The sequence below is a fragment of the Mesocricetus auratus genome, unplaced genomic scaffold, assembly GCF_017639785.1.
Source record: "Mesocricetus auratus isolate SY011 unplaced genomic scaffold, BCM_Maur_2.0 Super-Scaffold_100676, whole genome shotgun sequence".
Classification (NCBI taxonomy): domain Eukaryota; kingdom Metazoa; phylum Chordata; class Mammalia; order Rodentia; family Cricetidae; genus Mesocricetus; species Mesocricetus auratus.
The window spans coordinates 55,288,520-55,428,875 of NW_024429266.1; the positions used below are offsets into that span (position 1 = coordinate 55,288,520).

General features: G+C 49.8%; 4 protein-coding genes, 1 long non-coding RNA gene and 1 pseudogene across 22 annotated transcripts; 2 read left to right on the forward strand and 4 right to left on the reverse strand.

Moving 5' to 3' along the window:
* The first annotated feature begins 801 nt into the window (after positions 1-801).
* Positions 802-39,164, forward strand: Adora1 (adenosine A1 receptor). Of its 9 annotated transcripts, none has more exons than XM_013115893.3 (3): positions 802-1,027; positions 1,777-2,234; positions 34,876-39,164. In XM_013115893.3, the coding sequence occupies exons 2-3, from the start codon at positions 1,894-1,896 to the stop codon at positions 35,513-35,515; spliced, it is 981 nt and encodes a 326-aa protein (XP_012971347.1). In that variant the 5' UTR covers positions 802-1,027; positions 1,777-1,893; the 3' UTR covers positions 35,516-39,164. The 9 variants fall into 9 exon arrangements, with proteins under 9 accessions (XP_012971347.1, XP_012971351.1, XP_012971353.1 ...); XM_013115897.3 differs by having other exon boundaries at positions 1,837-2,234; XM_040737275.1 differs by lacking the exon at positions 802-1,027 and adding an exon at positions 1,161-1,288.
* Mybph (myosin binding protein H) lies at positions 36,080-44,742 on the reverse strand. 8 transcript variants are annotated; one of them, XM_021229137.2, is made up of 11 exons: positions 44,428-44,742; positions 44,210-44,344; positions 43,393-43,560; positions 41,110-41,198; positions 40,651-40,846; positions 40,340-40,479; positions 39,713-39,872; positions 38,527-38,663; positions 38,224-38,410; positions 37,881-37,933; positions 36,080-36,777 (listed from the first exon to the last, which is right to left on the reverse strand). In XM_021229137.2, exons 1-10 carry the CDS (start codon positions 44,654-44,656, stop codon positions 37,917-37,919), a joined length of 1,458 nt encoding a protein of 485 aa, XP_021084796.1. In that variant the 5' UTR covers positions 44,657-44,742; the 3' UTR covers positions 36,080-36,777; positions 37,881-37,916. The 8 variants fall into 8 exon arrangements, 6 of the variants coding, with proteins under 6 accessions (XP_021084796.1, XP_021084795.1, XP_040593207.1 ...); XM_021229136.2 differs by lacking the exon at positions 36,080-36,777 and adding an exon at positions 37,096-37,346; XM_040737273.1 differs by lacking the exon at positions 36,080-36,777 and adding an exon at positions 37,096-37,557.
* A 3,382-nt stretch (positions 44,743-48,124) lies between these two features.
* On the reverse strand, positions 48,125-65,026 carry Chi3l1 (chitinase 3 like 1). Of its 2 annotated transcripts, XM_013115833.3 has the most exons (12): positions 65,022-65,026; positions 58,483-58,485; positions 55,409-55,483; positions 55,146-55,175; positions 54,247-54,448; positions 53,746-53,802; positions 52,623-52,773; positions 51,421-51,542; positions 50,231-50,354; positions 49,566-49,748; positions 48,927-49,043; positions 48,125-48,702 (listed from the first exon to the last, which is right to left on the reverse strand). In XM_013115833.3, the coding sequence occupies exons 3-12, from the start codon at positions 55,455-55,457 to the stop codon at positions 48,562-48,564; spliced, it is 1,176 nt and encodes a 391-aa protein (XP_012971287.1). In that variant the 5' UTR covers positions 55,458-55,483; positions 58,483-58,485; positions 65,022-65,026; the 3' UTR covers positions 48,125-48,561. The 2 variants fall into 2 exon arrangements, with proteins under 2 accessions (XP_012971287.1, XP_012971289.1); XM_013115835.3 differs by lacking the exons at positions 55,409-55,483; positions 58,483-58,485; positions 65,022-65,026 and adding an exon at positions 55,682-55,802.
* Positions 65,027-84,838: 19,812 nt separating this feature from the next.
* Positions 84,839-97,407, reverse strand: Chit1 (chitinase 1). 2 transcript variants are annotated; one of them, XM_021229132.2, is made up of 11 exons: positions 97,269-97,407; positions 96,062-96,091; positions 93,349-93,550; positions 92,638-92,694; positions 91,367-91,532; positions 91,046-91,170; positions 89,840-89,963; positions 87,982-88,167; positions 87,089-87,196; positions 86,183-86,188; positions 84,839-85,161 (listed from the first exon to the last, which is right to left on the reverse strand). In XM_021229132.2, exons 1-11 carry the CDS (start codon positions 97,321-97,323, stop codon positions 84,949-84,951), a joined length of 1,272 nt encoding a protein of 423 aa, XP_021084791.1. In that variant the 5' UTR covers positions 97,324-97,407; the 3' UTR covers positions 84,839-84,948. The 2 variants fall into 2 exon arrangements, with proteins under 2 accessions (XP_021084791.1, XP_005073428.2); XM_005073371.4 differs by lacking the exon at positions 86,183-86,188 and adding an exon at positions 85,803-85,929 and having other exon boundaries at positions 84,839-85,275; positions 97,269-97,405.
* A 21,299-nt stretch (positions 97,408-118,706) lies between these two features.
* Positions 118,707-132,499, forward strand: LOC121137090. The gene is made up of 2 exons (XR_005874312.1): positions 118,707-118,840; positions 131,630-132,499. It is a non-coding gene; the product is annotated as an uncharacterized LOC121137090 (long non-coding RNA).
* Positions 119,559-119,634, reverse strand: LOC121137395 (annotated as a pseudogene).
* Positions 132,500-140,356: the final 7,857 nt, after the last annotated feature.

Sequence of the window (140,356 nt, forward strand, 5' to 3'; positions counted from 1 at the left end):
TTGGGGCTGGGAATGAGCCAGTGCCTACTGACTGGAAGCAAGAGATGAGGTGAGGGCTAGGGGCACTGTGGAGAGGGCACTGTGCAAGCAGCTTGGTCTTCTGAGGAGTCAATGCTGTAGTTTTCGGCAAATTCCTTTCATTTCCCAGCCTGCTTCCTCCTCAGGAACACAAGGGCCAGGACTAGATACTGTAGGTCTTAGCTGCTGGGGTAAGAGGGAGGAGGAGGAAGAGGAAAAAAAGGAGCACCGCCTTGTGATATGGACAGTGGTGATATTGAGAACCCGGTCACTCCTGTGAGCCTCAGGGTCCTCATCTGCAAAATGGGAATTGCCAAGAGCCTGAGAAGCGGTCTGAAAGAAAGACGAGAAAGAGATGTAACGACTCAGGGTACCGCCTGCAAAGTAACGTGTGTGCTGGAAGCCTGTGCCTTCCTGACGGTGCTGGACCGGTTTCCTGAAGAGAGTAGGTTTGGGGATTAGGGGAGGGGCCAAGCTGCCAACTGTTGGTGGTTGTGGGAGATCAGAGAGGGGCCTTCTGGAGTCCCGCAGGTGACCAGGACTCGTTGTCACCCACAGCGCTGCCGCATAGAGAAGGGAGGGAGAGAACACGAGAGGCCGCACCTCTGTACTGTCCCGAGGCTGAATTCATACATCACACCATTAGAGAAGCTCACGTTTTCTCAGCTTTTCTCACACAGAATCACTTCCTTTGTTTAGAGGAGGGGGTGGGGGAGGAGACGGAGGGCGACGAGGGAGGGGCCCGCTGCGGGTGCCGCCGCCGCCCCGGCCCCCTCCCCCTCCCGGTGTGCGGAGCCCGATTGTCACTCAGCTCCCGCTCCGGGGGCGACAAAGTCGCTGGCGCCAGAGTGGAGTCTAGGTTGGCTACCATCCCCCTGGACTTGACAGGCTAGCCTGGGTTCTCTTGGCATCTTCTGAAGGAGCAACTGCCCAAGGCGTTGAGATTTGGAGACACTTGGCTAGACAGTTCAGGTGGCCAGGAGCTCTGACAGCTTTGGTGTGACCTTGGGTAAGTCTGTGTTTCAATTCGTGCACCATGAATGTGCGAGAGCCGGGTGGATGAAATGACTGGAATGCCCCCCTTGGGGCAGTCGATGGGCAAGGATTCTGAGCTGGAGCGGGACCGGGCTACTGTTAAGAGTCGGGCACCAGTGGCGCCCCAGGTGGGTGGGCACAGGGCAGGCATGCGCGCACGCGGGGAATAGGAGCCTGTGGACCAGCCAGGTTCTGGGCTTAGTCCCTCAGATTCACGCCTGCCATCCAGTCCCAGGTACGAAACAAGGGCACTACCTCTTTAAAAGCGTCCGGGGCCGAGCCTCTGCCGCACCATGTGATTGCTTGAAAGGCCGGGCTGGGAGCGCAGCGGCGGGAGCCTGGAGAACGATGAGCCGGTGCGCGCACGGAGCCCAGAGCCCAGCCCTGCCCGGCGCGGCTCCGGAAAGCCGCCCCGGGAACTTAGGGCAACGCCTTTGAGACCCCCTACTGATTGACAGGCAGGATGGTGAGCTCCCGGCCTCCGGGTCCCTGGACACCTGTGGGCATTGTGGATGCATAGGGGATCATTGTGGAGTGAGTGTACTGGGAGCCACCTCACACCTGATACAAAAGCCAGTGGTGGAGTGAGTGTAGCTATTTTAAGTTGCTGAATGGAACCTCTGAGGACAAGGGGAGGGGACAGAGGTTAAGCAGATAGTGAGGCTGAGTGCCTGGCCAGCCTGAGCAGGCGCTGCATCTGCTAACTGGGGCACATCTTCGCAGGGCTGCCTATGTCCCCTCCTTCCCAGGCTGGCATCCCCACCGCAGGCTTCCTGACCACAGGTGCTGGCCTCGTGCCCCAGGGCGCTTGTCTGCTGATGTGCCCAGCTCCTGCCCACCATGTCGCCCTACATCTCGGCCTTCCAGGCTGCCTACATTGGCATCGAGGTGCTCATTGCCTTGGTCTCTGTGCCTGGAAACGTGCTGGTGATTTGGGCTGTGAAGGTAAACCAGGCACTTCGCGATGCCACCTTCTATTTCATCGTATCCCTGGCGGTAGCTGATGTGGCTGTTGGCGCCCTGGTCATCCCACTGGCCATCCTTATCAACATTGGGCCACAGACCTACTTCCACACCTGCCTCATGGTGGCCTGCCCTGTCCTCATCCTCACCCAGAGCTCCATCCTGGCTCTGCTGGCTATCGCTGTGGATCGTTACCTCCGAGTCAAGATCCCTCTCCGGTGAGTTCATAGCAGCCTAAGGTACCCTGTGAAACCCTATGTTGGGTGGCCTGGGGATGAGCTGGAGAAGATAAAAGTGTGCAAGCCCCGCAGTCAGCCAGGTATTTATTCTCTGGCTGTTGGATCCCAGCCCACACTTTGCCTTCCTGGGCTCTGTGTAGGGATGCTGTTCTGAGCTGCAGTTAGAGAAGCAGGAGGGGGCTGGGTGGCCAGAGAATTGCCATCCTGACAGTACCCATGACCTCAGTGCTGTAGCCTCTGCAGTCAGGGAGCCTGAGGCAGCAGGTGGGGCCTGGAATAGGGTTAGAGCATTTGGAGGGGTCTTTAATAGAGGGGACAGTCAGAGCCGGGAATGATCTGGATTCCGTAAGTCCTGGGGAGGAGGAGAGCAGAGCTCCAGGGGAAGGTTGAGGACATGCTAAGGGTGCCACACCAGGGCCAACAGTGCTGCTGCGGCTTGGATCAGAGCAGGCCGGCTTCCGGAAGACACTCTTTAGCTCACTTGTTCTGCAACTGTCTCTGTACCAGCCAGCCCCACCCTCCAGGCTGCCCTGCTAGTTGCCTCTGGCCAGCTCCGGGCATCTCTTTTGCAGGCAGGGAGAATGCCCAGTGGCTTCCTTTCCTGTTCTGGTTGTTGCCTGCAGGCCACACCAGAGGTGATTTTTCTAGGCAGCTCAGGGCAGGAGGCTTAATGGTGGCAGTCTTCGTCATGAGGGTGGGGTGGGGGCGGAGGTGGTGTCCATCTACCTTGAGGCTCTCTGCCCAGGCCTACCAGGCCATAATCTTGGCACCAGGCAGTGCCTGGGTCACCAAGTGCCAGCAAGTACCTGGGCACACCGCCAGCAACTGGCTGTGCTGGGACACTCTTCTGAGTGTGCTTCCCCCTCTTTGAATTCTTGTCACCAGTCTGTTCTCTAATGGTGAACCTTAGCCATCTCCAGCACCTGCCGTCCTGTGCAGCTTCCTAGATCCCATATCTGGGGCATGGGGCCTCTGGTCTCACTTGGCAGTTCGCCCGAGCCGGCCTAGGTACCCAGAGTTCTCGTCTTTGGTCACATTCATGCACGTTTAACTTTTCCCAGCCTCTTTTCACATCACATGTGTCCAGTGAGGGAGGTGGAGCCGGAACTGGAAGAGGGGAAGCGGGCTCAGAGGATCTCCCCAGCCAGGTGTGGAGAGCTCCATCCAACCACGTCCCCCTTCCGATTCCTGCGCTTAGAGCCTTGTTGTCAGCCTCTCACCCCCACCTCCAACCTCCCTCCCTCACAGCCAGGGAAGTTTCCCAGGGAAGGTGGGGTGCAGGCTGCTGCTTCTCAGGGAAGAAGGAAACAGTCCAGAAGCCACATAGGCTCAGCTTCCGAGGGCCTTTCACGCTGCTTTTAAACCCGGGTTGTTGCTGGCCTGCACCAGTCAAGCTAGTCTCAGTGCATTAGATGGGCTGGGCATCAGAGCCCTGCCATTACAACAGCGTGGCCACATTAGGAATGCACAGAGAGGGCCAGACAGAGAGAGGCTGCTCTAGAAAGTGGGCCTGCTGAGTGGGTGCCGATGCCTTGGTCCTGTCCTCATGCCACAAAGGTCATGGGCTTCAGAATGTGTCCTCCTTACCCTGTGGGCCTGGGGGATAGAAGTGGCCATGCTGGTAGGACTTGCAATTCCCCCAAGAGGCAGCTGCTGTTGCTTTGAAGATGGGGTGGTGGGAGAACAGTCCTCTGAGAGCTGAGAGTGGGCATGAGTGGAATGTAATACAGTCCTGGGCTTGGATGCCTTTACAAATGCCTAGCTGTGCCACCTTGGGAGAGCCACCTATTTAACCTCTTGAAACTTTAATTTCTTCATCTATAAAGGGGGACAGAAATAATAGTGTGGCTGCCTGGGGTTCCTGGAAGAATATATAGCAATTAGCATTATGCCTGACGTATTGTATGCAGGCTGTAAGTGAGAAGTTTAGCTTCATTATTAATATATGGCTTGAACTGGGGCTGGACAGGCAAGCTCTGTTTCCCCAACTCAAATATGTGTGCTCTGAAATGGACACATGCACAAAACCTTCCAAGAAGGTGTCAGAGAACTGTTAAGTTATATATACATGTTTTCCCTGCCCAGTGGACTGCCAGTGCCTCAAAGGCAATAGCCTGGGCAGGGATCACATCCTGTCTGTTTCTGTGATTGCCTAGAATGTCTAGCGACAATGTGTAGTCCTTGGCACTCTGTAAATGGTGATTAAAATGGCTGGATTTCCAGATCACCTGGGTGAGTCTCAAGCAGGCTTTTTAGGAGCCTAGCCTCTGTCTTTCTTGATGTGGCTACTGTCCCCCATTCTGCTTCAGGGCTCTGCCCACAGCTGTCCCCACTTGCTCAGCATCGTTCCTGGGAGTGCTCTGCCCTGCGAAGAGGAACCTTCTCTTAAGTTAAGGGCTAGCTTCTAAACAAAGCTCCTGGCCAAGATGTTGATTCCTCTGGGTCCAGGCCTGTCATTGCCCAGGTACCCTGCAGGAGGTACCGATGCTCTGACTCCTTCTGGGCAGCTGGAGTCAGTGGAATGCCAGGCTTTTGAACCCACAGGCACCTGGCTCCCTGTCCTGATATGCTAGACAAAGGTTGATGTGGCCCGGGGCCCCGAGAATGATGTCACTAAGTGTTGTGAAGGTGTGTCTAGATATCTGAATATAGGAGTCAGTCATAGAGCAAGGATTTGGTTGGTCAGTAAACCACGGGTTTTATTTCTTCCCACATAGCAGAAAGTTGAGAGAGAAAAGAGATTTATCTCATATAATGTGACCCATTTATGTTTTTTTTGAAGTTGAAATAAGTTGATTGTCAATAATTAGTTGTCTTTTACATGCCACATGCCATCCACCCATGATTCTGATTGAGAAGCTAGTCCCCTTACTCCTAGTTCCTGGGACTCTTTAATATTCATCCTCCCACCTCCTCACCCAGGGCTGTCTTGGTATGCTGTAATAAATTGGTCTGCTCTAGGGTCCTCCCTGTGAGAAGAGAAGATTGTCCTCAGCTAGATGGGTTGCAGTGAAGTGGACAGTGGCAGGGGCTTGGGCGTTAGACCCGAGTTGGAGCCTTGCTGTGTTACCAGATAACTGTGCAGCCTTGGGAGCCATTCAATCCTTCCAAACTTTTCTCTCTGCCATAAACACGGCTGGATCCAAGGTCACTGAGGTTCCCTTTGGCTCTAACTCCGTGGCTCTTCCTCCTCCTGGTTCCTGCCAATGCTGTCTTGGGATCCTGGGCAGGTTTTGTGTTGGGTTTTTCCACTCCTAGTGATTGATCATGTGGTAGCTACATTTTGCTTTGTGTGTATTTTGTCTCACTGACCGTGTGCAGCCTCTCAGCAGTGGAGGTTACTGCCAGCTCCATACTATAGTTCTTCAGATAAACTTGGGTCAGACGCTTGACAGGTTCAATAATTCTCCAAGCCGCTCACTGGTCAGGAGCAGAACCAGACACTTTTAACCTGTAAGCATGAACCCAAGGGCCGGTCTTGTAGGACACAGCCCCGGTTTCCCCAAGGCTGTTACCAGGTCCTTTTTACCCTCTTACTTTTGCCAGTGTTTGTAAACTCTGCTTGGCTCCCACTCGGCATCTCTCCTTCATGATAGTGGGCAGTTGAGTCCCTTGGAAGCCCTACTGCTGTCCGTGCTGGAGGTTTGCCTGGGAGGCTAGGAATGTTGGGTTGAGCTTGGGGAGGAAGAGAAATCTGCTGGATTAAGATGTGTTTGCTTTTGACCACTGACTCGGCAGCCCCTGATCTGCTCAGGGCTTTGTTCATGTATTTATTTGACAACTAAGATGTCTCATGCACTACCAACACCCCAGCAGCCATCTGTGACCTCTGCATCCTGGAACAGTTGCTTTGGGTCTCCATCTGTTTCCAGAAGAAGCAGGGTGTCTCCAGATGTGCCGTCTAAGGCATTAGTCATAGGCTAGAGGGCATCAGGCAAAAAAGCATCCAGAGGAAGCCGGGGAGAGGAAACCAAGGGCCAGGGAAGTGGGCTTGTTCTTGGTCACTGGTCTGGGAACTCCGTGCTCTTCCCGAATCAGACTCTTCTCAGTCTGGAAAAGAAAGTGCTGCTTCAGGAGTGGGTCAGAGGATGAGTGGTAGGCCACGGGGTGTGACGGAGACGGCTTTGTGCTTGAGTCTGGCAGCCTGCAGGGGCTCATGCTAGATGTGGCTGAACCGAGACGCATGGCTTTCCTTGAAGAGGTGTTAGGGTGTCTTTCAGGGGTAAAAGTGCCTCTTCTCCCACATTAGGATGGTGTGTGTGTGTGTGTGTGTGTGTGTGTGTGTGTGTGTGTGAACTTGTTCAGGTGTTGGCTTCCAGGAAGCAGGGGATGACTAAGGTGGCTTGTAGAGAAGCCCATCCACCCCGGGGCCCTGAGTGGAGCCTCAGGGACTGCGAGGAATGTAGAGAAGAACAAATTCACCAATACTTCTCCCACCTACGGAGGACGACTGTTAACATTTGGTGTTCCAGAAAATTTCTCCACACACATGCATATATATTTAGCTACATTATTTTTGCATATGGCAAGTATCTATCTATATATGGTTTTAAATCCTATTTTCTCACTTAACATTTCATTACAAACATTTCCACATGTCAACTGAAATTATTTTGTGAGGGCTTTTATGACAGCATAAGGTTGTATTATTATTCATCTTTTAGGTTTCAGCTAAAACAGCCTAAGCTCAGGGAATCCACCTCCCGCTCCTGCCATCCATGTTCACTTTGTCTGTTAGGTTCTCGGCCTGGATGTGTGCCTCGATCCATATTACTTCAGGCTCAGGGAGTCTTCTGTTTAAACTTCTCTCTGGGGTCTGGGTAAGCCCCGGAGCTCCCCCACACTCTGTTTACATACTAGGGATCTTCCGTGTCTGGCACAGAGTAGGTATGCTGTAACTTCTTTGGGATAAATTAACATTTGGGTAGCACATTTTATTTATCTGTTTTTAAGTAGGTGGTTACTTAGAGTACTACTTTATTATTATAATTATTTTTTAAAAACCGCTTCAAGGGCTGGGGAGATGATTCAGCTGGTAAGGGTCTTTGCTGCCGAGCCTGGTGACCTCAATTCAACCCCCGACCCCTCCCAAGTGTACATAGTTCAAGGAAAGAATGAACTCCTGAAAGTTGGTTTGTATTCTGACCTCCACACAGGTACCTTGAGTACCCCAGCACACACACACACACACACACACACACACACACACACACACACACACACACACACAAACACGCACGCACGCGCACACACACAAGCGCGGTGGGGGATATAATGAATGAATAATAAATATAAATAAATGAAAATACCAGAGAAGCACAAGTCAAAACACTTTACTGATCCACATTGTTTCAAGGGTCAGAGCCAAGGCCTAGGACCCTGAATCGAACCTCTTGTGCTAGCTTGCTTCTGTCTAGAAGTATTTTCATATGGGACTAAATATCTCCCAACTCCTCTCATCCTTCCTCCTCCACCCTTTCCTGTTTCACCCACACTGCCATTTTGCAGGAGGCGTCTGGTGTTCCTCATCCCATGCATTCTTCTGGGCTAGTGGTGCAGGACTGTGCAGACCCAGGAGCTATCCTTAGCATTCATTCTCTATTTCCCGATTTGCTTCTTTGCCTTTTACTGAGGAGAGTAGTCTCCAGAATGAAGGGCTTGGTGTGTGGTGTTTCTTGGTTGACCCTGTTGGGCAGGAGGGCGTAGACACAAGGGACAGAGCTGAGAGGAAGGAGACAGAGACACATACAGCTCCTTGGGCTGGGGATCACACCTTTAACTTGGGCCTCTTTACTACAGTCCAGAAAAGGTTACCGGCTGTTACAGAGCAGCGGCAGTGGGAATGGGAGAGGATGAGGTGGCAGGGATATGGGCCTTGTCATCCATCTCACCTTGCAAACACACAAGGAGTCGGGACAGCTAGAGAAGAATGCCCTTGTCCCCAGAGAATAAGACTGTGGTGACTTCTCTTGCCTGGCAGTGTTTACTGACAAGGTCAGAGACATGTAGGTTGGGGGCAGTGCTGGGCACTGGGTTGTGCTGCAGGGACTGAGATGTGCAGCTTGATCCCACTTTGCCTGGGGACTCTCAGCCACCATTGCAATTATAGCTTTCTATAGCCCAAGCTTGCCATGGAGAAACTCCTGACCTCCTCTGTTGGGAGCCCGGATGGCAGGTGACTGATGCCCAACAAGTCACAACTTGAGCTGACAGCCAGTCCCCATTCCGTAGTCATTTCTTCAGCCCAAGTCATGTGGAAAGTTACCCTTTGGGACTTCTTCCTGTCACTTGCCCTCAGAACTTGTCTGACATTTGAGAATCAAGGGACTGGTCATTCTCACTTGTCCTCATCCGGGACCCTAATATAGATAGATCTAGTCCAGTCATTCTCAACCTAATGCTGGGACCTTTAATACAGTTCCTCACGTTGTCGTGACCCCCAACCATAAGATTACTTTTGTTGCTAGTTTGTAGCTGTAATTTTGCTACTGTTATGAATCATAATGTAAATACATCTGTGCTTTCTGAGGGTCTTAGGTGATCCCTGTGAAAGGGTCATTCCACCCCCACTGATCTAGTGACTCATTCATCCATGTTCAACAAATGCTCATTCAACAAACGCTCATTGAGTGCTACATGTGTACCAGGTGATGCTACAGATACTTGGGTCCTTGCAGAGCTTGCTTACTTATGGACTGGAGGACAGAGGTCAAATCACAAACAGAAGGCTTAAATTATGTAGAGTGTTAAAAGGTAAAATGTGCTGTAGAAACAAGCCGGAACGAGTGAGATAGTGCAGGGTAGACCTAATGACTTCCTCTAGAAGATATCTTTGAGCCAAGGTCTGGCGGGGGGCACGTGCCACACAGACATCCGGAAGACACATAATGCAAGGGAAACAACCAGAACAAAGGCCCTGGGGTAGGAATGTACTTGAATGCATGTAGGCCTGTGTACTGAGGTGTGGTGATAATGGGGAGAGAGGAAAAGATAAGGAGCTGATCCTTGGCTTGCACACCTCTGGGAGACTTTTATTCTGAAGGCGATTGGAGCCATTTGGTGACTCTGAGCAGAGACAGGACATCATCTGGTTCCCAAGGCTCTCCCTCATGCTGAAAACGTGCTCTAGGACCAGGGGTGCAAACTGGAGACTGATCAGGGCCTGGCATGTTGGCTCAGGTGTGAATGAGGAGGCTCATTTCTGAACAGTAGCAGAGGGAGTGATGGCAAATGGCTGATTCTGAATGTGTGTTCTTAGATCTGTTGAAGTAGGAACTTTGTACAGTAAGTACACGTTGCAAGGATGCAGCTCAGTTAAGCTTTGTTACCTGTATTTTCTTAAATAGTCACCACTCAGATCAAAATTTAGAATATTCTCAGCACCGTAGAGGGTCCCTGTGCCTCTCCCAATCAGTACCCTCCCCAAAATAACCACCCTTCTGACTTTTTCCCCTTAGACTTTTTTGTTTGTTTGTCGTTGTTTTCTCTGTATTGTTTTGGAGGCTGTCCTGGAACTTGCTCTGTAGACCAGCCTGGCCTCGAACTCACAGACATCCCCCTGCCTCTGCCTCCTGAGTGCTGGGATTAAAGGCGTGTGCCACCAATGCCCTTAGACTTGTTTTGCTTGTTCTTGAACTTCTATAAACAGAAGCAAGCAGTACATACCCTTTTGTGCCTGGCTTCTGGAACCCAGAATGGTGACTGGGCTTCCGTTTGTTTCTGGGTGAACTTGTAGGTTCCCCTCCCCGCTTGCTCCTGATAGAACTCCACTTTATCAACATACTGTTATCTGCTGAGTTTCTGCGTAGGGTAAGAAAGAGCCAGTGGGTTTGCATATGGATTTGATAACTCCTTATCTCCCCCTTTCCCTTTATCACCACATCTCAATACACAGGCTTCCCTGTGGTGTCTAAATTCTTCAAGTACATTCCTACATCAGGGCCTTTGTTCTAGCTGTTTTCCTCGACTGCTGTGTCTTCCTGACGTCTGTGTGGTGTGTCTGCTCACCTCTGGAGCTTTGCTCAAAGATATCTTCTCAAGGAAGCCGTCTCGTCTACCTTGTAACCCTTCTCCCAGCCTCAGCCTAGCCACTTCACTGGTCCTGGCTGGTTTCTACAGCACATTTTACCTCTAACACTCTACATAAGCCTCCTGGTTGTGAATCTAGTTATAGAGTTAACGTGAGGAGGAATCAAAACAACACTTTTCATCCTAAGCCACTGGGAGGATGGAGTTGGTATCCTTCAGGGTGGACAAAGCTTCAAATGAGTCAGGTTTTAGAGGCAACAGGAGTTCACTCTTAAGCATGCCTGATGTGGCATGTCTGGACACCGAGAAGTTGGGAGGCAGAGGACACATCATAAGGAGACCAAAGAAGAGCCTAAAGGGAAGGAGAAAACAGAACCCCAAGTGAGGGTCCTGGAAGCCAGGTGTAGAGAGTATATCAAAGAGAGACGATTCGCTCTTCCGAATGCTGCTGAATGGTGTGCGAGGAGGCCCGAGCATCACCACTGGATATGGCTGGTTCAGCATGGGTGACCGGGACAAGAGCCATGCCAGTGGAGGGGGCAGATAGAGGGTCTGACTGCAGAAGGCCCCACAGAGAAGGCAGTGGAGTTGAAGGCTGCTGCTGGTACAGATTGCCGTCTGAGGGATTTGTTGCAAAGAAGGCAGAGTCATGGGGGCAGCAACAGTTAGAAGTGGGAACAGGGTATTTGCTTTGTCATTTCTGGAGACGGGGAGGTCAGTACGTCTGTGGCTGGTTAATGGTCCAGTGTTGAGTGATCTGCTGAGGGTGGAGCCATGTCTTTGGGAAGCAAGAAGGCTGGAGCTAGGGCAGAGTGAAGCTGGGGCGAGCTACTGTAACCCCCAGGGGCTCCTGCAGCCCAGGAACAGATGTTGGCAACCGACTTCTGTCCTTTTCTCAGGAAGTGGGAAGCAGGGAAATCAGCCAGGAGTGGGATGCAGGGGAGGTGTTAGAGCATGCAGCAAATGTGAAACAATTCTCTAGGAAATGGGGGATGCCTAGAATCCAGAAGTCTAGTCTCTGGGGGCGGCGTGAAGGACGGCCTGAAGCTCATGGTGATGAGTTTGAAGGTCCTCCAGTTTGGGCTATGAGTGTCACACACACAGGCACAGGCAAGAAGGAGGCAGAAAGTCCATCCTTCAGTGGCTCAGAAGTACCAGATTCATGATAAGTTGGGGATCTTATCATGGTCAGAGGTTGGTTCATGGTCAAGAGCTTGGGTTTTATTCTAAGTGCTTTATGAAACCTCTGAGTGATTTAAGCAGGGAATGGCATAATTCAAATTACATTTTTAAAGGGCAAGAAGTTCTTAACAGAATATTAGCAAATCCAATCTAGTGATAAGAGTCATATATCATCAGTGAATTTATTTTTTTATGTATTCAGAGAGTTGAGCATGTGAAAACCTCCACCAGGGTCATTATGCATTCACATAAGGTCAGTCTGCCTGGGGCATGTGGAGGACGGAGCAGGTTGGTGACTGGGAACTGGGAGACTGATTAAGACAGGGCTCGGGTAGAGGAGAGGAGGCCGTGAAGCAGGACAGAACCGGAAGGCTGCAGGCATGGAAGGGTTAACATCATTGGGACCACATTTAAAGGGATCAAGGCTACCTTTTGGCTTGTGCCTAGTGATATCAAGCTCTTGAGTGGGGCAGGGCTGTTGCTAGGGAGGAAGAGGAAGTTGGGGGGGGGTTCTTGTTTGTTCTTCCCATTTGTTCCCCCTCTTGTCTTAGGGATAGGGTCCTTCCACCCCAGTTAGCTTCCTGGGCCCCTCCAGCTGCTTCATCTGCCCTATTCCCACCTCATTTCTCAGGGGCCATTGCTTCCTCAGGCTGAGACCGGAGGAAGAGCAATAAAGACACATGGCTTGGCCTTCCCAAAGTCTCCAGATGCTCTCAGAGTAGGGGAGTTCTGCCCTTTGACAGGCTCCACTCAGAATGGGCATAGTGACTTCTGGGTATTAATTACTTCCTGCTCCAAATGTGTCCCCATTCTGAGGATACTGTCTTGGACAGTGTATCTCCAGAGATTTATTTCTTGCCTATGTTGCTGGGCATACACTGTGTTTAGGGTTGTGTTAACCATCGCTCAATGGTTGTCCCCTACCAGCCACAATCCTCTCACAGCTGCTAATGCAGCAGAAGATGGCCAGGTAGTAAGCAGAAAGCCCTTTGCTGGTGACAGAGAAGGCAGCATGCTGGAGTCCCGGGACTGGCATAGGGGCCCACTGTGTCCCAGCCCCCGGGGCCTGGGTAGCAGCCTTGCCACACAGAAACAATCTCTTTTGCCTCTTGGGTTTTGCAGAGTGGCCGGCAGGATTGGTGTGGGTACTGTCTGCTCCCAAAGACAGCTGGTTTCCCACACTCAGCTTTCCGCCCTGGGGGAGCAGGGCAGGGACTACAGCAGGGTGAGAACTGCTCAGCCCCTATCTATCCTCATGGAACCAAGGGCTCTGATGCAACCCCCTTCCTAGTCAGGCAGGGGCCATGGATCACCAGTCATTCTCCTGGGACCCTGGTACAGGAGAAGGAAAGTCCAAGGCAGTTCTCTCTTCCTCCTCCACCCCTCCCCCACACACCCCACCCTACCACACACACACACCACACACACCACACACATACCCCACTACACACACACACCACACCACACACACACCACACGCACCACACACATACCCCACCACCACACACACATACACAGACACACACACACACCCCACACACCACACACATACCCCACTACACACACACACCACACACACACACATACCCCACCACACACACACCACACACACACATACCCCACTACACACACACACCACTACACACACACACCACACCACACACACACACCACACACATACCCCCCCACACACACAGACACACACACACCCCACCCTACCACACACACAGACACACACACAGACACACACACCCCACCCTACCACACACACACACACCACACCACACACACACACACCCCACCACACACACACACCACACACACCCCACCACACAGACACACACACACACCACACACACACACACACCACACACACACACACCCCACTACACACACACACACCACACACACATACACTACACAGACACACACCCCACCACACAGACACACACACACCACACACCACCACACACACACATACACACCACACCACACACACACATCACACATCATACACAGACACCCCACCACACACACACCACATACACACACACAACACACACACCACAACACACACACACAACACATACACACACACCACACCACACCCCACCACACACACACAACACACCCCACCACACACACCCCCCACACACCACACACACACACCACACACCACACACACACACGCACCACATACACACACACACCACATACACACACATCACACCACACACACACCACACACACACCACACCACACACATACACACACCACACCACACCACACACACACACCACACATCATACACACACACCCTACCACACAGACACACACACCACAGACACACACACACAACACACACACCACACACACACACCACACACACACCACACCACACATACACACCACATACACACACACCACACCACACCACACCACACCACACACATACACCCCCTCACACACACACCACATACACACGCACACACACACACACACACAGACACACACACCACACCACATACGCACACACAGACACACACACCACACACACCACACACACCACACCACACACACACACATACACACACCACACACACACACCACATCACACACACACCACACCACACCCCACCACACACACACACCACACACACCACACACACACACACACACACACACACACACCACACACACACCACACACACCACACACATACCCCACTACACACACACACCACACCACACCACACACACACACCACACCACACCCCACCACACACACACACCACACACACCACACACACACACACCACACACACCACCACAACACCACACACACACACCACACACACACCACATCACACACACACACCACACCACACACACACACACACACACACACACACACACACACACACACACACACACCCCACACCTGTTTTCAGAGTCTGGGTCTCATGTGTCTCAGGCTGATCTGAAACTCACTGTGTAACTGAGAACGGCCTTGAAGGCCTCACCCTCCCGGCTTCACTTCCCGACAGTTGCGATTGCAGGCGTGTTCTCAATGACATCTTCCTCCCCTGCTTTACAGAGCTGCAGTAGTGTCACGAGGGGTCAAGAGGGGCAGTCTCTGTGGGCAGATAGGCCTGTGTGAGAAGCCAGCTTCAGACACTCAAGGATGTTTAGGGTGGTTAACGTTTCTGCCTTGTACAACAACAGGCTCGCCATGCTTCCTGTGAGGTGTAGGGATGACGCTCATACATAGTAGGGGCTCATACATAGTAGGGGCTCATACATAGTAGGGGCTCATACATAGTAGGGGCTCATACATAGTAGGGGCTCATACATAGTAGGGGCTCATACATAGTAGGGGCTCATACATAGTAGGCACCTGCAATGTGCATAGTAACCATTCTGCGATGTGAGTAGTAGGCACTCTACAATGGGGACTGTTACTCTTGTCAATATTCCAGAATTTATTTTTCTTGCTTCTTTCCTTCCCCCTTTTTTCTTCAATATTTTGAGACAGGGTCTCATATAACTCAATCCTCCTGCCTCAGCCTCCCATGTGCTGGGACTCTATATGCATGGCACCAAGCAGGCTAGAGTTACTTTTCTTTTCTTTTCTTTTTTTTTTTCTTTTTTTTGGTTTTTACGAGACAGGGTTTCTCTGTATTGTTTTGGAGGCTGTCGGTCCAGGCTGGCCTCGAACTCACAGAGATCCGCCTGCCTCTGCCTCCCGACTGCTGGGATTAAAGGCGTGCGCCACCATCGCCCGGCTAGAGTTACTTTTCATTGAACACTTGATGTTACCGCTGTGACACTCTGGGTTCAGGTAATGTCAGGGCTGCCTGTACTAGAAGGCAGGGTGTGGGTCATCCTACTGTCTTCCTCACAATGGCCAGCACCTGGAACACACCTGGCTGATGCTTAGTAGGTGATTTAATTCTTGTCTATAGTGTGTGGGAGTGAGAGAAGGCTCATTGGCAGGAGACCAGGAAGGAAAGTTTATTGGGGAGTGAGCAGCCAAGGCAGGAGACAGACAGACAGGCAGACAGACAGACAGACACACACACACACACACACACACACACACACACACACACACACACAGACCGTGCTCGCCTGCACAGGACAGAAGTTGCCTAAGGAAAATGCTCCTAAGAGAACAGAGTCAGGGTGCAGAGCAGTAGGTAGGCCCCCAGGCTTCCCTGCAAACGGCAGGATGAGAACCCTGGTCCCCGGGCTCTCAGCTCATCCCCACCTGTGTATGAAGCCAAGTGTGGTGACGTCTTCCACTTCTAGAATGTGAACAGTCCTTCCTGCACCATCCTCTCCAGGGCTTTGTCCTCCCGTGGGGAGCCAGCCTCTCGGGGAGCTGAAGCAAGGGTTCCCCTGGGAGCTGGCAGCTCTGCGAATTGTGTCTGGGCCAGAAACCATTCACTGTGTTTGGGGACTCACCATGTTCAGGAGACACCTGCCAGCATGGCTCTGTCCTCAGAGGACACACAAACAGCCACCCCCACATGATGGGCCGTGATAGAGAGCTCCCCGGTGACATCATGCTGATGGCTTACAGAGCAGCTGTGTGGGCCACAGGGACTGGTGACTGTCCAGGATTGAGGGGTGTGAAGGCATGAACCCTCCATTACCTCCACCAGCTTGCAGGTCAGAGAATGATGCTCTCAGCATCCAGACGGTTTGCTTTAAGTCCACTAGCTCACTTCTGGACCCACTCCGCACCTCAGTTCCTTATTCTCCAGGGTCCAGCCAGAGTCCAACCGAGGTATCCCATTCAAGCCTTCCCATTCTAGATGCTTCTCCTTTCTGTGGGGAGATCATTTACTTATCAAGTCATCAAGTGTTTTCTGATATCATTAGTCTTCAAGGGCACAGACCAGTAGTCTAGTGAGGATACTGGCAAGTGCCAGCTGGCACACCGCCAGGAGGCCTGAGTAACCTGGACCCCATCAACACGGGCCAGGCCACTCCCAGGCTGTCTTACCTGTGCCCTGGCTGACTGTCCTTGTCCCTCAGCCAGCCATTTTTAAGTTTTACTTGTAAAGATTTGTTTTATTTTTATTATATATATATGCATACACACACATACACACATATATATGTTTGCTGCATATATGTACGTGTACCATGTGTGTGCTGGTGCCCACTGAGGCCAGAAGGGGCATTGGATCCCCTGGATCTAGACTTACGGAAGGCTATGAGCTACCATGTGGATGCTAAGACGGAACGGGGTCCTCTGCAAGAGGACCTTAGGTGCCGAACCCTCTCTCCATCCCCACATTTTGTGCTGTTTACTATTCTTACATTGATATAACTGAGTTGTATAAGGCCATTTCCATGCAAGTGTGTAAGACACTTTGAGCATCTTCCTCCATTCCCCACTCCTGCCCCGTCCCTTTCTCCCCTTCCCCCCTCATTCGATCCCCTTGTTCTCCTATATGTGTTGTTGCTATTTTCATGTCATCTGTACATATATGATTATGTCTATAAAAATTTAAGAACCACTAATGAGAGAAAACATGTGGTTTGTTTTTCTGAGACTGACCTAATTCACATAATGTGATTATTTCCATTTGTCCCCATTTTCCTGAGAATGGTGTAACTTCATTTTTCTTTATTACTGAAAAAAAATTCACGTGTGTCACGTGTGTTAACTCCTGCATTGGTTCCAGGACTTAGAATTGTGAACAGTAGGAAAGTGTTGAAAATTACCGGCCATCAAAGAAATGCACATTGGAACTACATTAAGAGCCCATCACCTCTCAGTCTGCATGATACTGATCAGAAGGAAACAAATGACAACAAGCAGGAACCCTTCTACTCTGTTCCTGGGAATGTAAACTGGTCCGGCCACTATGGAAATCAGTATGGAGGTTCTTTTAAAAACTAAAAATAGAACTACAATACAACCCAGATATACCACTCCTGTGTCATTTACCCAAAAGATGCGGGTCAAGTGTCACAGAGATGTTTGCATATCCATGTTTATTGCAGAGCAACCCACAACAGCCAATCACTTCTTATCCACACTGAGGAGCCCATGGACTAAAGGAAGGGGTTTGGCCTCAAGATCACCTACAACTTATGAATATGCATGCTTGAACTTCCCACACCTACCCCATTTGTTTCAGTTTTGGGGGGTGAGGTGGATTGTGCCACGGCATGCCTGTGGAGGCCAGAGGAGAATTTGTGGAATTTTTTTTTCATTTTTTGGGGGGGTGTTTTTTCGAGACAGGGTTTCTCTGTGTAGTCCTGGCTGTCCTGGAACTCACTCTGTAGACCAGGCTGGCCTCGAACTCACAGAGATCCGCCTGCCTCTGCCTCCTGGGTGCTGGGATTAAAGGCGTGCACCACCAACGCCCATGGAGTTTGTGCGATTTTGTTCTCTCCTTCCACTATTTTGGTTCTAGGACTGAACTCAGGTCATCAGGCTTGGTGGCCAGTATCTATATCCACTCCGTTCTCTCTCTGGTTCCTTCCTACCCATTCTCGCACTCTGGGCATTGCTCTGACAGCAACAGCACCTCTCCATGAAGCTCCCTTTCTTCTGTGTTCCCAAGCTCCCCGTGCTCCCCCTTCACACAGCCCCTCTGAGATGCACTGGCCTGAGAGCCATTGGTGGTGTGTGAGGGGGTAGCAAGCCCATTCATCTATATGCACAGCACACGGCTTGGTGCCTGGCCTTTTTTTTTTTAATTTAGTGACTCACTGAATGCATGGTACCAGACCTAGGATTGCCAGGTCTTGTGTCAAACACCTTACATGACTGTCTTGTTTAAGAGCTTGTGTAGAGAGTATTATCCAGATAGTATTACATATCCCCATTTTCCCACATGGAAGCTGAGGCTTCTCAGTTCGACAAAGCTAAGGTCCACAGCTGCTACTGGATGAATGACAAATGAAAAGCCTTGAACTGAGCCTTGACTTGAACACTTACCCGTGGGTGATCTTAGGTAAATCACCCCTTCTTTGGGAGTCAGCGCCCACGTTTACAGAATGGACATCCTCCCCACCCCTATGGCAAAGAGCCTGGGAACTGGAAGGAAGAATGGCTTTACTGTTCAGTGGTGAGCTGGCTCTGGTGTGGAGGGGGTGGTGTTTCGATTCCCCTGGCTCATCTCTGGCTGATTCCTCGCCTGCAGGGCTTGATGGTCTGGTAGTGAGGGGCTAGATGAAGCAGATGCCTGGCTGGGGACATGAGAATGGAGCAGAGGACCTGCGAGACCTGCGAGACAGAAGAAGCTGGACTTGAGGGGAGGGGTGGTCGGAAGTGCTTGGTAGACAGCAGCTGCCGGGAGCACTTCCCTCTGGGGTGTTGTGTCCTGTCGTCGCTACCTGTTGGAGCTGTGGACAGCCCCAGACTCTGGCTCTATCTCAGCCAGCAGGCAGGCTGGGCACTCCCACTAAGTCCACTGACTAAGACCAAACTTAAGGAGATAGAGGCTCACTTGGGCGGAGGCCCCACCGAGGTTGCATGAGCAAGCTGGCACTGACTCTTGACCCCTGAGGACCTCACAGTTCTAGGCCTCTGTACGGGGTGCGTACAGCAGACTCTGTTACAGTGTGACTGGGGTCTGGCCCCAATCCACTGTCATGATTTGAATAAAAGCATGTTCAAGGGAAATACCAGTGACAATTAAAAACAGGGATCCCCCTGTTAGCTGGGGAGTTGGTTTCCCCAATATGCCCATCGTAGTGGGAGCTGCAGGTCTGAATGCCAGGAGGCATGGACTCTGGGTCTAGGCTGCCATCTGCCCACATGGACCTCACTCCTTTGGACCTACATCCTTTGCAGCAAATAGGACTAACTGAGCCTGCATCCAGTCTGACTCTTCAGGGCTTCTGCTGCAAGGACCAGTGCCTGAGGGTGCAGGGTCTGACAGAGGGAGTAATCTGTTACAGTACAGGCTTTGGACAAGCTGGTCTCCTGAGTACAGGCTTTGGACCAGCTGGTCTCCTGGCTGCCACTATTTGACCACTTCTCACGGCCTCCGTTTCCATAACTAGCAACTGGAAATTATATATACGTTATGGAACTGTGAGGAGGAACAGACATGAAGACAACTGTGTGATCCGATACCATCCTATGTCCTGTTGTTTGGTAGCAGAGAGGAGGCTGGGTGGATGGTGTGCGCGCATGTGCGCGCGCGCGTGCATGTCTTGTGGTTAGAGTGGACAGTGTGGCTGGAGGAGTCCCTTCACAAGCTCGCCAACACCTCAAATTGACAAGCTGGTCTTGGGGAAGTGGCTGTGGCAGGGCCGGGAGGTACAGCAAACCCTGTGCACAGATGAGGATGTGTTCTGCCACTGTTCTCAGAGCAGCACCAGGGGCACTTGCCCCAGAAACTTCAGCAGTCACCTACCTCCCTTAGCAGTGTTTCGAGTCACTGAGAAGCCCAGGTCTGGCACAGGAAGGAAGGCTTGGAGTCTAAGGAGAGGGACATCTCTATGATTTGTTTGCTATCATGCTTGATTCCACTCAGTCCTTCAAAGCCAATATTGTCATTCCTTTTCAAAGAGAGCAGTGAAGAACCAGGGATATAAGACAATTAGAAATTTGTTGCCTATCTTGCAAGTAGCAAAACTGGGACTTGGTCATATTTGTGATAGGTCCCTATCCTCAGGGGTTTGCAGGCTCTGGGGAACCATAGTCCCATCTTTGAGGGCTTTCAGGTTGAGAAAGGCGAGAGAGAACACAGGATTTGGCGGATAGCAAGAGAAATCAGCCTTGCTGGAAGGGCTAAAGTTTCTGAGACGGAGGCTGCCGATAGGCACGGGTGTGCATGGGAATGGCTTGCCCAGCTACCTGGTTTCTTTTAGGCCAGCAGATTTCAACCTGTGGGTCATGACCCCTTTGAGGCCGAACAACCCTTTCTCAGGGATCACTTAGGACCATCCGAAAACACAGATGATTACATTATAATTTATAACAGTAGCAAAATTAGCTATGAAGTGTCGACGAGAGTAATTTTATGGTTGGGGGGTCACCACATAATGAGGAACTGTATTAAAGGGTCGCAGCATGAGGAAGGTTGAGAACCACTGCTTTAGACTCTGGGTGCTTTCTCTGGAGCCCCAGAGCCTGAATGGACTGACTCATTTGCATGACTCCTTTAGTCACAAGTGCAGGGATGCTAAATTAGGAGGTGTTGCTAGCACCGTGCAGCGGAAGCGATCCCATGCGGTCCCTGGGGGTGGAGAAGGGCCAGAGTGAGCTGGAGATCAAATGGGTCCTGGGCCTGGATGCCGTGAGAGCCCAGGAGCACCTCTTTCCATCCGTCCCTGGGGCACAATCTCAGCTCAGGTAAGAAGCAGCTAAGTCCTAGACTTGGGCCATTCACATCTTCTTGAGCCTCAGTTATCCTACCTATAAGATGGGAACACTCCAGTAACTCTAGATGCTTAGGAGGCGGAGGCAGACTGACTGTAAACTCAAAGCCTGCCTGGGCTATACAGTTAAGTTTAAGGCTAGTTTGGGCAATTTAGAGAGATTCTGCACCCTGCCCCCCAAATGTTGAGTGTTTGTTTCAGTGATAGGGTTCTTGACTATCATGTAAAGCCCCAAATTTAGTCACTAGTGAAAAAAAAAAGGCGGTACCAGAACTGTTCTTCCTGTCTTGCGAGTTGACCTGGGCATCCATGTTCTGTGGTTCTGAGGCAGCTCGTGCCTCCTCTCTTCTGCTGCCCTGTCCTTTCTTCCTTGGGTTCAGCCATGCTTTTCCACTGAGAGAAACAGTCCCCACAGGGCTGGCCTCAAACATGTTGTGTAGCAGAGGGTGACTTTGAACTCCTCCTGGTCCTTCCCAATGCTGGGGTGTAGGTGTGCACTAAGCGTGGCTCGCCGCATCCTGCAGGGCTCTGCTAGGTACCTGATTCCTGCATGATCCAAAAGAGCACCTTTCTTTTCCTGAGCTTCCTTCATCACCTCCTGTCCTGACCAGGGTGGGGAGAGCGACTTCTGCGTCAGATATTGGGCCGAGTGCCATTGGGCCTTGCTAAGCCAAGTCAGGTCAGGGACCAGCAGTCTTGGCATTTCCTGGGAGCTTGTTGGAAATGCAGGACCCAGCCGCACCCCAGGCTTGCTGACTCATAATCTCATCTAAAAGGGCCCCAGGTGATTCATATCCACCCTCCAGCTTGGAGAGCTCAGACGATTTGGACACTGGGGAATGCGAGAGTGTAGTCCTGCCTTCCTAGTCCTCACAGCCTCTTGGGAATGTCAGCATGTGGATCAGGAATGGGCAATTTTGAAAGCAGGGATTTGCTCACTACAGAAGGAGTTCCTATACTGAAGCACTACTGTATACCCCCTAAACATACACATTTATTATTTGTGATAAAGACAAATGAAATTTAGAATCATCCTGAAACAAAGTTAACAAATCAAAAACAGCAGCAACAACAAAAACCCTATTTAGGCTTCAGAGGTGCCTGACTCGAGCTGCAGTTCCAGTTCCAGCCAGTAGGCACGTGACCTTGGGCAGGGATGGGTCCCTGCCTCCTGGTGCAGCTTGGGAAAGAACAGAGAGGCTGTTGTATATTGCAGCGCCAATGGCCACTGCAGCCACTGGGAGGCAGGGGAGGCAGGGGACTAAGGTTCTAAGAAGTGATGTCATCCACTGAGATGCTGACATAGCAAGTGCGACTGCGTCCCAGGACCTCTGTCCCTGTCAAAGGCCCATGGCAGAGTTCTGTTGCCTTGACTTGTTAGAGACAATGAGTACCAGCTACAGATGTCTGGCAAGTGAGGCTGGGAGAGGTCGCCAGTCTTCTGTGGGACTTGGGAGCTGGGGGCTTTTGAATGGGCTCTGGCTGGGAAAGGGAGCCCCCCACATGTGCCTGCTGGCACTGCCTTAATACCACCCAGTCTGTTTGTCCAGAGGCTGGAGTGCTGTCCTGCCAGACTCTTGCCTGGTGAGTTCCCCAAGGCCTCTTACTGCTGGCTCCCAGCATTTTCTTTTTCCAGCTCTGAGCAAGGCACTTCGAAATTTTCATGAATGGTGGGTGGAAAAAGACAGGCTTTGATCTAATAAGCCCCTCCCCCCACACCTCATACCCAAGATTCCCTCACCCGGGGTCATGCAGACTCCTGTGATTCATGAGGCTGCGCAGAAGTGGAAGAAACAACTGAAAGTGGATTTATTGATCAACCCCCAGAGAAGCTGCCTGGCCAGGCTCTTGCTCTGGTTCCCTGCCAGCAGCTACATGCAGCTCCAGCCCCGGGATGCAGATAATAGGGCACCCCGGAGGGCGGGCCAGAGGGCTACTCAGGCCTGGCAGCGAAGAGAGGGTCTGGTCTTGCAGAAGTGATTAGACTCTTGTGGAACCAGCTGACTTAGTGGAGTGAGTGAGGCAGACCCTTAATCTAAAGAGGGACCCTCTGTATGGGAGCTCGTGTGCAGGGCTCCTCTGCCTGCCAAGAAGGAAGTTGATCTTGAGAAAGGGGAAGTCTCAGGCTGGCTTCTTACTGCCCCCTCCACTTTAGTCACATGTAAAGTGATTATTGATTTTGATGGCTTAATAGATGCCCCATTTGTAGCTGTTTTTGAAGTCGTTGTTTATGTCTCCTTTTCTCCCCTTTACTTCCTGTTTTTAAGCACGCCTTCAATTTTACACACGGATAAAACGTGTCTTGATCATATCCACCCCGATTTTCCCTTCCTATTCCCCCTGCACACGTTTCAGCACATGCCCAACATGCCCCCTCTCGCCTTCATGTCCTCTCCTGCTTTTGACTCTGTAACCCACTGAGTCCGGTTGGTGCTGCCCGCCGGGATGCTGGCGGCCTGGCTGGCTTGACCTGGTGCGGGCAGCCACAGCTGCCGTGGCTGCATGAGTGCAGCAGCCGTGTCATGCCGGAAGACGGCACTGCGCAGCACCCCTCTTCAGCTCCGCAGTGTTTCCTGCGCCTCGGGGCTTTCCATGTCCCATTGAGTACTAAGCATTCAATACTAGACGCTCACTCTCAGCACTTCAACCAGTTATGAGTCTGCTTTAATTGCTGCTGGTTGACAGTTACACTAACCTAGGGATGTAGATACAGGTATTTAGAAGGTAGTTTGGCAACACATCCACTCACAAAACAGCAATAGTAGGGGCCTCCTGAGCCATGGACCTCCTGAGCCATGGACTTTTACCACGCTGGCAGTATCACTTCTTTTGTTTTAATTGAGCATTTTAAAAACCATTTCCTTTTCTGGGTATTACTGGGTGCCTACTGTGTGCAGGTTCCGTGGTCTAGGGAGTGGGCACTAAACTGGCCTTGTCTTTGCCATTGAGCACTTGGTATTTCTGATTGTCCCATGGGGAGGAGTAGGGAGTCAGCTTCTACTAGACCCAAGGGTCTGTTTGGCCACTCACTTCTGTGTGCTGCTCAGGAAGGAGGCCTTTGCCTGGATGTCTCCACCTTCTATGGGGCCTGTGTGCTTGGATCTCCCTCACCTGGAGCACAGGCAGGGAGCAGAGCTCAGGGCAGCAGATCTTGCTGATGGCTACTGGCAGGAAAGGCTGGTTTCTGAAAGTCTGGCCAACAGGGCAGTGTGCCTGCAAAGAAAGCATTGGGGAAACATGTAGAGACAGTGGGGAACGTCTGGGTGTTGGGGTTCCGACTGCTGGCCTTCTGAGCTCTAACTTGTAGAGTAGGGTACAGAGTAGGGAAAATCCAGAAGCTGGACGATATCATGTCTCTTCTTCCAATCTCCACGAGCCTCGACTTCTGTTGCAGCAGGAGGGACCGAGTTTAACTCTGGAGATCTGAGAGTGCATGCGTGTTCTTTCTTTGGGAGGTTTTCCAAGGTGGAGAGATTGCCCTGTCCCACTCCCACAGCCTTCCATATGTCATATCTTTTCTAGAACACAGAGCTAGATTCTGGGAGCTTTGGGGGGTAGCTGCCCCCCTCAGAGCAGAGTGTCCCTAACTCCCTGGCTGTGGAAGGTCTGTGAGAACCTCAACTCGAGTGATTCTAGGCTCATTGGTGTTGCCTCCCTGGTCTTAACCTTGACCTTTGGGATGGTCTAGAGTCTTCAGGGTTATCTCCAGCAGGGCAAGTTACGGTCCTATGGTGGAAACAGGCGGTGGTTGTAGGCAGGCCAAACGTCCCACTGATGGGAGTTGGGAAACGAGGCTTGGCTCCCCTACATTGGCCTCCTCACCTTCAGCCTGCACACTGGGTGTTGCCTAAGAACCTTCCAGGGGGCACAGCTCCAGGACCGTGGGGTGGTAGTGGGGTGTCGGATGCTTGGCTAAGCAAGCTCCCAAGCCCCTCCCACTCTCGGTGCTCCTTAGACAGAGCAGGAACACTGACCCCCCAACACCGGGAGAATGGCTGAGAGAACTGGCTGCGAAACGGAGACGGAAGCCCCGTGCTCGTCCTTCCAAAGCCAGACGGTGTCTCTTTGTTCATCTGTGTCCCTGCGCCCGGTTTTGCTTCTCTGAAGAAGCTGACTGTGTTTCCCACAGATTCAGGGGGAGCCTCTTTAACATGCCAGGCCTGATAACACAGTCAGTCAGAGCTGCTGCCTGATAAACTCAACAGGCCCCACAGCCTCACCCTCTGAAGTCTAGAGAAGTGTTTCTTCTCAAGGCCACACGCTGCCAAGGGGGAGAAGCCGCAGCTTGGGCTTGGGTAAAGCTGCGGCTTGGGTTTCATGCATTCTCCCCCAGCAGACATCCATTCTCTCTCCTTTCCATGTTGTCCTCCGTCTGTGGGACAGCTTGAAGCCAGGAAATCCTCCGGGGAGCAATCCGAAGCTGCAGTCTGGGAGAAAGTGTCTCAGAGTGCCTTGACCCTTCTGCTAGTGTTTGCTTGGTTCTCCTGGTGGAGAGGCTGACACATTCATGATCAGGGAACCATGGCCGACCAGAACCTTTAGCACACCTCATCCATTCCTTGTGCCCCAGATGAGTACACAGGTGCCTCAGATGGAAGATATCACCCAAACTCCACCTACTCATGGCAGAGGCCGGACCACCGCTGGGGTCTCGGGTCCTTGCTACAGTTAGCTACTCCAGGGAGGACAGCCTGCCTTTGGGGTCCCTCACATTAGCAGCGTGTGCGTCTCTACTTTCCTAGTCTGAGAAACCAGCATCCTGCTGGCTCCACCTGGTCTCACCCGTCTTGTGCACCAACCGGGTTGGAGAGCCCCTGCTGCCCTTCTAAGTGACCAGTCTGCAGAGCTGGAGAGACCTGTGTGAAGCTGAAATACCCCAGCCCCCTCAAAAAAAACTTGACTACAGAACTCTCCATAGTGTTGGAAAGGGAATTGTGCCTCTCTTACGGGTCAGTCCTGTCAGCAAGGGCAGCCCTACCCAGGAGCTGCACACAGACCCTTGCATCTGTGCTCATCCCACCAGATGAGTCAGTCACCTACTGCAGTTGAAGCCATTGTCCTTGGTCTTGTTTTCAGCCTGGCTTTACCTGAGGGCTGAAGAGACCGACCTGGGAGCAGCACTGGCTGGCATACTAAGCCTTGCATCCAATTCCCTGAGTGTACCCCCTCTTCAAGGAACGCCTTGTACTGGGGTGTTGGCACTGGATCGCCTTCAGAGAGAGTTGACTGACCGTGTTTCATGGCCACCAGGCAGTTTTAAGTACCATTAGTTGAGCCTCCTATTTTCAAGGAAACAGGCCACTACACTTGGACCAGAGAGAAAGGAGAGGGTACCATAGGCAGCTGTACTTTGCAATTCTATCTTTCCCAATTCTGAGACCCACCTTCCACACCTCATTCCTGCATCCTCCTGTGGATCAGAGCCATTGGGCACACCCGAGCTCCTTGGTAGGGATGACAGAACACGCCCAGGGAGATGCTCACTTTTTCTCAGAGGGTATGGGTCAGTGGCAGGCAGGGAAGGCAGGCAGGCATCTGTGTGGCCCAGGAACTGGGGAATCCACCACACAGGGTCTTCTCTCTTGAGCGTTGCAGCATGCACAGCTCTTCTCTGACAGCTTCGGACTGGGCCTCCCTCATCAGACCCAGAGTTCCTTTTGCACCTTCATCCTCAGCACCCAGAGAGGGGGGCTCTGAATCTGAAGGAGGAAAAGGACAGTAGCTCAGAATAGAGGCTGAACCACACATGGGGACTTAATTGTCTTCCCCACCAGGCTGCGGAGTTGTTTGTCCTCAGCAAGTGACCAGGAGTAATTTGCAAGGTCCATTACACTAATGACCTAATCAGTTTATCCAGCTTGTTTCTTTCAGGAAGTTTAGAGACCCCCCTGCCTCTGAGCTGCCCTGAGACTGGCCCTGAGGTTCTGTCACCTCTCTTTTGGGGGTCAGTTGATACTGATGTTTGGCTGGTGGGTGATGTCACAGGGGTCAAGAAAGCAGGATTCTTAAGCCCCCAACCTCTGGCCCTCTTCCTGGGCCCCTGAGCCAGACTCCTCTGGGAAATGTTACTATTAAATATTTGGCCCCCGAGTGTGCCGCGTGCCTTTGATTGTATCTGGTTTCCTGTTCTCCTTTGGGAGGAAGAAATTCTCTGCAGGAAGTAGTTTAATATGTCTGAAAGCCTTACTTCCCTGGTCTTGAAATCCAAGTTTCCAGTTACAAGTGGCTGAGACTGTCCTTAAGAAGGGAGGCAGGAAGGAGGGGACCAGAGCTGTGAAAAAACGGTTCCATCTCCGCCAAGGCTATGGAAGGAAAGATGGAGGATGCCCCGTGGATAGCATCCCTGATGGTGGGGTCTGCATGAATACAGAAAGGACACCCGACCCTCCTTTCCCTATTCCAGTGCCCAGGGCTGCCTGGCTGAAGAGCAGGAGACCAGAAATAGGCGTCCAGGCCCGAGGACACTGCCTGGCTCTCAACAGCTGACGGGCGCTCTACCAAACTACGCTCCACCTTTTCCACCCCACCATGCAGTTAGCTTTCCCTCTCTTCCGAGAGTCAAGCCAGCTCACTCACAGCCAGTGCCTACCTCTTGCAGCCATTCTTTGAGCTAGTCCTTCCTGCTACAACTCCCCTCCTAAGCTCCTGGGGTCGAGCCAGACATCTTTGCAGGCGTTCCCAGCACCAGGGATTGCTTGTAAGGTAATGCAGAAGCCAAGACACCAAACCAGATGGTGCAGTAACCCAGGGATGACAACAACAGGAAGAGACCCCTAGGCTGCAGGCTAAAGGGAAGCTGGGCTGTGCTGGGCCTGTTTGGGGGTGCAGGGAGGTAGAGACAGGGATAAAACCATAGCCTGATGTCTACCGTTGGGATGAATGAAGAGCCTGCCTCCCTGCTCCCTCCTGGGCTCTCTAGGATGTCAGTGTTTCTGAGATGCAGCTTGTCCAGGACCAGGGGTTAGCCACTCTGTACTATAGAGCAGGGCAAAGCCAGGAGGGAAAGTCCAGGATAACTTAAGGACAGTCTGCAGTGACAGCAAGGTTCCCCTCGCCGCCTGCCTGGCCGTTCTCAGTCATTCAAAGAGAATTCTTTACTGCCCTGGGCTCTCTCCTTTCCCCACTGCCTTTCCCTTCTCTCTGTCACCATCTTTGCCTGCCTGGGTCTCATGCTGGGTTCTTCATCTGATGGCATTGTGAGCTTTTCTTGTCCAGAGTACACTTATTGTTCATGTTCTCAGAGTCAGCCTAAAATGTATTCCGAAAGGCGTCCAGACAGAACCGTCTGATGCTGTGGCTGGGAGAGGCCACCTGCTGCTCAGACAGCCTCCAAGGGGAAGTGACCTCATCCATGAAAGAACACTCATGAGGCAAAGGGCCCATGAGGAGCTGGCCACTGTGGGACCCCTGCTGGGTCTTCGCAGGCCACAGCTGCCCTGGACCACAGACCAGAGCACCCAGGATCTTGCTCTTCTGGTGTCAGTGTGCAGGGATAGTGCTGGACTCCAAGCTGTATGGATGTGTTGGTGACTGACTGGTAGCACTTGCTTATCCCTCTTCCCAGAAGCCCTGGTAACTATAACCTGTGTCCCTGGACCCATGTAGGAGGTCAGTGGTTGTCTGGTTGGGCCCCAGACCCCTGGGTTTTCGGTGCAGCAGGGAGCACATCAGGGCATGTTGCTCCATGGACCTGCTCTGGCCTGGCCTTTACAGTTGACTTTATTACTTTTCATTTATTTGTTTGTTTGTTTCTAGAAAGGGCCTCACCATGTGTCTCTGGCTATTCTGGAACTTGCTGTGTAGACCAGGCTGGCCTCTGCCTCCTGAGTTCTGGGATTAAAGGTGTGTGCTGTACACCTGGCTTCCCATTGATTTTCTAGCCAAGCACCTGACATTGCGTCCTCATTTCTGGCTCCCGAGGATGTGTCACATGGTGGCTTCTTGGTCAGTCATCCTAGATTAAATGATGCATGGGTTCACTAATCCATTTTCCCATGTACTTATTTGTTCATTCAGCGCATGGTTACTGAGTGCTGTTCTAGGTGCTGGGGTGCAGTGTGAGCATGCTGGTGGAGGCTCTATCCTGGAGGACCTTTTGCGTTACTAGAGAGAAACACACACACTGCCAATGCCAAGATAGATCAAAAAGTGATGTCTCTATCCAGAAAATTAGGTATGGCAAGAGCCTCCAGGGTGATGGGGACTACTCCTCTTTTCAGGATGAGTCTGGAATAGTATCTGGGGAGGTGGCATCTGAACTGAGATCTAAATGGGGAGGGGAGAGAACCTCCCATTCCTCCCAGATGAGCAGGGAGTACAAAGGCCCTGAAGAGATAGGTACTCCAGATACGCAAAAATGGTGGTTCCCTGTGGTGGGGCTCAGTTCTCAGGTGAGCAGTGTGAGGTTCAGTACAAGGTAAGGGGGTCGGGAATGCTGCGCATTTTGGTCAGGATAAAGTTCAGAGTCATCTGGATTCTTTTCTCCACCCAGACTTTTACACTTGGCAGGCAGTCTTGTTTGCCCTGTTCCTAAGTCCTACCCTTTTGCCTCAGTTTCACCGTGCCTACAGAGACATCCATACTGTCTGTCTGTCTGTCTGTCTGTGTGGCTCAGCTAACAGTGTCAGTTTTCTTGCTTTTCCTTGGTTCCTGCCACTACATACTTGCACTTAGCACTTCTCTTAAACCTGGAAGTGGATCATGTCATTCCCTTGCCTCCCTGCACTTAGAATAAACCTTAGAACCTTTTCTATGGCCTTAGGTGACAGTCACTGGTCAGATCTCTGCTCATCTAGCCAGCTCCTGCTCCCCGTGGTTCATCTGTGCAGCGCTCTCTCTGTTCCTCAGGTTGGCCTGGCCTCCATGCTCACAGTGCCAGCCCAGATCTTTGCCTGGCTAACTTGCTGGTGGTCAGTTAGCTTTCAGTTCAGGTCTCAGTCAGGGGCTCTGCCTGCCAAGCCCTGGCTCTCAGGGCTCCTTTCTGGGCTCCTGGGCTCCACGCTACAAACTCATTCAGCCTCTGTCTCCCAGAGTGGCCCAGTTGATGTAGCACAGGCTTTAGACGTAGACCCACCCATCTCAGACTTAGAAATTCTGTCTCTGCTTCTCCCAGGCTGAGAGGTCTTGGACTTGTGTCCTGGTCCGGTTGAGTCTCCGTGATAAGAATCATCAAATGGGGGTAACAATAGGACTTAGGGTCCAGCAGAGAGTGGTGGAATCCTGCCAGCAAAGCTGATGTCCAGCACTTAAATGACAGCAATGAATGGCAGCTCTCAGCAGCAACGGAACTGTTATTATCCACCGGCTACCTGTTATTTCTGGGTACCCTCGCTTAGCTTCCTCTCATGTGGCAGCCCTGGTGAATGTTCAGGGGAGGAGTATGGCTTCCTCTGCCCTCTCTGCCTCACACTGAGGAGGCCAACAACAACCTTCGGCTTCTTCCTGAGTCCTTCCTCTCCATCTCCTGTTATTGCCATTGACAAGGAGGTGTCCACTAACACATGCGATGGTGTTAGTAATGTCTTGGTTTTTAAAGATACTGTGCTGAGTACCCGTAGGATGGCTTGGAGAGTAAAAATGGCTTTTGCTGCCAAGCCCAATGATCTGAGTCCGATTCCCAGAACCCACAAAGTAGAAGAGAACAATTGCATACATGTGCCCTGTACACACACACACACACACACACACACACACACACACACACACACACACACACACACGTAGAGACAAAATACTAGAGGAACTGTTCAAGGATAATGGGAATCTGCCCAGTGAGGGAGACACTCGAGGTGGTAGGTTTACCCTTGTTTCTCTGGTTTCTTGAGTTACATTTGGGGGTGGTGATGAAGCAGGATCTCACCCCATAGCCCAGGCTGGCCATGAACTCACGATCCTTTGCCTCTACTTCCAAGGGTCGGATGTGCAGGTGTGAGTTACCATGCCCGGCTCAAAGTCCTCTGTTACATTTTTTTGAGACAGGGTGTCATGTAGCCCAGGCTTGCTCATGCTTACTATGTAGCTAAGAGTGACCTTGACTTTCTGATCTTTCTGCTTCTGCTTCTCTTCCCAAGTGTTGGGATCATAGGCAAGTGCTGCCATGTCTGTCTCCTCCGTTAAATCACCAAGGAGCTGTCGCCATGCTGTTTTCACATTCTGTCTGAGGCTGAGTACTCCCCAACACGGCCCCTGGGGTGGTGAGGACTTAGGTCTGGACTTAAAAGAGACATTTTCCATGGCCCCACCCAGGCATCAGCTTCCCATTCCCAGGCATAAGGAGATGAGTGTCTCCCCGGGCCCCAGAGAGCCTGCCCCACCTCAGCCAAGGTCCTGGGTCTCGTTTTTCCCACCAAGGAGAAAATAGCAAGAAAAACAGATGAGAGCTGATACCCCGTACTGCAGGGCCAGCTGGGACCTGGTGCTGGAGGAGCCCCAGGAAGGCTTTAACCCCCCCCCCCCGTCCTTGGGCAGTCAGGAAGGGTAAAGGGGAGGGGTGCCCCTCTCTTCCATCTGGGACAGTGTTTATCCCCCCTGTCATCGGTGTCCATGTGTGGGTCTTGGGATAGACCCACTTCTCAGCACTTGGGGTCACCTGGCTCACCCTCCATCTCTGGGTGGTCCCCTTATTGAACAGGTCCATGCTAAAGCATAAGATATTTGGAACCTGCCACCATCTGCACCTAAACAACCCAGTTAGCCTGCCTGGGTCCTGAAGGAGGTTTGGGCTTGGAAGTAGGAGATCTGGGAAAGTAGACATTAGAATCCATATTGCTGCAATTGTTACGTGCTGCACGCCCACACAGTGTAGTTATGAAGTTCCCCAGAGACCTGGCTGTGAATGGCTTTACAGACTATAAAACAGATATAAAGGAAAGATCTGATACACAGCGATACAGAGCCGCACCCTTGACCCCACCCTGCCTGCACCCCCACTGGTCTGGAGAAGGCTCACCTTCGTCTAACCACCTCCCATCAGATGAAGGTCAAGTTAGTACCCCATGAGGAGATCTGCCTTTCTGTGTTTTTATCCTATAAATTCTTTCCAGAACTTGCTTCCCAGTGTCTGGAAGGCCATGATGGATAGGCTTGGAGATCCCCATGAGCCAGACCTGGGTAAGCTGTTTGAATAGCACTTGGGCTGTGTTTGCTGAGCTACTGAAGGCACTGGGATGTTGCAGGTGTGTTTGTCTGGGAGCTTGGTGGGGTAAGAGCTCAGGCTACAGAGTATTAAGAGGGCATTTGCAGAGTATTTGAACATATATTATCTCACTCTTATATCATCCTTACCCTCTGAGGCAGGAAGGAGGAATTGAGTTAGCAAGCTGCAGACTCGGTGCCCACATTCAGGTCTTCCGACTACAAAGGATGCTGCAGCCTGGCTGCTCTGCTGCAGAAATAAGGGAGGAGAATGGTTTCCACTGCAGTGGCAGAGTGAGGCATCAGGGAAGGAGCCAGCATTGCACCTTCTTGATAGTTTGGGAACACAAGCATCCTGCTATCACAGAGTGGGGGGCAGTCGGGGCTTTAGAGGCACTAGAGTTGGCTGGGGTCCTCACGGTTGTGAATAAAGGGATTAGATATGAGGTTCCAAAGCCCCCCTAGTGCTGGCCTTTCAGAGGGACATCTGCTTTCTCCCAGTTGTCTCCTCATCGCCATAGCCTGCAGTAGCAGGCAGGTGTCAGTGGATCCTTATGGGTCCAGAAGAACTATGTGTAAGAAAGAGAAAGCCGAGGACCCTTCCAGCACAGGACAGAAGCAAGCAATTGGAGCCCTTCCTGCACAGCCCAGTGCTCAGGAGGCCACCCCAGCCCTCTCAGGAACGGCATCGGAAAATAACAATTGGGCAAGCTGCAGCCACTCTGCCAGCTCCTTGGCACAGAGCTGGGCAGGCCCCAGCCTTCAGCACTCTCTTCAATGGTAGAGTGCAGGCAGAGGACACTATGGCTGGCTTCTGGATAGTGTGGGTTTAAGGGGAGTGGGAAGCCCCCAGGGATAGTACTAAAACCTTCAACCCTCAGTGCCAAGAGAGGCTGTCAGCTCTGTGTGTCTTCTGTGTCTGCAGACCTGGAAAAGGTTGAAAGCTCTACTGCTTGGCATCTCTTTGCTTTGAAGAGCAGATCATGGTGTAGTGTACTTATTTCCTTGCGTTGTCCTATCGTCACTTGATCCAAAATATGAGCTACACAGGGCCAGTGAGACGGCTCAGTGGGTAATGCTTGACAATGATTCCCAAGACCCACACAGTGGAAGGAGAGAACTGGTTCCCCCAAGTTGTTCTCCACAGGAACATTGTGGTACACACACACACACACACACACACACACACACACACACACACACGCTCGCACACACACGCACGCACGCACACATGCACGTGCATGCACACATATACACACGCACAATAAATGTAATTTACAAAATTAAAAATCTATGAGCAGGGGCTAGAGAGATGGACCAGGTGAAAAGAGCCCTGGTTTTTCTTGCAGAGGATCTACACCTACATTTTAGCTCACAACCGTCTGTAACTCTCCTTCCAGGGGTTCAGATACTCTCTTCTCACCCCCTTGGTTACTATATACGTACACACAGTGCACATTACATGCAGACAAAACATTCAAACATATAAAACAAAATAGATGCATCTTTAAAAATAAAAAAAAACAATAAACAGGTTCTGTAGAGATGGCTCAGCAGTTAAGAGCACTGGCTGCTTTTCCAGAGGACCGGGGTTCAATTCCCAGTAACCAAATGGCAGCTCACAACTGTCTGTAACTCTTGCTCAAGGAGATCCAATACCCTTACACAGATAAACATGCAGGCAAAACACTAATGTACATACAAATAAGAATAAATAATGTTTTTTAAAAGGATAAGCAGTGTGCGCTACATAGAGGCAGAGACTTTTATCTTGTTCCTGGCACAGAGAACAGCCCCAAGCAGAAAGCCTCTGATCAATGCCTGTGGAGAGCTGCATCCGTGCAAATGTGTCAGTGAGTGAACGAGAGGAAGTGTGAAGGGGTAGCAGATGCTCAGCAAACACCCGCTTTCTTCCCTGAGAATCAGGCCCAATTAGTTGAGCATTGCTGAGCTTGTCCTTGAGACTGACCTGTGAAAGAGGAACGGGAAGCCAAGGAGGCAGGAGGTGCTTGCAGCTGAACAGAACAGAACCAGAAGATTTGGGCCGGTGCGGAAAGAATTCTCGGGACCCTCCTGGTTTGTTCATCACCTGGCTCCTTGAGGGAGTGGAGATGTGTTAGGAAGCACAGGACAGTGCTGTGGGCTCCTGTGTGGCTTTGGGAACCATTTTCTGCCTCAGTCTAGTGGGCTGTCCTTACACTGCCACCCTTAGACCCTTAGGGCTGTTAGAATCCAGCAGTGAGAAACCAGTAGGGTCAAGGTGGGCACAAGTGAGGTGTACTTAGGTCATTTGCTTGAAACTCTTAAAAGAGGCCCTTTGTTATTTTCTTCTTCTTCCTTCCTTCCTCCCTTCCTCCTTCCTTCCTTCCTTCCTTCCTTCCTTCTTCTTTCCTTTTCTTTTTTCTTTTTCGAGACAGGGCTTCCCTGTTTAGCCCTGGCTGTCCTGGAACTCACTCTGTAGACAATGCTGGCCTCAAACTCAGACAGAGATCTGCCTGCCTCTGCTTCCTGAGTGCTGGAATTAAAGATTTGCACAGACCCCACCTGGCTTCTGTTATTATTTTTTTAATCACTTCTCAGAATTTCCTCCCTCTTCTGGAGGAGAAATGAGGCTAGAGTTTACAAACTCTGGGCTAAATTTAGATCCTAAATATTAAGCCCCTGAACTAAACACTAAACTCTCAATCTCTCTCTCTCTCTCTCTCTCTCTCTCTCTCTCTCTCTCTCTCTCTCTCTCTCTCATATGTGTGTGTACACACACATGCACACACACTCTCTTTGTGATATGTGCACACACATGCACACAACCTAGGGTGTGGACAAGCCTCCTCTTAGTGCCCCTAGGGGCAGGTGAGCCTCAAGGGAGGGGTCCACATATAGCCAGGAGCCACCTCTCACACCCTGTCCTTCTTTTCCTCCAGGTACAAGACAGTGGTGACTCAGCGGCGGGCAGCGGTGGCCATAGCTGGCTGCTGGATTCTCTCCCTTGTTGTGGGCCTGACACCCATGTTCGGCTGGAACAACCTGAGTCAGGTGCAGCAAGCCTGGGAACTTAATGGTAGCGTGGGGGAGCCCGTGATCAAGTGTGAGTTCGAGAAGGTTATCAGCATGGAGTACATGGTCTACTTCAACTTCTTCGTCTGGGTGCTGCCGCCGCTGCTCCTCATGGTCCTCATCTACCTGGAGGTCTTCTATCTGATCCGTAAGCAGCTCAACAAGAAGGTGTCGGCCTCCTCGGGTGACCCACAGAAGTACTACGGGAAGGAGCTGAAGATCGCCAAGTCGTTGGCTCTCATCCTCTTCCTCTTCGCCCTCAGCTGGCTGCCACTGCACATCCTGAACTGTATCACCCTCTTCTGCCCCGCCTGCCGGAAGCCCAGCATCCTCATCTACATCGCCATCTTCCTCACTCACGGCAACTCAGCCATGAACCCCATTGTCTACGCCTTCCGCATCCACAAGTTTCGGGTCACCTTCCTGAAGATTTGGAATGACCACTTCCGATGCCAGCCCAAGCCGCCGATGGACGACGACCTCCCGGAGGAAAAAGCTGACGACTAGACTCTGCTCTGCTCCCTCCAGCCCGCATCCAGTGGCTCTCTGTCGGCCTCACATCCCAGCTGCCCCACTGCTCCTGCTCAGCTCTCCCAGCTGGGCTGTGGGCTGTGGGTACCAGGGAGGCTCTGGAGAGATGCCACAGAGTAGGGCCCCTTTTTACAAGGAGCCGATTGCCCTGTATCTTGGGGAGCTGGAGGAGGCTTGAGGGTGGGTCAGGCTATGACAGGGAACAACTGGGTGCCCTGAGGTAAGAGAAATGTCTCGAGTGCAGCTCAGAGATCCAGGGCTAGAATATTCTGGTTCCTACAGTCAAACAGGGGAGCCTGCTGTTAGGTGTTGGTGGCCCAAGGGACCAGCTTCAAGGAGAGGATAAGACCCCCTCAGAGGACGGATGGAGAAGTTTGCTTTCTCTCCTGTACTGGAGGAAAAGACCGCAAAGCGCAGGGAAAGAGACCCCTCAAGGATTTTGTGTTCCTGGCCATACAGGTACTTTGATGCTTGCAAATCCATACCCCAACCAGCCAGGGGCTATGCTTGGAAGAGGCAGAAAGAATGGGACTAGGGATCTTCTCTCACATTTTCTTTATTCACAGCCCTGGACTTCCACTGGGCCTTTAAGCACTGGGGAGTTAAGCATGGTCCAGAAGGTGCTGGCCTCAAATCGCCAGCAGGGGGCAGTACTGAGCCCTTTTGCCCTGAACTTCCTGGAGTCCCCAATGTAACTTGCTGTCTTCTGGGTCACCAACCCTCAGAGACAGGTCTGGATTCTGCTGTCTTAGGTCTGGACTCTCCTGGATGACACCATCTCTGCTTCTGGTGGAAAGGACAGTTTTGGGGAGCATTTGGCCTGAGTGGGGAGGGTGATGATGAATGCATCCAACGGGAACCCTTTCCACATGGGCCCTCTTGGTGTGGAGCACGGCAGGCCAGACCAGACCAGAGGAGACAACTCTCTCCAGAGTGGAGGATGGCCTTGATGGCATTTAAATATCCAAAATGCTCCTGGGGAGCGGGGGACTAAGCTCAGTTTTTAGGGAGATCAAAAGCTGTGTTACAAATAGAGTATGGACCATTGTGGGTCTCAGTTAGGACCAATCCGTACCCTGCTGAACCTGGATCTCTTCCTTGTGTGGACAGCAGCAGGCAGGGGAGGGTGACGGGTTCGGGTGATGGGTTCGGGTGACAGTATTGACTCCGAGTCTTGATTCCAGGCTCTTCCCTCAGTTGGAGGTAAGGCGTCCCTGGCTCTCAGGAGGTCCCTACATCTAATAAAAGATTGGGAACCCTTGTGGAGAGTGCGATGCTGGCACTACCCCAGCACTGTCAGAAGACCATCTCAGAAGAGAAGATGTAATGGCGGGGTAGGAGGAAAGCTGGGAGAGGGGCGTGGAAGCAGATGGAACAAGGAAGGCTCCAGAGATGGTGTATCTGTTGCTATAGTGACACATTTAGGGTAGTATGTCTGAAAAATGTCCCGAGCTACCGTGAGACCCGTCCTGCTGGCACTCTGCTCGTGGTGATAGTGTCTCCCCCCGCACAGCAGCATAGCATACCCACTCGCCGCGACACACACCGCCACAGTGTGCTATGACACCACACACATTTATTTGACTACTTCTCGCCAGTGTACAGCTCTGCAGGGGGTGCCAGTCTTTGCTCCTTTGGGGCACTCTTGTAACCCAGGAGGCCTGACCCCAGGCCTAACAAACCCAGTTCTTGGTCTGGACTCCAGCCTCTCATGGAGAGAGGTCTGCAGGTATCAGAGGCCCATGATCTTGGGTATCCATGGAGAGACATGTTGGGCCTGGGGGCCTGATCCTCAGGCCTGCAGAACCTGGCAGAGAATGCCCTTCTGAGCCCTGGTATGTGGACGGGTTGCCAGAGAGATGTTGGGGAGCCAGATGGAGAACCACCTCCACCCTTCTCTGTCCTTCCTCAGCCTCAGTTCTCAATGCTGACCTCTCCCTAGTGTAGCTCTAGAGACGTCATAGTTCTTCAAAGCCCCAGAGCCACCAAATGCAGAAGTCAGGGCAAGGGCTGGGTCCCTACTACGAGAAAGGTGCAAAGAGAATACCTATGTTTACAATCACTCAGAGCCGAGGCTAGACCCTGTCCTGTGACCACCCACTTCCCTTCCCTTGCGGACCTCACCAGCACTGCCCAGCCCTACACTGACGTTTCCAAACTGAACATGAATGCTAGTTGTCTTTGGCTGCAAAATTGTACCCAGATGTGTCTACTGCCTTCCATCCCTACCCAGCCCCTCTCCAGTGACATTTTGTGCCTGGGAAGTAGATTTTCCTTCCCAGTCTCCTCTTTGACCATGCTGTCACTGGAGGTAGCCAAAGGAATGGGTCCCTCCACTCACCTGTCTCCTTGTCCCAGTCTCTGCCCATAGTGCTTCTCAGTGTGTGGCGGAGGCTGAAAGAGATCCTACAGGTTAGACCCTGAGAGGCTTGAGGTCAATGATTCCCAGTGCTCCAGTCCCCAACTAGAGAGAGTGTCTTCCCACCTGGAAGTCACACAAACTCTCCTTGACCCCTCCCTACTCTTTGTCTCCAGTTACCACTCTAAGCTGTGTCTAGTCCAGCTCCAAAGATGGGCTCTATCTGTCCCCAGTGACAAAGATGGGCTCTATCTGTCCCCAGTGACAAAGATGGGCTCTATCTGTCCCCAGTGACTGGGAACTAAGGAAATCTTCAGACTCCCACCTTTGACTTCCAACCGACAATCCACAGAGGCCTCCCCTAGCACGTTGATGGCCTTGCAAGTGTAGACTCCAGAATCAAAGGGGCTGGGCTTCCGGATCTCCAGGGTGCAGACCCCTTGTTCAGAAACTGCGCGATACTTGGGGTCACCCTGGATGTCCATCTTGTTTTTCATCCAGATGATCTTGGGCTGGAGGCAAGGACGGATGAAGGATAACAATGTGGCAACATAGTTGGAACCAGCTCTCAAGAGATAGTCTCAACCCCACTGCCCTTGACGCCCCCTCCGCACCCAAGGCCCCTCACCTTAGGTGATGCTCGAACGCTGCAGAATAGCTGTGTGCTATAGCCAGGAGTGGAGGTGTGGTCAGCCAGGGGCTGGGTGAACGACGGGGCTTCTGAGAAGTCTCGCTCAATAAACCCCTTAGGTTTGGCAGTAATGTCTGGGTTCAGGGGAGAATTTGAGGTTATAGGAGTGGAGGGGACTTCAGAACACTGGCCTCAACCCCCAAACTTTGGGAAGCTCAGCCTGGTCAACATGTGGAAACTGTCAGATACTAGAGAAAGCCTAGCTGAGCAGAGTTGAGGCAGGTCAGGAAGCGAACAGAGAGGAGTGGGCGGGCTGGAAAACCAGAGCCGCAGGGGAGTGCGCAGAAACCGAACATCATTCCATTTCTGTCTGTCTTTGAGACCTGAGTAACTTTCCTCCATTTTAAACACAAAACTCTTATGGCTGTGCTGCTCCGACTGATGTTCAAAAGCGTGGCTTCCAGGGTGAGTGGGATGACTCAGTGGATACGGGCGCTTGCCACCAAGCTCGACACTCTGAGTTCAATCCCTGGGACCCAGAAGGTAGAAGAGAACTGACAAGTTGTCCTTAGAGTCCACATGCGTGCATGCATGTGAACACACACTCACACGCAAATAAATGTAATTAAAGTTAACAACGAGAGTGTGGCTTCCAGGATCACTGTATGCACGTTGTGGGGAGGATCTGGGACAGGCCCGGGTCAGGGTGGAGTGCTGGAGTTTGGCCCCACTGATCAGATGCCTGATGGAGACAGTAAATACCACAGTCAGTTTTTAGGTGGGTCTGTCTTTACAGGTTGCCAGGCTGCCTATTGTGTACACGCTACCCTTCAGAGCGTATGCCTGGAGACACTGCAGGAGACCCGGTGACTTCTGGGATGATAGAAGCCACAGTCATCTTTAGAATAAGCACAGAGCCTCCCGAGGGGACACTGCTCATTTGCATGGCTTTGCTCTGGTGTTTGCTGAAATCTGTGGGTCACGCCATGTCAGTGTGTGCATGCGTTTGCACATACGCTCGTGCAGAGCTGTGGAGTGTGAGCGGGGTGGGGGTGGGGCAAACGTTCCAGGGAGCAGTGACTGAGGAGAGGCCTAGAGGGATGTGGGGACACGGAAGAAGTGGTGGCAGACGTTGGTGTACCCGTCCTGATTTGGTCTCCTGCCCAGGCTCAAGCCCACTTACCTGCCTTCTGGATGTGAGCCAGCTCCTTGGTGGTGGTGGCGAGATCACTGAGGCCACACAGGTTTTCTGAGAAGACCCGAAAGGAGTACGAGTTGCCAATGATGAGGTCTGAGACGGTGCAGGTGGTGGGATGGTAACGTTCCAACACTGTGAACCATTGCTACAGGGACCACGGCTGGGTTATCCCTCAGCCCCTACCCAGTTCTTGTCTTTCCCGCTTACCCTAATCCCCCTCAGAGGGGCTCATTCCATGTTCCAGATTTGGGATGCTGAGCCACCCAACACTGGGCCTGGGGGACTTGGAAGTAGGGGAGGGACTCCCTGGGCCACTCAGGAGCTCAAGAGCCTCACTACTCAAAGTGTGGCTGGCAGACATGCAGCCTCATTACCTGGGCACCAGCCCCAACCGCCTGCCTCAGAGTCTACATCTAGCAGCTCATGATCAGATAGCTCCATTGCAGCCCGGTGCGGTGCACCCGGAAGACTGAAGTATGGAGAGGGCACAGGCTCGCCCAGGACCACACAAGGAGCCAGTCAGCAGCAGCAGCTGGTCTAGTCTTAGTGGCGTGGACCTTTTTGTCCTGGACCCGTTCTTTCCCATCCCTGTTACGCCCCAGCCAGCCTCACCCCTGTCTTTTTGTCTGCCTTCTGCACAGTGTAGCCCAGGAGCTCTGTATTGCCTGTGTCCTGGGGTGGAGCCCACTCGAGGGCAGCGTTGCAGCCCCAGACGTCCAGTAGCCTGATGCTGCTCGGGGGCCCGGGCTTCTCTGCAGAACCAGATGATGAAGGGAAGTGAGGAGGAGCAGGCCTGCTACAAAGTCCCCACACTTAATTGGCGCTTGCCATGACACCCTAGCCTTCCCTCAACCACCAGCAGGTCTGGGATGGGAGGCGGGAGGCAAGGGTTTTGAGATAGCCCCTTCCCCCTGCCCTTGTACCAATCACTAGGATGTCAATGTTGGCCTTGGCTTCCAAGCCTTCCAGATGCACAGTGAGCTCATAGCGGCCCGAGTCTGAGCGCTGAGCAGAGCGTATAAACAGGATGGAGTCCTGGTCCCCGCTACGCACATTTACCCTCTGGCTGTCCAGGGCACGGCCATTGTGGGTCCAAGAGGCCTGTGGCTTGGGCTTCCCCTGACAAAGAGGGGGTAAATGCAGGTTGGTATAAGCACCCCACTGCCCCCCTCTAGTGCCTGAGAAACCTGTCCCACTGATTCCACAGTTGCTGGCCAGAACCATGTCTTCCAGTGTGTGGCCTGCCCTGGCGGCTGCCAATCTGTCCACTCACAACTGAATTATATGCAAAACTGGGAAGGCAGCCATCCCATGGGTCCCAGGCAGACTCCAGTGAGAATCCTGACATTCCCAGGTCTCTCCTGACACACAGGCATGCTTACCTGGAAGGGGATTTGCAGGTTGACAGATTCTCCCACCTGCCGGATGTAGGTCTGCCGAAGGTGTCGGGGAACACGGATCTTGGGCGCTTCTGCATGAAAGGAAGTGTCCGGGCTTAGCCCAGTTGAATGGGGGCTTCTGGGGCAGGAGAAGAGGAAAGCAAGTGTGGGTTCCTGGATAGACAGGACAGCTCCTACTTAGTATGTTCCCACGAGTTTGGGCTGCCTCTTCGCTGGGTGGACAAAGCCTTCAACGCTCAGACTGAGGGACCCAAATCCCTTAAGGCCCCGAGAGACTCCAGAGAGGTCAGGGACTCTACAGTGTGAACTGGTTGGTATCTCTGGCATTCTCTTGGCGCCTCAACCTTGCCAGGCTGGGATTTACCCTGAGGCCCGGTCATTCTCAAGCTCCAGATGGATCTGGATGGCTCTCTGTCTCCCCCTGGAGGAAGGCAGGTTCTGCACCTGCCGATCATATGCCTGGAGAAGGAATGAGTGTGCTAGCTTCCCGCTGATTCCGCACATACACCGCCAGGGACCCAGGACTGTTCTGAGACTGTGGAACCTATTGCTCAGGTTTCTGCTTCCAGGCCTGCTGGCAGACTCAGGCTCTCTGTATAGAAGCTAAGGCCGTTACCCTGCTGGCCCTCTCAGTCTCCCATTGACACGGTGGTCCTTCCTGAAGTCTGTGGTCAGCCTCCTACTCTGGTAGGAACCACTTTCCTGACTATGGCCTAGTCAGGTGCCACTGGGCACTCCAAGGGAAACTGCAGCAGCTGCCAATCCTGTCCCTGGGGGGTAGTGTGGGGACCGAGCCTGAGCCTCCTGAGCAGTAAACAGGTGGCAGCAGTTGGTCAGCGGCATGTAGGAGGACATAGTAAGAAGGAACACTGTGTCTCCAAGGATAAGCTGAGCAGGCACTTGGCTGGGGAGCATCATGGTCTGGAATGCTCCAGGGACCTCTCCAGGAGGTCAGGCATGCCTGGCAGCTCCAGGTGGCCAAGAGGGGGGACAGCTGAGCAGCTGAGGATCCCGAACAAGGCTCCCACCCTGCCCGGCCCAGCCCATGAGAGGTCCGGCTGTTCCCTGCTTGTTCGTAGCCTCCTCTCCAGGAAATCCCCTTCTCTGCTGCCAGAGGAATTTTAATGGAGAGGTGGGTACTGAGTCTGGCTTGCTCCTTCAACAGAGTCTGAATTTCTTGGGGCCCTGGGGAAAGGTCTGGGACTCTGCCAACCAGAAGGACTTCCTAGCACCTCCAGGCTGGAGTCAGCACAGGCATCCTGCTGTTCACGTGGCTGGGGGGAGGTGTATCTCACCCAGATAATGTCCTGGCCTTTGAAAACCACCAGAGCAGATGTTGAGCAGCTTGGTGGCTGTGAACAGTCCTGTGTGGGTGTCAGAAACTGAGACTACTGGAGGATTGGTTTCTCCGTGAAGGTCTCTGGGCCCTTTGGGATCTGCCTGGTTTGAATCAACTATGAGGACCTGGGTTCTGGTCTTCCGAGGTGACAGACCTTAAAACAGTGTTTTCCCTTGAATTCAAATTTGAGCCCTCGTATGGCTGAACTGCCTCTCTTCCCAGATGCCTGGTCTGGAAATGGAGGCTCTATCTCCAGCCTCCGTCCATCCCTCAAGGAACAAGAAGGAAGATGGAGAAGGTCTCAGACCACCTGCTTGCCCATGTCTCTCTTCACCCTGGGGCCCTGCACTGTCCCCAGAGACCTGAGATCAGACCAAATGACTCACTGTCATTAACAGTCTGAAACTTGAGCAGCTTTGGGAGGGGAGTAGGGGGACTAAGGCTAACGCACCCTGCAAATAGAAATATTAGCAACAGGGACAGCAGCTGGCCTCTAGGTCCTCCCAGAAGCAATGCCCTTTGGGGATGAAAGAGCCTTCACAACCTCCTTTTCTCTATGGGGTCAGGGTACAGCAGGGGATATGGGGGGCTTCCCTGTGTTCCAGAGACTCTGGGGAGCCTGGAGCCCAGGTTTGAGGAAATAGAAAGGCAACTTCATGGCTTCAGGGATTAAGATTAGACTGGGAGCCTGAGCTTCATCTCTGGGCAGCAAGGAGCTGCTCCCTGATGGCGGTGGTGGTGGAGGGGGGCTCCTTGGACCTCCTCTTGCTGCTGAAGAACCTGAATCTTTCACAAGGCAAGACACGTTAGCATGTGGCTTGTGCATGTGAGTGTGAGATGGGGGAAATGGCTGCCCGGCTCCCATTGACCATGGCCTCAGTTTCCCCATTACATCCAGTCTGTGAACAAGAGGCAAGGGGCTTTACCAACGATCTCTTGGATGTGGACAGGATGGTCCAGCACCGCTGCGGGGCCTGCCCCTGCGGAGCTTACTGCAGTCACACGCAGGAAGAACTTGTCTCCCAGGGCCAGGTTTCGAATCGTCTGCTGGGTCACCATCACAGGTCGGGGATTCACAGGCACCCATTCTGAGGCTGAGGGCAGTGGAGAATGTCTGGGTCTTAGTGATGCGGCAGGGACCTCCTTCCTTCTCAAGGGTGATGGACAGAGGTTGACCTCGCTCTTGGGCCATAGTCTCTCTTGCCCCCTTCCCTGATTTTGTAGCATCAAGTAACATCAAAGATAGCTGGTGTTAGAGCTCTGGGATGGTGGCCACAGAAGCTTGGGCACGTTCACCAAGTCGCACAGGGCAAGGCAGGGGCAGAGACAGAAGCCAGGCTGAGTGTGGCTGTCAGGGGCTACTTTCCCTAACTCTCTTCACTACCTCTCATTTTACTGTCCCCTCCTCGGTCTCCTGCTCCCTTCTGTCTCCTGGGTTGACTCCCCTGAGAAAGGTCTTTTGAGATTTAGTACCTCCTTTCCTTCTTGTCATATCAGTGTCTCCCACCCCTCTATTACTCAGAGGTTCCCTGGAGCTGGAGGATGGGAGGTCTCCTGAGGTCACTGAACCTCTTTTCCTGCAGAGGTCCCTACAGAGCAGGGGTGTAGCCAGGCAGTAAAGACCACTGCTTACACCTTCTCCCTTTATATTCCCTTGGACTGACCCATTGTGGGGACTGGGCTTATCCCTGCTGTCCTGGCCCACCTCAGCTGAATGGAAGCGGTAGTAAGTCTGGTACTCACCTCCCTCTCGACAGAGCTCCAATACATAGCCTTGAAGCCCCAGCTTCCCCAGCTTCTCGGGGGGCTCCCAGCTCACCGTCAAGGAGCTATGGCTCACGTCCTCCAAGGTGAGCTGCAACGGGGCACTGGGGACATCTGGGAGTGGGGAAACGGGGTAGGTGAGGAGCCCCTCCCTGGACACCTGCCTCCCTTCTCCACCTGCCCCCGCCTCTAGTCACCTTCGCTTGGAGGTTCAGGCTTAGTGGTTGCAGGTGTGGCAGAAGCTTCAGGGGCTGCAGGGTCCAGCGCCTGAGATCCAAGCTTCTGTGGCTCTGGTGCCTGCCCTTGCCCCGTGGAGTCTGATGCTGCCTCCTCTCCAGAAGACTCTGTGGTGGGTACCTTGGCAGGCTCAGGCTCTGTCTCCGCTGGACTAGAGACAGAAGCCTCAGAGGTGGTTTTTCCTGTCATTTCTGAGCTGGTTGGGGGGTGGGGGTCAAGCTGGAGTGTTTAAAGGTTAGCAGTTAGTCTGGGCCTCCAGGGTGCCTGAGAGACCCGGGTCCAGGCTTAAATAGGCAGGGGCTGCCCCACCCCCCAGCAAACCATTCCCAGCTGTGGGGTCAGGTCAGGCAGGGGGATGGGGGCAGGGAGCACCCAGGCCAGGAATAGCTCTGGGGGAGGAACTGCAAGGGCCCCTTAAGGAGCATACTACCTCGCCATCACCCCAGCTAGACCTCACAGCCAGGGTGCCAGTGCCCAGATCTACGAGGGCAAAGATAGGTGAACGGGGACATCGCTGGGCTTGGGAAATGAGACTGGCCATCTGGAAAAGGAGACCAAGTCAGTTCCATGAGTCTGGTTTCCTCAGGGCCCCCTTGGGCCTGAGCATCCATGTAGTGGAGCCTGGAGTTAAGAATGCTTGACCTAGGCTTGCTACCTTGGTCCCCAGTCTCTGGGAAACTCTCACTTGTGCCTGTGTAAAGCTAAGGCCCCCATAGAGACGAGAATTGAGATGCCCCAGGTGAGGCTGGCCAGAGCTAAGTGCTCTAGTGCGAATCCTGGGAAAGGGGACTGACTATTAGTTTTCAGCTGCTGTAATGTCCCACCATAGGCCCTGTGCATTATGAACAATAGAGGGTGACTTTTCTCATGGCTCTAGAAGTTGAGGAGTCTAAGACCATGCCCCCTGTGTCCAGTAAAGAGCTTTGTGCTGAGCCAGAATACAGAGATTGGGCAAGCCAGGCAGAGGAAAGTGAACTCCTCGTGGTTTTTATCAAGTTCCCACTCTGGAGGTAACTAACCCACTCCTTAATAATGACTAACTAACTCACGAGGAAGTGTCCCAGGGCCTAATCACTTCTTTAAAGGCCCACACCTTAATGCTGTTAGTGACAATTAAAGGAGTTTTAGAGGGAGCATTCAAACCGTAGCAAGGACCAAGTAAGCCTGTTCCTGTTTCTGTGGTAAGGCTGAGAAGCCCCTGATTTTACTAATCCCCAAGCCTACTGAGAACCCCCACCCTAGAGGATAAAACAAGCAGACTTGCCTCTTCAAAGAGGGACATAGGCACAGACCTTCCCAGTGAGGAAAATGGAGCCACTAGAGCCAAATTCGTAGCCACTGAATCATTTATTCAAGATGTTAATATTGCTAATAATTTGGAATCCAGAAAATACCATGTGTTGGGAAGAAGGAGGAGCAGTCAAGATCTTCACTGTGGGTGGGAGTGTAGATCAGAGCAATGAATGAAAAAAGGAGGCAGGGGATTGGTGGCCATAACAATGCACCTAGCTGGTGGCTCTAGGCATCCACCTCTGGACTCCCAGGAGACAGGGGTGAGACTGTCTGTGGAGGTATCACTTGTAACAGTGCAAGTCTCAGGGGAATGGCTGTCTTTGAACATGGGGTGGATAAACAGCTGGAGCAGTTACGTAGTCCTAAAGCAGAAGCCAGATGATGATGAGACACCCTAGCTGATCTCACAGACCAAAGGATGGATCACAGACATACGATGATCATTTTGTCCTTGAAATCCAAACCCAGAGCCACAGGAAGCTCGGTCTTCAAAGAGCATCCATAGGTGGTAGCCAAATAAAAAGGAAGGCTAGGCTAAGGTTAGCCTCCAGTGACAGCCTCTGGGTGAGGGGACAAGGACACACGTGACGTCACTGAGGTCTGCTTCCCCTTCAATACACAGAAGCTCTTTGAATTAGATGACTATCTTTCACACACTCATAAGTAGGCATGTTGCATCCCACAATTTAGGAATAAATGGACCTGTAATTTATTTAGGGCTGTCAACAGCATTGTGTCTCTCCCTCTTCTTGAGGACAGTGGCACAGCAGTGTGGCTGCCTCTCAGCCCCAACTGTCCTCCTATGGAGTGTCAGCGGAGGGCTTGATGCCTCTCTGGGTTCAACTCTGCCTGGGTGTCCATGTCCTCTGAGAGGTGACTCAGTGTTGTGCTGGGAAGAGAGAGCCGATCTTCACCCTGGCTTCTGACTCTGCAGCTATAAGTGAATGTGACTAACCCGGCAGGACCCTGAGTCAGCCCTGAGAACCTGTCCCAAACTGGGAGAAGGGGGGCCTCAGGGGACAGGGAGCTTCCCAGGGGAGTCCTGAGGTTTCAAAGACCTTGTGTGGTAACATGGGCAGTGGGCAGGAGTTAGGGACCGCTTGGTCCACTAGCCAGCATGAGATGCCAGGCATCCTCTACCCCTAAGACCCTGGCCAAGCACCTTGCCTTTCACAGAGTGGTAACCTTGGAAACGGCTGCATGTGCCCGGCTCCAACTGGTTCAGATTTCAGGGCAACAGATTGGTATTGGCTTCCTTATGCCTCAATGTAGAGTCACCAACATCAAGCCATCTAATGATTATCCCAAGTCAGATAACCCAAACATCAAAGAACCCACAGATAGAATCCCAGTCGGTTTAGAATACATCCCACCCAGGCTCCCTGAATAAAGTCATGTCTGCTCTGGAAGTCCCCAAGACCCTGTTGAGAGTGTCCCCTCCTCCCAAAGGCTGGAAAACTGGCTTGTCTTCCCAGCCCACACTGATGCCTCTTCCTCGACTGCTGTCTCGGGCCAGCTGGGGCAAGGAAGCTTTGCTCTTCATGAGCTGAGGGAACAGCGTGAAGGGGGCAGTACGAGGACCAGCTGGGGACAAGGACAGCACCGAACAGTTGACAGTTTTCAGTCCAGCTGCTGGGCAGACTGTCTTTAAGATAATGAACCTTGGGACACTTAGGAGTATGAGGCTAGAAGGCCAACTCTCAGGGGTCCAGAGAGACCCCCAGCAGGAAGGGGACATGAAAGCACTGCCTTCCTTTCTGGCCTTAATGTTCCAGGTTCCTGAACTTTCTAACTATGTCCTGTGACTGTCTCTCTCCACCTTTAGAGAATCAGGAGAAATGAGCTAGGTTAAAGAGCCTCTTTCCAAGGCCCTGCCACAGTCTCCTTCCATGGGGAACTTAATTGGAAGTCTGCAGGATGATGGCTTTAGTATCTAGGTTGCTATTGGTCATGCTTATGTAAAGACTGAGTTCCCACCCAGTCTGAGGATATCACCTCCCATTGAGGCTCCTTAGGGCCCAGCACAGGGCATCAAGACATCACTTTTGGGGGCTGGAGAGATGGCTCTGAGGTTAAGAGCACTGACTATTCTTCCAGAGGTCCTGAGTTCAATTCCTGGTAACCTCATGGTGGCTCACAACCATCTATAATGGGATCTGATGCCCTCTTTTGGCAGGCATACATGCAGATAAAGCACTCATATGCATAAAATAAATAATTAAATCTTAAAAAAAAAAAAACGACCTCACTTCTGTCAGCTCTGATTCCCAAGTATCAGAGAGAGGAATCCAGAAAAGATAGGGGAGGTGAGTGCCATGGTCCCATGTACCCATAGAGACGACTAAAGCAAGAAAGACACACTGCTAAGCTCTTGCGCTTTATTGAACAGCTGGGGAATTAGGAAAGGGAAGTGGGATGGCGATACGATTATGTTCCCAAGTGAAGGTTTCAAGTTGGGCTTTGCAGAGGGTATAATTAGTATGGCCATTGCATCTTGTAAGATGTTTGCCTAGTTGGTGGTATAACCTGCCAAAATGGTGTCCTTTGGTCCGGAGAGCCGAAGGAATGAGGGGTTGGGCTTAGAGCCTGGGAATTTCCCTTCCTCAGCAGAGATGCACTGAACCTCATCTCACACTGTGACTCTCATGACCTACCCTACTTCTCTGTTCCCCAGGGCTGAGCCCAAACCTCAATGCTGTGGCCCCTACGAGATAGGGAGCCTGAGGCCCAGCTGGGGGACTTAGCAGTGCAAGTGGCCAGACTCCTAGCCAGAGGATGTGAGGTACCATGTAGGAAAGGAGCTAAGCCATAGCAAGAGCCTCCTTAATGGCTCTGGTGAGTGGGAAGCGTAGCTTCTGCTCGCAGAAGGAGCCCCGGAAGTCATCCAAATCCAGCGCCCACACCATGGCTCCTGCCAGCCGCTTGCTCTTCAGGTACTGCACCTGGCGGAGGAGGTCGGGAGCAGGCAGGGTTGGTGAGCAGGCAGGGTTGGTTGTCTGGGTGAGGTGCTCTGGGGCCCTTCCCCAAAGGACCCCCCCCCCAACACACACACACACACACACGCCTACACCCAGGCTCAACCCTAGCCCAGGAGAGCAAATCTAGCTACTTGGAACGTGGCCTATTCACCTTCTTTGTTCTGGGGTGTGGCTTCCGGGACACCTACCTTGTTTTTGACACTCTCCTGGTCGTCGTACCCCACCCACTGGTTGCCCTTGGTAGCATAGGGAACCTGCTGACCAGGGATTCTATGCACCTGGGCTCCTTTGAGGAAATCACAGATCTGAGAAGAGAACGGGTGGGGTGAAGGGGGGAGGCTTGTCAGGTCACTAGCAGTCATCCCTCAGTCCTGTAGCCTCCCTCTCCTGAGGCTACAGGCTGCAGGCTTCATGCAAATTTATGAAAAACAGATGCAAATGTCCCAGAGTTCAACTGCTGTTGCCTGCATGCTTTGGAGATATGATTGCCTCCTCCATCTTTAACGGGGATGTGAGGAATGTGAGCTGATACCCAGGGCTGGCCCCAGACCACTTGGAGCATCAGAGACCTGCACCCACAGAGACTCTGACCATTGCTTTTCCTGGACTGGAGTGAAGACCCTGGGTCTGAGGCCAGGGGAATATTCTAGGAGCTTGGTGCCTGCTGGAGGCTTTCAGGGATAAGAGGTTTAAGCTTCCCTTTCGTCTTCCTAGGGAATGCTAGGGCAAACAAGCATGTTTTTACTCCCAAAGGAGAAAGTGTGTGTGGTTAGGGAGGCGAGGCCCCTCTTCCCTGGGGCAGCCTGTGAAGCAGCGTCATTACCTACCTCGTAGTAGGCGAGGGTTCCTTCCTCCTTGGTGAACCGGCCTGGTAATCCTGGCCCCGAGATTGGAGCTCCCACCCCGGTCTCAGAAGATGCCAGAGTGAAGCTCTTCCCAAAAGTGGGGATTCCCATCACTAGCTTGCTAGCCGGGGCTCCCAGCCTCAGCATGTACCCCACAGCATAGTCCTGGGGTAAGACAGAGATGGCAGAAACAGTTAGCTGGGCTGGGTGGTGTGCAGATATGGCTGTACAATTAATACTGCTACCTTGACAGGTGCGGTGACAGTTATAAGGTGCAACTGGGAATCCCTGTCCCTCTGGGAACCGATAATGCCAGTTAAAAGAATGAGTTCTAAAGGTTGTTCTTGAAAAGCTCCTTGTAGGCATAAGAAAGGATTATTAATGTGTGACAGACACAGAAATTGGCTGGCTGGCTCAGGCTGCACAGTGAGATTCCAACCTGCAAGTCTCCAACCTCTCTTCATTCGGCCCCTCCTGCTTTCCCTCAGTCTACCCAGAAAGACTTTCCTCGGTTTCCTGATCTGTGAAATGGCTTTCATAACCTATCTGATAAGCAATGGACCGGGGAAGAGAGGAGGGTGGCTGTCTGTGCACTGGCAGGCGGCAGGGCTTTGTGTCTCCTTCCCATCATCCTTCCAGGAACCTACCACGTTGCTGAATCTGTCAGAGCTAGCGTCCTTTAGGCCTCGGAAGAGGGGGCTGTGATGTCCTGTGGTTTGGCGCCAGGCTCCGTGGAAATCGTAGGTCATGAGACTAATAAAATCCAGGTGTCTGAGAAAAAGGAGTTGGAGGTAAGGTGGGAAATTAGAAATGTTCTTGACTTCACAGCCAAGTTCCAGCAGGATATGGGACGTAGGCATCTGAGGAACAGGACGTTGACCCAAAGCCAGTAGCTTCAGAGACTGCCATTCTGACTACTAGCCCACTTTTCCAGAGCCACTCCCAAGTGTGGGCTCTGGGTCCTGGTGGTGCTCTGAGGGTGAGAATGGGCTGATCTGTGAGGCTCCCAGCACACACAGGCACACACGTGCACACACACATGCACACACGTGCTCAAACACATACACACTCACGGGAGCTGTTCTCTGCCTCACTTCAGCCCCCATTCCTGACACGCTTGTCTTGGCAAAAGCCAGTTAAAAGTGCCATGGACAGCCTAGTACGGAAGGAGCAGGATCAAAGTCCGACTCAGCCTACCTTCATTCATGGGAGGGAGTGCTCAACAGCCCTGTGGAGAAGGGGCTGTAGGCAGAAGGCAGTGTGTGAGCTTCAGAGATTCAGAACAAATGGGTGCACCATCTCTTTCCCAGGGGACGTTTATAACACCAGACTAACTACATCCCTAAGGTCCTAAGGGGGACTGAAGATCCTTGTTCCTTATTCCTGGGTTTCCCGTGACTTGCCTGTGCCCTAGGGAGAGATGCTGTGTGGTTGTTGGCACTTCAAACTCATGAGTAAGGAGAAAGGGATGGATGACAGGAAAGGGAGCAGTCTGACAGCTTTCTGGGGGTTGGCTGCCTCTCCCTGATCAAGCACTCTGCTGGGCTTAGCATGGAGAGAACACCATGGAGTGTCTGGTACACTGTATAATTATTTCTACTACCTCTTTCAAAATTCATTCATAGCCACTCTCTCAACTGGCCAACAACATTCCAAGTGTAAAAGGGCTCATCGTGGCCCCTTTAACAATTGGGAAACTGAGTCATGGAGAGGCTTGCCAACATTTATGTATCAACATTTGGGAACTCCTGAGTCTTCATGGGATGCTAGGGTCCAGGTGGCAGGGGAAGAGGGTGCCTGTAAGGCTTCTGGGGTGCTGCCAGGGCAGGAGACTCACTGGGATATCTGGCCGATGTCGTAGCCACTGTCAAGGGCCACCTTCCCTGCTGACACCGCTGCGCTGAGCAGGAGTTTCTCTGTCCCTGGTTGAACTTCTTTTATGAATTCGGCCTTTAGTTCCTGAGTGGAGGCAAGCAGGGAAGGGAAAGGGGCCGGGTGCGTGAGAGAGAGGCAGATGAGAGTAGATCAAGGTCCTGGCTGACTTGATGACCTCCCACCTGCTGTGGTCGTTGGCCTGCCTGGCGGTCAGGCAGAGTGAGTGGCTGGGGAAATAGCGACTTGAGGTTGATTCCCAGAACCCATACAAAAAGAATAAAAAGCTAGGCAGAGTGGTGTGTGCTTGTAACCCCAGTACTGGGGAAGTGGAGGCTAGCAGATCCTCAGGGTTCAATGGCCAGTCAGCCTACTCTATTTGGTAAATTCCAGGCCAATGAGAACCCTTATCTCAAAAGAACAAAACAAGGCGGATAGTGTTTGAGGAATGACACCTGAGTCTGGCCTCCACACATATTTTGCACATATGTGCATACACCCTTGTACTTGCACATTTACACACACACACACACACACACCCCACACACTCAAACTTGCATATAGACATACACACACATAGACACCCAGTTTGGATCAATATCATTCTCAAAACCTATGCACATACCCATCAGCACTTAATGACTCCCTGCCCTGGAGGGGCCATCATACTTCCCCAGCTCTCAAATCCTATTTTAGCAAGAGCTCAGGGTGTCTGGGGATAGGACTGGGGCAGACCACTCACTCTGCCTGAACGCCAGGCAGGCCTCTCAGTCTGCATTTTGTTTTACATGAAATTACAAGGTCAAAGAGATTCTCCGTGGTACTGCAAATGATTTGTTTACACCATCTCTGCCTCTGAAAACTGGAGGTACCTGGCCTTCAGATTGAGCTGTGTGCACAGTGCATGTTGGCTAGCTGGTGACATCAGTTTGGAATTGTACATAAGACAATGGACACCTCACTAAGTGGGCAATAGGTAATGGAGAGTGGGCACCCTGCTAAGCCACAGGCTTTGGCCTCTTAGGACTCTGCCCCATCTCCCACAGTGGCTCTAACATGTCTTCCTTCTGAAGCCCTTCTGCTCATCCCTGGAAGGTTCTTGGGTGAAGAGAGCTTCACTAGCCATGTGCAGATGCCCTCCCCACACCTCTGCCCTATGCCAAGCACCTTGATCAGGGTGGTGAGATGCTGCTTGTCTCTTGGGCCAGGGTAGAGCCAGGCGAGGTCAAGCCCATCAAAGCCATGGGCCCGCAAAAATGGGGCAACCGACTTGATGAAAGTCCTGCGTTTCTGAGAGTTGGAGGCAATCCTTGAAAATCTAGAACAAAACCACCACAGAATGAGCTTGACGCTCATATACCAGGGACCCTGTCCCCGCAATGGGATTGCCAGGGCGAGGGAGCAGGGGGCCTGAACTGATTGATCTACGAGAGCCTTCCGGGGTCAGCACCCAGTCTGGGAACTTGGACAGGTATATACTTAGGGGCCAGACCTTCCTAGTGTCCCAGTCTGGCCTGCCTGTTACAACCCGAGTCACTCTGTCTGTCTGTAAAGTAGGGTAACTGCAACACTTGATGCTGTGGCTGACACAGCAGCAGGGAGAGTCCTGGTGGTCTTCCAGCCCCCTCACTGCCCTGGTTCTGCTCTGGTGAGTCCAAGGCCCCTGTAACAGTCTCAACCCTCTCCATCCTCATTGCTTCCTTCCCACCCCTCCCAACCTTCATGGTAGTAACTTGGAAGTTGTTTTCCCCACACCTGAGATACAGTAAGAAGAGATTTGCAAGAGCTAGGCACACTGGCACATGCCCACAACCCCAGCACTTGGGGACTGAGGCAGGAGAATTGTCCAAAGTTTTAGCCTAGCCTGGTCTCTGTGGTAAATTTGAGGCAAGCCTGGCAACTTATCAAAAAATAAATAAAAATAGGCCGGGTGGTGGTGGTGCACACCTTTAATGCCAGCACTCGGGAGGCAGAGGCAGGCGGATCTCTGTGAGTTCGAGGCCAGGCTGCACTGACAGCCTCCAAAACAATACAGAGAAACCCTGTCTCATAAAACCAAAAAATAAAAAATAAAAATAAAAAAGCAAAAAGCATTGCAGGAAACAAATGTTCATTTTTTATTTTATTTTTATTTATTTTGCTAAATCCCTCTTCCTCTCTGGCCCAGGCTTTTCAAGTACATGTAAGGCAACTGCCATGGAGGCAGTTATGTGCGCACTAGTCTGGAGTAACTGTAACCTTCAACATCAAGCCTTGACTAGCCCCATCCTGCCCCAGAGATGAGTCCTACCTTTGTGAGCCAAAGTTCCATCCTCCAACAGACAGGAGGGTCTTCAGGTCGGGGTTTCTGTGGGGCAGGAGAGTGGGGAGAGGGGGGTGAAGCGGCACTTTCATGATGCCTCTGACCCCATATCTGCAGCCCTAGAAGGGTTCTTGCCCGCAGGGGGGCCGGACTAGGTACCTGCCGCTGACATTGGTGCTGTAGGTGGACACAGGCTCCATGGTGGTGACTCAGAAGTCCCCACAGTGAGCAATGGGAGGTAAAAGGGACTCACAAGTGGCCCCATGCTCCACAGAGCTGTTGCTGGAAGCCTCGGTGATGCTTCCTGTCACCTTGTCACCATCCCAACATCACCCACCCAGGTTATCTTCCCACTGAAGCCAAGGCCCCCTGGCAGTCCTCCCCCAGGAGGGTTCTTGGGTCACTGCTGTCCTGAACCATGATGTTCTACTGTAGGACCAGCCTAGCTTCCTATTCCCTCCTCCTCTCCTGGTCAGCCTGTGGCCCTACCTGGCTTTAAGTGCATTCAGCGTGCCATAGAGTGTCACGTCATTCCACTCCCATGTGTCAATCTCATTGTTGCTGATGTTGGCGAAGCTGTAGATGATGTGGGTGCATAGGAAGTGGTCGATGGCATCTGGGAAGCAGCTTCCATCACCTTCCCGGTACTGGGACCAGTTGGTGTAGTAGCAGACCAGCTTGTATGCAGAGCCTGAGGGAGAAATCTGGGGTGGGACTGAGCGCCAGTGTGGTATGGATGTGTGGGCCGGGGGTGGGGACAGAGTGCTGAGCAAACTGAAAACATCTTAAAGGAAAGGAACTGGCGCAGCCTCCCATGCCTGATGCAAGTTGTTGAGCGAGAATGGTGTGACTCAGTCCAAGGACTGAGGACTTCCTGGAGACAGTGGCTTCCAAAAAGGAGAGAGGCCTGGGTGTGCCACCCAGTGTCAAAAGACGCCCTGCCTGCAGGTTCGTTCCTACAATGGGGTCTTCGATTAAAGAGTGGCTTTGTGGGTCTCTTCTCTGTCTCTAGGTGGGGGTGACCTGTCCAGAATGACAGTCCCCAAGCTGGGGCTCATTATCACAGGGGCTGGGAAGTTAGTTCTTCCTTTGTTCTGATTCTAATTCCTCTTACACTTGGCCGTAGAAGGAGACTGAGCCCCGCTCACCCGTGTGGCTCCTGATGGCTGTCCCCTAGGGCAGTTTGTAGCAGTCTTCACTGAAGCTGAACCTTTTAAGTTTTGTTGTTTTGAAAAAGTCCACATAAATGGAGGAGTGGAGACTAAAACATATATCATACACCCATCACCTTGGAGTAACAAGTATTCCCAAGCCCCATGAGCTGTAGAAGAAACCGGAAGAGTGTTCTTTTGTGCTAAGACCTCCTCCAGGAGGGGGTGGGTACTCACAGCACTGGAGCAGCATCAGGACCGCAAAGCCTGTGGGGAAATCAGGATCAGACCTGGTGGCAGGGGAGGGTGGCTGCTCTTCCTCCTGCCCCTTTCCCCAGGCGAGGGGAGCCCTCCAGCCAGCTGTCCTCCTTTCCTTCCTCCCTTTCAAGCTTTGCCGCTCCACCTGCCCCATCCCAGACCCCCACTGTGCCGTAGCTCTTTGAACACTTGGAGCCCTTTCGCCTGAAAATCTACAGTCCCACCTGACCCAGCCTAGAGACCTGTCATCACCACCCTCAAACCCGTCCTGGCTTCGGCAGAGATGGCCATGGTGGCCTCTCCCAGTACCCAGCTTCCTACACAGGGTGTCTTACCCAGGCTTCACACTTCCTTCTTATACCCATCCCACTCCACTCTCCACACCCCCAAACAATCCTCCTTACAGGAACTGAGCCGTGTGTAAACCCAACTGCCGGCCAGTGGAGGCGGAGAGCCCACGGAGGAGGTTGGGAAACCCTGGCGTTTTGAAAGCCTTGGGCCAGATCTTGCGGTACCTGCCAAGTGAAAGGTTATAGGGGCGATGATGGAGGGCCTCCCTGGACATGACAGTCACATCTCCAAAACTTTCCTGCCATTTCTCCTCTCCCCACGGCTTGCTTCTTGCCAGGACTCTCCCAGCTTTCCTGGCAGCTCCTGTCTGTGGCTCCAGCCCTCCATCCAGGCCATCCGCCAGGCTGAAGCAGGCACAATTGGGTTATGTAAGCCATGGCACCCAAACAAGGCCACCATTATATTGCCTGGCCTCCCCTCAGATTTTCTGTTTCCTGGATGTTTGCATACTTGGCTGGATCCTAGGTAAGGACCAGAGAGCCTTGGGGGCTGGAGGGAGGGGTCCCAAATCCCCCCTTTTAGCAATTGCTGATTATTGAATCCTGGAAATTGGGACAGGAGAGAGAAATTCCTGAGAAGGCTCTGAGCCCGAAGGCTGTCTCCTCCACTTTTGAATGCCAGTGCAGAAGAACAGCAAAGGCTCAGCTGTAAGCCCAAGGCTGTGGTGAAGTGACGCAGGGTAAACACGGGGCATAATGGCCAGTGGTGGAGCCTCCCAGGAGCGGCAGCAGCAGGCTCTTAGATCAATAATGCCTTTCCTCTCAGGGATGCTTTTGAAACCCAAACCCAATGAGGCATCCCACTCTAAACCCTACAGCGGCTTCCAAGAGCTCGTAGTGAAAGAAGCAGCTTAGACAAAGCAAGCACTCTACTCTGTGTGGCCCTGGCTTCTTCTGTTCTCTGCACTACCCACTGTTGTCTTTCCAAGGCAAGTGTCAAGATTCAGCTCAGGCTGACCTCAAGCTTGCTGCTTTTGCAGTTCTGCAGATTTAGCCCCGCCTCTTCAGTTAAGCCACTAGCTCTTTGACCTGACTGCTGCTGCCGCCCCCGAACCCCCCCCCCCCCCGCTGCCCCATTTCTGCTGCCCTGCTGTCTTTGCTGTCTTTTCTTGTGCCACCAACTCAGCCCAGGCTACTAAAAGTAGATAAGAAAAGAACACCCAAGAGAAGCCTTTACTGGGCCTAAAGTTGCAACAACGGGAGACAGGATGCCTCCCAGCCTACTCCTGGACAGCCTACGTTTGAACCAGTCATATAGCACACCTCACAGGCAATGGGAATTTGAGGTTTCACTAAACACATTAAGCTTTCAGCTAGGCCAGGAGGGGTAGTGCTCCCTTCTTGAAGAGGTGGAGATGGCTGATGGGTCATCTGGAGTTTACCAAGGCAAAAATTTCTGAGATGAATTGTTTGAGACAGCTCTGACTGACACTGGGCCCCAGGAATCAAAACAATCAACTGTGATCTTTGTACCCTCTTATCAATGTGCTTGTGAAGGGTCCAGAATGGCTGGTGCTAGCATAAGGATGTACTAGCTTTCTTATTTGTTTGTTTGTATAGGATTTCACTGTGTGGCCCTGGCTGTCCTGGAACTTACTACATAGACCAGGCTGGCCTTGAACTCACGGGGACCCTCCTGCCTTTGCCTCAGGAGAGCTGGGATGGAAAGCATGTGTTACCACACCCCTCCTGTCTGTCTGGCTTTCAGACTGACAGTCTTTTTGCTCAAGGCAGGAACAACAAGGGGAAACCCAATAGCTGCTTATTAGGGAGTTTCAATGCCAGGTCCCCTAATATCTTTGCTAATTTACAGGAGAATTAGGAGGAGTACTTACAATCAGGGATAAATCACTAACACGAAAAGTGGTTTTAAGATTACTAAAGGTGGTTAACATTTGCCCAGAACCCCAGGGAGAGGTAGTCCCCCATCTGTCTCAGATGTTATCCAGGATAGATTCTCAGCCTTCCCTTAAGGATCCTGTCAATGCCCCCACCCCAAACCTTCTAGCCCTATGCTGTATAACCACACAAGAGGGCCAGTCCTGAATTAGACTCTGTGTGGCAAAGTTCACCACAGGTTTCTTTAAGGTGACTGGCTTCTTTTGGCGCCACTGATGTGTGTCTCCTGTTTGTTTGAGGCACTGCATGGAAGGCTTCCTTCCACTTCTGATGAAGATAGTGCAGAGTAGCCCAACAGGGCACAGGATATGAAGAAAATGCTGCCTGTCTTCATCTTTTCCTTTGTTAGATGTTCTCTCGTGGGAGGGGGGTGTTGGATTGCTGGAAGCCTTCTGGCCCCGAGAGCCCTTAAACTCATTCATTCCATAATGAGCTCCCCTGGGGTGGCTACCTCAGAGGCACTTGCACACTAAGGGTCCCAAGGCTTACCACCACCTCTTACCCCATCTCCCACCACGCTCCACTCAATAATCGACTTCTATCATCTCCTTTCAGGGCTTTGTGCTTGTCCCTCTCCCGAGACCCAGCCTTTGCATGTGCCAGGGAGAGTAACCGTGAAAGGCTGCGGACTTCATCATATGCTCAGCAGCCATAGTCTCATGGTTCTAGTGCCCTTTTTATTGCCCTGATGGGCACTGTGCCTAAAGCAGTTTACAGGAGGGATTTGTTTCAGCTTCCGTCATTGAGGGAAGTCAGGACAGGAGTTCCCGCAGGAGCCTGAAGCAAAATGGTAATGATGGAGGAATGTTGCTTGTTGGCTCACTGGCCTGTGCTTGCTGGCTGTTTCACTGTAGACCAGACCATCTTCCCAGAACTGGTGCTGCCCGGGGAGGGCAGACCTGCCTACATCAATTGATAATCCTCCACAGTCACACCCACAGGCCAATCTGATCTGGGAAATCTCTCCATGAGACACTCTTCTCAAGTAGGCTTCGTCAGGTTGGCCTTTACAACTAATTAAGACAAAGATAATGTGCTTTTTATCACCCAGGAACAGCAAGCAGCACGGACTTCAGGTCTGAATGACTTCCACTGGGCCCCCAAGCCCGATGCAGTAGCAGCCTGGGGGATGCTGTGTAGACCATGGGTTGTATCACAGCAGAAGAAACCCCCACTTAAGGAGCTTAGATATTTCAGAAAGAGCTGTAAGCACTTGACCCTGGAGAGAAACATTTTCCTTTTGAGATGCACAAAAACACGTGGTGTGCTGCAGCAGCATCAATGAAAGGACCCCGGAGACCACTCACCGTGCCTCTGTTGAGGACACGTGCACAGTGCAAAATGCACCAGAAATGCTGCCCAGTACTGCCCATCTGTGGCCAGTCTATCCCCCTCATCCTTCTCATTTCTGTGGGCTCCTTGCCTCCAGAAAAAGCAGAATCTGGAGGGAGGGTGGAGCTCACTGGGCCTAACTGAGAACTGTGTCACTGTCCCCAAATCCTGATCTATTTAAAACAGCATTATGTGCGTGGGAGACTTTATGGGTACCAAGTCCTGAGCTAGACCGTGAAGTCAATAAGCACAAGGACATGGCCGCCCATCCTCCTGTGTGCCCACCTGAGTGCCAATGCCCAGGGACTACTTAGAGGAATGGCCCGGGAAGCAAATGTGTGATCTGGAAGGGACACACCACTCCAAACTCTATTTTAAGTTTTAGCCTAGTGTTCTCAAATGTTCGTGCCGCTCATCTGAACACCTGTGAATGGCTGACTCGGGAGGTACCAGGAAACCACAAAACCAGTGTCCTGACTTCTGCCCCGGGTCAGATCTTCCTAAGCTGCCAAGCTCCAGTGGTCAATCCTTGGCTCATCCAATCAGTGCTCACTCAGAGCATGCTGGATAGCTGGCATCGTGGTGGGTGGCAGTAACAGAAAAGGGCGAGAGAACAGTCAGTGTTCTTGTGAAGCTCAGGGTCTAGCAAAAGGGATGGCTGCCCTAGGAAGAAAGCAAACTCCTTGTATCACAGTCGTGACAAGCTGAATGAGAATCCTCCCAAGGGCGGGGACTTTCTAAAGAGGGAACGGTCAGCAGGGTTCCTGAGTAAATAGTATGCATACTGAAGAGGGAGGGGACCTGGCAAGGGAAAAATCTATGGCCCAGTCTGGCAGTGTAGGCCTGTGATCACAGTTTCTCAGGAGCTCAAGGCTAGCCCCGGCTACACAGTTCAAGCCCAGCCTGAATAACTAAGAGAGACCCTGTCTCAAAATAAACAATTAAAAGGGGGCAGTGGGGATATAGCTTGTCCATGCCAAAAGAGAAGGCGGGGGAATGGGTAGTTGGAGAAATGGCAAAAACCTAGGCAGGAGCAGGCTATCAAGAGAGATTAAGACATGAAGGATATAGGAAGGAGGCATGAGACAAAGCCGGTGGGCAGACACGGCCACCTCTCAAAGGGCAGGTTTCTAGAACCCCTGGGTGGCTGTTCAGGCATAACTGCTTGGATCTTTTTGCCTGGGGTCATGGCAATGACCGAGGAGGGAGTCCTTTTCCTCACAGGCAGGCCTTGTCCTCCAGGCAAGCCTCTGCCAATAGGAGTTGATTACTGGCTGGGAACTGTACAGGAAGGTGTGCATGGTCAAAGGCTCTGGCAGAAACATTGCATCAAGGAAACCGTTACCTCTGAAAATAAAAAAGGAACCGAACTCCAGAAAGAATGAGTGGTTAACTGCAAAGCCAGGCCAAGGAAGGGAAGGATGACCCCATGGCCTCCGTGCTGGGCCAAAGTGTTCCCCATGACTCTGCACGGTGAAGTGTGTCTTCCCTTGGCAGCCTAGAGAAAATGGGGAAAGCTGATTTGGCCAAAAAGGCACTCTTACAGGAAATAGTGAAAGCTTAGTATTTTGGGGTCTGGAAGCATCAGCTAGTGTGGTTACTTAGGGGTTTTCCTCAACTGAGATTCTCTCCACCCACTCACAGTGGATTTTCATTTCATTACTGAATGAAACTAAGTTCAGGGTTTTTCCTTCTTGGGGGTCACTTTTTGCTCCAAAGATATGAACTGGGTTCTATACTATACTTCACAGTTTTCTGCTTCAAAATCATTAAGTTAATATTGTTTATTGGGCTATGATCTACATCCATTGGCATAAGGGAGCTATGGGTGAACATGTACTTTCTTTTTGTAGTGCTGGGGAAACTAGACCTCCATGCTGAAGCTTTTCAGTAAGCTTTTGCCTAAGGCTCTGTAGCACCCTGGAGCCTCAAATTGCTCTTGTGGGCAAAGTAATTATCAGGCATCTTTATTGGCACAATTTTCCCTAAGATCCCCATATTTGTTGATATTCTTGGCCTGTTGGGAAATGAAATTATTTATAACCTGTAAGTCTGGGAATTTCTAAGTCATAAAGCCAAAGGAGCATTTTCTAGAAAACCTCATAAGCATCATTTCCACAATCAAGTGTGGATCCTCCCTCTTGGCCCCTCCCCCTCTTCTCTTCCTCTTCTTCTGCAGTGCTGGGGTTGCCCTGGGGGGGCCCTGAAGCCCTGGGCTACGCACTGACCCCACAACAGCCTTTGTGTCTTAGCAGTGAGCTTATTCTATGTTTTTGTTGCCCAAACTTTAGTCACATTTCTGAACCTTTTCTGAGATGTCAGTACAGAGAGCAGTTATAGCAAAGTAAAGAGCTGTGTGGTTAGAAAGAACTCTGCCCTCCACATCTGATCACTCTTGATAGTTGGTTTCTTTCCTGACCTTCCTGCATCACCCAGATGGAGTCTTGTCACCCTGTGGGTTTAGAGCCCATCCCCCACCCTTGCTATTTCTTCTTGGTAGTCTCCATCCGCTGATCCTGCCCCATTCTCTGCTATAGTGCTGGTTTGCCTTCATTGTCAGTTCGACTGACTCTGGAAGTATCTGGGAGACACACCTCTGGGCATGTTTGTGATCCTGTTTTCCCAGGACCTTAACTGAAGAGACAAGACTCACCCTGCACATTGGTAGCACCATGGTGTGGACTGGGGTCCCAAATCTCATAAAAAAGGAGGGATACGAGTCTACAGTCGATCTACCCTGAATTCTCTCAAGATCCTTTCATCTCAGTGTCCTGGGTGCTACAGACTGGATTTTTGTTTGTTTTTTGTTTTGTTTTGTTTTATTTTTTAACATTAAAAAATTAATTTATTTTTTACAATCCAATCCCAGTTCCCCTTCCCTCCTCTCCTCCTGCTCCCCCCCCACATCTCCTCCCCCACCTCCCATCTGCTCCTCAGAGAGGGTAAGGCCTCCCCTAGAAAGTCTACTAAGTCAGTCCCATCTTCTCATTGAGGCAGGACCAAGGCACCTCTCCACCCCCACACCCCTGTGTCTAGGCTGGGCATGGTATCTCTCCATATAGAATGGGCTCCACTAAGTCAGTTTGTGCATTAGTGTTAGATCTTGGACCCACTGCCAGTGGCCTCATATATTGTCCCAGTCATACCACTGTCAACTATAATAGGGGAGACTAGTTCAGTCTTATGCAGGTTCCCCATTTGTCAGGCCTGAGTCAGTGACCTCTCACTAGCTCAGGCCAGCTGATTCTGTGGGTTTCCCCATCATGGTCTTTTGTTCATATTGTCACTCATGCCTTGCTTCGATTGTACTCCAGGAGCTTGGCCCATTGGTTAGTTGTGGATTTCTGCATCTGCTTATAGACTGTTTTTTTTTTTTTAATCTTTTTGAAAGTGGTGTGTGTGTGTGTTGGGGAAGTCCTGTGTATTTGTCAATAAAGCACTTCTGGCCAATAGGAATCTAGATAGGTGGGACTAGGAGTCCAGGAGAACTCTGGGAAGGAGAAACACAGGGAGTCAAGATGTAACCGCCATGGGGTAGGAAGCCCGGAACTATTCTCCGGTAAGAGAAATACTTAGATTAACAATTATGGGGTAATTACTTAAGTCAGAGCTAGCCAGTAAGAAACAAGCAAGGGCAACAGCTTCATAATGAATATAGCCTCCTGTGTGTTTATTTGGGACTGATGGGGCTCTAGAACCAGGTTGGCGGGAAGGCTTCTCACAAGGAAAAAGCTTCTCTTTACATGTGTGTGTGGTGTGTGTGTGTGTGTGGTGTGTGTGTGTGTGTGGTGTGTGGTGTGTGTGGTGTGTGTGTGTGTGTGTGTGGTGTGTGGTGTGTGTGTGTGTGGTGTGTGTTGTGTGTGTGTGTTTGTCCAGTTGAGTGCCAGCACTCCCTGCTCTCTGCTTGCTTCTTGGTCAGCCAAGATGAGGAGTCCCAACTGCATGCCCCTGTCCATCAGCAACTCTGCTGTGTCCCCCACCATGATGGACAGCACCCTCCTAAACTATGCACCAAGGTAAAGTCCTTCTTCCCTTAGCTGTTTTCTGCCAGGTGTTTAGTCACAATGACCTGCAGAGCTGTCGTCAGTCGCCATTTACACATAGGAGAGGGCAATGGCTCCAGTCTCTCTCTTACCGAAGATCCTGTTGCCATGGTCCCTATACCTATAACAATGGTCCCCAATAAAGCCTGCTTTGCTATGTTTTAACAGATGCCATTAGATTTTTTTCTTTAACACACATTTAACTAAATGGAAATTTTGGCATAGTCAATATCCAATTACATTTCAGTAAGAAATAATGACAGAGTCTTATTGAATCTATATAAATAGCCTATGTAACCATAAACATCAATTCCATTTAGACATCTATAATGATTAATTTGGTTCCATTTTCCCCCCTTGCATTTATAAGAACATTTGACCATAAAAAGTAAGCGAACTTCCAAAGGCCTGCTTTTTGACCATTGTTATTGTTTCACAGACAGAGCCAATCAGTTAATGCCATTTAATTTACAGAACTGTTCTTTTTCAATTGTCCTGATGACATACTATATTAGACTCTATATTAATAGCTCTTCAAAAGCTGAGGCAGGTCCATCCTGAATACAGGGAAGTCTGAAGTTCATGGAGAGGTCAAGGCCCATCTTAAAACAATGTGTGTTAAGATCTTTCATGGAATTATTGTTTCCTTTTGAGAATTTAAAGTTCAATTGGGACAAAATGTAAAGATTGTTTCAATGTGCTACAAACATAAAAATTAATTGCTGTTTTGAAGACAGAACAAATGGTAAAATATTAATAATTTTTAGATTGAAGAGTCAGTCTTGTGAATATATTGCATTAAGTAAAATATATTATTTTTTAAAAATGCCTCATCTCAATTTGTGTGGGGATAATCTGGTAAAGGAAGGTGAGAATGGATTGAACAGGAAGGAATCCACCATGTCAACTGAAATAAAATATTAAACTGGACACGGTGGTCCACACTTTTAATCCCAGTGTTTGGGAGGTAGAGCAGGCAGAACTCTGTGAGTTCCAGGCCACCCTGGTGATGTGGGATAATGCTCTTGTACACTGTAAAGATTTGTCACTTGTATTGGTTTAATAAAATACTGATTGGCCAGTAGCCAGACAGGAAGTATAGACGGGGCTACCAGACTAAGAGAATTCAGGAAAGAGGAAGGCAGAGAGTAAGACGACATGTAGCTATTGAGAAAGCAAGAGACCTGGGCATCACCGGTAAGCCAAGACCACAGATTAATAGAAATGGGTTAATAATTAAGAGAGAGCTAGCCATTAAGAAGCCAGAGCCATTGGCCAAACAGTTTATAATTAATACAAGTCTCTCTGTGTTTATTTGGTACTGAATGGTTGCAGGGCTGGCTGGGACATAAGCTTCCATCTACAGCCTGGTCTACAAAGTGAAACCGTATCTCAGACAAACAATTGAACAAATACCAATCATAATAAAGGCAGGTCATTCATTCATTTGGTCCTGGGTAGTTCCTTTCTTCTCTGACTTTGAGCCAGGTGTCTAGCTCCTACAACACTGGGTACTTTTTAATCTGTTTTCTGCTCAATTCTGTCCTTAGAGCAAGAAAGTGGCTATGGATAATAGCAACCCTAGAAACATGGATGTGTCCAGTCAAACTTTGTTGATAGCTACTCAGGGTTGTCCTGAGAACCATGGGCTACTGGCCTCTGTTTCGGGATCTAGGCCAACATGACTCTAGAGCTTCTGGCTGGTCACTTGGTTCAGTCTGGCAGGGCCAACACCAGAGTTTTTGGAGAAGCTTGTCTTCATGGGCACGTGACAGATCCTACAGGATCAACAGTCAAGGCTCCAGGTTTGATCAGGTTTTTCTATTTTGTTGTTGTTGACAAAGAGCTTCTTTATGCAGCTCTGCTCCAACTCAAACTCACTATTCTCCTGCCTCACTACAGTGCCCAGCCAAGGTAGGTTCTCATTGATGCTCTTTTGTTATTCCTTCCTGACCTTAGTTTATGACTGGGACCTTTATAGATGTAATGAAAAAGGAGCTAGCGTCCATGTATGGTAGGGTTAGATCCATCTGCTTAGGCAACATAAGTAGACGAGAGAGTCTCAGTGAGAATTACTGTGCAGCCTATTCACGTCAGTGTGACAGCAGCAACAACCATTCCAGCAAGAAAGTCAGAGCTGGCCGTTAGTGTTTCTTAAACCTCAAGACAGATTATTTTAAACAATAGTTAAAAATTATTTATTTAGTTAGAGGAGGCATAAGGCATACCACAGAGCACATGTGGGGGACAGAGAACAACTTGCAGAAGTTAGTTCTCACGTTCTTACTTGGAGGCTCTGGGGACCAAACCCAGGCTGTGAGCAAGCTTTACAACCTGAGCAACCTCTCTGGTCCCCAGATTTTAAAAGCAAATGTATTGAAATTTTTTGTGTCAGTCTTTATATATGAATGTCAGAATGTTTCATCTCAGAGAAAAATGTATGGCTGTTTAGAATCATTGAATTATTTAAATGATTACATTTTTATTTATAAAAACTCAATAAAATCAATGTTTCTTCTTGACAAGTATGAATAACTAAGATTGATCTCATAATTATGGTGTTGTAACCAATCATTTGACAAATATCAAGTATAACTATTTTTCAAGATTTTATTGATCTCTTACTTTATGTGTATACCTTTTCCCTGAATGTATTATGTGTACAATGTGTGTGCCTGCTGCCTACTGAGGTCAGACGAGGGCACTGGATTCCCTAGAACTGATTGTGAATCACCCCATGGGTACTAGTAATAGAACCTAGGTCCTCTTACCTTTTGGGCCACCTCTCCAGGCCCAGAATAATGATTTTTAATATTTCCTCTTTTGTAAGGTAAAAGATAATACCTTTATGCTACCCATAGTAATCTGAAAAACCTGTAGAGGCTTGGAGTACATCTCATCAGTAGAGCTTCCCAAGTCCTTCCTGGGTTCAATTCTCTGCACTCCAAAATAAAATGATCCTAAAAATATCTACATGTGGTTTTTTATTGTTCTAGATAAGGAGAATGGATAAGGGCACAGTAAGAAAAATCTGAACTGTCAGAAGATAAAAACAAGACATGAACCTGTAAGTGTTTAAAGGCCATGAATAGCTATAAACAAACTTAAAAAATATACACCAGGGCTGAGGAGATGGCTCAGTCAGTAAAGGGCTTGCTGTACAAACACGAGAGCCTGAGTTTAGTCCCTAGAACCAACTGAAGATAGCTGGATGCAGTGTCCTGGATTGTAACCCAGCCCTGGGGAGGTGGAGGCAGCAGGATCCCTCAGGTCCAGCCTTACCAGGGCCGATAGGGCTAGGGTCAATTGAAGACTCTGTCTCAAAAAACAAGGGTGAGCTGGCAAGAAAGCTCAGCCAGGAGAGAAATGCTGGCTGCATAGAGTCAGGGCGTTAATGGCCCCAGCCATACTGCGCTTTGATAGGATGGGAAGAAGCCCTACACTCACATTCAACTCTGTCATTTGATGACTTAGGGACATCACTTGGCCTCTTTGAGCCTCACTTGCTCCAGGATCAATGCAATGATAAGAGCTATCATCAGAAAGAGTTCACACACAGTAGATGCTTCCCGTAGTCCCCCTCTTTCTTCCACTGTCACCTTAACCCCTGCTCTTCCGTGCTGTTCTCACCATCTGCTGTTCAGAAGATTTGTGGTTTCATTACTAAGAATTGAATTAGAGGTGCACACAGAAAGAAATACATGGAGTTCTTTCTCTATAATCAAGAAACAAGTCAGACATCAGCAAGAACTTCCTTCAAGCACCTTCAGCACAAAACCAGGCACAAATGGCATCTATGGACCCTCTATCCTTGGGATCTTTAAGCCCAGGCCTTCTAACCAAAGAGACATGGAAAGATGCTCTCCAGAGCTTGCGGGGTACAAGGGGTTTGGGGGAGGAGCTTTCTATAAAAAGATATTGGTAGAGAGAATGATGGTAGCCCCAAGAAGCTTGCATCCTGACTCCCAAGATCTATGAATGTTATCTTTCCTAGAAGTAGACTTTGGAAAAGTTGAGCTTCTTAATTGATATGGCGGTTTGAGTGAGAAAGGCCCCCATAGGCTTATATATTTGAATATTTGGCACCCAGGTGGTAGAACTCTTTGGGAAGGATTAGGAGGCATGTCACTTGGAGCAGGCTTTGAGGTTTCAAAAGCCCATGACTTTCCCAGTTACCCTCTCTGCACCTCTCTCTCTCTCTCTCTCTCTCTCTCTCTCTCTCTCTCTCTCTCTCTCTCTCTCTCTCTCTCTCGCCTCCCACTTGCAGATGAGGGTGTAGGTTCCAGGGCATGCCAGCCCCCCCCGTTCCTGCCTGCTGCTGTGCTTCCCGCCATGACGGCCATGGACTCACCCCCTAAAACAGTGATCCCCCAGTGAACTCTTTCTTCTATAGGTTATCTTGGTCTTGGTGCTGCCACAGCAGTAGGAAAGTAACTAAGACAGGGGGGACTGTTATTTCAGATGGGTCAACAATGGGGATTATGGAAGGCCAGACACAGAAAAGGCAAAGTGACAATGGAAACAGATTGGAGGGAATTATTTTGGAGATGGAAGAAAGGGCCACAAACCAAGAATACAGAGGCTTCTAGAAGGGGGAGCAGGCATGAAAATGGCTTCCTCTCTGAAGCTTCCAGAGAGAATGCAGTTCTGCTGACACCTTGATGTGACCTTATAAGACCTATTTTGGGCTTCTGATGCCCAGAGCTTAGGAAATTATTTGTGGTTGTTTTAAACCTTTAAAGTTGATGGCAATTTGCTTCAGCAGGGAGAAGAAACTAATATAGATTGCTTTCAACACTGACAGAGAACAGGTGACTCTTCCATGTCCCTTGGCTGTTGACTCTAGGATCCATTTGGCGAATGGGTTGAGGATGGAGATGGAGGTGGCACAGGGAATGAGGACAAGACCGAAAGAGACTCGCCCTGAGGCATAGCACTGCCGTGAGGAAGGTGGTGTCTGCATGGTCTGGGAATGAACTTGGCTGGACTGCCCAGGTTGTCAGTGAACTACGAATTCCCACAGCCCAGGTTGTCTGTCAGTGAACTACGAATCCCCACAAAGGTGCTACGGGACTCGGCTCTGTCCCTTAAGAGGTAGTTACTAAGGGGAGCTGGGGGCCCTTCAGCCTGCAGGGATGAGCCTGGGTCAGGGCATTCTGTCGTCTTGAGGAGAGTGGGCCAGAGTGATGGTGAGAAAGGGCGCGTAGTCAGTGCCAGATGACCAGTGCTCTGAGCTGCGTTTGCACACTAAGAACCATCTCTCTAGGACTCCTTGATAGGAGACACACCCTGATCCTGAGTTGGAGCCTGAGATAAGGAACACTCTCCCATTTGCCTAAGGACAGTCTTCAGAGCCTTGGTACCTTCTCATGGAGCTGGAGTGCCTCACCTATAGACATGACCTGGCTCTCCTCCCAGGTCACAGGACAAGGCAGACAATAGGGCAATCACATGACATTCACATCAACTGAATGATTACACTGCTTGTTGGAGCATCACCTCTCTGCAGCCCAGGAGGGTATGAGTGGTGTGTGTGTGTGTGTGTGTGTGTGTGTGTGTGTGTATGTGTGTGTGTGTGTTCAAGTTTCTGAAAAATGACTACACCATTTATCCACCCTGAAGTGAGAGATATGGCCTTTTATGGGTACCAGGATTACTCCAGATACATCAAATCCTGTTGCCATTGTCCCTCTCTTATAGGTAAGCAAACTGAAGCCTGGAAAAGACAAGTCATTTTCCCAAAGTCGTGGAGGTTCTATGTGGAAGAATAAGGCTTGAGCCAGAATCGGCTCTTTCCACACGGATCTCGCGTCCTGCTATGCTTCCTGGAGGGGAGAAACTGTGACCAAGAGAAGAAAGATGGCGTGGGAATGATGGGAGTCCAGGACACACTGCAGACAATAGGGTGGAGGAGTTGAAACTGGGACGGCCCTAGATAACCAGTGCAGCTCTTGCCAAGAAAGAAAGTCAGAGACTAACTATAGACTGCGGATGTGACCACAGGAGCCCATCAGACTCCATCTCTTCTCCCATTGGTTAGTTTCCATTCTCCCTGCTCTTCCCCTGCAGTGCCCTGCATTTAAATCTAGAAACCGAGAGGGGCAGCTAAGAAGTGGGTGAGCAGCTTGTCTGGTTCCAAATTAGTTGTGGAAGAGAGAGAAATACAGTGTTAGCCAGGGCAGTTTTGAGAAAATCCACAGATAAGGGAGGAGGTGGGCACATCCCTGCTGGCTTAGGAGGCGAAGGGGGGCCTCCCAGGAGTCCTCTGGGACCAGTGGCTGGGAACATTCATTCTTTCAGGATAGACTTGCTGAGCCCCTAAGTGCTTAGCTAAGCTGGGTCAAGGGAGTCTAGTAGAGGATTTGTGTGTTTAGGAAGGATTCTCCCAGAAGGCAGAAGGCAGGCTTCATGTGAAATCTGAGGGATTTAGAGATTAGCCTAGAAGGGAGAAAGTGGTCCAGGTAGAGAATACCTAGGTCCTAGAAGGAAAAGGACACACAAGCAAGAGCTCACTGTGGCCAGAGTGGAGGGAGCCCAGAGAGGCCAGGGGCAGGACGGGGAGAAGCAGGGTCTGGGTCACGGTGCCCTCCTAATCAGGGAGGGGTCTTGTCCATCCTGTAATTGGGCATCGCTGAATGTTTAATTGGAAATTCAGGGTAGGATTCACACCTGCGAAGTTGGCTCCTGCTGCCCTGTGGAAGACAGAGTATGAAGTACTAATTTGAAGTTTTAGAGCTTGGTTCTTGCTACACTTCCGTTAAGTGATCCTCCCACTTAGCCTCTCTAATAAATGGGGCTGCAGTCATGTGTGACTACACTGGACTACAAATAGTAATTAACAAGGCTCAGACAAGAGACATGGTAGCCTATTGTCTTAGTCACTCTTCTATTGCTGTGAAGAGACACATAGCCAAGGCAACTCTTATAAAAGAAATCATTTAATGGGGCTTCTTTACAGCTTCAGAGGCTTAGTCCATTATCATCATGGCAGTATGCAGGCCGGTGACGGAGCAGTAGATGAGAGCTTCATGCTAATCCACAGGCAGAGAGAGACAGAAAGAGAGACAGAGACAGAGACAGAGAGACAGAGAGAGAGACAGAGAGGGAGAAAGAGACAGAAACAGAGAGAGACAGAGAGAGAGAGAGAGAGAGGGAGGGAGGGAGGGAGGGAGAGAGAGAGAGAGAGAGAGAGAGAGAGAGAGAGAGAGAGAGAGAGAGAGAGAGAGAGCATCCCTAGAGGGGCTGTTCTCATTCAAACCACCACACCTATTCTGTGCTGAGACAGAAAGAACCTCATAGACTCCAGACTTTTGCTGAAGGGAAAACCAACACATTAGCAATGAGTTGGGTGAAAGGAACAACTAAGGAGGAGCCAGGAGCACACCTAGGGTCCTACCTTCAGCAAGATGGACAGGTTATGGTACGTATCTAGAGTAGTTCGGAAGTAACTTCAGGGTCAGGTCAATCTCAGGCACACCAAGGGTGAGTTCTTATGCTTGTTTCCTCTACAGAGACAGAGCAAGTAGGCCAGATAGCGGCACATCTGAGCTTAGGAGAGAGGCTCAAGTTGGAGATGGGTACACATGGGGTCATTGGCATGAAGATGCTTTTTAAAGCCATCCGAGGGACAGTAGCTCCTAAGGAGAGGACAACACCCAGATGGAGACTGAGGAGTGCCCTTCAGAGACCACGTGGAGGTGGGGACACAGCCACAGTGCCCTCATTCAACTCCAAATGCTCCAGGTGTTGGGAGTGAGGGAGGGAATATTGAGGGAGGAGGCCCCTCTAGGGGCTTGTAGTCTATGTAGGCAACAGTTGTATGAATCCGCAATTACGACTCAATGAGGGAAAGACTTTATAGACATGGGTTCAGGAAAGGGAACTAGCTGAAATGTCTGTGGTCCCTGGTTCTCCAAGCTGGGTGGTTGGCCTGATGTGTGGGAGTGATCATGGGACTGAGAAAAATGCAGGAGATCCCCAGAGTCCCCTGGGTGTTCCATGCTGTGCTCCTGCCTGTAGGTGGTCAGCCTCCAGTTCTCCCAAGAAGCCCTTCTCCACCTCTGCTCCCTGCCACGCCCAGCAGTCCTGGGACCCTGCCTATTTTCATTTCCATCTCCATCCTGAGATCCTAGTCCCCACCCCTTCCCGGACAAGCTAGCCTCCTTGGCAGAAGTGTTTTCTAAAAGCAGGGTTACTGTGACAGGCACATAGACACAGCTGGGAGCCTTGCCCTCCATCAAGGATGTTTTCTCAAAAACAGTTGCTCCATTTCCTGGTGTTGAGAAATCATGCCTGTTGACCCTCTTATATTTCGCACTACTTGAAGAAAAGGGAGGACCCCCCTGCGCTGAACGGCTCCCAGGGAAAAGCAAGCTAACCCCACTGTGCCGCCACCCTCCCTTCTGAGCTGCTCTAGTCCACTGCGATCAGCCCAGGGCTCCAGCTGGCTCTCCTGGGATCAGCACAGCTCTCCTCGTCTGTACTTCCCCTTCTCCTAGCCCTCCAATTTGAACACACCCCAAGGGGTGGGGCTGACTCAGCTTGGAGGTTATGGGTGTTGGCTGAAACTACCATGAGCTGAACTCATTCAGGACCCTAGCTCAACACTGATACCCTGTGTGAAAACCCCACTGACCACCCAGAGAGCTTCTCTCTCCTTCCTTTGAATATATTTGGCGTGTTCCCTTCTCATTGTTTACGGCTCATTTCATGGGGAATGGCAATCCTTTGTGCGCATGTGTTGTATAAACACCAGGAGATCAAGCCTTGAGCCCGGTCACATCTCATTTACCTCCTATAGCCTCAGCCAAGGTCTTTTCTGCACAAGGGATGAGTTCTGACTAGAACTTGTGTGGGAAATGCAGCACACTGCATGATTATTGCTTTCTGTGAAAATGGCCTTTTGAGAGCTAAGGGCAGGGTCCACACCAGGCTGCAGAGAAGCCCGTCCGTCCATTCAACAAGTACTTTGTTTTATTTTTTGTGTATGGGTATTTTGCCTGCCTGCATATATATGTGCGCTATGTGCATGCCTGGTGCCACGGATCCCCTGGAACTGGAGTTACAGACAGTTGTGAGCTGCCGTGTGGGTGCTGGGAACTGAACAACTGAACCCCAGTCTCTAGAGGAGCACCCCGTGCTCTTAACTGCTGAGCCATCTCTCCAGCTCCAATACTTTTTTCTTCTTTAAGACAGGGTCTCACTAAGACTGTGTTACACAGGCTGACCCGGAACTCGTGGTCTGCCAGCCTCTGCCTACCAAGCAAGTGCTTTGATCCCAGCCTTCAACGAACACACTTTAAGCATCCACCACGCGCTAGAAGTGAAGTGAGACGCTGGGGACCTCGTAATTAACGAGGCTGGTGAAGTTCTGCTTACATGGAAACTCTCTCCAGGTGGAGCGAAAGGTCACCAGCAAGAGGGAAACCACTACAGAGCAGAGAGTCCCAGGCTGAAAATAAACTGGAGTGGGGTGTCAGCACTGTCGCCTGCCTCCTTAATAAGTGACCCACAGGATGAACTGCTGGGCCATAGAAGGTCTGTGAAGGGATCGTCCCGAGGGAGGGACAGATCAGATAAACCTTTGAGGTAGGGGAAGGTGGGGAGAAGACACGGGTGACTGAACGAGTTCCAGAAGAGGGGAGGGAAGAGTGGCTGCATTGTGGTGTGTAGTGTGTGTGGTGTGTGTGTGGTGTGTGTGTCTGTGTGGGTGTGGGTGTGTGGTGTGTGTATGTGTCTCTGTGTGTGGTATGTGTGTGTAGTGTGTGTGGTGTGTGTGGGTGTGTGGTATGTGTATGTGTCTGTGTGTGTATGCGTGTGTATGTGTGGGTGTGTGTGGTATGTGTGTATGTGTGTGTGTCTGTGTGTGTGTGTCTGTGTGAGTGTGTGTGTGTGTGTGTGTGTCTGTGTGAGCTGCTCACAGGGAGGGGCCAACAGGAAGTGGCTCAGAAACTCTGCCTTAAAGAGGACCTGCTTTTTTAACCTCTCTCTGTGTGTATGCTCACATGAGTGCAGGTTCTTGAAGAGGCCAGAAGAGTCCATCAGAGCCTCTGGAGCAGGAGTTGTAGATGGTAGTTAAGCCACCTGATATGAGCACGGGGATTTCAAATTTGACCCCCTGGAAGAACATCGAGTGTTTTGTGACTGATTCATCGCTCCAGCACCCACCCCACTGCTGACTGTCTGTGAACTTGAGCATGTTTTCTGGGTCTTTTTTTTTCTTCCGTTTTTCAAGGCAGGGTTTCTCTGTAATGTTTTAGAGGCTGTCCTGGAACTCACTCTGTAGACCAGGCTGGCCTTGAACTCTCAGAGATCCACCTGCCTCTGCCTCCTGAGTGCTGGGATTAAAGTAAAGGCATGCACCATTAATGGTCTGCATTTTCTTCTTACGCATGTGTATACTGAATCTTGGAGGTGTGGTGGCCCAGGCCCAGTGGCCCGTGATTCAGCAGGCTCAGGCCACCTTGCTAAAAAAAAAACAAACCATAAAACCTTAGACCAACTCAAAACCAAGCAAAAATAACAAAACCCCTTAGTCTCCAGAGTTCTTGTGAGGATTAAGGGGTATAAGAAGTAACACTGCACCACGCTGGCTTTCTGAGTTCTTGTGAGGATAAGGGGTATAAGAATTAACACTGCACCACGCTGGCTTTCTGTTGGTCTCAGGTAACAGTCAGAAAACCAGACACTGGGAGAGGCTGGGGTGAGAGGATCTTCCAGAGTAGTGGTTCTCAACCTCCCGAATGCTGAGGTCCTGTAATACAGTTCTTCATGGCATGGTGATCCCCAGCCACGCAAATACTTTCGTTACTACTTCATAACTGTCATTTTGCTACTGTTATGGATTGTAATATAAATATCTGCATTCTCTGATGCCCTTAGGTGACCCCTGTGGAAGGGCAGCCAACCCTCAAAGGGGTCACTGTTGCTCCTTTGTTTAAGTTAGAAGACTGGAGATGGACCACGAAACAGGAGATTCATTAACCGTGTGGAGTTGTTAGAGGGGGGAGAGAAAGAGAAGCAGAGAAGAGGGGTGGGGAAGGGAAAGCGAGAGAGAGAGAGAGAGAGAGAGAGAGAGAGAGAGAGAGACAGAGAGAGAGAGAGAGAGAGAGAGAAAGAGACAGAGACAGAGAGACAGAGACGGAGAGGGAGAGGGAGAGGGAGAGGGAGAGGGAGAGGGAGAGCAAGAGAGCGGGAGAGAAAGAGAGAGAGAGAGAGAGAGGGAGAGCAGGAAAGCAAGAGAGGAAAGTAAGAGAAGAGATCAAAAGAAAGCATAAGTGGGCAGGGTCTGTCTTTTAAATGGTCCTTTGCACCTGCGTGCAGACAAGCATGCATGGAAGCCTGGGCTGACCAGAGTGCTGCCGGAGTGCATTCTGCCAGGTGACAAGGGCAGGCCAGCATCGTGCTTGAATCCTTACATTCTCACCTTTACTTGTTATTAAAAAGGTGAAGAGTTAGATAGGCATGGCAGGTTTGGGAATAAGGATGTTGAGTTCTCAAGACTACTTCCTGCTGACCTGCGAGGTGTTGACCATCTTTGGGGGACCTGAGAAAGCTGGGGTGCTGCCACATCCTAGGGTAGCTGGTTGCTCCATCGCAGTCCAGGCTGTATGGAACTCTCTGGAGCCTCTAAGACCTGAGAAGACATTGACGGAGTAGAGGACAAAATTAAGTTTAGGAAAATTTTTTTTCTCAGGTCCTGGTACTTGAGGCGAGGATTGTAAGATGAGGGAGGGGCTCCCCAGGGGGGTCCCAAGATTAAGGAAGGGAGTCCCGGGACCAGGGAAAAGTTGAATAATATCTGGAGTGAATCTGACCTGTTTGGGTGGGTCCAATTCGTCTCCCTGGAACTTACAAGAAGCCTTTAAGTTTGTGAAAACATTAAATATTAGACACATTAGCAGCATATTTATGTTAGAAGCAACTTAGCTGAAAGCATTAACATTTTAAAAACTGACAGATATCTTTAGGACAATGAAAAGCACCTTACTTTTGACCTTGCAGTTGTTATATAGTGGTATAACACGTTGTTCAGTACTCTGTTGGAGTTGGATTAGTAGCTTGTCAGACTTTATTGATTATGTTAAGACTATGAACAGTGGCATAATCCTGCCCCTGTCACCTGGCAGAATGCACTCCGGCAGTACTCTGGTCAGACTGGAGTTCCATGAGTGCACTCTGCCAGGTGACAGGGACAGGCCAGCATAAAGCCTGAATCCTTACAGTCACCACCCACAGGTTGAGAACTACGGCTCAAGTGTGTGGAGTCTGAGCAGCCAGCCCTCCAGTCCATCCTGTCTCTTCTCCTGTACCCCTGCCCCGACCACACCCTCACCTCCCTCCCTTCACCGTTCTCTTCCCTCTTTCTCTTTCTCCCACGATTTCTTACTTTTCTCCTCGTTCTTTCAGGCTACATCATCTCAACTGCCCCAAATCTGAAAGATGTTTCAGATACAGCGTCACTCATGTTTATTTTGCACTTTTTTTTCTTTGCCTTGCTGTAAAACACTCAAGTGCCTTCATGTTTTACACGTCTCTCTTAATTAAAAGAGCGACATCTACATCAAAACACAAGTGATTTTATACAAAGGTATGGCCTGGGATGATTATCTTTTTCCACTGAAGTCACAGTCCCTTAATAGACAATGGCTCCGACCACTGGATTAAAGGATTAGAAAGATTTTGTCTCCAGGCATCTGGGGCCTGCTGTGTTGGAGACATCTCTCTCTCAGCAGGCTGAGGAGGGGCACTCAGGATGCTCTCCAAAAGCCAGTAGCTTCTGAGTCACCCCAGAGATGCTCTGGACACAGCCTGGATGTCGTGTTCCACTCCTGGCTACCTGCGGTTAGCTCTGTGGCAGCTGCGGCAGAAGTGACGCAGGGCCGACGGGCGAGACAGCACAGCGGAGCCACTGGTGGAAACAGAGGCCCTGAGTAATCCGAAAAGCAGGCCCTGAGGCAAAGGGCCACATTAGACACCTGTCCTCCCATTGTTGCGGGCCCTCTGCCTGCCCAAGAAAGGACAGTGTTACTCTGTGTGTTCCAATGTGTCGGACACCGGGGGGAGGGGAGGGCTGTGAACCCAGCCTCCTACATCTTGCTCAGCTCTCATTTAAAGGGGCCTTCTGTCTGGAAAGGCAGGGTGCCTCAAGTGGAGGATGGGACGTTTACCCCTTTTAAACTTTTTCTTGAGAGTGGACATCTGGTGATGGCAGTGGCTGGCTGTGGTAACCAGCTCACTTGGCTCCAGTGAGGAGAGACTTGCTCTAGGTCACACAAGAGCACAGTAAGAAAAGGCAAAGTGAACTTCCCTCCACACCAAGTGGGTGACCCAGTAGAACTGAAGCAGGGTGACATTCTTTCAGGACTGGCTGGTAGAGTCCCTGCCCCAAGTCCTTCCTTTGTCAAGGTCTGTTCTTCAGTGTGGCAGGTGGGGCGAATGAAGCCTGGGCTGTGTGCGGGAGACAGCCCAGGACTCAAGCATGTACTGACAGTCTCTTTCAAACATGAGCAGGATGGAGATTTACACCCCCTATGGATACCGAAGCAAGGGCATCCACAGAAAACGATTGCCAGGGTAAGGGTCTCAAATTGAACACCACCTCAGATTGTGAGGATTAAGTGCTAAGGTAACAACGAGGAGACACGATCACTGACTGGGTCTGGCCTCCGTAGGGTGGGCTAGCGCCCCCCCTCTTAGCCCAGATGCTCTGGTGAAAGAGAAGACCAAGTGATCGATCGGGTAAGAGTGATGGGCACCGGGTCCTTGAGCCCCGTGTCTCTAGATGCCTCTCCTTCCCAGGCAGCCCCCTCAGCGCCCCACCATGGAGTTTGGTTGCCAAGAAATGGAGGGGAGGATGGGTGTGAGGACCAGGAGGATGTCTTTGGTTAAGCCTAGGCTTTGGTTGCCTGGTCTCCTCGGGTTATTATTGGTCTGGGTGACAGCTGGGAATGGCAAGAGCATGCAGAAGGAGGGAGTGGAGTGGATTTGGGGCCATTCTAAGCTCCCAAGATCTTCCATGCCATCTGGTGGGGGTCAGGGAGGGCGATCACACCCGGAATGTCAGCTCCCTCCCAACTCACACCCTGAGCAAAATGCGAGCAGCTCAAAAGAAATGTGACAGCGGGTCGTTGGAGTGGAGTTTCTCTCCTTCCGGTATGTCTGGAAAATATGTGTTGCCCAAATAGCTGGACGAATTAAGTCTATCTTCTGTCTGAACCAGACTCTGAACTCAGGGGAGTGGGTTTGCTCCTATCGAGGAGTTGAAGAAGCAGAAAGAGCGCCTCCTAGTGGTAAACGGGATCCCAGGAGCCTTTAGACCCCTCCCACACTTCAGATGCTGGGCTACATGAACCTTTTAGAGACTGTGATATCTAAAACATGCTGCCACCGTCCCCGTGCCACATCTCTGCGGGCTGTTGGTGCTGTTCTTTCCCCAGAGTCCTTCCTAGGTCCCGAAACTCAACAAGTCATAGAGTCAGAGGGCATACATGCAGGTGTAACCTACAGCAGAGCCTTACAGTGCAGGTAAACGACTTCAGTCTGTGACCTCATGGAGAGGGCTGGGGGTCTAAGCAAAGGAGGAAGGAAGGAGGAAAGCAGACATTGTTTACTGAGGGGGAGCCCTCAGGAGATCCCTGGAAAACCATGTGTCCCTCTAGTTTAGGAGTGAGGACAGTGCGCCAGATGAGGAAGGCAGGCTCTTAGCTGGCTGTGGGACCTTGAGCAGTCTGGGTCCACTACAGTGACCTCTGGGAAAACTGAAGATTTACAGCACCCACCTCAACCCTCCTGGGGGACTCTTGGAAGGGACAGATGGAAGAGAGAGCTTCCAGCACCATCCCTGACTGTAGCTTATTCAGGGACACAGGGGCACTGAGTTCAGAGTTAAACAAGAGCTCTGATGCTGCCTCCTGCCATTCCCAGGTCCCCTGGAGCTAGAAAGGGAAGATAAAGAGCTTCAGTCCTGTAGCCACCAAAAACACTTAACTAAAACCTGAAATTAAAAGAAAGCATCCCTCCAAGATGGCTTTCCTGATGGTTGCTACCACATCTTTTTGACCAGACCAGTCCTCAGAGAAGGGAAAGAGGCAACCTCCTGGCTCCTTTTATAAGGCTATCAGAGCCTTAAAACTTTTGTTAGTTTATTATTGCCAGGGACCATGGCTGGGGCAACAGGGGTATCCCAGAGTGTAAGAAGTATGCAGTTCACTGTGTATCCCTGGCTGTCCTCCCTTTGTAGACCAGGCTGGCCTTGAATTCAGAGACCTACCTGCCTCTGCCTCCCAAGTGCTGGGATTAAAGGGTGCAACCTGTCCTGAAAGTTGAACTTTTACAGAGAGTGAAATTTACAGTTAAGAATCAAAACTTAAACCTAGGAATAATGTGTGAGATAAGAAGAATATTATAAAATTTCGTTAATATATGCTGTGAAATGACAGCTAAACACAGAAACACATCGAGGCTGTAGCTAGGGAGGTACAATGTCAGAAAGATACTGATTTCCCCAAATAGGTCCATAGTAAAATGCAGTTCTTTTTTAAAATTTATTTTTATTTTGACAGGCGTTGGTGGCACCCGCCTTTAATCCCAGCACTCGGGAGGCAGAGCAGGCAGATCCCTGTGAGTTCAAGGCCAGCCTGGTTTACAGAGCGAGTTCCAGGACAGCCTCCAAAACAATACAGAGAAACCCTGTCTCAAAAAACCAAAAAAAATTATTTTTATTTCATGCACATTGCATATACGTATGGGTAAAAGTGTCAGACCATCTGAAACTAGAGTTACATGCAGTTATGAGCTCACCATGTGGGTGCTGGGAACTGAACCCAGGACTTCTGGAAGAGCATCCAGTGCTCTTAACCACTGAGCCATCTCTCCTGACCTGTAAAATGCAGTTCTATTCAAGCCTGGAAAGACTTTCTAATGGAATTTAGCAAGATGATTCTAATATGTACATGGAGAAACAAGTGCTGAGGGGAGCTGAGGCATTCCCAAAACTAAAGCCCAGGGAAGAATTCCTGTCATGGGCATTAAAACTTACCACCCAGTTTCACTGATGAGTGAGCTCCTGGGGCAGAGAAAACTCTAGACTAGGAGAATCAAAAGATTCCCTTCACCTACATAAATGCTGCATAGTACAGGACAGTAGGAAAGGGACAGATCGACTACTAGATGATGTTGGGAAAATAAAATAAAATAAAATAGGATTCTACCTCACAGTGTCTACAAATGTCAGATCCAGAAGGATTGAGCCTTAAAAGGAAAAAAATCAGAAACCTGTTAGAATACAGAAAATCTCTTTAACTTTAGAGAAAGATTTGTTTATATTTATTTATTTATTTATTGGCCTTTGATAAGGGTCTTTGCTATGTTGCCCTGGCTGGTGTAACTCTATGTAGACCTGTGACTTTCCCAATCTCTGCCTCCCAGGAGTTGGCATCACAAGTGTGAGCCACTGTATCTGAATTAGAAAAGGATATTTTAAGACACAGAAAACCCAAACCTTAAAGGATAAGAACAATGAACCCAGCTGCATTAAAAAGGCACCTAGAAAAGTGTGATGCTCACCTTCAATCCAGTGCTCAGAATCCTAAAGCAGGAAGGTAATGAGCTTTAAGTCAGTTTGAACTTTAAAGTGAGGAGAGAGGAGTGGGGGTGGAGGGAAGGAGAAAGAGAGCAAGCCATGACTACAAAATAATTTCAGATATGTGATAGGCCGCCAACAGAAAGATGGCAGCAGACACTATGGACAAGGGGACAAACTCATAGGCACAGGAAACATTCTGAAGCCAATGGGAAACCAGGAGGTGTAAGTTTAAGGCATAATAAATATAACTGATGCTGTGCGCTTACCTGGGCAGCGGCTTCATGACAGTTTATGCACACACATAGTTTGAACACTCTTGTAACGCGCATTCTCCCCACCAGCCTGGTTCCAGAGCTGTCAGTCCCAAATGAGCATGCAGGATGCTATATTAATTATGAAACTGTTGGCCGTTTGCTATAGTTTCCTGTTGGTTAGCTCTGACTTAATTATTAACACGTAACTACTAATATATATTTCTATAAGGCCTTATCTTACTGAGGATGCCAGCCTCATGTGTCCTCTCTTCCCAGGATCACATGGTGACTCCTACTCTTGACTACATTTCCCAGAATCCTCCTCGACTCCTAGTCCCATCTATCTTGCTTCCCTATTGGCCAACAGTGCTTTATCAACCAATAAGACAAACATATATACGGAAGGACTTCCCCCATCACATTCTTATGTATGTGTGATATAGTTTATAATTGAAACAAGCAAAATAAAAACAGTGAAGACTTTCAGCTCTGGGTAGGCTGTGATGCATTTGAATGTGGGGAGGGAATGGGTAGCTCCTTTACCGGGACTTCTGTTGGGTGTGTCAGATGTGACACACATCTTCAGAGAGAAGGCAACAGGGGCTTCTTTAGGACATGAGAAGGCCAGCACCGTTAGAGAAAGTGCTAGATGTTCACTGGGTAATCTGCCAAGCTGAAAATAACTCCACATTCTTTTCTTAAAAAAAAAAAAAAGGTCAGGTGCGGTAGTGCACACCTTTAACCCCAGCACTCTGGAGGCAGAGACAGGTGGATGTCTGTGAGTTCCAGGCCCACCTGGTCTACAGAGCAAGTTCCAGGACAGTGAAGGCTACATAGAGAAACCCTCTCTTGGAAAAAAAATAGATTATTTACTTTTCCTTTATGTGTGTGGGTATTTCACCTTATACATTTTTCTATGTACCACTTGCGTGCCTGGTGCCCATGGAGACCGGAAGAGGGTGTCAGACCTGGAACTGGAGTCACAGACTGTTGTGAGTCACCATGTGGGTACTGGGAATGGAACCCAGGTCCTATCTTCTGGTAGGGCAGCCACTGCTCCTAACGGCTGAGGCATCTTTCAGGATCTTAACCACTCACTCTTTTCAAACTCTACACTCCACGTCCAGCACTAACCATTCAAGTCTGGGTACAGAGACTACCCCAGCTGCTTCATCTACTTACATGATAAAATGGTGTGGTGGGAACAGGCAGCCTGGCGGGAACAGAGAACAAGGCTGGCTTAAGAGAGATGCCAAATTTCAGAAAGAGAGGAGGGATGTCCCTCTCAGGCTGTGGGAACAGGAGGAAGTCACGTTGCATGTAGATAACTAAATAATTACAAGTAAGGCCAGACTTGGCTTGCCCCTTATTGTCCCATGAGTCAGCAGCTCTACACAGTGTCAGAGATGCTATCTTCCTCCTCTTTCTGGGACTGGCCTTCCCCTTGGAGCTAACAGCCTTGGAGCTTGCTGGTCCTCCCACCAACTGCAAATGCTGTTAGGCAGGACTCACTCCTGCAAACTCCACCCCAGCCCCAGCCTGCTGCTGGCACCTGGCAAATGCTCAAGAAATGCTTATAGTTTTCACTTTATTAATTTTATATGCCCAGGCCACCTGTATAATCAGATGTTATAGAGGGAAAAGGTGTGGTTTAAAGACAGGAGAGGGACAGTGAGCAATGGGTAGATCAGGGGCAGGCCCTCACTCCCTCATTGTCTTGACCTGGATATGGCCCAGGAACCTGTGCCTGCTTAGGAGGTCCTGTAGGAATGACGGTGAGAAATTAAGGCACACAGTAAGGTGTGGATAGCCCAGCGTGGATGCATGGGGAGTATTGTGTAGACACCCAGCGCACATAGCTTGGGTCTGTCATCATAGGCTTTCCGTTCAGGAAGGAAATGTCCCCAGTGGTTTGAGCATAAACCTAGTCCTTGTGTCTTATCCAGACCAGCTTTGCCACACACTGGCCCCGGGACAAAGGATGGGATGATACTTTAAAGGTGACACATGAGTGTTACAGGAATCAGGTCCACTCTGTAAATATTCACTATGTGACTCATCCTTGTAAGGTCCCCAGTCAGACAAGAAATGTTCATTCCTAGCGACTGGATGCTAACAGACAAATGATGCTTAACAGATAACCCTGGAGGGCGGTGCCCTGTCCTGCAATGGTACTTCAGTAGGGGAGTTCTCTAGGGTGCAGAACTGACTTCTGTCTCTGAAGATAAAAACAGGAGGAAACTAGCTGGGAGTTTATTGTGGCCGTACTCAGCAGAGTGTTTGTCTAGCAGGCACAATGCATGTTCAATCTCTAGCACTGCATAAAATTGAGTGTGGCAATTCACATCTGGAATCCCAGCACTTGGGAGGTAGAGAGAGGATCGGAAGTTCAAGGTTATCTTTTACTACCAAGGTCAGCCTGGAATATGTGAAAATTAAATAATATTTGCATTTATATAATCAAATAATCAAATATTTAAAAACCAGAAAAGAAATGATCTGTTTTTTTCCTGAGCCTCAAGCGTAGCATTGGAAGACAAGAACAGTGTCTGTGCTCAAAGGAGCTTGAGGTCTTGGGGCAGAGTTCACTACCCACTGAGAAACACAGTTGCAGGAGTGAACGAGGCAGCCCATCCTCCAGGGTGGTAGGCAGCTCTCTGATGTGCTAAGGTCCATGGGAAGATCCTACAGGAGATAACCCAAGGCTGAGTCTGTGTGGGGGACTGGGCTGTCACGGAAGGGGATGCTAAGCACAGGATGGGGGACCAGAGCAAGATGCTTGCCCGGCAGTGCAGCCTGGAGTGGCTAAGGGGGATGATGGGCCACACTGGAAACTGACCGAGCAGACCTGGGCTGAGACAGGGACACAGAGCAGTGGCCCGGGAGCCCTGACCACTGCTGCTATTACCTACAAGGCCACCTGTAAGGTGAGAATTGAGTTGGCCTAAGATTTGGAGAAATAGACAATTGTTCTGGGAGACTGAAGCACGAGGCCATGGTCACAGCCACTGAACTGGGGGTTTTAATAAGGTATTAATGACACTAGAGGAAGGACCAGGGTCCGGGCACCGTGAATGAGTGGCATTTAGAAAAGAGAAACAAGGCAGGGATTTCTGGCCTATGAGCTGAGTCAACAGAGCAGCCAGGGAAGAGGGGGCTACCCATAATGCCTCAGCACCTGAGGATAATATGGGTTAGTCTCTGGAGATTTTATAGGAAGCTCCAGTGTGGCCTCCACAGAGGGGCCTTTCCTACCACACTGCACAGTAGCCCCCACACACCCACCTGCAGTCTCCAGCCGCACAGGCTATCCTTGTAGCTCCGCTATCACCTGGAAGGGTCCCATTTGTTCACTGTCTGCTGAGTGCACTGAGTGCCCCAGCTTCAGAAAGAGCCACTCAGAAAAGGGGGACACACCTGGGTAAGCCAGGCGAGGGGCCCCCTGGAGGCAGCACACTGGGATCTGCTGGCTGAGGCTGGCACTGCCAGCTTGGCACTAGGGGACAGAACTCGTGTGGTGACAGGAGGTCAGACTGGAGAAAGAAGCCAGGGTCTGACAAGCGGTCTCAACATTGCTGCTGCTGCTGCTACAGACTTTATTCCTGGGCTGGGAAAGCTGTTAGTAGTTTCCAAGCAAGGGAGGTGGTTAGATTAGATACTTGATTTATAAGGGATCTAATTTGTATATTTTATATATGAACAAGCTGGTTAGGTGTGGAGGATGGACTAGAGAAGGGAGAGTCTGGGAGCAGAGAGATTGGGGAGAAGCCATGTCTGAGTGAGAGGTGACCTGGCCTGGTCTGAGGCAGGGGCATGGGTCTGAGAAGGAGTAAGGTATGAAGACCACAGAGAGGCCATGGATAAAACTAGCACAGACAAAAGGTGGGTGTCTGGGAAGACACCATGAGAGCACTTAGGAGAACATATTGTACTTATGCAAGAGTGTGTTGGCTTCTTGACTTAGCCAGAAGATGGAAAGCAAAGAAAGAGGAAAGAATGCTGACTCTCAAATGGGCACCAGACACCCCCTCCCAGTCACCCAGACTGCAGGAGTGCCCCCATCTGACAGAAGGAAACCCCAGGCTGTTTCCTCACCGGAAGCCATTAGTACATGGTGGACCTATAGTCATCCCTGCTCTCGGGTGTGCTCCATAAGGAAACTGCTCCTGGACCCTGCTCCGAACAGTTAGGGCTTTCTTCAGGTTCAGAGTCCAGGGGGTGGGGATACATGCAAAAGCAGGCAGTTCTGGGCAGCAGAAAAGACTGCTGGCAGGGTGCAGGGGTGCACAGGGCATTCTTAGGGCCTTGTGGTTGCACTCAAGAGCCCAGTCACCAACCTCTCCCAACCTAACTCATTCCCATCAGCCCATGTGAGTCACTTCCCAAACCAGGCTTCTAGCGAGGGCAGGGCAGGGTGGACCTTCAGGGAATGTGAAGATTTTCTTTAAATTCAACAATAAGTGCCACCAGAAACTGCACTGTGTATTACTTGCTCTTTATGTTTGAGATGGTGCCTCACTCTATAGCCCGGGCTGCCTTGGTGATCAAAATCAATCCTCCTGCCTCAGCCTGGTGAATGCTGGGATTGTAGGCATACAGCATCCCACCCAGCTAGATCAGGCTTTAATAGGTGATCCTCAGGGCACATGCCTGTCTTGGCCCTTGTTCTGGTCTCAGAATGGGCTAGAATCACTCTGTAAAATGCAGATAACGATCATCTTGTGTCATCTACCTACTGGGACGAGTGGCATGTGAAAGGCCCCAGTAGGCTTGATTTGCAAGTAAACACTTAGTACCAAGATATGATAAGGAGAGTGCTGGAGCCCAGCCAGGTGCCTGGGTGACTCAGTCCACCAAAGACTGGTGACTTCACTAGTAGTGACAGAGAGGTAAACTGGGAAAAACTCTTCTCTGCTGCCATCACGTGTCCATTGGGGAAATAACTGTCTAGCAGAGGTTAAACATCTTTCCCTACAGGCTTCTGAACCAATGACCAGGGGATGTGCAGAGCCTGCCCATGCCCTGTATGCGGTCACCCATGTGCTGGCAGACGCCTTCTGGCAGATGCTCTCAGTGAGGTGAGACTTTCTTGGGGTCTGGCACACCCTACATGTACCTCCTGGCTCCGACCTTTGCTTTCTGAATGTCACCTCTCCTTTTTGTCCCCTAGGGAAGTTTCTGAGTTAACAGCGTGCTCTGAGTTACTACATCAGGGGTGAAAACTAAAAATTTATTTTGCAGGTAAAGGGGCAGCCCAGGAGAGACAGCAGAAGTCAAGAAGCTGAACAGAGGCAAGGCCATTGAAAGAACAGAGAAGACTCAGCCCCCAGGGAGTGCAGAGGCGGGCTGCTTGGGGATGCCAGGCCTGGCCTCAGACTTGGGTAGATGGGGTTCCAGGGACTCAACCCCAGGTACAGCACTTGCAAGAGTCACTAAACACCAAGTCAAGGGGACAGCTCTGCTGGAACAGTTGCCCCCCTGCACAGCTGTAGAAACTGGATTTTTCTCCAGGGTTGGAGTAGAGCCCATCAGCTTTTCCCTGGCAGAAGGTATCCAACCCTGGGCTGGGTTCCTGCTCTGGCTCAGGAGGCTGATGTTGTCCAGGTACTTCCTCTTCTGAGCTTCTTGGAGGCACGGATGGAAGACCTAGAAAGACAAGAAAGATTCAACCAATACTGGCTCAACAGATTCCAAACCACAGGCCAACACACAGCAGCGGCCACAGGAGGCAAACGCCCAGCTCCCCACACACCACATCCAGACGGCGGTCACAACCACAGTGGCGTTGCCTGGAAGACAACCTGGGCTATGTATGCAGTAGTAGGCAGCTGGTGACCACATGCCGGCTGTGACACCTAGCCATATACTGGTGAGGGGCACTTAGGGGGCCCCACACAACAGGGTGAGGGCTGGCTTTCTTCTTGATAGGAGCAATCAGCTATCCTCAGGCCAAGACCTTTGGAGGGAATCCCTGTTGCCACACCCCGGCAGGTATTGCCAGCAAGAAACAGGAAAGGGGCCTGAAAGCGCATAGTTTCAACAGTTTCCTTGGCTCCCGGGGTGCATGCAATTTGAGAAATCACGGTATTGGGCAACAGTTGTTTCCTCAAAAGGACTTATGAGAGGGGAGGTATGCACCCCACTCTGAGTTCAGCCTCTGCCCCCTTACTCACTCAGCTCCCGCTGAAGCGTCCGGATGAGAGGGTACCGGCCCTGCTTGCAGAAGGAACCAGTGAAGTCATCCAAGTCCAGGGCCCAGACCATGGCCCCTCTGAGCCCCTTCTGTTTCAGGTAGCTGACCTGTGGGGCAGGGAACAGATGAGGTATTAAAGTATTACCCACTGGTTGTTACAGCCTCGGTTACCAGAGGGAACCAGGTCTCAGCTTCCTGAAAGTTCTGAAGCAAGCTTTGTCCTCACATCTTCATTTCTTAGTCACCCTCAGGGTTTACAGGGCATATACTGTGGCTGTGCACTCCCTCGGAGACACTCAGGGCTCCATGGTGCTTGTCTGTGGTGTGTGTCTGTGGGCTGATGGGAACGGTGGTGCGGACCTCTGCCTGGCCTCACTCCTTCATGGGCCCTGCCTGTTCTCAGTGGCCATCCCTCCCTGTCTGCCTACAGTTTCCTCCCTGTGTGACTACGCTCTGGGCTTTAGGGCCTGCCTCAAGCACACTTCCCCCACATGCCTTCCTCCCATCTCCTAGGACTGCATCTACTCTTTCTAGATTCCCACAGGGTACTTCACTGGCATTTCTGAAAGCCCCGCCACTGTCTGTCCCATGAGGCCTGCAGACAGACAAATGCCGTCTCTTCAGGATCTGAAGGATCTCTTCTGGGAACAGGGCCCAGGAAACACATAAAGTAACCCATACTGGGCAGGATGAAGTCAACAACACATGAATATGCACCAAATCTGGCCAACAGACTGGATAAAATCACATGTCCCACCACGTATTTCTCCTTTCTGTGTGCCTATAGAATTTGTATTTTGGTGAAATACAAATCTTGTCGAGAGGACTACTCATGTAGAGGAATCTCTCTCTCTCTCTGATATATATATCCCTCCCTCCCTTCCTCCCTCCCTCTCTCTCTCTCTCTCTCTCTCTCTCTCTATATATATATATATATATATATATATATAGTTCCATCCCTCCCCTCCCTCCCTCCCCTCCCTCCCTCCCTCTCTCTCTTAGTGTGCAGACCGTTTCTCTATGTTAGAGATTGAACCCTAGGCCTTATACATGCCAGACAAGAGCTCTAAGACCACTGAGCTTTATCCTCAGCCCCGGATTGTGCCTCTTCTTCATCAATAGGTGATAAATGTTCAAAATACGGTCACATGAAATGTTGGGGCATTTACAAGCGCACTCATCCGTGAAGATCTTAGTGCTGATGTTATTGACAGGCCTTAGATCTGTCAGAGGCGGGGCACCCCCTCCCAGTAGGGCTGGCCTCACCTTAGCTCTGAAGCTTTCAGTGTCATCAAACCCCACCCACTGATTGCCTTGGAAGACGTAGGGCACTTTCTGGTCCTTGATTCTGTGTTCTCCCTGCCAGGAGCAGACCTGCAGGGACAGAGCTGTGTGAGGGAGGAAGGGAGCACTGGTAGGTACTGAAAAACAAACCTGTCTCCACCTCAGGCTTAAACGCATCTTTTAAGACAAACGAGGCTCATTCTTGTTTATGATTATATTTCTGCTTCTGAAGGATTGGGCTTTTCCCCACCTGCAAACTTAACACAAATGGTTCTGCACTGCTGATTCCAGGAAACAACAACCATGCCTTTGTTCCAAAGTGGTTGTTATGACCACCTTGCAAGCACGTCTTCGTTTCAGAAGGTCATTATGACTAACTTGTTATGCTTAAGTTCTGCTCCTGTAACCCCACCTGACAACTCCCCCACTTGGAAACCTCCCTACTCCTGAGCTATAAAAACCTTATCGTCCCCAGGTCTAATGCTGACCTTTTTGAACCCTGCCTTGGGGGAGGCAGCCTGTGCACACAAATTAAAAAAGCTTGCTTTAATTAATTTGGCCATGATTATTTGGGTCAGTGGTCTTTCTCCTCGAATCTTTGGGATTAACAGTACCTGTCCTCTCATGCCAAGAGGAGACCAGAGATTGACAAGTTCCCATCTGAGGAAGCCTAGAGAACACAGTAGGTTCTGTGGAGTAGCCCAGAATTGTGGCTTTAGACTTAAGGATATATACAAGATGGCCAGGATAGAATGGAGTTCCCTTGGCCAGAATTCTCCATGCTTACCACCCCGACTCAGCAACTGCAGGAGTCCTCTCACCTTCTGGAGCTCCTGGCTCTCCACCACACTTAGGATAGCTAAATGCCTTCTTACCTCGAAGTAAGCCAGCATCCCTCCTATCCTAGTATAGGGGCCTGGAGCACCAGGCCCTGTGGCTGGGGCTCCAACTCTGTTATCTGATGAGGAGGCCAAGGTGAAGGAACGTCCATAGGTGGGCATGCCAAGGACCAGTTTGCTAGCAGGCATCCCCTTCTGCAGCCAGAGCTGCACAGCAGCATCCTGGTGGAGAAGGAGGACCTGGTTAATCTGTCTGTACCTCAGTTCTGCTTGCCTGAGATGGGGTTCCAGAGAGCAGGGGGGCAGAGGGGGATCTCCTCTGCTGGACCCAAGGCTCTTCATGAGCATCCTAGTCACACCCATCTTCTTTCAATTCCACCTTAGACTCTTAAACCCTATGAGAGAAGTTGCAAGGTCCAATAGCCAGATTCGGGGTTTTGGAGCCAGGCAACCATCTACCAATCACATAGTCACCAACAGTCCATTGTGTGCCACGCTCTGTCCTAGAAGCTTAGAATACATCACTGAAGGATGCAGACAGAAATTCCTGCCTCGCTCAGCAAAGTGTTTAGAATAAAACTAATACAAATAACCTTTTGAATTCAAGGGCTTAATGTGTCCATGAGCCTAGCAGATATGACATGGGAAGTTGTGAGCATTTTCTCTGTTGGCTATTATGGTCATAAGAGTCACCTGAGAACAAGATCAGGGATTGGATCTGTATGTCCAGGGTCTAACCACCCACCTTTGAACAAGACCTTTCCACAATTATATGCTACTTGGCGTGTAATCCTAGGCCTACGGTTGGAAGAGACATTTGATCTCATTATATTGAATAAGTATTGAAAGATGAAGACTGATCCTTCAGGCCTAGACTATGGCTCATTTTCCTCAAGGTGAGTCTAGGCCTCTTAGGTAAAGGACCGTTTCATAGCATTGATTCCTTTTTGTTGATCTGAAGGATTTACCTGTGATGGAACTCCAGCTTTCTGAGAGAAAAACTCAGATCCCGCCGCCAACCTGAATGGCACTTTTTAATCTATGTTTGTTTGGACAGGAGACTCTTTTGGTTGGAAGCAATCCCCAGATGCACAGTGCAGCAAGGAGAAGACCTGAGGTCAAAGGGAAAGGAATTCTTTCCCAGCCCAGACAATACCAAGCTGTGGGGCTTCATCCCCAGGCGTCAGTTGACTTCCTGTCTTTGGTCTCTCACTTGGCTGAGCTACTTAGCTTCCTCCCAGAGGAGGTGAGCAGTGAGGCATGATGTGACGTCCAGCCCACAATGTGAACTTTGTGAAAGAGTTGGGAAGGTAAGAACATCCCACTCCAGCCAACAGAGATACAGGACACCAAAAGCAAAAGGCATTCTAATTTAAGGGGCACTATGGTGGTTGTCTTAGGAAAGAGAAATGACCTGGTTATTCTTGACTTGTAGGTGTAGACTGGGCTTGTGGAAAGTGTCCAGACTTCTCAGGAGAAAGAGTTGGGCAGGAGAACACAGCTGCAGTCTAAGATCAGCCTGCCGTTTTCTGAGACTGGGGAGTTCCTCCCCGAGTGACAGTCTCGTTGTTATCAACCTTGGACAAGGGATGAGGATGTAAAACACATGGGAGCCATGTTGGCTGGAGAGTCAAGTTCCAAGGAGGCTTCCCCCTTGGTCCCCTGTGTGTCTGATGTCATTAAAGTGACTTGTTCTGTTATCTAAGATGCTGCAGAGAAGTGAGGCTGTGCCCTCAGGAGATCGGACAGAACAGTGACAAGCAAAGACAACAGTGAAACCCTGGACCCTTGGTGTCTCACTTGGTTTTCTTTTCCACTGGAGGCTTGGGGTTCAAGTGAGGCCACTGAGCAGACCCTGCTGGACAGAGGACCCATCCACCCACTGACCACTTACCACGTTGAACCCTGTGGCTGCCCCACGCTCTTCTTGTCTTTTGTAGAGGGGGCTGTTGTGTCCTGTGGTCTTTTCCCAGGAGCCATGGAAGTCATAGGCCATAAGGTTGATGAAATCCAAGCTCCTGAAGGAGGTGTAGGAGGTGGGAACATGGGTGGGAGATGAGGACTCGGGGGAGGCCTCTCTCCCTGCTCCCCTTAGAGTGTGGGTGTGGAGGCAGTGTAGGGACAGGAGCGTCACTCCTGGCTCTGTTCATGACATTCTCCATCCTGTACCCTTAGATGGTGGGGTCGGCCATCGTCTTTGGTGGCCTCCCCCTACTTACTGTCCCTTCAGCACCCTCAGGTGCTTCCTGTTCTGTGCAAGAAAGCTGGTTTGATTTTGCCATTTTGGAAGCAATCTAGCTTAGTGCATCCCAAGCTTTGTATTACATAAGTCTCCTGAGAATATCACTAAAATGTAGGTTCTTAGTCAGCAGGCTACATTTCTAACAACACACACACACACACACACACACACACACACACACACACACCCCTCTGTGTAGCTGGCTTGGAACTCACTGTGTAGAGCAGGATGTTTCAAACTCACAGGGACCCATCTGCCTCTACCTCCCCAGTGCTGGGAATAAAGGCATACACTACCACACCAGCTCCCAAGTGTCACAGGGGCTGCAGCTGCATATATCACACCGTGGGGCTAACGTGTCACCTCCCATAGTCTTGGAGATGCTTACAGGCTTTGCTCTCCCTCCCTGCCCTAAAGGTGTTCTTTCTTTAACAGTGAGTTCCTAATGGAGAAAAGAACAAACACCCCCCCACACACCTGTAAAAAAGATCTGTAATAATGGAGTAGTAGATACAGAAAATGGACTTCCCAGACACCTGGCAGCATCTAAAAGCCACATATTTTTGTTGTTGTTGTTGTTGTCTGTTTGTTTGTTTGTTTGTTTGTTTTTCAAGACAGGGTTTCTCTGTGTAGCCCTGGCTATCCTGGAACTCACTCTGTAGACCAGGCTGGCCTCAAACTCAGAGATCTGCCTGCCTCTGCCTCCCCAGTGCTGGGATTAGAGGTGTGCGCCACCACCGCTTGACTGAAAGTCATGTCTCGGAGGCAAAGATCTGCTCCATTTCCAGGAAGTTCAACTACTCTGGGCCTCCCCAGCCTTGGAGGACACGAGGTCTAAGTAGACCGCCTAAGACTCACAGAGCAATCTTGTCCACCTCATAGCCAGCATTCACGTGGTTTTGTCCAGCGGGTACAGCCGCAGTCAGAAGGAGTCGTTCCTTCCCTGAGGTCTGGGCTTCCTGCTGGAAGGCAGTGGCCAAGTCCTGCGGGAAGAATGCAGAGTGGAGCAGAGGCAGGAGCTAGCAGGGCCTTATCACCCCCCCCACACACACCTATGGGGGTTCACACTCAGGAGTCTAAAGCTTCTGGCTCTGTGGATACAGCAGCACTCAGACACTGTAGGGACACCACCCTGAGTCACTTGGCAGATTGGGTGACTCTTGTTCCACCCAGCCTTACTTGTAGCAAGGCTGTGAATCTCTCTTTGTCTCCTGCTGGGCTCCCACGGCTTCCTGGGAACTCCCAGTCAAGGTCAAGGCCATCAAAACCATGAGTGCGCAGGAACACTATGGCTGAGTTGACAAAGGTCCGTCTGTTGCTGGCTGTGGCCACCATATCTGTGAACCTGCGAAATGATGGGAGGGAGAGGCAAGGCACCAGGACAGGCTCTAAGACGGCTGCCTAGGGGCTGCTGGGATATTTGCTGACAGGTTTGGGGCCTGGTTAAGGAAAGGAACAATAAAAGTGCTTTCTAACCCCTAAAGTCAATGTCACCAGGGCTGCCCCAATCCCTTTGCAGTCCCCTGAACTGTCTCACTATTAATCAGAACTACCCCACCCCCTACTCTGCATGAGATTGGGAAAAAGGTACAGACTCCTTTGGAGCAGTTAGGGGAACAAGCAGTGACACCAACAAGGAGCTGGGAACCTGGAGACCCCCTGGGTGAGCTCCCTGGCAGGTTGAGTGAAGGACTGTGTTCTGGGACTAACCTTTGTAACTTCCAGAGATCTTCTGAATTCTGAACTGGTCCCAGGGACATCTTTCCCCCATCTTCCCTCTTGATTCTATTTTTTCTTAATTCTATTTTTATTAACTTTTAAATTAATAATGTTAATTCTTAGGTGCATGTCTCTGGGAATACCAACCTAACAACCTAAAAACCCTAACAATGTTAATAAAAAATAAATGTTATTTTGAGAAGCTGAGTCATAACATTAGATCCTCAAAAGGTCTCATTGCCCAGAAAAAAAACATTTTTTAGCTATATAAAGCTTTGGGAACTATATATTCTAGATTTTAAGGAGATTTCTAGCCTCATTAATTTCATAAATAAAAAAATGTTACAGATGTGGACAATAATTTGGCAGCCAAGCTCAACCTCACTGACAAGATAGCACTCAGAACGCACTGTGTGCTTCTGGGATCCCTGGTCCCCTCTTGCCCCACTTCAAGGAGGAGGGGACTGAGACTGCAGTGGTCAGAGCTCTCTGCTGTTTTAGACTCTGGTCTTCTGGTAACACTGGACCTGTGGCAACCTGGAACCAAGCCTGCACCGCTGCAATCCCATCCTGATGAGGGCCTCAAATCAGTGGGGAGAAGGCCCCTGGTCCTGAACCCTGCCCCTTGTCATGCTTTGGCCCGGCCTGCTTTCCCTGAGGAGGGCTCTGTCTGCCAGTGTGCCACATTCCCATCCAGAGGCTCTGCCACCCACTTGTCCATGTCCACTCACTTCTGGGTACCAAAGCTCCAGCCCCCGATGGACAATAAAGTCTTCAGCTTGGGATTCCTGAAAAGACGAGAGATGCACAAGGTTGTGTCTCACCAGCTCATAGACTGACAGGAGCTTAGGTGGGAGGAGCAGCGGGAACGGGCCTGAGCGCGCATCGAGCCCTGTGCACACGGCCTGTGCTGAGTGCACAGGGCCTGAGCACGAATCGAGCCCCGTGCACCTGGCCTGTGCTGAGTGCACAGGGCCTGAGCACGAATCGAGCCCTGTGTACGCATCGAGCCCCGTGCACCCGGCCTGTGCTGAGTCCCTGAGAGAGGCAGACTGGGAGGGAAAGGACGTGTGTGACACAGAGGACCCTGCATCTAATTGGAGCAGCACCACACAGGTGCACATGCCCTCAGAACTCAGGGAGTAAGCGACCAGGGTCCTTGGAGGGGCTCTGTAAGGTAGCTCAAGATGGACACATTTTAGAGCATGCCCAAGAAGAAGAAAATTCCTCAGAGTTGGAACCAGTTCCAAAATCCTGATCTTATTTAGATTTAAACCAGAAGAACCCTTTACAATTCTCTCACCTACCCCGATCTCTTCTATATAAGCACAGGTAAGCGGGGAGGGGGAGGGGTGCCGGTTGGTACAATGATGGGAAGGTTTCTAGATGGGGGAGGGTAATCTGTCCACCCATCACCCCCCACCCCTGACCCTTTGGCTCACATTTTCTTTAGGCCGGTCAGCTCCTGGTAGAAGAGTTTGTCATTCCTCTCTACAGAGCTGAGCTGGTAATTGTCCATTCCAGCAAATGCGTAGATGAGATGGGTACACAGGTTGGGGTCTACATCCTTGGGTAAGAATCGAGCTGACCCTGGTCGGTACTGGGCCCAGTTGGTGAAGTAGCAGACCAGTTTTGCAGCAGAGCCTGACCAGTGCAAGGGGTGGGGAGAATGTCTGTCAGAAGAGCTTCTGGGAACTGCTGGTCTCTGCCCCAGGTAGACAATGCCCCTAGGCTGAAGGCTGACTGCTAGAAAACAATGCAGCTTGCTTTCGCTTGGGCAAGCACCTCCCAGTTAGGAAAGCGTTCACATAGGTTAGCCATGGGGGCCACAGGGCACCCATCAGTAGCAGAACCCTCATTACCAAGCTCATGTCATCATGTGCAAACCAAGGTTTGTGAGCTTAGGAGCCTTCTCAGTCAGCATGGATCCTGGTCTCCTGACCCCTTGATAACCAAGGCGCTGAATCCAGGTCCCTTGGGTCAGAGCCTGCTGGCAGGCTTCCTTATCTTCTCCAGGGCCTGAAACCCCAGGCAGCCCCAGGCGGCTCCATCACAAGGCCCAAAGGGAGTTAACATGACATGTTCTTTTGCCAAAGGAAGAGAGGTGGAACCTTCAGAGCACAGCTGGGAATACTTCACAATGCCAATTAAAATGCAAATGTGTGAAATAGCAGAGAGGGGCTGTTCCAGTTACAGGCCTTGGCTCATGTTTCTTTAATCTTCCATTAAAGCAGTTTGCATTTATTTGTTATTCCTCGTAGAGAGAGCGCCTACATTTATCAATGTCATGGCTAAGGTTCTCTAAAGAGCCTGTACTATGCAGGAAAGGTAGCTTGTGTCTGGTGTCCTTATAACTTGTGAACAGCTGCAGGGGTGGCTCTGTGCCCAGTGGGCTAATGTTGGAGGGCAGCCAAGAGCCAGGACCAGGGCATCAGAGAGCAAGAATTGCAGTCTCCATCCCTGCAACAGTCAAAACAAACTCTGGGTCCATCTCCAATGGTCCTAGTGCAACTGGACTCTCTGGGGCCTCTTCCTATATAGTCTGGAATATACAAGGCAATATTTGATGCCGGAGACTTGGTGGAGTGGTGAGCTTGGTGTCTAAGCCCTGGGACTTCCTTTTGTCTCAACAGGATCTCTTTACAACCTCCCATCTCTCTCTCTCTCTCTCTCTCTCTCTCTCTCTCTCTCTCTCTCTCTCTCTCTCTCTCTCTCTCTCTCTCTCTCTCGTGTGTGTGTGTGTGTGTGTGTGTTCAGTGTCAGCAAGAAGGTGAAGGAGGGACAGGGGTATAAGGCGACTGTAAGTGAAAATTCAGTTCGTGAGGATCCCAACCCTGAGCATGTGGTCAACTCTGAAAGAGAACCTTTGTGTAGTCAGTGGCTCCGACAGAAAAAAATCCAGAAATGGAGCTTTTAGAAGGGGTGTGTGTACAAGGATTGTGGAATTCCTCATCGCAAAGTGAAGAAAGAGGAGACCAGGCTAGAAAAGACACCTCCAGGACCACACAGGAAGGAATCAGGAGGCTCGTGTAGAGCCTCAACTCACCTCTGCACATCAAATGCTACGAATACCTTTTATAGCACAGAGTCAGTATGATGGTTAGGTGAAAGCTGGCCCTCTAGCATGCCGCCCACTGCTTATATAATCCAGCTTCCTCCTCTTGAAGTGGAGACATCCGCCCACACAGTGTGTCTCATAGGATAACTCCAGAGCTCTTAGCTTGTGGGTGAGTGCTGACACAGGGTGAGCTCTGTTCAGGCAGCTTACAGACATTAATTCCTCATCCACACAGTCTTCTTACTGTGCTACACTGATGCAGTCTGGAAGCAGCTGGGGCTTCATTCAGCTTTCAGAGAAATCTCTAGCCTCACTTCCTCCCCATACACATTACTTTTATGGGCTCCTGCCTGACCCCTCGTGTGGGACCCAGAGGGGAGATGAAAACCCAGTGCTAAGCCTAGCATGCCTGGCATCTTCAGAATAAGAGCCTGAGAGGCCAGCATCCCTGTACTGCTGATGCCCAGCGAGTAGGTGGAATGGAAAGGGATCTGGGAGTCTGAGTTGCTGAAATGCCTGGGAGATCTCTTAGATCTTTCTGTTTGACAAGGGAGCCCCTTCTGACTCTCTTCGGCTCCACACCCATCAGCAAATGCAAGCACAAATGTCCTCGCTGAGCTACAGGGCTGGGACCACAGGGCTGGACTTGCCTTCCCTTACCTCTGGCCTCAGAGTCTGTAGGATAAAAAAACTTGAGCCAAGAACTATGGGAACTATGATACATGCTAGAAAGTGTGCAGTTGCTGAAGAACAACTGCAGGAGGCTGAGCTTTGAAGTCAGTTCTCCCGGTCTGGCAAGAGCCCTGTGTGTGTGCGTGCATGCATGTGTGCGTGCGTGAGTGCGTGCGTGCGTGAGTGCGTGCGTGCGTGCATGTGTGTGTGTGTGTGTGTGTGTGTGTGAAGGACAACTGCAGGAAGCTGAGCTTTGAAGTCAGTTCTCCCGGTCTGGCAAGAGCCCTGTGTGTGTGCGTGCATGCATGTGTGTGTGCGTGCGTGCACGCGCACGCGTGCGCGCACAGTGGCTGGGATGGGGGAATATAGCAGAAACAGGGATGGGCTGAAGGAGTGAGTACTGACAACAATCAGATGTCACTTACCACAAGGGGCCATCAACAGAGTCATCATACCTGATAAATCCAAGAGAAGAAGCAGAGGTCAGGATGCCATTGTCACGGCCATAGCCCCAGGCCTCTCGCACTGGCAGAGGCAGAGTTGGGCCAGGTGGCCAAGTAAAGCTGGTTTCATACGAATCAAGCTTTCTCCTTCCAGAGGAGACCAGGAGGAAACTGATCATCTCTTCACCTAGACTGGACAGCCAGGGACCTGTTTCAACCCAGGCTTCATCCCGGAAGCTGATGCAAGTTTCCATGGCTATGAGGATGCTCTAGAGTCTCGGTGGAGGCTGCTGTGGACTTAGGAGGGTTGTGGGAAAACAGCAGACGAGTGAGGTAGGCAGAGAAAACGTGCCTCTGTGGGACGAGAGGAAAACTCATCCCAGCGCTAGGGAGAGCCCACCTGCAAGGGCTGGGCAGGAGACCCCATCCTCTGACGGCCTTGGCACCTGGTCCCAAAGATTCATGATCCTGCCTTTGCCACAAGAGGCTAAGACTGTTATTAGCAGCCTAGGGCTGGCAGAATCTTTCAAAGAATTTGCTTCCACCTTTCTGATGACCTAGGATTTTCCTTTTAATCTAAAATAAAATCTGCATGAAATTTGCAAGAGACTGGTGGTTAAGGGCACTCACTGCTCTTGCAGAGGACCTGAGTTCAACTCCCAGCACCCATATCAGGTGGCTCACAACTACCTATAATCCCATTCAAGGGATTTGATGTCCTCTTCTGGCCACTGTGGGCACCTGGATCATGTGGTACACATAAACTCATGCAGGCACACACACACAATAAAATAAATTATAAATACATACTACACACATATAAAATAACATTTTATGTTGTAAGAACACCTGGTGTCCTTGGCCTCAGGTTGCTTTCTCGGAGGACAAGCAATACAGTGCTGGGGAAGGTCCCCTTTGGGTGCTGCTTCTTGGAAAAGACACATAGTACTGGGCCTCGCCGGCTGCATTTCCAGGGAAGGGCCTGTGGAAGAACTCTCCCCTTGCAACACAAGCACTCTTGGGCTAAAAAGGGTCCTCAAGCTAGGAGGCAGGGACAGGCGGAATGAACCAAAGATCTCCAGAGCCCTTTTGCTTCCTTGCACAGTATGAGGGAGTCAAAGGCCATGCAATCCTCTCCCACCCACGGTTCTGGAGGCCCAAACCTCTCTCCCTGTCCAAAACTACGCACCTGCCCAGGCCACGAGCGGCACCATGATGCTGGCTCTGACAGATGTCAGCTCCATGCACACCAGCTCCACAGATCTGACTCTGCTCTTACCCGACTGACTTGCCGCCACACAGCCCCGAGTGTTGAAATGGGTGCCGAGGGAGGAGAGACATGGCTGTGGGTGGGAAATGATGCCCGGTGGCCTGGATTGAGAAAACATGACACACTGATCTTTCACAATTCCTGCTTTTCTGGAGCGATCAAGGGGTGAAAAGTGGATACTCGTTCGCTACTGTCAAATCAGGAGGCAGAGAGAAGAAATGGGAAGGGTACACAGGCTTCCTGCTGGCCGAGCGTGACTCTGTTTTGTGTGAGTTGACAGACACCATGTGCAGCTCCAAGCCTCGCGCCTCCCAGGAGAAGACAAGGGGCTCGCAGGCCAAGGTCTAGAGCGGGTTCCCCATCTTCCACAGCCTTCTCTTGAACTTAGGTTCCTCCATCTGTAAGAAGCTATTTCGTGCGTTTTTCTTTTAAACTCTCTACATGATGCTAATTTGTTTTACCCATGACTGAGGGAATATCCATAATGATAAATAACAGTTAAGAATTCATCAATCGTCAAGACCTGTACCGTGCTAACTCCCGCGGCTCTTAAAACAGCAGGGACTTATTGTCTCCTGGCTCTGGAGTGAGCAGTGGCATGAATGTGTGGTGGGGCTGCGACTTCTCTGGAGGCTCTAGAGGACTTCCATCTTCTAGCTCTGGTGACTTGAACTATCCCATGGCCTGCAGTCCAGGCTCTCCCACACTTCTGCCACCTGGCCTGCAGTCCAGACTCCCCCAGCTGCAGACTTGCATCCTTGGAACATATCCTGCTGAGACCAGGCTCCCTGCTTCAAAGCAATAGCCTCTCCCACCTACCCCCCCCTCCATCAAGCTTCCTGCCTCAACCACTATAAGAATCCTTGTGAGAAAATAAAAACTTGCAGCTTGATCAGAGAGCCTGTCTTGCTGCCCATTCTTTGTGTCTCTTGTCCCTTTCATTCCAGGTTCCCGTGGGCTCGACCTTCGCTGTGCCCTGCTGGCCAGGGCAATCTATTTTATTTATTCTTTGAGAGTTTCATACACTGTATTTTGACTGTACTCATCACTCCCAATTTATCTCAAGTCCACCTCTGACGTAATAATTTTGTGTCTCCTCCTCCTCTTTCCCTTTCTCCTCCTCTCTATCAAGTCCATTTGTGCTGCCCGTACACTCTTAGATGTGTGACCTTCCTCTGTGACGTGGGCCCTACAAGGGGCCACATCTTTAAAGAAAATTGGCTTTGCCTCTCCCAGCAGTTACTAATTGCCCCTAGCCCCTCCCCTAGGGGTGGGACTTCCTGCCCACCTCTCCTCTCTGAGCCTTTGGAGAAGGGAGTATACCATTTAGGCCTGAATAGTCTGCAGTTACCTAGTCTCTACACATTGCCAGTTACAGGTGTCTGTGTTAATCACCACCTGCTAAAGAAAGAAACTTCTCTCAAGAGGGGAGGCATAAATCTATGGGTATAATTATAAGTTGCCTTACTACTGTCTTAGTTTGGGTTTTCATTGCTGCCAGGAGACACCATGACCACAGCAGCTCTCATATAGATATTTCCTTGAGGTGGCTCAAGTTTCAGATGTTCAGTCCATTATCACCATGACATGGCGGCATGCAGGCAGATGTGGTGCTGGAGAAATAGCTGAGAGTCCTACATCTTGTAGGCAACAGAAATAGACTGAGGCACTGGGCGATATCCTTAGCATAGGAAACCTTAAAGCCTGCACACACAGTGACATACTTCTTCCAACAAGGCCATACCTGCCCCCAAAAAGCCACACCTCCAAATAGTGCCACTCCCTATGAGATTATGGGGGCCAATTAACTCCAAGCTGCCGTAAGTACTATGTCCATTTAGTAGAATAACAGTAGTAGGTTCTCCCCTGGGACTTCTGACCTGTCTAGCCACAGGTTCTTGGCACCAACAACTGTGAAACAGACTTAGCTCAAAGTCAGTTATTCTAATGCCTCTTTTGCCGGAGTAGGCATGTCTTTCCAGGCCAGTAGTTACTGTAGGCCTGAGTTACAGTGGGGCATGACTGATGATTACTTTCCTTCTCCAGGAGCACACATAGCACCTTCAACACTGAAACTCTCCAGTTTGGAGCCTCTGGGTGAGTGTGATAGCAGCTTGATTTGTCTATGTTCTATGACTCAGGTGTGTGGTGTCTTCAGCAATAGGGCCTTGACATCAAGTTCTAGAGGGTAGCCAAGAGCATCTGGCAACTGCCTGTAATGTTTGGAGGTCTACAGGACCTCACTGCCCAACATCTCTAAAAGAGGTTATCCATTCCTGGGACTGCGATTTTTATTTTGTTTGCCTGCGGTGTCTAGTAGGGGCTTTGTCACCCTGCTGTAGGGTGGTTTGATTTAAATTTCATATGGCAGCTTCTACTGTAATAATGACAGTACTTCTGCAGTCATAAAGTCACTTCCATACGACTCTTTCAAAAGGTCTCCAGGGTGAGTTTTCCTTCCCTGTATTCCCTCCTCCTCTCTGCTCGCCACCTCCTCTCCCAATTTAACCCTTCCCTTTCTACTATCCCCCTTTAATGCTTTATGCCACTGTGCTCCAGCTCTCCTTCCTAGAAACCCCGCCCCCACCTCAGCCTTTTACTGACTTCCTGACCTCTATGGATACTCCACATGAAACCCACATATATGAGGATATATTCACAAATGGAAGAAAATGTGTTCTGTGTGTCTTTCTGGGTCTGGGTCAACTCACTCAGAATGTCTGTTTTTAGCTACACCCATTTACCTGAGAACTTTATAATTTCATTTTTCTTAACATCTGAGTAATGTTCCATTGTATGAAAGTACCACATTTTCATGATCCATTCATCAGTGATGGACATCTAACTTGTTTCTGTTTCTTGGTTACTGTGAGTCTAGCTGCAGTGAACATGGATGAGGAAGTATGTCTATAACATGTTGTAGAGTCCTTTATGTATGTGCCCAACAGTGGTATAGCTCGATCATGTGGTAAATCTATTTCTAGCTTTTTGGGGAAACTCTGCACTGTTGTCCATAGTAATTGCACCGGTTTGTACTCCCACCAGCAATGAATAAGTGTTTCCCTTCCCCATAGCCAGCATTTGTCAGCGGTTTTTGTTTTTTCTTTATAATCTTAGCCATTTTGACTGGAGTAAGAAGAAATATCAAGGTAGTTTTAATTTGTATATCCGTGATGGCAAAGGATGTTGAGAATTAAAAAAAAATATTCTGAGCTATTTGTATTTCAAGTTCTGAGAACGCTCTACTTTTTTTTTTCCAAGACAGGGTTTCTCTGTGTAGCCCTAGCTATCCTGGAATTCACTATGTAGACCAGGCTGGCATCAAACTCACAGAGCTCTGTCTACCTTTGCCTCCCAAATGCTGGGATTAAAGGCATGGGTCATCTTAAATTGGGTTGTTTTCTTGATGCTTAGTTTTTTTTTATTTCTTTGTTTAGTCTAGACACTAACCCTTGTATAACTGATCAAGATTTTTTTCACATTTTTGTAGGCTACCTCTTCACTCAAATGCTGGTGTCCTTTCTCCAGATGCCATTTATTAATTGTTGACCATATTGCCTACACTACCTGCTCAAAACGCCCTTTCCTATGCCAGTGGGATGATAAGCAGCAACAAGATGGATTCTGTTTTCTAATCCAATCTGTTAGTGTCTTTTCGTAGAGGAATTGAGACCATTATTGAAAGATGTGTATTAATTTCTGTAAGTTATTTGCTTTGGTATTTTCGCAGATCTCTCAATCTGAAGAGAATTATAAACACACTCAAGAGGTCACAGGGAACAAGTAAACAAAGCTAAGACAAGCAATCAAAAGACACCCGGGCTCACCATCTCTCTTCCGGCCCTGACATTCCCACCTCCATTTCCCTCATTCATGTCTCTTCCTCTTGTTTTGTGGCCCACTTAGTTTAACGTTGAAACTGTGCACTGGAGTCTCGTATACTCACCTGTGGATCTACATCTGAAGACAATGACTGCTCTTTGAAACAACTGCCTAAATTTCAGTATAATAAAATCTCAGGAGTCAGAAATTAAGGCAGAGACCTGATAAATGCTAGGCTGATCCACCAGCCTGGGAAGTCTCCCAGAAATCCTTTCTCCTTCCTCTCTTCCTGTCCTCTTTAGTAGACCTCCTAAGTCCTCCAAGAACTCTAAGGCTAATCCTGGTCAGTCAATTGCTGACTCTATCCTTTAATTTTATTTTTAAGATTTATTTATTCACTGTGTATACAGTGTTCTGCCTGCACACCAGGAGAGGACACCAGTTCTTAATATAGATGGTTGTGAGCCACCATGTGGTTGCTGGGAATTGAATTTAGAACCTCAGGAAGAGCAGCCAGTGCTCTTAACCTCTGGGCCATCTCTCCAGCCCCCATCCTTTAATTTAAGGTGGCTTTATTGGCACAGTGAATTGACTGACTGTATGAACACTTCTCCAGAAACAGTTCTTCCTTGAGGATCCACCAGTAGCCAATAATTCAGCAGCCTTGTAAGCCCCTCCCCTTCCTGTTTGATGACAAGCTCAGTTTTGTTGAGGCCCAGGGGAGGCAACTGCAGCTGCTAATGCAGGTATCATGGTGCATGGCTGTGCCCTGGCCAGATGACAGCATTCTATAGCCTTGTCCCTGCCTTCCGGCAGCTCCCCAACCCCGGACGCCCCTTTTGTATGTCCCTGTGTGTGCCCCTCCCCCCAGCCTTAGAGGAGTTGGAGTGAATGTTCTGGTTAGGGATGGTGTTCATCTGTGTTGACTTATGTTTATTGACAAGAGAAGCTTCTCTGATTAAGTCTGGGATTAGTTTTTTTGTTTGTTTCATTTTGTTTTGTTTTATTTCAAGACAGGATTTCTCTGTATAGCCCTGACTATCTTAGAACTCTCTCTGTAACTGGCTTTGAACTCAGAGATCCACTTGCCTTTGCCTCCTGAGTGATGGGATTAAAGGCATGACCCACCACTACCTGGCTCTGAGATTAGCTTTTATCTATGGGCATAAAGGTAACTATTTAGAAAACAGTTTAGAGCTGTGTCAACTCAGCTGCACAATGGCACTAAATTGTCCCCTAGGTCCCAAGGCTTTCTCAGCCATGGGTTTTTAACTGGAGTTATAATATCAGTAGCTCAGATCCAAACAGAGTCGTTTAGGGAGTTCCCCATGTAATTCTCTACCGGCCCTTAGTGGGTGCAGACTACCAGTGTGATGCGCAGTGTCTGGTGTGTGCATGGATTCCAGGGTCCCCAGGGACACTACAGTATCTACAGGACTTAGTGTTTGGTTCAATATGAGTAGTCTGATGGCCAAGAGGTGAGGTTTGATCACAAATGTCATTGTCACCCGTGCTGACCAGTTTTTATGTCAACATGATACAAGATGGAGTCATTTCAGAAGAGGGAACCCCATTTGGGAAAATGTCTCTAGCAGACTCACCTGTGGGCAAGCCTGTGGTAATTTTTCTTGTTGATGATTGCTGTGGGAGTGCCCAGCCCACTGTGTGCTATGCCTGACCTGGATGCTGTAAGGAAAGCAGGCTGAGCAAGCCACGAGGAGCAAGCCAGTAAGCAGCACCCCTCCCCGGACTCTGCACCATCTCCCCCTCCAGGTTCCTGCCCCGTTTGAGTTCCTTCCCTGGCCTCCTCTGGTAATGATTGTGATACGGAAGTGTAAGCTGAGGTAAGTCCTTCCCTCCTCAAGTTTCTTTTGGTCGTGCTGTTTCATCGCAGTGATAGAAACACTAATTGAGTACCTCTCGTGAGTGAGTCCCTTCGTCCCCCTGAGCTCTGCTGTCTCATCACTTCAGAGGAGTGCTGTGAAGCCATGGCATGGGAGCTGGTGTTCTTGTTGTTTTGCTTCTTTGGAAACAAGGCCTCACTTTGTAGCCAAGCCTAACCTGGAACTCCCATCTCAGGATACTCCCATCTCAACCTCTTGAGGGCTGCGCTGGCAAGAGTAGGCCACATGGCAATAACTCCTGAGGTCCACTCTCTGAGGTCATCAGAGATCTGCCACTTCTGAGACAAACTTTCTCTAAGGTCCCTCGGACATTGACCATGGTGCCTATGTGGTGCTCTGTGTTTCCACTTTTCCTGCAAAGGCACAGCTTTTGTTTGGGTGTTGCTGCCTCTGCTTGGGGTCCTGGGATTGTCAGAAGTGCCTGGACTCTGCGGCCCGGGTGGGAGGGGGGAAGCTGATGGAGGGAGGCAGGGCAGGGGGGAGAGCTTCTCTAGGAAGTTTTCTTATCCTGTCACCTCCATGACAGACTGTCTGGAAGCTTCGTGTCACCAAGAGGACCTGATAATGGTGTCTCCCAAGCATCCCAGTGTGTCCCAGGGCTGCTGCATGCGCGGTAGCCACCACTAGCATCCCAAGCTACCTTGGTTAGCACAGCTGCTCTGCTCTGTTTTGATTGTTTTCTTCTCCTTCTTGTCCTAGCTCACTTCTTCATAGGGAAGTGTATAAAACCTACTTTAGACAGCAAACAGGCTCCTCTAAATGGCTCTGCAAGAATCTGCAGCAGTTCAGGAGCTCCAAATCATGTCTCCTCAATATTAAGATTAATGTCTCCCTCTTAGGACTCCTCAGGCACCCGGTAGCACCCCACTAGAGAAGGCCTGGTCTCCAGACAAATGCCTCGAAAAATGCAAACATGTCCCCCGATTCCTCAAACTCACACCAGCCACTGGAAGTGGCTCATATCTGTAATCCCAACACTCCAAAGACTGGGGCAGGAAGTTCACACAAGTTTAAGGTGGGCCTCAACTACATAATGAGTTCAAGGCTAGCTTGAGCTACATGGTGAGACCCTGTCTTAGATAAAATCAAACAAGCAACAATCTCACATGGAACTTCATTTACATTAAAACAAGGAACAAAACCAAGTCAAAGGCTATCACTGTTACTGCTCAGAACCAGAATTTTAGTTGTTATACAAGTATTACATATTTGTATGCATGTTTACACACACACATACACACACACACACACACACACACACACACACACACACACACACACCAGGAAGCAGCTCATCTTCCAAGCAGGGACAGAAACTTCATGAACAATTCTGACTGAAAAGTAGGTAGGCTGGATGCTTCTGGGGAACTCTGGGTGGAAGGGTACTGGATAGGAGGGAGGAGAGTGACGCAGCTACTCAGCTGACTGAACAGCTCTCTCTCTCTCTCTCTCTCTCTCTCTCTCTCTCTCTCTCTCTCTCTGTGTGTGTGTGTGTGTGTGTGTGTGTGTGTGTGTGTGTGTGTGTGTGTGTGTATAGGCATGGCTTTAGAATGATCTGATGGCCAGACCTGATTCTAACAGACACGGGGAATAACAAGCCCCTGATGGAGGATGAGGGCAGGAGGCAGGAGGGAGGACCATTGCAGGTAAAGCTGGGGAGGACGGTTCCGAGGGGATAAACCAGAACACCACCCAAGGAAAAGGGTCTCAGGCTGTAGAAGAGAGATCTTTGTCACCTCTGTCGCACTCTTCACAGCTCCAGCTCTCTTGCCTTTGATTCCCTCTTAGCCCTTACACCTCACAGAGAACTCTCCTGCCTTGGTCCTCCAGTCAGTTACCTCACACAACCTTCCCCAACTTCTACCTAACTGCTTTTGTTTATAACAGCAAAGAAAGTGTTTAGACAGGAAGAATGGGGTGTCCCGGTGGACCCCCCAAGAAATTACTTTGGGACTTTGACTCCTCTGGGTCTCTCATTCCTCTCCTATGAGCTTCTCCCCAAAAAATGCAAGCACAAACACATCTAGTGTGGAACAAAAGGAACCTTCAAGACCAGTCCTGGGTCCCCACTGCAGAGCAGGCCCCTTTCTGGTTAGCAGCCATCCTAGCTGGAGAGCTGGTTAGTCCCAATCTCCCCTCCCTCTTCCTCCTGTGTAAAACGAAGGCATCCTGTCTTTTTGGTCATGCTGTAGACCAATGGACCGGTGTGAGAGGGCTTTGTGCTTGTCCAGGACCCAGCCAGGTCTCTTTGAGATGCTACAGTTATGGCGTCTGGTGTCACGCTGTCCTCTGGTGTCACACTGTCCCCCACCTGAGTCACTGCAGCTTCTCATCTCCATAGTTGGGCTGGCCACACCCAGGGCTGGGCTTGCCCTCCACATGGGTGTCAGCAGCAGGCACCCTGCACACCCACAGAACTCTTAGCTACTTTCCCTCCTTTTCTGCTTTCTGAGCAGCCGGGATGTTCTTTGAGAAACTTTGATCAAACCCTGCCTGGTCTAGCTTCTTGCTAAGATGGCTGGGTTGGTCTTCCGTGGGACTTAGAAGAAGACCAACTCCTTGACTTCATCTCTGAAAAGTTCCAAATATGCTTTCAAGGAGGCCTTCACATCTGCCTGGAGTGTCCTTCCCTGCCGTCTTCATACACGTCTCTCTATTCAGGCTTCCCTTGGCCATCCATCCATCCATCCATTCATTCACTGCTTGGCCATCCATCCATCCATCCATTCATTCATTCACTGCTTCCCACCACCAGAATGTAAGCTTTCTCTTATTTACTCAATCCCTAGTTCCTGGACATTTTTCAGTGGGTGTTTAATTCATATTTGCTGAATGAATGGATGAATGCGATCCGCTGTGATATAAGAATGTGTGTTTGAGCCCTGCCCCCAGTTTCCAGCACAGAGCTCTTATCCTTTGACATTGCCAAAGAGACACAGGCTGAGGTATAGTTTTGTTTCTGATATTTGGTCTTTGGCCTTGATTTCTGATACAGAGTTCCTAGTCACTGGGGATTTCCAGGTGACAGGACTGTTGCTTGCTTTAATAAAACATTCCTTAGTGGGCTGTTGTGTGGGGACTGATCACTGGAAAAAAACAATCCTAACTAGAAGCTTGCAATGTTCAGGTCCACCCTTCATTTCTGCGCAGGAAATTCTAATTTTCATTAAGAAGATGCAGTGAGGGACAGCGAGATGGTTCAGCAGGTAAGAGGATTGCCGCCAAGCCTGATAACCTGAGCTCGATCTCTGAAACTCACAAAGTGGAAGGAGAGACAGACGAATCCTCCAAGTTGTCCTCAAGCCTCACATGAGCACCATGGCATGCATGTCCTCCCCCCAAGTGTAATAAATAAATAAGCGGAAATGATGCTTCAACATATTGTTATGGAGGAAAAACTGTTTCCACTGGGCATACAGACTCAACAGTCCTCTACCTGCCCCTAGTCCCTGAGGTACACAATGCCATATTAGTCTACCAGGACAGAGCAAACACAGGATGTGGCTGAAATGCATGGGAGATCTTGGTGAGTGTTTGGAGGACGGAAGTGGAGTGAACAGGTGTGTGTGGCTTAGCAGATCTAAAAAGGCTGAGTCCTCGGGTTGCAAGGAGAGGTCACAGGCAGCAGGAGCACTTGATGCCAAAGCACCTGGAAAGGACGGGAGTCAGCAGAGCTTTGAAGTGGGCTAAAGGGCATGCGTGCGAGCTGTCAGATTCTGAGATTTCTACCCACGTTAAATACGAGCATGGAGCAGACAGATGCCGAAGACTTGAGAGCTGCTGGCCTATCACAGGGTGGAGGGCTGGAGGGTCCTGTGACAGATGCTGAGCCAAAGGTGAAGCCAGGGGACAAGGAAACTAAAGGGGCACCTTTACACCAGTCCACATGCTCAGACCCAACACCCACAGAATCCCAGGCAGAGGCTTGAAATCATTCATTTTAGCCCAAGAGAAGAGTTACCAAAGTTGCAAGGCTACTGAAATTCAAATGACATTTGTGAGACCCAAGTGGAGTAGCCATTTCCTGACACCCCAGTGGGGAACCTCACTCAAGCTTCCAGGTTCCATTGGATTTGGTTGCCTATGGAAGGAAAGCCAGATCACCAGATGTGTGAGCAAAAAAACCCAGAGAGAGAATAAACACGCAGAAAGAAACAACTTGGAGAAACCAGAATGGCAACTGTGAGTGATTCTGACTTTCTAACCTCAAACAAATATGGTCTACTCTGGGGAGGGGGGGGTCCCTGAAAGCATCAGTGAAATGGTCTGCAAAGAGGCAAAAAGGAAAACTCAGCTCAGGTGGACTTAGTAGCCAGGCTGGATCAAATGGCTGGAGTCTGATGCCAGGTGATTTAGTGTAAGCGTATTTAAACAATTTGGGAGGTTTCCTGATGTAATACAATCCCCTGTGCACAAGGAGGCATAATTACATCGAAACTCAACTCAAAGTACATGTCACTTCTTCCAAGAAGAAGGGTTCTAGAGATAGGCTCTTGTACTAACTTAAGGGCCAAGGGAAAGATCTGGCATGGCCTCGATCATACAGACAGCATAGTGTAGACTGAAGTTTCTATCCTTCCTGGTCCAGTAGCCATTTAGTCCCAAATAATCACACAGAAGCTTATATTAACTATAAACTGGCTGATGGCTCAGGCTTCTTATTGGCTAGCTCTCTCTTAATTATTAACCCATTTCTATTAATCTGTGTATCTCCATGTCGTCTTGGCTTACCGGTGATGCTGGGATCTCTTGCTTCCTTGGCAGCTACATGGTATCTCCCTGACTCCGCCTACTACTTCTATCCTTGTTTGGATTTCTCGCCTGGCTAAATCCTGCCTGTCCATTGGCCAAAACAGCTTTATTCATCAACCAATGATTGAAACATATTTACAGCATACAGAAAGACATCCCCCATCAGCATAGAGGTCATTTGGGCTATTAGCCTAACATTCCTGTTTTCTCTGGTGATCTGTGGGCACAAGGACATTTGTGCTCCCAACATTTCTCACTAACAATGATCATATGTTGCTTCATTATTTAAATTTACTTTATACTGTCAGATATGGTACTGCATACTCTTTTTTTTTCTTTTGGTTTTTGGAGACAGGGTTTCTCTGTGGCTTTGGAGGCTGTCCTGGAACTCACTCTGTAGACCAGGCTGGCCTCGAACTCACAGAGATCCGCCTGCCTCTGCCTCCTAAGTGCTGGGATTAAAGGCATGAGCCACCAACGCCCAGCTGGTACTGCATACTCTTAATCCCAGCCTCCTGCACTTGGAAGGCAAGAGGAGGCAGATCTCTGTGAGTTCAAGACCAGCCTGGTCTACATAGCAAGTCTAGGCCAGCCAGGGCTACATAGTAAGACCCTGTCTCAAAACAAAGCAAAATACCAAAAGCCAAAATACCTTTATTCTAATCAGTTGGCATAAAATTTGGGTCAAACAAGACAAATAAATTTTAGAAATCTGCTATACAACTTTGTAATTATTGTTAGCTATTTTGTATTATACATTACTAAGAAGATCAATCTCATATTAAGTATTTTTAATCCAAAAAATAGAAGCAACATTGTACCTATGTCAAACACTTTCTAAGTCAGAGTGCAGCGGTGGGATGAGCATAGTCCCTATAGGCTATATGTCTGGATATTTGATCCCCAGTTGGTGGCACCCTCTGCCGCCTGCTTGCTGTTTGAGATGTGAGTTCTTAGCTGTTCCTGCCACTGTATCTTTGTTCCGCCATTATGGACTCTAATCACTGGAATGATAAGCCCTACTAAGTGCTTTCTTTTAAAGGTTGCCTCCGCCATGGTGCTTTATTATAGCAGTAGAAAAGTTACTAATGGAGTTTGGTACCAGGAAGTGGAGTGTTTCTGTGACAGACTCAACCGTGCAATTTTTTTTAGGAATATGGAAGACTTTGGGTTAGAAAAAGTAGTTAAATTCCATAAGCATAGCTTAAGGGGCCATCCTAGTAGGAGCTTGGAAGACAGTAATACTGAGAGTTTTCATAGGAGACAATATTAGCAACTGGGCTAGAGAATGCTTTTGTGATATTTTGGCAAAGAATGTGGCTATCTTATGCTCTTGCCCTAAGAATTTTCCTGAGGCTAATTTAAAAATAGTAAACTGATTTCTTTGGCAGAGGAGAACTCAAGACAGCCTAATGTTGACTGTGCTGCATGGCTATTAGCAATCACTCTTATGAAGGTCTGCAGTGAAAAAGGCCATGTAGGGCAAAAAGAAATACACAATGCACAGTTTGAGAAGAAAAAGAGCACCAGGAAATTTAATACTGGACCCAAGGTGTGGTGGTTTAAGTGAGAATGACCCCCATAGACTTGTATATTTGAATGCTTGATTCCCTAGTTGGTAGACTATTTTGGGAAGGATTGGGAGGTGTGGCCTTGTTGGAGGAGGTATTCCCAAGGGGTGGACTTGGAGGTTCCAAAAGCCCATCCAGACCCAGTTTTCCTCTGTCTCTGCTTCTAACTTGTAGACCGGCATGTAAGTTCTTAGATTCTACATCGGACATGATAATCGTGGATTAACCATCTGAAGCTGTAGGCAAGCCCCCGATTAAATGCTTTCTTTTCCGGCTGCCTTGGTCATGGTGTCTCTTCATAGCAACAGAACAGTAATTAACACACAAGACTTCTGCTAAAAGGAGATAAGAATTAAGAAGAGGCCTGACTTGAGTTGGAATGAAGAGGTATGCCCCAGGGATAAGACCCCACCCAGCTAAGATTTCAACTTGTGAAAGCAAAAGGCCCAAGGAATGCCCTGCTCCTAAAAAGTAACAAAACTTTTACTGCAAGTGTGATTCAAGGGACAGCCAAGCTTCACTGCAGCATCCGTGAGATTCTGGCTGTGGAATCATGAAGGATACTTGAGTAAATGGTTGTAGAGTCTTTCTCTGAGGGTAAGAAATACCACTGAGGCTGGGCAATGCGTGGCAGGGCAAGCCCTTCGTGAAGGCCCTGGAAGGGTAAGAGGTCATGGGACAGACGCCATTGTGTGAAGTTATGAAAGTGACGCCTGTATTGTGTTGGAGACCCTAAAATGTTAGAGGTACCAGAGCCGTGAGATATCTGCCAAAGGAAGCTATACATGCTGAGTGGGGCCAGCCCAAAAGAGAGATGTAGTCTTCAGGCAACAAAGCTGGAAACATAGAACCTCTGAAGGTCTTTGACATGGGACCTGGAGTTACCGGATTTGGACAAGCAATAGGGGATTGTCAGAAGCGCGGGCATAACTCATCTTTCCTGGAGAAACCACAAGGTCACATGTACACTTATCTCTACAGCCTGCCGGTCTCCTTCGTTAGCACTCTGGACTAGATGTTCTTTTTAATTAGACCTTGTTCCCTGTCCAGGGGAAGGGACCTTGAGGAATTTTCCACTGAGGCAACCTTCTAAAAAAAGGGGGGGAGTGTATTGAAGTTTTTCAGTTTGGGCTCCTGGTTTTGGAGGTTTCTGACAGTTGGCCCTTGCTGTTTCAAATCTGTGGTGAGGTCATACACAGTGATTAAGGGCATGGTAAGGTCAGTTCATGACTAGGAAACAAAACAGAGATAAAGAGAACAGGGAACTACAATCCCCGCCCCCAGGGCATGCTGGGCCCTACAGATGGGTTCTGTCTTGCCTCGATGGAGCCAGGAAGTGAGGGGTACACTAAGAAAAGCCCATGCCAAACACCTTCACCTCAGGTTCTTCAGATTCCTCTCAGGAGTGGTGCATTTAAAGAGCAAAATTAACACTGCCAAAAGTTTGTCTGTTTGATTCACCTCTTACAGAAAATACCTCATTTATTTACTAATTTATCTGCAGTTTTTTATTTTTATTTTTTATTTTATTTTATTTATTTTGGTTTTTTGAGACAGGGTTTCTTTGTGGCTTTGGAGACTGTCCTGGAACTAGCTCTTGTAGACCAGTCTGGTCTTGAACTCACAGAAATCTTCCTGCCTCTGTCTCCCAAGTGCTGGGATTAAAGGCGTGCACCACCAACGCCCCGCATTTATCTGCAGTTTTTAATATAGTTTTAGTTATTGATTTTCGAGACATAGTTCTGGCTGGTCTGGAACTTGTTGGTGGTAATCCTCCTACACTTGCTTCTCGAGTGCTGGGACCACAGGTGTGCCCTACCATGCCTGGTTCAACTCTGCCGTTTTTGATAAAAGCTGTCAGGAACACTTGAGTGGGATAGTGACAAACTGTTGGAGATTGGGTGTAGACGACCTTGACAGTTAAAACTGCCAGGGGTGGACGGATTCTTTATACGTTTTACCTCAGAAATCCCAACAGCTCTCACACTAAAAGCTGGAAAAGGGTTTATCCCACTATCTGCTGTCCATGGGAATGGAGACGGATGGAGATGGGGGCGGGGAGGGTGGGGGAGGGGAAGTGGTAATTGTAAAATCCATGGAGAGCACCTTCAATACAAAAGTGTGTCCCTTAAGAGACATTACTCTACAAGAGCCTCATCTTGTCTGGGGAAGCACTGACCAACTCCACCTTCCCGTCTGATGGAGGAAAACACAAAAACTAAGAAATTCTCTGGATAGTCACAGCTCAGAGACTTGGGGCCATGAAAAACTGAGGTTTCACCATGTGCTTATTAGTCAACAAATGATCCTCCCTTGGAACAGTGAATCCCAACGGAGACAGCCGGAAGAATTAGGCTTTATTTAAGAAGTCCATCCAGGGGAGGTTGCTTGGCGCCTGTAATCCCAGCACGACGGAGGTGGGCAGGAACATCAGCAGACCAGCCTCTCTCAACGCAAAACTAGAGAAGGAAGTGTAAGGAAACTCAAAGACAGTTAGCATACAGCAAACATTAAACGGTGCCCGGATCCTTGTCAAGTTAATATAAAACCTCACAGTAAAATTTTTTTTCAGTTTCTTTTATTTGAAAACAGGATGTCTGATTTTCAACAACAATGGATTACAAGGCATACTGAAAGACATGAAAACAAAACAAAACAAATACCACAGTTTAAAAAGGAGCAGTCATGGGGCTGGAGAAATGGCTCAGTGGTTAAGAACATGGGCTGCTCTTCCAGAGGACCTGGGTTGAATTCCCAGCACCCACATGGCAGCTCACAGCTGTCTGTAACTCCAGTTCTAGGGGATCCGACACCCTCAACTGGACATAAATGTAGGTAAAGTACTAATGAGCATAAAATAAAATTAAAATATAAAAAAAGGACCAGTCATGGATTGTAGGTTAGAGGTTATTCTCTATCATAATTATTTGAAATTATAATATTAATAATACAACTAATTGGTACTTATATATTATTACTACTAATTCCTAGGTAATTTTTTAATTCACTTAGCCCTTCTCCTAACCTATGTATTTAATTTTCTCTATATTTTAAATCTTAAAATGGCTTTTGTTGTTTCTATGCAATATTAGATTTTTAAATTTTTATTTTATTATTTTTCTGCATATAAGTGCTTTGCCTGAATGTATATATGTGTACCAGTTGTGTGAAGCACCCTCAGAGGCCAAAAGAGAGCATGGGATCCCCTGGAACTGGAGCCGCCATGTGGGTCCTGGGAGTTGAACCCAGGTCTTCTGGGAGAGCAGCCAGTGATCTTAACTGCTGAGCCATCTCTCTAGCCTCTGGCCTATGAATTTTGATTTTTATTGCCTTAAAATCTTTATCTCGAGCCGGGCGGTGGTGGTGCATGCCTTTAATCCCAGCACTCGGGAGGCAGACGCAGGCGGATCTCTGTGAGTTCGAGACCAGCCTGATCTACAGAGCAAGTTCCAGGATGGCATCCAAAGCCACAGAGAAACCCTGTCTCAAAAAACCAAAAAAAAAAAATCTTTATCTCTAGCTTTCCATCTAGGATTATTTTCCTGCTGTCTGGAGAATATCTGTTAATACTTTCTTTAGTATAAGTAGGCTGGTAAAATACTTTCATATGAAAATGTCCTACTTCATGTTCTTCTTAAAGTGAGTCTTTGCTGAGAATAGAATTACTTTCTCTTGGAACACTAATTACAGCATCTCATTGCTCTGGGGGCTGTGCTCCTGTCAAGGCATTGACTGTCAGCCTATATCTTGTTCCTTTTAATAATTTCAAGACTTTATATTTCTTTGTATCTATTTTACTCTGCTGTACATAACAGGGCATTTCATTTCGTCTTGTTTCATTGCTGAGAATTGAACCCAGAGCCTCACACTCGCTAGGCAAGTCCTCTGTCACTGACCTGCACCCATCTTTCAATCACTCTTAGGGATTTCCTGTCCATCCTTTCCTCTTTATTCTTTTTTGAGACAGTGTCACTGTGTCCCATGAGGGGCTGAACTCACAGCACTTCTGGCCCTCAGCCTCCACACCAGCTATTCATACATGCGTTTCCCATTCCTCTTCTCTTCCTTTAGTCTCTAAATCTATGCCAAAGATGCTTCTGGCACCCCATTTATTCTTTTCCATTCTTTTCTTCTCTGGGCTTTATTCTGAGCATTTCTTTTCTGATTTATCTTCCAGTTGACTAACTCTATGTTCACCTAATCTGCTAAATTCTTCCCCCCCCCAGAGTTCTTAAACCCACTTCGTTTCCTCTTTTTGGGTCTTTTTCAAGTGGACTTTGTTTTCTTACAGACTTTCTAGTTTCTGGAAAAATTCTCCACCTGTGTTCTGTTTTCGTGACTATGGTAGTACAGTTATTTCAAGATGTAATTTCTGTAACTGTGGTGTGTAAAGCCTGTGTGTAAAGCCTGTTTCTTTCTGTGGTTATTTTTGTGGTTTCTACTGATTGACATTCCTGTGTGTTTGTTTCCTCATGTCTCCAGGTTCACCTTTGTATCTATATTTATTATTTTTCCTTTTCTGAAGTAAACTTGCATGTAGTAAAATGTAGCCATCTCTTCCGCTGCAGTCCTGGGAACCCAACCCAGAGCCTCGTGTGTGTTAGGCAAGCATTCTACAGCTAGGTGGTATCTCAGCTCTTAGTATGTTCATTTGCATATTTGTTATTGTTGTTCTCTTGGCACAGGGTCTCGTTATGTAGCTATGGCTGTCCTGAAAATTGCAATGTAGAGCAGGCTGGCCTGGAACTCACAGAGATCCACCTGCCTCTGCCTCCCAAATTCTGGGATAATAGGTGTACTGGCTTTAATGTGGTCATCTCAAGTATACGATTAAGTGAATTTTTAATAAATGTGTTCTCTGAGATAGCCCACATTACTAACAAGTAATAGAATTTCCCCCTTTTTATTTTAAAATATTTATCATATCTTTGTTTATGCTCATGTGTGTGTGTTTGTGTGTGTGTGTGTGCGCACGCGCGTGCGAATGTATGTATGTGTGTACACAAGCTCGAAGTGTCCGTGGAGGCCAGGAGAGGACATCAGATGTCTCAGAGTTGGAGTTACAGGCAGGTGCAGCATCCTGGTGTGGGTGCTGGGAACTGAACCCAGGTCTTCTGTGAGAGCAGCAAGTGTTTTTTCTGGGCCATCTTTCCAGCCCCTGGAAAAAATTTATCACCCTATAGTTCTGTTTTATACTCTTCCTTCTCTGTTAATCTGTGACTTCAGTCCCCAGATCACTGATTCTATTTTCTCTCTGTGGATGCTCTGTCTGCTTGAAGACAGAATCTTTTGGGAACCATTAAGTGTGTGTCATCCGTGTAGACTCTTTCCATCAGCTCCAAGCGTTTGTGATTCATCTCCTGTGCCGTGCGCTTCAGCAGGTTGTTCCTTTTAATTAAAATAAGAATTCGGTTTCATGAATCCACTTCAGCCTGTTTCTCCTCTTTCCTGTCTGTGGACATGGTAATTTTCAGCTGTTTGGCTGCTATGAATCACGTTTCTATGACTGTCCCTGGATGAGTTTCCTTAAAGACCTGTTTATCTTCTTTGAAGAAGTAGACAAGTGTGAAATGAGAGTCATTGGTTAGTTGCAAGTTAGTTTATCTTTAAAATCTACTTTCTAAAGTAATTTTCTGCACTCGTTCACACACTGAGGACCTGTGTGTGAGGTTTCAGGGGTGTCATGAAACATCATGGCCACCAGAGCCTCAGGAAGCTGTTGCCTCACTGGCATGTGGGCTGTAGTGAGGCGTAGCTGTGATTTTTTACTCATTTGCTGACAAATGGTGTTGAGGATTTTTATATGGGTCTAGCATGTACTTGTAACATGAATAGTAAAAACCCAGAGATTAATATTGGGGCTCAAGCTTCAAGCTGATGGTCAGAGAAGCAAAGCAGCCAGCCACTAGCTCTTGCCTCTACCTCAGGCTGAAAGGGCTGTCCTCTCCTCAGCGTGGCTGGAGAATAAACCTCTAAGACTGACTTTGCTCCTTCCTTTTATACCTCTCAAATCCTGAGATTAAAGGTGTGTGGTCCCAAGTGCTGAGATCACCTTCCTGTGAGCTGCTTCTCTTTAGGACTGGATCAATTTCATGTAGCTCAGTGTGGCCTTGAGCTAACAGATCTGTCTGCCTGTCTCCTGAGTCCTGGGATTAAAGGTGTGTGCCACCACTGCCTGGCTCTGTGGCTTGTGGCTAGCTTTGCTTTCTATACCCTCAGTTAAGCTTTAATAAATCATAAATAACATATCACCGCATCTACTCACCTGCCTTCACCTGTCAAATGCCTACTCAAGTCTGTTTTCAACATTTTAACTGGTTTGTCCCCTTATATTACTGAGATGTGGGTTTTGTGGCAGTGTGTGTATGTGTGTGTGTGTGTGTGTGTGTGTGTGATCTAGATAGAAGTTCACTTTCAGATGTGTGCACTATGAATGTTCTCCAGTAGTTTGTGGGTTTGCCCATGGGTTTAATTAGCTGATTCTTTTTTTTATTGAGCTAAAGAAATAATATTATCTGGGTCTAGGGAGGTATCTCAGTGGTTAAGAGCACAGGCCGCTCTTCCGGAGAACCTGAAATAAATAAAATAAAATAAATAATTATTTAAAAAGATATAACCAGATTTCCTTCTTTAACATTTGAAGAATGCAGGTTCATACTCTTAAGTATATTCAATTTGGTGTGTAATGGGACTCTAGAACTTTCCAAATATATGAACTTTAGTCCTCTCCCTGACTTCTGCTTTCCTTTGGTTTGGAACAAGTTTTACTTTAGTCCAGGTTGGTCTTGGAGCTCACCATGCAGTCTATTCATCCTGGAACGTGTGACAATCCCCCTGCCTCAATCTCCTGGATACTGAAATTACAGTTGGATGCTGCTAAGGCCAGCTGTCTTCTCTGTGGAGACAGACCTGTACAGGACATGGAGTGACAATTTTATACATCCACACAATGTTTCGTGGTCAAGTTGGGGTGACAGACACTTCCGTCTTATTTTATGTGCTGTTAACTATAGCCTTCAAGTTGTTTTGAAACTTGCCCTAGATTGCCATAGCCTATGGTTGCTTATTGTGCCACAGAAGACCAAGACTTAGTCTCTGAAAATGTCTTGATGTCCCCTAACTTCTCTTTATTTCCAGTCTCCCCATTCCTAGTCCCTGGTGACCATTTTTCTTTTATATTTAACATTTGTGTTTAGAGTAGTACATATGTATGTGCCTCTGCTTCCTGACTGGACAAGATGTGACCTGCTGCCTGCAGTCCCTGCCGCCGTGACTTACAATGGACTGCACCCTGGAACTGTGAGCCGAAACAAACCTTTCTCCCTTAAGTTGCCTTCATCCTGGTGTTTTAACCAGGCAACAGGAAAAGCAGCTAAAATAATCCCCAACGTTGTTGGAATCTGCAGTGTTTACCAGCTGACTGACTTCATGGTGTCCTCCAGGCTCCTGCTGTAGCTTGTGACAAGGTTTCTTTCCTCTTTGAGGATCTTAGAAATGCCGTTCCGTATAGATACCACATTTCCTTTAACTGTTCGGTTGTCGCTTCCCAGTCTTGGCTATCGTGAAGGTGAGGCGGTACGGTGAATGGCCATTGTTGTTTGACACCTGCCTTCAGCCCCTGTGCTGTCACCAGAAGTGCGACTGACGATCATACGGTGATCTTCTTGACAAAACCGAGTCTGTCGCATTTTGTCTCCCTATAAACACAGCATGAGGGTTTCAGCTTTTCCATGTCCTCACTGTTTTCTGTTCTTTTAAAAATCATTTTTGGGACCTTCATTTTGACAGCACGATTTATTTCCTGCTCTTTTAACAGCAGCTGCCCTGAGGACCCCTGTGAGACGGCACTGCATAGCGGCTTTGGTTTGCATTTCTCTGCATTTCCCCAGAAACATCTGCTCAAATGATACTTTGGTGGAGAGGGAAGGTGGCAGGGAAATCAAATCAAAACTACCATTAGTGACCACTTCAGCAACAATAGCTATTAACAAAAGGACTTAACATAACAAGCCCCTGCCCCCCCGCGTGAAAAGGAAACCCTGTAGTCTACTGGTGTAAATGTAAACTTCAGCAGCGATTATGAAAAGGATGAAAGCCCCTAAAATGAAAACAGTTGTCACATGATCCAAACTTACAAAGAAATCTACTCCCATGCTTACGGCAGCTCTGTTCACAGTAGTCAGCCACAACTTGACTTCGTAGCAGAAAACGACCCCGGGGTTACAATCCTCCTGTCTTCCTGTCCTCCTGGGGTTAAAGGAAGGCTGTCACTCCCAGCCTTCCTTTGCCCACTTTTAAATTGCGTTATTTGTTGTTATTGTTGAGTTGTAGAAACTTCTTTTACGTTCTGGATCTCGACTTTTACCAGATATAATTTATGAGCATTTTCTCCCACTTGCTCTACCCAACCCAGCTACCAAATGTAGCTGCCTTTTGTCGGAATGTACCTCTCTGGGATTGGGCGTTTAATCTAATTGAGAAATGTTAACGGGTTTCTGTTTAGGAATATGCAGAAACGGCTCTGGGCTGTAGTAAGATGATGCTGGAGTGCCACCTAGTGTGCACACCTGGTAATCCACACACTTGGTAATCCACACTGCCCCATTGGATCAGCCCGATTTTTCAGCAGCCGGGTGTGGATGGGACTGAAGTGAGCCCTTTGCCAGTTTTTCTCTGTATCTGGATGTTGGCCATTTGTTCTCTTTTCCTTCAGCCTGAAGGAAACAGGAGTTTGAAATTTCCTCCCAACCGCTCTGCACATGGAGGGAGCTTAGTGTCATTCAAGAGGGGAAAGCTACAGATTTCTACCCAATTTCAATATGGCTCACTTCACAATGACTAGGGGTACAAAAAGCTCTTAGCTGGTTTCTAGCTTTTTCTAGGGCCAGTTGGTCTGTGAATTATTAAATTTATACTCCCCTCCATAAGAGGGGGAAGATCCAAGACTTGCTCCTCTACCATTTTGTTGACACTGTCTCCCTCTCTCAGGTGGGGTTTCTTATGATGCCTTTGGCATCAGTGAAGGTATGCTTAGTTTGATAAACATTTAGTTGAAGGGCCTTTCAGTAAATTCCACTAGTCAATTACAGATAAGACAGAAGAGGAGGAGGAGGATCTTTTGTGGTTTGTACGGAGGTTTGAGTGAGAAAGGCCATAGGCTCACAGATTTGAATGCTTGGTTCCCAGTTGGTAGAGCTGTAGGAAGGATTGGAAGGTGTGCCACTTGGGACAGGCTTCGGGTTTCAAAAGAGCCATTCCCAGTGTCTCCCGCTGCCTGGAGCTTATGACTCAACATGTAAGCACTTGGTTATCTCGTCTGTCGCCGGCTGCCAGGCTCCCCGCCATGATGGTTGCAGAGTTCAACCCTCAGAGATGGCCACCATGATGGAACGGTGACAAAGACAATTGGTGTCCCTGTCCCCTCCAGGAAACCGCTTATCACGTGAGTGTGGGTCTATCTTAGGACTCTAATTTTCCATTTTCCAATCCGCCCTCTGAGGCCACACCTTTATTTTTGAGGCTAGTCCAGGGAGGCCTTGAATTGTTCTCTCCTTCCCGGGCTCCTGAGTGGCTGGGTCAGAGGCTCACACCACCAGACTTGGCCGCATGTCGCCTTGATTGGTGTGAGTTTACGAGAAAATCTGGAGTGGGGTAGACGTCTTCTTTTACTCTCGAAGGGTGTCTCTGGCTGTTCTAACTCTTTAGTTTCCATACGGAGTTTTGCATTGGGTGGACAGTGCTAAGACTGTAATTGGGATGGCAGTTAAATATCCATGGTGGTGGGTAGGGTCCTCTGGTCAGTACATCTGCTGCATAACCTCCATTTCAGAAGGTAAACAAAGGTGTCCAGTTTCTCAGGATAAAGAGGTCACACATACCTTTGTTTGTTCTCCAGATTTTTGCTGTAAATGACAATTAAGGGTTCATTTTTCTAGTGTTTCTGTCACATAAAAATGGAGTGGTTCATGGGTGGGGAGGAGCAGTACAGTATAAGGCCCAGGTTCAGGACTCAGAATTGCAAAACATGGATAAAATAAAGTATTCCCATTTCTATATACTGCTCCTGCATCTTGAGACCCTTTTAAATCCACTTATTAATTAAAGTAGTTCTTCTGGAAGACCCTAGGATTTTCTACAAACACAATCATGACATTTATTTTTCAATCTGTTTTACTTTGATTTCTCTTACTTCCTATTGTAACAAACTATAGAAATGATCCCTGAAAGTATAGTCTTTCTTACTTCCTATTATATTGACTACAAATTACATGCAATGTTGAATGATAGTTGCAGCGAGCATCCTTGTCCCGTGGGGTGTTATGCATGTGTGCATGCTTGTGTGCATGTGTGTGTGCGTGTACATGTGTATGTGTCTCTGTATGTATTAACTGTGTGTATGTGTCTCTTTGTATCCCTGTGTGTGTGTATGTGTGTATCTCTGTGTGTGTATGGCTATGTACTTGTGTGTGTGTCTGTGTTTCTATGTATGTGTGTCTGTTGTATGTGTCTATATTAGTGTGTCTGTGTGTGTCTATGTGCCTGTGCATATCTGTATGTTTCTATGTTTCTGTGTGTGTGTGTGTCTGTGTTAGTATGTCTGTGTGTTTCTATGTTTCTGTGTGTGTCTGTGTTAGTGTGTCTGTGTTTCTTTGTGTCTGTGTGTGTCTCTGTGTCTGTTTGTGTTTGTGTGTGTGTGTGTGTGTGTGTATTGCCTGCTGCAGACTCACTGCAATCTCCCTGAGTGCTAGCAGTATAGAAACAAGCTATTATCCAAGGCTCTTACTTCTGACTTTGATGTTAGGACCATACTGGCTTCATGAGTTAAGGTGCCTGAGTTCTGTTCGGTCTGGGTTACCTGAGACCCCACTGCAAAGTGAAAATTAAGCTATTCTGACTTTTCCCTATTGTTTTCAAGGTTGTTTTAAGTTTTATCTGAAAGAGTAGAAACTTAGAACATGAGACACATACCCGGGGAGGGCATACCCTCTGGCCTCCATCAGGATGCTGGAGTGCAGGGCCGAGCGTTTCCAGGCCTGAGCTGATAAACAAGATTGCTGCAATCTTAGTTCCATCCAGCTCATCGCTCATTTCAAGTAATTTGAGGACAGGATGAGAACCTTTTCCTCAGCGGGTACCAGTAGATTCTAGAAATTTCTCTGTGCTTTGCAGTCTGTCTTGTATCTTTATGAGCTGAGAGTGTATGTTTCTTGCCTACATTGTCACTTCTGCTCCCTGAAGGAATTTTCAAAACTATGATTTTTATCAGTGTTCCAGGCAGCACACAACATTATACAGGGAGCAATGCTCTCTTGGGATTCTCCGCCTCCTGAGTGGGAGCAGACACCCCCAGGTGTTTTTTCATTATGTTCAAGGCTTGCACTTGTGGATCTGTTTGTAGGAATAATTGATGCTTAGGATGATGTCATTTTCTTCAGAAGAAAACAGTCATTTGCTTATTTGGAGTCTAGCAAGCCTAGGTGCTGGCAGTCTGGAAAAACTGAATCCACTTTCAGAAACTGAGCTTTTGATGGCTTGAACTGGGCCCACTGTGTACAGGGAGAAGAAAACTTGACCTTGGGCACAGTGCAATTATCCTGGTGAGGGGAGTCACTATCTTAGCCATTTCAGGTTCTGTCTTTTATGCACTGGTTCTGAGGGGCCATCCAAGCACATGACCTGTCCCTCAGCTTCCTTCGCATTGGTACCTACAGCCAGGGCCAAAGTGGTCCAGGTGTCAGTACACCTGTCACCATGCCTGTTTTCTTCCAGATGTTGACCCATTGTCTCATATGACATTTTTAGTAACCCTGTGCTTCCAAGCAGGTGTCAATCTTTTGTCTGGTTCTCTAATGGAGAGTGAGTCTAGATTCCCCAAACTTTACACAGGAACTGCCACCTCTCATTTATTCTCTGTGTATACAATATTTTTTGTTTGGTTGTTTTTTTTTCAAAAACAGAGCTTCTCTGTGTAATATCCCTGACTGTCCTGAAGCTCACTCTATAGATCAGACTATCCCAAACACCTGCTTCTGCCTCCCAAGTGCTGGGATTAAAGGTGTGGCCACAGTGGACGATGTTTTTATGCTGTGCTACTTTCTCTGTTTTGGTCGACATTTTCTTTGATCTCTCCTGTCTTTGTTTATCCTCTTATCTTTTAACTATGCAGAAAAAAATTTCTGGCAGAGCACAATGTTTTTCGTCTATAGTCTCTGTTAACTAAGGACAGGAAGATCACTTGAGCCCAGGAGGTCATAGCTGTTGACATCTCCTAAGTTGTGTGGAATGTGAGTGCATCCATTTCTTTGGTACTTCCCAGGTTTTACCAAAGCGAATTTCAATGCCACAAAAATCGCAATTCTAGGTTTTTCAGTTTTTGGTGGTGAATAAGCACATAAAAATATATTTGATAGTGGAAGTATAAAATCCAGGGTAACGCTCCATAACTTGAAAATGGCTGTTCTAGTGGCATAGAAGTTCACTGAGACATATAGACACTTTGGGTGTAGTTAATTTGGTGTGTGATATATTTTTATTTGCAGGTTTATCTAACAAAGTTTACAAAAACATAAAAATCACAGTTATTTCATTTGCATAATTTTGACTTAGTTATTATTTGCTCTTGTGGGCTGGAGATGGTTGAGACAAGTTTCATGTAACTGGTGTTCTCAAACTCACTATACGGCCAAGTCTGGCCTTGGAGTCCCTACCCGACTGTCTCCACCATTTAAGCTCTGCGATCCCAATCACGCATGCGCACCAATGGGTCTTTGCTTTTTCTTTTAAGCCTTTTTTTCCCTCTTGAGTTCCTTATTTTGATTCATTTCTCGGCTGGCAGGAATATTCCCTCGATTAAATTGTTCAAAGAGTTTTTAAGAAAGAGCTCTCTGGTCTCCTAGTAGGATTTAGTAACATCCAACATCAGTTTGTAACCCTGTTGGTTAAAAATCCACCCTCTAGTCGGGCGGTGGTGGCGCAGCACTCGGGAGGCAGAGGCCGGTGGGTCTCTGTGAGCTCGAGGCCAGCCTGGTCTACAAAGCAACTTCCAGGATAGCCTCCAAAGCAATACAGAGAAACCCTGTCTTGAAAAACCAAAACCAAGCCTAACTAAATCAAACCAAAAAATCCACCCTCTGCAGATGCTCTTTCCTGAACAGCTGGCACAATGTCAAATCCTGTCAGCAGAGGGCGCTAGAGGGCCGAGTACGAAAAGGCTTTCCTTCAATTAGTTCCTAGATCAAGGTCAGGAGGCGAGCTGAGGGGCAATGCTAGGCCTTTCTACTCCACTTTCCATTAGAAAGAGATGGTGGCATCTCTCCGCTACTAACGCCTCTGAGCCCGGCACCGGGTTCTGAAATCCACACAGAGTGGGGATCCTGCGGAATTACAGTGTGCTTGAAGGGAACTTAGAGACTCGAAGTTGCTGCAGATGGGCACAACGTCAGAGAAATGCCCTCAGTGTTCATGAAAAACGTCTCACTCTCTTTGTCTTCTACCGCATGTACCAGCCCGTTGTTCTGCATCACTTAGCTAGTCCCGTTGTCACGTTTCGTCTGTGGTGTATGTCATAGACGCTTCTGACCATCACGTGGCCACTGCCTTGCCTGGACTGGGCCCTGACCCCCTAAACTAGGATAGTAGATACCTACATTCTTCCTTCCCCACCCTGTCCAGTGAGGGTGCCTCTCTCCGCTCTGCTTGCTCCTGTTACCTGTGCACACCTTAAATTGTTTTTCTCTCGCTCAACTCAGGCAGCCTTGACAGAACCTGATTCGCAGCCTCAGGGGAAACACGTTTGCACGGATGTGTCGCTCTCTATTGGTACAGGAGGGGCGGCTAATGAAGCTGTTGGGAACTGAAGCAGCCTTTCACCTCAGCTTCAGACAAATCCGTTGGATGCCTGTTAGGACGGCACCAGTGTTAGGATAAAGCTCGAAGGAGAACCTTGGGTGAGGGACCATGGCGGATCCCACGGCAGGTGAGGGTGATGGAGGCGGAGAGACAAACATCTCTGCGCGTTGAGGCCAGACTGGTCTACAGAGCAAGTTCTGGGACAGTCACAGCTATTACACAGAGAATTCCCATCTCAAAAAAACCAAAAGAAGAAGGAAGAGGAGGGAAGGAAGAAAGGAAGGAAGGGAGGGAGGAAGGAAGGAAGGGAAGGAGGGAGGGAGGGAGGGAGGGAGGAAGAAAGGACACTGACAATACCCTTGAGCCTTCTCTCTCACACAAATGTGCGCACACATGCTCATACACATGCATCCATGCACACATATACAGGATAGGAAGAAAGGAAAGAGGAGAGAAAGGGACAAAGGGACAGAGGGAGGGAGCCAAGCAAGAAGAGGGGGGCGGCTTTGCCAGAGTCAGCCCGTCAAGGACCCTTGAAGCAGCCTTCATGGCAGTCATGGCTCATCTTGAGGAAGAGCGTGCCCACCCTGTGTGATGTAGTCATCAGCTGCAGGCCCCCAAGCAAGATAGCAGCTAGTGTGGGGTGCAGTGGCGGGGTAGCGGGGGCTTCTTGGGGAGCGGGAGCAACCGAACTGCCTTGCAGCAAGGTGAAAAAGGAGTGCTGTGGCCAAGAGGGTCTGGTGTGCAAATCCTACCACAGCCAAAGCATTTTCGATAACAACCGCAGTGCCTGGGGCTCAGTCTTCCACACACATAGCTACTCCACAGACTGCCAGCGTTTTATGTCCTTCAAGGTCACAAGGCTCTATCTCATGAACAAGAAGGGCGAGCATGCAAAGGACGTGGTCTTACTAGGTACCCCAGGGTGGACTTGAACTCAGTGTTCTCTTGCCCAGCTCCCCAGCTGCTAGGATTTCAGGCCTTGATTACTGTTCTGTTATGAGCTTCAGATCCATTGTCAATATTCAGGCCCATGTCCTCCAGGTTTCTCAGGACGTCACCCCGTGGAGCCACACCCTCTTCCCTTTCAACCTCTCTGACGCCAGGAGTGGCTGTCATATCCACAGTGGGCTGCTCCTGTAGCTAGCTGTGACTCTGGCCATTTGTTGGCCAGCATGGCATGGGTATTGAGTCTCCTCTGTCCTCTCTCCACGTTCCCAAACTCAGCAGTCTTTGTCTCATAGGCAGGCACAGTGGCCAGCAATTGTGGAGTTCCGTTGAAGTCTCCCCGTCTCTTCTCGTGTCTTTGTTTCATGCTTTCTTTTTTAAAGATTTATCGTTTGTGTGTGTGTGTGTGTGTGTGTGTGTGTGTGTGTGTGTGTGTGTGCACATGTGTGTAGGTGCCTGTGAAGACCAGAAGAGGACACTGGATCCCCTGGAGGTAGAGTTACATGCAGCTGTGGGCTGCCTGTTGTGGGTTCTGTGAACCGAACTCTGGTCCTCTATATGACCAGCGAGCAGCGCTATAACTGCTGAGCCACCTCCAGCCCCGAGATTTTAAAAATAGACAAATGTATTAATGATTAAAATGCCCTTTTAGAACACATGGGTCCCCTTCTTTGCATGTTGGGCTATTGTTTATTGGGGTGAGTGGGAGTCAGAGCCACCTCCTTACAGCCCCACAGTGGCACAGACGGCAGACGTGGGTGTGCTACAGGAAGGAGGCCTCAGAGGATTCCTCTTGCCAGAGCTGCTGGGCACCCACGGCCTCTTTTTCATGGTGTGGTTCACTGACTCATCAGAGGTCTGGATCCCTGCATCCTGACCCTCAATAGCTCTCAAGGTAAGAAAGCTCCAGACATGACATTTGGAACCTAGAGAACAGGTCACCATCACCTCATTCCAGGGGACATGACAGACCCTGCTGCAGGCTGCCCTGTTCAGAGTGTTGAGACTCACTCAGAAGGGCCTCAGCCTTCTGAAGGCCGGGAGACTGAAGCCGAGAGTCAAGGGCTCTATACATCAGAGCTGGCTCTCCATGGGCACTAGAGTTTTACATGCTTCTATTAATGATTGCCAGAAGCAGACAGTGACCTTTAGACAATCCTTGTCCACAAGTTTAAAGTGCAGCCCAAAGTAAGTGTATAAGTCAAAATTCTTTCTTAGATTGTATCTTCTTCCACATATTTTCGAAGCTTATATTTTTCTGTTTACTTCAAAAGACTTCCCCCCCTTTCTTCTGATAAAATTAAGATTTCAGCAAGATATTCTGTTTACCCTTGATGGTCCCAGGCCTTTGACATGGAGAGCTCATTCCTCCATGTCACTGGAGTGCTACGTTCCATTTCCATACGACACCAGGTCACAAGGACAATGGTCCTGATGGACATTTTGGGAAACAGAGGTTCAGAAGGTGAGCAGGCTGCCTGAAGTAACACTGGCTTGCAGAGCTGGGATCTGGGTCCCCGTTAATATGGCCCCAAACTCTTCTCCTGTCATCATTGTATAGCATCAGGGGGCTCCTTGGCTGTCCCGTTGACCTCTGGGTGAAGCTTGACCATCTAAGAGACCAGGAGGAAGAGTGACACAGGGAAGCCCTCCCGAGGGTGACAGTTGCTTGTCACCGTCACCAGCAGTCACATACAGCCTACAAAGGTGCCTGGAGACTGAAAAGATTATGTTGGGACCTATGTTGCAGGTAGCCAGTGTAAGCGTTTCGTCGGGATGGGTCAGGACAGGATGGAACAGGAGTGGGTCAGGTATTCTGGCACTCGGGAGTCACAGAATACCCAGTGTTACACAGCTCAGGTGGAAAGGTATCCTGGAGCTCGGGAGCCAAGGATACTGAGTGTTACACAGCTCAGGTAGAAAGGTATCCTGGAGCTCGGGAGCCAAGGACCACCACAGGTTGCAGTAAGCTTGGCAGCTTACAGCCTTGCCTCAGAGAAAGGCTTCTCCGGTGTATCAGCTCCGCTCCGGCAGGACAGGGTCTTCCAGCTGGGGATGTTCGCCTAGTGTAGCAGTTTTGCTCCGCAGGAGGTTTCTCGGGCGAAGTTGCTACAGTTCAGCTCTGCTCCTGGAGAGCTGAGCGGAGAGCAGGGAGCCGGGCGGGAGCAGAGTGTAACAACTCCGCTCTGCCAAGGAAGGTTTCCCGGGCAAGTGTTACAGCGCTGCTCGCTCTGCTCTGCTCTGCTCTGCTCTGCCCAGGGTCGCCTATGCTCGCTCTGCTCTGCTCTGCCCAGGGTCGCCTTTGCTCTGTCGCAGCCCCAAAAGAAGATCTTCACCCGAAGCTCATCCAAAGGTGTTTATTGGAAGACAGCTGGACCAGCCAAGCTGAACATACACAGGGTTTATATAGGGGTTCCTGGGGTTGGGGAAGTTTTTCCAGGGTAGGGATTGGTCCGATTTCAGTGCTGAGCTCAGATTGGCTAGAGCTCTGCTCCGGGATTGGTTACTTTTTTACACAGGATTAGGGTCAGATTTGGCTCTGGTTTCAGGGCCAAAGTGTGTTTCTTTCTCTGGTCCTTTTTAGCCTTTTGGCTCCAATTTTAGGGCCAGGGTACATTTCTTTCACTGACTCTGATTCCAGGGACAAAGTGTGTTCTTTTGGCACTGGTTTCAGGGTCAGGGTGCATTTCTTTGGTTCTGGTTGCAGGGCCAAAGTGTGTTTCTTTGGCTCTGCTCAGGGTGTGTTTCTTTGACTGGTCCCTTTTCCCTACAGCCAGGACCAGATTGGAGTGGGAAGAGGTAGCCCCTAGCTCTTTTGTAGCCTGCTGACCATCCTGAAGTTTAAAGTCAAAGCACTTACTGTTGATGAATATCCAGAGATCGAGACCAAGTGGCCAGGCCCACAAAAAGCAGGACATGTGCTCCGTCTTGACTGTGTGGGAAGCAAGTGGCTCCCTGCAGAGACTTCACACGGCCTCTGGCCATCTCCTGGGGTGTATAACATCCAGTTCAACACAGAGATGGCTAGGATGGTGGGTGGGGTGAGGTTGAGGAAGGTGTTGGGATGGGTGAGATGGGTTAGTAGATAAGAGTGCCTTAGGTCAAGACTGATGACAAGTTCAATACCTGGGACCCACAAGGAAGAAGAGGAGAAACAAGTTGTTCTGTGACCTTCACCCTCCTATTGCATTATGTGTATGTGCGTGCGTGTGCAGACGTACAAACACACACACACACCCTAAGTAAAAGCAAATGAAAAGTACTGGGGCAGCGCGAGGGTTCAGGGGGTAAACTGAACTTGAGGGCACTTGTTTCAGGCACAAGCCTGACAACTTGAGATGGAGTCCCAGGACCCATGGTAGAAAGAATTGGCTCCAAGGGTTTGCTTCTGATCCCCATGTGTGTTCGCGCACACACAAATGAGTAAACATTTTTAAGGTGGAAGGAGGAGTGTTGGCTGATAGAGAGTAAGAAATCCTGACTCATCAGGAAGCCAAGCTATACCTACAGCCACCGTACAACAATCCTGGAGGACAGAACTGCAAACTCTGGAAGTTGGAGTCATAATACAGCAGCTCAGCCCTGGAGGGAAAGGTGTCCTGACTTGTCCAGAAGCCAGGCTACCTGTAGCTGGGGTGTGGTGGGGGATGGTCTCTGTAGGGAAAAGGGACCAGTCAAAGAAACACACCCTGAGCAGAGCCAAAGAAACACACTTTGGCCCTGCAACCAGAACCAAAGTAATGTACCCTGACCCTGAAACCAGTGCCAAAAGAACACACTTTGTCCCTGGAATCAGAGTCAGTGAAAGAAATGCACCCTGGCCCTAAAATTGGAGCCAAAAGGCTGAAAAGGACCAGAGAAAGAAACACTCTTTGGCCCTGAAACCAGAGCCAAATCTGACCTTAATCCCTGTGCAGAAAACTAACCAATCTTTGAGCAGAGCTCTAGCCAATCTGAATTCAGCATTAAAATCGGACCAATCCCCACCCTGAAAGCCCTATGTAAACCCTGTGTATGTTCAGCTTGTGGCTGTTCGCTCTACCCAGCTGTCCTCTGCCACTCTGACAGAGGGCAGCCACTCTCCTGGATTCTTCCCTCCCAATAAACTCCTTGGATGAGCTTTGGGTGAAGATCTTCTTTTGCGGGGGCGGAGCAGAGGCGACCCTGGGCAGAGCAGAGGGAGCAGGTCTTTAACACTTCTGCAGAGGAAACCTTCCCTTGGCCGAGTGGAGTTGTTATACTCCGCTCTCTGCTGTCCACTCTCGTCTCTCCCGGAGCAGAGCTGAACTGTAGCAACTTCACCAAAGAAACCTCCTGTCGAGCAAAACTGCTACCCTGGGGGAATATCCCCAGCTGGAAGACCCTGTCCTGCCCAGTGGAACTGATACACTAGGGAAGCCTTTCCCTGAGGCAAGGCTGTAAGCTTTCCACCTGAGCTGTGTAACACTCAGTATTCTGTGACTCCTGAGTGCCAGAATACCTGTCCGACCCGATCTGACCGAAGTGCCAACAGTCTCCATGCAGAATATAGCAATCCTTCTCCTCTCCTACAGAGAGCAATTACAGCTGAGCTCTGCTCCATTCCCCTAGAGGAATGCCTAGCAGAGCTATGCACTTCTTCCTCAGCCCATGGTGTTACTTCTCTGCTACACTCTGCTAAAGCGGAAGCCCCTCCAGAAATGTAGCAATCTCCTCCCGCTCCAGCGAAAAGTTATTTTTTCTGCTTAGCCCCCCCCCAAGGAACATCTCAGCAAGGTTTTTCTGCGAAGTCCCCTAAGGGGCCTCTCACCAAGGCTCTTTTGTTCTGCACAGGTGAATGAAGATCTTCATCCAAGACTCTTGTGAGAAAGAGATTTATTTGGGAAGGGGAAGTACAGGAGAGTGGCTGCCTCTGCCAGGGTGGGTTAAGCACAGCCAGCAACTGAACAGGTAGAGGGGCTTATATAGGGCTTCTTGGGGGCGGAGTTTTCCCAGGGGGAGGTTTTTTTGCTCAGGGATTGGGTAGTTTTCCTGCTCAAGGATTGGTTAGTTTAGTTGGTGGGGCAGAGGTGGCTCTGATTTCAGAACAAAACTGTGTTTCTTTCACTGGTCTTTTTTAGCCTTTTGGCTATAATTTATGGTAAGGGTGTATGTCTTTCACTGTCTCTGACTCTAGGGACACAGTGTGTTTCTTTGGCACTAGTTTCAGAGTCAGGGTGTGTTTCTTTGGTTCTAGGTCAGGGATAAAATATTTCTTCACTGGCTCAGGTTTCAGATCTGGGGTGTGTTTCACTGGGTCTGGATTCAGAGTCAGGGTGCTCAGGGATCGGTTGGTTTTTCTGCTCAGGGATTGGTTGGTTTTGCGTTTCAGTTGGTCAGGGGCAGAGATGGCTCTGATTTCGGGCCCAAGTTGTTTTATCTCCCTGGCTCTAATATCAGGGCACATGTCTTTCACTGGCTCTGGTTCTAGGGCCAAAGTGTGTTTCTTTGGCTCTGGTTTCAGAGTCAGGGTGTGTTTCTTAGGGTCTGGGTTCAGGGCTAAAAGCCTTCCTTTTGCTGTTTAGGTTTCAGATCCAGGGTATGTCTCTTTCACTGGCTCTGGGTTCAGAGACAGAATGGGATTATTTGGCTGCTCTTTTACTCTACAGTGTGTCTAAAGATTCACTAGGGACACTGAACTTCATCGTCCCTTCCACACAGCAGAGAGATGACATCTGCCTTTGGAAGAATGGACAGGACTCATTGTGGTCTCCTGAAATAAAAAAGAAAGGAAAGCTCTGCGCCCTTCATCTTCTCCATACATTCTCCGTTGTTTCCCAGTTTTTAATCGATCATCCTGGGGTGTGTTCTCAGAATTACCAGCAGGGGGCGCTAGGTCTCCATTTTAGTCCCAAACTGCCGCTGGTGGGAAGGAACTGGTCCCAACAGGTATGCTCCAGGCCAGGTGTGACTTGGCCCAGAAAAGGAACCAGGAGTTCCATGAAGTCTGAACTAACTGGGCCTGAGTGCTTATCTACGAGAAGTCAATCACCGTTTCCTACTCTGACTTCCTCTAGGTGTGTTTGCATTTGGGAGTGTGTGTGTGTGTGTGTGCGCGTGTGTGTCCACATGTGTAACCCTGTCTGTGTGCAGGGGAGTCAGGCCATGTCCTGGACTCTGGGCTGTGACCACACAGGATGACCTCGGATCTTGGAGAAGAGGGGCTGCTGGGATGCACATGGGTACCTCCTGCAGGAGAGGGGTCTATGGATAATTTCCATGGGGGACATTCATCTGGTCTGGGTGCAATCTGAAAAGCAGACAAGACTGACCCAGCCCTTCTCAGCTGCTCTGTTTTGTCCCTACGTGCCTGAACCCCGCTTCCTGGACACTGACTGACTGAAGGGCATGTCCTGGGCTTCCTCCTTAAGATGGGGCACAGACAGGAGCCTATAGAGCGAGGCCATTGAACAAGCATGGAGGGACAGCCCTGGAGAAAGACCAGGGGCAGGTGCTGGAGAGGCTCAGCCACAATGGCCTCCAGAGCCTGGAGGAGGTGATGTAACCAGAGGATGTGTCTAGGCAGGTGACAGGAGACGGCTGCACCATGACTCCTGTCCTTGAGGGACTGGTGGGTCACATGGTGGTGTTGATAATTCAGGGCTTTACAGTTTGCTTTTTTTTTTTTTTTCATACCCTGTTTCTGCAAGGAAGACCAGAAAGGTAAGCTCAGAGAAGCTAAGTAAGTAACCACAGGAAGTACAGCCAGCAGGTCTAAAACATCAGGTCAAGTCTGAACTGGTTCCTTAGGTGGCCTCTGCCCCTCTTCCTCCCCCCACTTGCTGAGGCAGAACCCCGGTGAAGCAGAGGGCAGGTCTTGGTCTGATAACTCTGTAGCTTGTTTTGTTTTCAAACTCAGATTACCCAACCTGAATAACATCTAAGGACTTGGCTGTCAGCCGCAGCATGTGCAGGAGGTCAGTGCACAACCAGACTGCTGTTGTGGTCCTGTGTGGCACTGCTGTGGTCCTGTGTGGCACTGCTGTGGTCCTGTGTGGCGAGTGTGCAGGACACCAGAGGGCTGCTGTTGGGAGAGTGTGTGTGTGTATGTGCACACAGGGTGGGCACCGGGATGGAAGCCAGGGTCTCTGCCCCTGACCACACCCTAACCTAGGATGCTGGGTATCCGCACAGGGCATGCACTCTTCACAGGGAACCCAGCAGGGCAGAGGGAGGCTTGGGGGGGTGCTTCACATGTGAGAGGTGCGTGACGTGGGGAGAAGCTTGGGGAAAGGTGAATCTTAGCTCTGCTGTGTCTACCCTCCTAGCTCTGCGCCCACAACAGCTGCTCACGCCCTACCTTGTTTTCCTGATCGACGGAGATATCACTTGGCACTCAGAGAGTTGCTGGAAGGAACAAAAGAGAATAGCTTCAACAGAGTAGTCTCCAAATCAGCATGGCTCTCTCTGTTGACAGGGGCTAGGAGGCCGCCATGTCTGCAGGTGGCAGGTCTACGGTTACCTTCTCCAAGCAGATCCTGGACAGCACTGGGCACCACAGCAGACCACTTCCTGTTCTCCTGAGCCCTCCTCGTACCATCATAGGTGCCAGATAAGCCACTGGGCACGGTGTCATTAGCTCCTCACGTCTAAGGTATGGTGGAGTAGATCTGAAGACGCTACCCCAGAGCCCTCACCACACACCCTCCCTGATGGACTGTTTTCCGGGAAGAAGTACCTGTAATGGCACTCTCCTGTGTGTGACGTGGGCAATGGCGTCCTACTGTCTCTCCGGTGCACTCTAAGCCTGGTAATTCTGGGTTCCAAGCCTGTCCACTGCAGCTCTCTGCCCATGTGGTTGTGGAGAGGGTTGCAGCCAAAATGGTAGCCTTACTAAGTTGCTCAGGATAACCTCAAACCCCAGGGCTCAAGCCATTCTCCTGCCTTAGCCTGGCAAGAAGCTGGGACTGTAAGTCTATGCCACAGCCACAGCAAGAGAAGGTTACAGCCCAAACACGATGAATCCCTTGTGCCTGGGACAGCATGTAGAGACCTCTTGGCTTCGTGGTGTGACACTGTCTTTTTAAGCCTCAGACTCGGAGACTTTTATTTATATGACACGGCATGTTGGCGACAGGATTTTACAAACAGAGCACTGGAAGGGGTGGATAGACTTCCTGGGTAGAGCAGTGGGGGAATTCCTGTGGCATCTCAGACAGCTGTGTGACTCTGGTATCAGGGCGGAGCCCACTGGATGGAGGCAGCCGGTGTCCTTGAGCCTATCCACTGAGCCAATATGGTACATGTACACCAACACATGTATGTAATTAAATGATGATGGTGGTGGTGGTGGTGGTGGTGGTGGTGTGTGTGTGTGTGTGTGTGTGTACACGTGCAGGTCTGCAGGTGTCAGACTGCATTTATGGAGGTCAGAGAACCACTTTCAAAAGCCAGATTTGGGACTGAACGCAGGTCATCGGTGTTGCAACACACAACTTTACCTTACCACTCGCCTCCCTCCTCCCTACATTTAAGAAAAAATCAGTTTCTTTGTTTCTGTCTGTCTCTCTGCTTCCACTGCCAGGATCATAGAATCAGGTGGGGGAAAACTCACCTCGCCCTGTTTCTCTGCCTCTTACCTGAATGGTCCTGGAACTGCTGGCTGGGGATCCCCCTCCCATCCCACTGTGGAGTCAACTTGGCCCTGGGTTTGCCCTTCACAGCTCTTGACGCTAAATGCTTGCTTGGGTGTCCTAAGTGGGCTCAGGTTGGGACAGCTGTGCTCCTGGCCCCCACCCCCAGTCTGCTGGGTGACGAAACTGCTGAGGGGACAAAGGCAGCCAGATCCAGATGCCCTCGGGGCATGGAGGCTCCAGCCTAGCCTGTCTGGGTGTATTTATAGACCAGTGCTCACAAGCTGGGGGAGAGCTGTGTGTTTCCTGGAAACGTGCTCACTCTCTCTGTTACAGAAGACTTTCTGGGGAGGGTATCCCGGTACAGGGGAAGGGGCCTCGCTGGCCTCGAGTCTGCCTTCTGTGGAAGGCGAACTCGGGCCTGATACCTTTCACTCCATTTCCACTCATTGTCCCTTGACAACCTGTGACTGGCCTACTGGCCTCAGGATGCTCTCTGCTAACTCCTTTTCCTGCCAGGCCTGTCCACATTCCTCCCAACCCAAGTGCTGGGCTCACCTCCTCCCAGTGGCCGTGCCTCTCTGTTCTCTCCTGCTACACAGGGAATTTGTCCAGGCTTGTTCTTCTGTGAAGCCTTCCTCCTTCCCTGAGAAGCACCCCACTTGGGATGTCCCTCAAAATGTCTTTTCTCGATTCCCCACCACGGCCATGTGACCTGTTTCGTCTTCATGCCTAAGACCCCACCTATGCATTTCACTGTTACTCTTAATTACCTGTATCTCTTTCTCCAAACCATGCTCTTCAGAGCCAATAACCGGGCCTTCTGTGACTTTGTGTTCCTACCTGTGTGTGGCCCATTGGGGACACAGAGCCGATGTGCATAGGAACAGGGGTCGGGGGCTCAGTGATGTAGCTGCTGGACACTCTTGGCTCCTTTCAGTGGGAGACTTGACTTAAGCCAGCTGTGTTGCTCTGGTTGTGGAATTTGCTAGCTTCCTGATCCTCTAAGTTTCTCAGCTCTCCAAATGTGAATTTCCTAGTCTGCAAAGCAGGACATCAAAGTGGCCCTTCACACTATTAAGGGGAAGTTGTCAAGGGACTTCATGTCATGGGTCTCACAGAGCTCCGGACACAGACGCACACTGTCAGCATGTCCTGTGGGGCCCTCTTTCAAAACAGCAGTAGACCCTTGCTTTCCCACGGCTGTCTCCAGGCTGCCTGGCTGATCTCTGTCTGCCTTTACCGGTCCCACTTCATCTGCTTTCATCACAGCCGTCAGACATGACCCCTTAAAGATGTGTCATGTGTTGTGACTCCTGCGTGAACCTCTTCTACACTGAAAGAAAAGGCCTGTGTCTTCACTGTGGTCCTGTACGAGCTGACCCCTGGTTCATGGCTCTGCCTCTCCGCTTCCCAGCTTGCTCTCCCATCTCCAGCCACGCTTGCCTAGCCTAACGCCTTCCCACTGAAGTCTTCCCATGAGAACCCTTGTGCCTTCCCACTCACTTAAGAGTTCGTGAGACGCTACAGGCTAATCTCACCTCTGAGCCAGGCACAGAGGAGCACACCTTTGAGCCCAGCACTTGGAAGAGAGAGGCAGGTGGATCTTTGTGAGTTCAAGGCTAGCCTGGACTACAGAGTGAGTTCCAGGGCAGCCAAAGCAGCACAGTGAGACCCTGTCAAAGGGAAGAAGGAAGAAAGAAAACAAAAAAAATTAATCTCTGATACCTTCTATCCTTTTTCTTTGCTTTATTCTTTCACAAACTTGACACGAGCTAGAGTTATTTGGGAAGAGGAACTGAGAAAATGCTCCTATCAGATTGCCTGTAGGCAAGCTTGTAGAGTGTTTTCTTGATTAATGATTGACAGGAGAGGCCAAGTCCACTGTGGGTGGTGCCGCCCCTAGGAAAATGGTGGGGGCAGTATGAGAAAGCAGGCTGAGCAAGCCATGGAGACCAGGCCAGGAAGCAGCACTCCTTCCTGGTTTCTGCTTTAGATTCTTAGTGACTTCCCTCAGTGACAGATTGTGTCCTGGGAAGTTTAATATGAAATAAACCCACTCCTCCCCAAACTGTTTTTGGTCATGACCTTTATCATAGCAAATAGGACTCAAAGCAAGACAGGTGCTAATACACAGTTTTATTTCGTATATTCACTTGTCCATTGTCTCTCCCAGTGGAACATGATTTGCCTGTAGTGTTTGTGTTATGTTCCCAGCTTCTAATACCAGATATAAATAAATGCCCTGTAAAAGAAAGAGATTAGATCTTGGGAGTTTTGCTGGAGTTCAGTTACCCCTCTGGGCATGAGTGGGGAACCCCAAGAGCACGGGGATAGCAGCCCAGACTGTGGAGTAACTTGGCACAGCAGTCTCCCAGAGTCTGGGCTTGGCCTGGTCCCGCCTCGCTGGCCTTGGGCATCAGAACTGAGTCAGAAGGCAGCACCAAGCCCGGATTCTGCCCCAGACTGGACTTTCCCTCCTCCCAGCCCAGCCCAGCCTCCCCCAGTGGAGGGTTTGGCTGGGAACACTGAACTCATCCTTTTCTCTGGGGTGGATGGGGCTCAGCCTCCACCCAGGAAGAGACAATGAGTGTTAGTCAGCTTTGAAGCCCCGTGACAAACATACCTGAGAAAACCAACTTAAGGTCTCGTGGTTTGTTTTAGCGTGGGATACATGGGTTCATCCCCTGGACCCTGGGGTGAGGTAGAAGATGATGCTGGTGGGAGCCGGTGGGGAAGGAGGCTGCTCATCTCGTGGCAGCCAGGAAGCAAAGAGAGAGGAGAGGAGTCAAAAGGACACAGGATAAAATATACCATTTAAAGGCCCACTGTCCACTATTGCGCTTCTGTTAACTGGGCTCCTAACATTGCTACTGGCTCCTAAGCACTGTTAGCTGAAGCTCCAATCTTCCCACGTGAGCCTCTGGGAGATACTTAAGATCCAAGCTGTGTTTTCAGCATGTTACAGTCCCCAAGCTAGAGCCCACACAGCACTGCCCGTAGCGGATTTTGTCCAGTTTTATTGGGGTTCTCATAGGGCCTTCCTAGGGGGAACGTTATGCCACCACCCTGGGATTCAGTATCCAAGAGCAGCAGCGTCCCTCTAAAGTGAGCCCATGACCTCGCATTCCAGGCTCAAGCCCAGGCTTGTTTCCTCCAACTCTCGTCTAGAGATTCTTGGTTCTTGAAGAACCCCCTGGAGGATGGGAGGTTTCTTGGGTCGGAAGTGGGAGCCTCTCAGGGTCTTGCTGCTCAGATCATACCCTCTGCCCCCTCTTGGTTTCCTCTTCAGGACTTACCACTCTCTCCTGTAGCCCAGGCCTATTTCTCTCCTCTGTTCTGAGGAGCTGCTTGATAAAAGTCATGAATCTCTGTCCCCAAGCCATTCTGGATGAGAGCTCATTAATGTGTGGGGCAGGTACCATTTAAGGAGGAAGGTGATAATCTGCCACAGTGATCTTGTCCCTGCCCCACAGGGACTCACAAAGGCTCCAGGTAGGGTGAGACCTGAGAATTCTACCTGAATTATAACGTGCTATCTTGGAGCTTCCATTTAAGAGGCTGGTGCCATTCCACACCCTCTGCCATGGGCTTGAATGCTGAGCCACTCCAAGAATGTGGGGAGCCCAAGCAATGCTTTTCTCTCACCCCACCCCAACCCCCATTTTTAAAGTAGCATCACCCTGCAGCCTTCTCTGCTCAGGAGGCTGACCTGAGCTGCCCCGCCCACCCTCCTCTGTTCTAGGTCCCAAAGGTCCCGTGGTCAGCACCATCATCAGAGTATCTGATGGCCAGTCCAGCCACCGTATAGCTGGTGATCCAGTCACAGGTGTCCTTTCATTCTCGAGAAGCCTGTGTGTAAGCTCCTAGAGCAAACGTTGTCTTTACTTGGTTTCTTATGTCAGTATCTAAGCCTGGACATTACCTGATGATTCTTAGTGGCCTTTAGAAAAAACCCATGGGACAGAGCTAGGGCTGGGGGTGGGGAGGAGGGCTTATATGGGGAGCAGGGGAGGTTCTTTAATGTGACGATGAGAAACCACATAGCAACAGGCATTTGTAATAGTTAATATTTATTGAGGGCTTACTCTATGCTAAGTGCTGGCCCAAGCATTCCACATGACTTAGCTCACTTAATATTCATGGCTTGTTGGGGCAAGAACTACTATTAGACATATTACATGCAACCCGCAGGCCTGGGCTGTGTGGGGGCCATGGAGCCCATGTTGTGAAAATAACATGAGAAGAGATGAGGAAGGAGAGGCATAGTGGCCCAGAGACCCAGTGATACTCAAGAGAGCTCGCGCCTACAGTCCTGATACCTCAGCCGGCCTTCCCCAGACTTGGGAATGTCTGTTGGGATTTTCCAGTCCCTAGCTGAACTTTCCCAAACATAATTTAGCAGTCAGGAGCCAGGTGTTAGGAATGTTTGTCTGGTGTGCTGGCCGTTTGATCCATTCAGCCAGACGTTTCCCCATTTGAACGAGAGTAAAAGAGATAAAATCACTTAGCCCAACGCTGGTCTTTAACTGCACTAGTTCTCCAGGGAGAGAATGGCGTCCTCTTTCATTTTAACCCCACCAGAAAGGAGCCCCTGAGGCGGGTGACCTGAGTCTCTGGAACTTGCTTTCTTTCTTGCTCCCCTCCTCTTTCCCCGCCTCAGTCCCTCAGGAAGCGTCCCTGCTGGCCTCCCTCCACAGGCCTCAGCTGTGAGTGACACTGGTGAGCATGGCTCTCCTGGAGGGAATGCTGGTCTGCAACTGGGAGTGGGGGGTGGGGAGGGTACCTTGATAGGGCAGAGGAAAGTCAGGAGAGAGCCAGCTAGAGAAACCAGAGAGGGCAGCCAATGAGCTTCCAGCATGGAGGCTGGGTCAATAGGCAAGCTTTGTAAATAACATCCGGGCTGCATTAGAACCATGATGTTCCATTCCCCAAATAGAACTTGACTCCTGCTTAAGGCATTCCTTAGGCCCTGGGGGAGCAGCACCAGCTAGTCCCTCCCCTTGTTACTCTGGAGTCAGGGCCCCGCTCACAGTCTGGCAGAATGGTGTGCACATGCGCATGCCACTGCTTCCCACAGTTTAGCAGAGACAAGCCTGATGGGTCTTCTTCCAATACAGGCAGAGTTGGTTGCTGCAGGACACCAGACAGCTCAGCCATCCGTTCATCACCTTCTGTCTTGGATTTCCCAGGAGACCCTGACAGGGTATAACCTGGAAGCGGCTCCCAGGCAGAGCTGTTAAAGTTGACTAGACCCCTGCCCAAGCCCCGATTGTGGTGTTTTCCAGGCCACCCACCACCCTTTCCACTCTGAGACTCCCTCCCCGCTCCACAGAGCAGAGGGGCCACCCCAGTCTTCCATCTGCTGCCATCCCACACCACAGGCCCTTGTGCAGGAGTAATCTAAACGACTCGGAACTCAAGATAAGACCCTTGCTTCCATTAAACATTGACAGGCCCGAACCTGTCAACTGAGAGTGCTTAGCTGCAGGAGAACTTCTGGGAGACCATAGCAGCTGGGCTATTAAAAATGAATGGCCTCCACTCCTCCCAGGAGCTGCCTCTCTTAAAGTGGCAGCTCTCCAGGGCTGGGAGGAGGGGCCTGGAGGGTTCAGAAGGAGCAGCAGATTCCCAAGGAACGAGACCCCAAGGAACAGCAAGATCTCAGCTCTCCGAGCCCTTTACACTCCAAGTGGAAAGTACACAGGCTCTGAGTCAGGAAGCAATTCTTGAGTTTGAGCTCAGCGCTATAGCATGGCTTTAAGCACCCTGAGCCCTCATTTATCAATCTCTGAAATGGGCTTCTTACTGACTCAAAGGTTTCTTATAACTGGTGTGGTGGCAGTACTTGAGAGCTGAGGCAGGAGGATTGAGAGGTCAAGGCCAGTCTGACCGCCTGGAGAAATGGAGGATAGAAGTAGCTCCTGGTGTTTGGAATCTGCAGCCTCAGCTCAGCCCCATGATGGGTTGGTTAGATGTGAGTTCCTGACCAGCCTAGGCTAGACTGACTGAGTCACAATAAACAAACACAAGCTCCAAAGCCTGCCCCACCCCAGCATCCAGAGGTCCCTGTCTCGCCCCCCGTTTGTCTGCTGTCCTCTCCATCACTCCCCCACCTTGCAAGCACTTGGGCACTACAGATTTTTCCAGTACCTGCCTATTGTTCGGTGTGTACTAGTTGCTTGGATAATTTTTTTTAAAAAGCCTTTAAAAGGATGTCTACAAGACCAACAAAGTAAATGGAGATACTAAGAGATGGATCGAGTCAGGGTCACTTGGTACAGAGAAAAGTATCAAGCTATCTGGGTCCATGGGGACCTCAACTCATAATCACCCAACAATCTCACATTACAGCGAAGGAGACTGGGGCCCAGCTAGGTGGTGGCACGGTCAGGGAGTTCCCAAGGCCCCTGTCTTCTGGCTTTATGCTGGGCAGCTGGGGTGGGTAGGACTGACAGGGTCTGTTCCCTCTAGCAGGGTAGGACAATATTATCCAGTAGGTTCCAGCTTCCAGAGTCAGCACAGAATGAGCTTGGATCCAGGTGCTCTTATGAATTCCAGGCTTGTGAACACCTGACGTTTTTATAACAGGCTGGGTGTACACTGAACTCTTTGGTTCTAGCAATGTTGTCATGCACTTCCTTGATCCTGGGAGGGCAAGGGTAAGGTGTCTTTGGAGAGGAGAAAGAATGAGCCAATTCTGACATGGCCAGCCCCTTCCCTAAACCATTTCTGCCCCAAAATACCCACTGATAGACCCTGCTACTAGGTTACCCTTTTATGAAAGATCTTGAACTCCACCCCCAAGCTCCTTGTGGCTTCCTCGGTGGAATGGCCCAGGGACAAAGCTGATGGGAGCCCAGAGAGTCAGGAGCTGGGAGATGCAAGGTCCGGTTGGCCTCGATAACCACACAGTCTATCTATGAGTCACTGTAAGACAATCAACATGGGATTAATGGGGGGGGGCAAGAGGCAAATGTATCAATAAGGGGCACTATGGTCAACCAGATTTCTTACATTTAAAGGGTTCTCAGAAAAGATAACTGTTTTTTAGCTTTTCTGTCTCCCAGTCCCCTCAAAAGATGCTTATCCCTCATTGCTGTTGGTGAAGTGTCCATGTGCCTTCACCATATGCAGGAAGAAAAGAGCATTTTCCTCTTGCTGAACCGAGTTCAGCAGCTTCTAGGCCCTAAGAGGCACAGGGTTGTGGACACTGATAAGCAGTGTGCCAGCTGACGGTGCTAAGCATGTTTGCTCCCAGCACACCTTAAGCGGAGAGCCTGGGCTAGGTCCCCTGCCTGGTGGGAATGGACAGCTGGGACCTTAATTACCAGCTCCCTTCATTCCCCCCTCCCAGTAGTCCTCTGGAAAGCCCCATGGGGCTTGGTGCACCAGAGCTTTCTGGAGTCCTGTGGGCAGCTGCCTTCCAGGGCTCATCACTGGTTCCTGGTGAATCCACAATTACCCTGACTCACTCCCAAGAGGCAAAACGCATGCCCCCTATGGCTGGAGAGCAATTTGTCTTTGTGGTTCTATGTACTAGAAACAAGATTTTTTTTTCTCCAAGAAGC

What these genes read in the sequence shown, in the direction of transcription:
- Adora1 (XM_013115893.3), top strand. Translation starts at nt 1,894, where the DNA reads ATGTCGCCCTACATCTCGGCCTTCCAGGCTGCCTACATTGGCATCGAG. An exon ending in CGAGTCAAGATCCCTCTCCG is followed by an intron (nt 2,235 to 34,875) that starts GTGAGTTCATAG and finishes CTTTTCCTCCAG; the next exon opens with GTACAAGACAGTGGTGACTC.
- Mybph (XM_013115901.3), bottom strand. Translation starts at nt 44,656, where the DNA reads ATGACAGGAAAAACCACCTCTGAGGCTTCTGTCTCTAGTCCAGCGGAG. An exon ending in AGGCAGACAAAAAGACAGGG is followed by an intron (nt 39,873 to 40,339) that starts GTGAGGCTGGCT and finishes TGGTCCCTGTAG; the next exon opens with CAATGGTTCACAGTGTTGGA. An exon ending in GGCTCACATCCAGAAGGCAG is followed by an intron (nt 38,664 to 39,712) that starts GTAAGTGGGCTT and finishes CCCTGAACCCAG; the next exon opens with ACATTACTGCCAAACCTAAG.
- Chi3l1 (XM_013115833.3), bottom strand. Translation starts at nt 55,457, where the DNA reads ATGGCCATCTCTGCCGAAGCCAGGACGGGTTTGAGGGTGGTGATGACA. An exon ending in ATCTCACCACCCTGATCAAG is followed by an intron (nt 51,543 to 52,622) that starts GTGCTTGGCATA and finishes GCCTCCACTCAG; the next exon opens with GAACTAAAGGCCGAATTCAT. An exon ending in GACATCGGCCAGATATCCCA is followed by an intron (nt 50,355 to 51,420) that starts GTGAGTCTCCTG and finishes CCTTTTTCTCAG; the next exon opens with ACACCTGGATTTTATTAGTC.
- Chit1 (XM_005073371.4), bottom strand. Translation starts at nt 97,323, where the DNA reads ATGGAGCTGACATCTGTCAGAGCCAGCATCATGGTGCCGCTCGTGGCC. An exon ending in GAGGTGGACAAGATTGCTCT is followed by an intron (nt 89,964 to 91,045) that starts GTGAGTCTTAGG and finishes CACCTCCTTCAG; the next exon opens with GAGCTTGGATTTCATCAACC. An exon ending in CAGCCACAGGGTTCAACGTG is followed by an intron (nt 88,168 to 89,839) that starts GTAAGTGGTCAG and finishes CTTCTCCACCAG; the next exon opens with GATGCTGCTGTGCAGCTCTG.